This window comes from Haliotis rufescens, unplaced genomic scaffold, assembly GCF_023055435.1.
Source record: "Haliotis rufescens isolate VD_foot unplaced genomic scaffold, xgHalRufe1.0.p SCAF_5, whole genome shotgun sequence".
Lineage (NCBI taxonomy): Eukaryota > Metazoa > Mollusca > Gastropoda > Lepetellida > Haliotidae > Haliotis > Haliotis rufescens.
The window spans coordinates 239196-383374 of NW_025964223.1; the positions used below are offsets into that span (position 1 = coordinate 239196).

At 41.2% G+C, this 144179-nt stretch overlaps 5 protein-coding genes and 1 long non-coding RNA gene across 11 annotated transcripts; 3 read left to right on the forward strand and 3 right to left on the reverse strand.

Annotated features, from left to right (window-relative positions):
* Positions 1 to 315: 315 nt before the first annotated feature.
* LOC125372915 lies at positions 316 to 2688 on the reverse strand. Its single transcript, XR_007218267.1, has 2 exons — positions 1867 to 2688; positions 316 to 439 (listed from the first exon to the last, which is right to left on the reverse strand). It is a non-coding gene; the product is annotated as an uncharacterized LOC125372915 (long non-coding RNA).
* A 775-nt stretch (positions 2689 to 3463) lies between these two features.
* Positions 3464 to 29654, reverse strand: LOC124124703 (protein SON-like). 6 transcript variants are annotated; one of them, XM_048383623.1, is made up of 14 exons: positions 29524 to 29654; positions 28183 to 29035; positions 26565 to 26931; positions 25233 to 25298; positions 23718 to 24026; positions 23381 to 23478; positions 22775 to 22935; positions 20602 to 20916; positions 14505 to 14615; positions 12182 to 12304; positions 6656 to 6803; positions 5231 to 5299; positions 4442 to 4557; positions 3464 to 3905 (listed from the first exon to the last, which is right to left on the reverse strand). In XM_048383623.1, exons 2-14 carry the CDS (start codon positions 29009 to 29011, stop codon positions 3789 to 3791), a joined length of 2829 nt encoding a protein of 942 aa, XP_048239580.1. In that variant the 5' UTR covers positions 29012 to 29035; positions 29524 to 29654; the 3' UTR covers positions 3464 to 3788. The 6 variants fall into 6 exon arrangements, 4 of the variants coding, with proteins under 4 accessions (XP_048239580.1, XP_048239582.1, XP_048239583.1 ...); XR_007218265.1 differs by lacking the exons at positions 3464 to 3905; positions 4442 to 4557; positions 5231 to 5299 and adding an exon at positions 8980 to 9069 and having other exon boundaries at positions 6670 to 6803; XR_007218264.1 differs by lacking the exons at positions 3464 to 3905; positions 4442 to 4557; positions 5231 to 5299 and adding an exon at positions 8980 to 9069 and having other exon boundaries at positions 6751 to 8155.
* Positions 29655 to 47741: 18087 nt separating this feature from the next.
* Positions 47742 to 79722, reverse strand: LOC124124701 (mannosyl-oligosaccharide 1,2-alpha-mannosidase IA-like). Its single transcript, XM_046487927.2, has 11 exons — positions 79070 to 79722; positions 75791 to 76006; positions 71726 to 71806; positions 61040 to 61134; positions 60395 to 60518; positions 57656 to 57749; positions 56718 to 56833; positions 54992 to 55100; positions 54220 to 54324; positions 50499 to 50671; positions 47742 to 49137 (listed from the first exon to the last, which is right to left on the reverse strand). Exons 1-11 carry the CDS (start codon positions 79691 to 79693, stop codon positions 48928 to 48930), a joined length of 1947 nt encoding a protein of 648 aa, XP_046343883.1. The 5' UTR covers positions 79694 to 79722; the 3' UTR covers positions 47742 to 48927.
* A 19064-nt stretch (positions 79723 to 98786) lies between these two features.
* On the forward strand, positions 98787 to 103648 carry LOC124124710 (GSK3B-interacting protein-like). Its single transcript, XM_046487942.2, has 3 exons — positions 98787 to 99071; positions 102586 to 102785; positions 103420 to 103648. The coding sequence occupies exons 1-2, from the start codon at positions 98874 to 98876 to the stop codon at positions 102748 to 102750; spliced, it is 363 nt and encodes a 120-aa protein (XP_046343898.2). The 5' UTR covers positions 98787 to 98873; the 3' UTR covers positions 102751 to 102785; positions 103420 to 103648.
* A 21697-nt stretch (positions 103649 to 125345) lies between these two features.
* On the forward strand, positions 125346 to 133201 carry LOC124124704 (PRELI domain-containing protein 2-like). The gene is made up of 6 exons (XM_046487935.2): positions 125346 to 125541; positions 126005 to 126062; positions 126719 to 126792; positions 127433 to 127593; positions 131214 to 131319; positions 132393 to 133201. Exons 1-6 carry the CDS (start codon positions 125467 to 125469, stop codon positions 132471 to 132473), a joined length of 555 nt encoding a protein of 184 aa, XP_046343891.1. The 5' UTR covers positions 125346 to 125466; the 3' UTR covers positions 132474 to 133201.
* A 2045-nt stretch (positions 133202 to 135246) lies between these two features.
* LOC124124707 (PRELI domain-containing protein 2-like) lies at positions 135247 to 143745 on the forward strand. Its single transcript, XM_046487938.2, has 6 exons — positions 135247 to 135385; positions 138416 to 138473; positions 141792 to 141865; positions 142712 to 142872; positions 143198 to 143303; positions 143641 to 143745. Exons 1-6 carry the CDS (start codon positions 135311 to 135313, stop codon positions 143695 to 143697), a joined length of 531 nt encoding a protein of 176 aa, XP_046343894.2. The 5' UTR covers positions 135247 to 135310; the 3' UTR covers positions 143698 to 143745.
* The last annotated feature ends 434 nt before the right edge of the window (positions 143746 to 144179 follow it).

Sequence of the window (144179 nt, forward strand, 5' to 3'; positions counted from 1 at the left end):
GTGAGTGAGTTGAGTTAAACGCCACTTTGAACAATATTACAGTTATATCACAGCGTGTCAGCTTAATGTGGGAGGAAAGCCCAAAGTGATCCATATCTTATGTTAACCACTTTGGTAGAACCCACTAGCACAGGTATGGCGCTGACAGGCCTAGAAAATATACAGAGCGAACCAAAATTTGAACCACGATCATAGGTTTCTGGCATACTCAAGGGATGCAACTCTGCATGGCAAATTGTGGCACCTTAGATGACTGGCCCCCTACACCCATGTTAAGGCCAGACACTGCACCTTACAATTGACAAAATGCTTCACAAGTATTTGTTAGTTTTAATTGGTTACAACTTTGAGGTATACATATTAACAATTGAAATGGAGTCTTTTCCAGGTGATGTTGCCACCGGTTGCCATGGAAACATCCAAGATGGCCGCCGCAAGCCTGAAAAAGATTGAAATTAGTTTCAGTTTTTCTCTAAGACCAATAAAGATATTTATATAATTTCAATTGTATAACAAAGCTTGTATGGTGTTGGGTACAATGACAGAGAGAAAAACTGAAAAAAGACTGGTATATATTTTTAAAATAATTTTTCAAAATTTCACATTTTTTAGGTTGATTTTTACCCATAATTTATTTTTTAAAATCAAAATGGCAAACAAATTTTAAAAAGTCTCTCTGTTATTGTGTAAAGTAATCCTCTGCCTATATGTACACCAAATTTCATTCAAATCGGGCCAATAATGGTTGAGATCTATGTTCACTAAGATCCAAAATGACGTTAATGGAGAAAATGAGGAAATAAGTTTGTATATGGTTTTCTTCCTTCAGCACCTATTAAACACTTACAAAATCTTAGTTTACTGATGGGATGTATTCAAGATACATAAAACAATGCATGTACAAAGAAATAACAGGACTTAAAACTCCCCAGCACCATACAACAAGCCTTCAGCTGCCTCAACATGAACTCGGTCCCTTTTTTTAGCCTCCCACTTTGCACTACGTTCTATCTTAGATGTCTCCTGGCTTTGCTTCCTTGCTTTGAGGGTTCTCACATTATCAAGTCTTTCAATAGAAGCTGCTGTTATTTCATTAGCTTCTATTGCAAGCTTGTTAATTACCTGTGTAATGTGACATGTACCCTCATTGAACGAAGCTATTGCAGACGCCACTGCCCGATGCAACCACCTTGCACCCACAAAAATGGTCTTCGGACAACGGGACTAGATCACGGAATGCAAGCATTCATTAGCATTCTGTGTCTTGCCTTTCACCATCCTCTTAAGGAGGTTTTCATCAGACATTCTTTGATATACAGGTACCATCTTTTCTGCAATTTCTGCATCGAGACAATGTCTGATGTTGACAAAACTTCCTTAGTATTTTCAACAACAACCTGTGAAAGAATGTTTTGTTTTTGTTGAAATGTCTTAGGATGGAGACCTTCCATTCCAAAAACCAGACAAAACATTTTCATTGCAGCATGACCAAGTCCTACCTCTGACAGAGCATAAAAATGTCATTAACCTGAAAGGGATTGGTACCAGATTGATAACCTTACCTTTGTGAAGTGTAATTTTTGGCAACACACATCTGACAGTTTTGACATGTCAACATAACGTTTACAGCAAATCCAAATCTATCAAAATTGTCACTCTTTTCAAACAACAAAGACCCCTGTTCGTGACATGATAGGCATTCAATCTCTTGAAAAAATAAATTCATTTGTCTCATGTCAATTAACATCCATTGAGGTTTTGGTTCATCATTGTCAAGCACGGGAGATTTGATATTTTCAGCAGCTTTAAATTTTGATAGTTTTATGTCGCTGCGTGAAGTTGCATTCAATAAAAAAGAATTCTCACCTTCATTGTCTCCAACGGGGATGTTTTCCCCAACGGCGTGGTCCCCGGAATATTCCGATGCATCTAAAACGTCCAAGCTGTCAGAATCTGACACAGGGATGATCGCGCTGTCAACACGGGTCGTAACTCTAACACCGCATTTCGAACGTGCCTGCTTCAACTGACTTGCCCTTCGCCCCCTATTCTAACCATAGGCGTGTTGTGACCCGTGTTTTGACCTCATTTTAAAAAAATACAACAATTTTCAGTTAAGAAAATATCAAAAACGATGTTTGCCTGTCAATCTTTTCGCAAAGCAGCCGCCATTTTGTATACCTACCGGAAAAGACCGGTGTTTTGTTGCTAAGCCGAATGGTGCATTGTGGGATATGTTTTACTTTATTTGGATCGAACGAATATTCCCGAATGTTGCATTACGGGATATTTCTCCTTAAATGGTAATTTACGTACGAATGTCTCGCGGGAAAAACCGACGATAGCCTCACGTGGAATATCTATTTTTAGAATGTTTTTGCACAGAAAGATGGCGGAAACGATCAGCTTTCTATCGATGTATAACATGAAGGGGTTCGTTACAGCTGCGGGGGCGTTGTCATGGGTGAAAGTTCAGGTTTTTCCACATTGATTACGATCATATTTAAAAACAATACCACACATTATGATTTTAATAACGTTTTTTATTCAGTAAATGTACACAATATCGTAAAAAACATGTTGCATCACAAAGTACATGTATTATATATGCGAAAAAAATCAAAATCTCGATTTTGACATATTGAAGCAATTATGTTAATTTAAGGTGCCGTGTCTGGCCTTAATCTATCTTAATCCTTATCAGAAAGCGAGACCTGGTGACCTCAGCTATGTGCACAGTCATGCTGTAGATGGTCTTCGAGGCGCTGACTAACATCCATGCTCATTCAACATTCATCTAAACAAACTACAATAAAACCGCCATGCATGACATCATCACCTTGCTTTCAACATACACACACAATCCTGTACAATCAGTTTTGATTCCATCTCATCCACACTATGTACACTACATTTGAACACAACATCTCCAGACTAATGAGATGCATATCGACTGCCACTCCCACCATACGGACGTACATTGCAATACTTCAGCAATATTATGGGTTCACTAAAATCATTATTCATGGTCCACAGTGTGACTCCACACCATGACTTAACTCAACTGGTCCACAGCACCTGTGGTGTACATGACATGAGGAAGCAGCAATGGGTCCCTCCAGAGTTCCTAGAGTCTCTGTGTCTAGCCTTGCTAAGATTGAGTCCTCATTGTGACCAGCACAGAGACCATTGGTCTATCGAACTGTCTCTCCCTCCCCCAACTCTCCAGATGTATACACAGTCACTATCATGAGGCAGGTCAACATGTAGGGACATCAAGCTATTTCATCTACCTTCCTGTCTGCTGCACATCAGTATAAGCTAAGACATCAGTATAAGCTAAGACATCAGTATAAGCTAAGACATCAGTATAAGCTAACACCTCAGTATAAGCTACCGTTAACACCTCAGTAAATGCCTCAGTGCAGTGCCCCAACAGCCATGTTCACATCACGCCACCTCCTAGCCACATTAAGCACAACCTGTATATTTCGTAACTGGATCCAGACACCCAACAACTTTCATTTGCCCAAAAGGAGCACAAGTTCCAGGACGTTTCATTCAAGCCCTCTTCTTCATCTGCCAAGTCAACATTAGTTTCCCCTAATTCTACCGAGACAATGTGTCACTCCGTCCATCTCACCTGGACATGGGCTCCAGGTGGTGGGGTATAGTACCTCCTTAAACCCCGGTCTCAAACAATATGTGTCCAAGTACTCGATAGAAATGTGTACATCACTCTGCTGAATGTCCTCCATTGTCAGTCGCGGGGTATCAGTCGCGGGGTATCAGTCCCGAGGTATCAGTCCCAGCTCCTGGAGACACACACTGGCCGCCTGGGCCTTGGCTAGCTTCTTGTTGGCACTTACTGCTGATGACTGGTACTCTACGCCGTTTACAATCACCTGAAACAGTAGAGGCAAACACATGAACAATCACCTGAAACAATGGAACAATTGCCTCAGACAGATTAACAATCGCCTCAAACAGTGGAACAATCACCTGAAACAGATGAACAATTTCCTCAAATGGAACAATCGCCTGAAACAGGAACAATCATTTGAAAAAGGGAAACAATTACCTGTCAAGGGGGACAATGACACAAAACATGTTGAATAATTACCTGAAACAGTGAAACAATTGCAGGAAAATGTCTGGGATGTAATGTCACATAATGTGACTACCTGATTATCATTTGAGATGCCTGTTATGACTGACATTCAGCATTAATGGGCCAGACTCCCTATGAGGAACACACTGAACACCCCCCAATACCTAACGAACTGCTTGCTCCCTGCACCAAGGATGACAACGAGAATGGATCCCTTGACATCCACACATCTTCAACTCACATCCCATTCCCTTCTTATTTGCCTTTCAACATTTCAAAAAGACAAAATCAGAGGTCTATAGATCAAAATCGATATTTTTTTTCACTAACCTTGAAGAGGAAGCTTTTCTTGTGGTCTGGGCCAGATTCTTGCACAATGATGAAGTTCGGCGGTCCCCATCTTCTCTTGTTGCAGAGTTCTGTGAGAGCCGACACTGGGTGTTTACCTGAATGAAAGTCAAATTAATAATAAGCAAGGTCCTGAAACCATTCATTTACTTTCTGTTATTATTCTGAATTCTTATAGAACTGTTCCAAATACTGTAGATCAGTTTCATGGAGGATTAATTGGTATCAGTTGCCAACAAAGGAATCAATCATGGAACTGTGATCGATTATTTTCCAATACATACATATTATTTCTATGATTTGTTTGTTTTGCTTGTTTAACACGGCACTCAGCAATATTCCAGCTATATGACAGCAGTCTGTAAATAATCTAGTCTGGACCAGATAATCCAGCGATTGACATCATGAGCATGGATCCACACAATTGGGATACGATGACATGCATCAACCAAGTCAGCAAGCCTGACCACCCGTAGTCGCCTTTAACGGCACACATGGGTTGCTGAAGACCTATTCTACCCCGGATCTTCATGACAAGCACGGGTTGCTGAAGACCTATTCTACCCCGGATCTTCATGACAAGCACGGGTTGCTGAAGACCTATTCTACCCCGGATCTTCACGACAAGCATCCCTTTGGTGTTGAAGGTGGCAGCTTTGTGTTCCAGAGCATAGTAAAATATTTATGGCTTCTGCAATCTTGTTATTTTGTGGTCATGCTGACACCTGACAAGTCCTTCACACATTCCACATTAGAGGTGTGGCCACTCACCTGATAAGTCCTTCTTGACACGAGCCACCGTCCCCCCCTTCCGTGTGTTCTCCCCCTCAGATATGAGACCTGTAAGCAACACAACTGTCAATAACCATACAGGATACACACATCTCAAGCCATGCTAGCTTGTTCATATACATTTGACTCTTGTGAACTGAACAAAAATCCTTGTCTGACAAAAGCCTACAGACACAAGAGTCATCAGAAGATGACATATCCCCCCGGTCTGGTGCAATTTGGAAATGGAGTTTGGCTACTTATACCCCACTTTTGGTTCACTGCCATTGGTTACCTTCAATTCAGTGAAGAATAAAATAACGCTGTTCAGTATGTTTCAAAATCCCAAATCATCAAAAGGCACCAGTTCACCACTATACGGATCTGTGTAGCAAGTTTTGTGTAGGAATATTCAACAGGTTTGGAGTTCTGCTCCAGAAACGAGCACGACCCTCATTTTCAGTAAAGTCCAACTTGCTGTAATAAAAAAATAACAACAATCTTTTTTCAAAATCCCAAATCTTCAAAAGGCACCAGTTCACCACTACACTAATCTGTATAGCAAGTTTCATCTAGAAATATTCAACTGTAATGGAGTTCTGCTCCAGGAAAAGAGCACAACCCTCGTTTTCATGAAAAAAAATCCTTCCCCCCAAAATCCCAGATCATCAAAAGGCACCAGTTCACCACTAAACTGACCTATTTAGCAAGTTTCAGGAAGAAACATTTAATGGCTTTGGAGTTCTGCTCCAGAAATGGATAACGGATGGCTGATAGACAGACGGACAGACAGGCTGATCGCTATTTGCCCCTATTTTTTCAAACTGGTGGATAAAAACAATAAATCATGGATGACAGCACAGATATTGAACTTGAATGATGAAAAAACATAAGTTTTGACTGTCAAGAGTTGTCACAAGCTCCAGACAGTCACAAGTGACGGGAGGAGTTTGCAGGGTGCATATTCACATCAGCCAGATGTATCTATGTATCAATTTCAAAACTTGCAAAACCTCCAAGACTTCATCAAGTCCTTTGTGTTCATGTGGAAAAGTTAGATAGTTTGTAGACTTGTTAGAAGACAAGCTCCTCCTACTGTGGGTGAGGTGAAATGGGGTTTAATGTCACGTCCCAGATTATTGCACTTCTATAGCGACGTGCATGCATATGTGTGTGCATGTGGCAGCTTGTTCTAGTCCAGACTGATGCCAATTCTAGTGCTAGCCCACTTAGATACCATGCCGCAGTTTAACATGAATACCCCACTCAGACACAGTATACCAACTCCGAGCCGACGAGTCCTTGTGTTAGCCCCTTAATGCCGAGCGCCAGACAGGGTAACAACAAGTACCACCCTCCTACTGTGTTTGTTTGTTTCTTGTTTAACATCGCACTCAGCAATATACCTATTACTGTGAGTCCTACCTTTTCTATCCACCTTGAAGTCCAGCATCAGCGGCTCCTTCGAGCCCTCATTGTTCTTCCCAAGCCCTTCACCTGGCCTCCAGCCCATCTTCTCCAGCAGCCACTTCCCGATACCCCCCTGTACAGGCGCCGCCTTTTTCAGCTGGTCCTGACAACACCAAGCAAAGGGAGATAAGCCACTTTAACCTCAAAGTACAGACCACCTACAACTCTACCCAACAATGGCCCTACAAGCAACACAACCATCCTGTCTCTAGAATAGGAGAGACGGGCATCGTTTGTGACAGTGCCTTGAATGCTTGATTGACTTTTACAATATTCTAGCTGCTCAAATGATATTATTGTCTCATTGTAGAATGTTACATTTCTTTTGTTATTTTGAAATATTTACAACATATGTAATACCTGTAGTCATGGTAGTTGTTTTTATAAAAACAATTTACAAGGTGTCAATGTTGAGATGATTTCAGTTTCATCGAACATTCATAGCATGATAAATCAAAATGCATGCATAGAGACAATATTTGTTTTTTTGCCATAATTTATATGAAATTTAACACACAGCACATTTGTCAAACACACTGAAATTATTTTTGTCTCTATTCATGCCAAAATCGCTATACAGAAGCAATGTAAAAGTTTAACTCACTCACACACTCTGTATGCTAAAACTGACAGTATTTACTGCAGCACTGATGCAGCACGATACAAAACTCATTGATACGATATGCTGCATTCTTCACTGATAGTATCATTTCAGTAACTATTTCCATCATCTGTTCACAAGCTAACACTGATAAACATTATTTTTAGGAACAAGGTTAGTCCTGCTTAAAATAATATTAACATCGACTGTTAGTTTCTACCACTAAAATCACCACTTCGGAATAATTTCTAACAAAAAATGATGTCCCATGATACATATGAAGTGTCGTGATACAGATCGTATTGAGATTTCAGCATGTCATTCCAGCCCAGCTCTGTACACATTACAAACATCACTTTCATCGTCAGCAGTATCTCAGCTACATCATCTCAACCTGTCGTGGACAGGTAAACCAGTGGTTGATGGCATGAGCAACAGGTCTTGCCATCGAGGGACAATGACCCACGAAGTCAGCCGTGCCATGGCTGGCCTATGTAGGATTATCAATAGCAAACAGCCATCTTGTCCCTTCAATCCTCTTTAGTGACAACATATCACAAATGGGGTACTGGGCCATATTCTGCCTCAAAGAGACAAGCTTCATTATTGTTCATTCACCAAGAACTGAAGTGAAATAAGAAATGCATATAAATAGAATAAACTTTCTTTCAAGATCAATAATACTGTTATTCATACACACACATGAAAAACGTCATTTGTACAGATGACAGCCGATAATATCAACAGCCAATCACAAAGGCACACAGTGTGGTGAACAGGTAGATTCGAACACAACAATAGGCACTGCTTTTGAAGAAACCTTCTACTCGAAAGGCTGTCTCGACAATCAGTCACTGAAATGAAATGATGTATGTTCCTTCTCACAGCACTAACACCCAGTTCCAAGCCAATACTATAACATGATGCTCTGTCTTCTACAGACTTAATCAAATTAAATTATTATTAATAAACTTTAATATCAAAGCTATGAAACCAAGCATATTCAGGGACTTATCTAGAACCGGCATCTAACAGAGACCCAGCTTCTACCTTTATTACAGAGTGACTAGCCCAGACTCAATTATAGGCTGGTGTGTATAAACATCTAATATTCAAAATACGGTAGGCTCAATTTGCCTGCCACTTAGTTTGGAGTCCTAGAGAAATCCTTGCTATTACTTATATTAATCACTATATATAGAAATATATTATCATTAAATAAGATGCCATGATCCTTGCCTTCTTCAGGTTATATTGGTCATTATGAAATCATCAAGTCCTTCACCTTTAACTAATGTTCTGTAAGGCTAAAAAAAATAATAGTCTTGGTTCGCAGGCACCGCCCGCATCATCATAAATTTGAAAGTACAAAAAAATCCTTAAATATTCCAAGTCCAACGGTAATCAAATACTGTATTCCATTTCTGTAGGGAGGCCCTTTTCCAGGTTGATTGTACAAAATTGTTTATAGATTACAGAACTGTTTATTGGTTACATACTAGTTTGAACAACCCCCCAAAAAAGAAAACGACACCGCCCTCCTGCACTAGATTTTCAAAAACCATTGCATGAGAACCAATTCTTTTATTTTTTTAAGCCTACCATTTAAACGTATGAATCTGGAAGTGCCCCTGTATAGTTTGAAGGTAACTGGGTGTTTCGTGCAGCGAGTACTTACCACCAGCTAGGCTCCAGTACCACTTTGTGCTGTACCTCAGCACTAGTATCAACGTCAACCTACACGCCTGTGTTTTGTCAAAACAGAACCCTGCAACAAGCTTCCAGCTGGTCATACCAATCAGAGTTGTCTCCCCTGAACTACACTAAACTTTTGTTGTTCTTGTGCAAGCCAATTTGTGCGACCACTATTACAGACAGTCTTCATCTGATCTTATTTCAGGATGGGAAGTGAGCATTACCTTTTCCAAAGAGATCAGGACTAATGTCAGTTTGAGGCAAGTCTAGGAAATAAGTCTAGAATGTTTTACATGGGCAACAGTGGCATCGAATACACCAGAAGTCCTTTAGGGGGATAAATTCCTCAGTAGCTGACCATTACAGTAGTTAGTAAAAATAATAAAAGTTTGAAGATTTTCTAATATATACAATGTCATGACGACAGAGACACCTATGCAAAGCTATCAAGTTTTTGTCACTTTGGGCAAAATATATGCAAAAGATGGATGCAAAATACGCAGTGTTCATTTTCAGGGGAGACAATTCTCAGCAGCCTGAATGTGGAGAGGTGGCGGTGCGGCAGTATTCAGTGGTACTACGTCTGCCCCTGGATTCTTGTCACAAGATTCTCATCAAGGGGATCTGTATGGACGCAGTGATATCAACAGCCTGACTCAAGTGCATCAGGTTGTCAAATTAATATCTAATTTTGAACAGAACCTATTTCTAGGATGTCTGTTTTATATTTACATAATGAATGTTCATGTAGATAGTTCGGACACTGCCTCCATACAGACAAAAGACATAAGGACTCCTAGTATTTGTGTAAATCACCTGTTAAACTAGACCTCCCACCATCACTACATACATCTCTACGGAACAGATACACAATAGATATATACAGTGATATATACAAAACAGATAGCTATATTTTCAGTGAAGATAAATGTTCAAGCGCAGGTTATAAGGAGTTCATAGTTTCTGTATTAATGCTGAACGGGTTAGGTTGAGTTACAAGGATGCATCTGCATGATAAAATAGCACTGTTTCCAAAACAGAGAAAGCTCTATGTTGTACAGAGAAGCATGCAGAGCTCCAGAAGTTCATGTCACTACTCACTTCAACTACACTATCAAGTGGATAAATACATTCAGTAATGGAGTAGAAAGTTTCACTTTTTACAGAATTATTTTTATAGCTATTTGAAACAAAGCACTGAATCTAGTGCAACTGATCATATTTCCGAAAAGAATTTTATGATGAGATAAATTTAATAGTCTCCAATACAGATAATTTCCATAAAGACATACGATATGCAAGACCTTCCTGATGACCGAGACTTAAGAGATACTCTCAATTTAAAGCAATATTACAACCATGTCAGGATAAGGGTATCCATCATTAGCCTCACAATATATACATTAGCAGGGCTAAACATTATCTGTCTAACTAATGCCTAAAACAAATACTAACTGTTACATCATCATCTTATTTTTTCAATGAACCATTAATCAAATGCTTTTACCTACAAGTCGTGAAAATGGTTGTTTTTCTCTTGGTAGAAGCAAGAAGTGCAGAGGAAGTGGACTAGAACCAGAGACCATACAATAGATATGGTCTCTGCTAGAACTAAATAAGTGTGACATTTTAAAATGAGAAACAGTATTTTACATGTAAATTGTTCCGCTGGCTATCGTTACTTTCAAGCCCTGTGTGTGACAAGCGAGTCGCTAGCCTATCTTCCAACCTATGACTGACTGCCACCACTCAAAGGGAGATAACAACTATGATAGAAAGAAGAGAGGAGAGATGTAAGTGATGGGAGGCCTGGAATAACAGGTGATCCGAATGGTTCAGCCAGACCGGTAATATGCCTCCGTGTCCCCACCCACAGTCGATACAGCGACAGAGGCATGTTACCGGTCTGGTGGGTCGACAATCTCTTCACTTCCTGGATGCTCGGGGTACCTGGAATGAGACACTTTGAAGCATTCGCTGACATTGTCTGCAAGTACTGGCTTTGCTCTCTCACGTTACTATAGCTTGCAGTATTCAAACAAATTTCCTTAAACAGATAAACTTTATGTTAACCTCCTCTGAATGTTTTAATAATCCAAGAAGCTGAACTAGATCACAATCAGCCTTTTGTCGTTGGTGTCACCAGCACAACCAAACAAATTTCCTCAATGGGCAAACTAGTTTTTTTCACATTATGCATCACCAGCATAACCATGTTTAGTATCTGAAGTGATTTGATGTTCTTCCTTTATCAATGAGAGGGAAAATATTTAATATGTCAGACCATGATTAAATCAGAGACACAATATCAGGTCAATGGGTTTATTGGATTCCTAAGATCACATTCCTGTTTTTTAAAGCCATAACACCAAATAGACCCAACAATTTGAAAGGAACATGACACTCAAACAATATATATCCAAGTTTGTTTAACACAACTAGTTTCTAAATACAAGTTTCAGTGGCCAAATCCTGAAGTACCTGCCTTCCAATGTAGCCAATGACACGTTCCAGAGTGATACAGCAAAGAGATCTGTTGTCTCGTACAATGATAGTGTCCGAAATAATTGCCTACCATCCTGCCCGTGGCAAGTAACTTTCCTGTTGGGCTGCATGAAATTTTCCTCCACCTGACTATCTGGCAGATGATTTTACGACTAGTTATGTATTCAGTTTTATTATAATTCCATGTAGATTCTCAAGTAATTTGACATGATTTGTCTCTTAGTTTTTGCAATTTTTCAATACTTAATAATACTTTAGAAGGTAATTTCGAAGAAGGGCAGGCAACACCCTGGGTCACCTACCCTACTGACTTGTTGGGTTTTAAAATTATTTCAAACGCTGCAATGATACAATATGGATATGCATCCAGAAATTTCTCAAAATACACACGAACCTACATTACATGAGCTATGAATTTAAGTAGTATGTACCACCAGTACATATAATTTAAATCAATATTATCATTAAGGATACAAAAAGGTAGTTTAATTGATATTAAAGATGACATTAAAGAAATGTTTTACGTAACTTCAGCTTTGCATTAAATACCTTCAATCAAATTTAACTTAACCCTCCATATGAATTCCTAACTCACATGTTGACGAAGATGCGACAGTTTAGAGAGCAAAGTCAGTACCAGGCCCAAATGCCATCACAGGTGCATGCCATGGGGGGTGTACCTTCTTAAACCACGCTTGATTTTTCTTATCTGGTCCCGCGAGCTCCAGCTGGGAGAGAGGCTGTACTCCGGTGCTGCCGGTGAACTGGCCAGGGAGGAACTTGGACTGGGCCCACTGGCTGGACTACAGACAAACATACACAGTGTCAGGTATTTCAGGAAGAGAAACTACCATATATGTCTGCAGATAAGCCGAATTTCGAGGACCAGCAAAAAGATTCTGTAGAAATGGGTCGGCTTATCCACGGGATACACTTTCATGAGATCTTTGTTTAGCGGTAACAAAAACTAAGATCTGATATTAATGAGAGATTGGGGGGACAGGTATTCAGCTGTGACCAGTGATTGTGTGTCATGTTCGTTCAGCGTGGATCACTGCTCCAGCCACTGGTATGTTACACTTCCATGTTACACTTCCATGTTACACTTCCATGTTACACTTCCATGTTACACCATGTTACACTTCCATGTTACACCATGTTACACTTCCATGTTACACTTCCATGTTACACTTCAATGTTACACTTCCATGTTACACCATGTTACACTTCCATGTTACACTTCCATGTTACACTTCCTTACACTTCCTTACACTTCCATGTTACACTTCCATGTTACACTTCCATGTTACACTTCCTTACACTTCCATGTTACACTTCCATGTTACACTTCCATGTTACACTTCCTTACACTTCCATGTTACACTTCCTTACACTTCCATGTTACACTTCCATGTTACACTTCCTTACACTTCCATGTTACACTTCCATGTTACACTTCCATGTTACACTTCCTTACACTTCCATGTTACACTTCCATGTTACACTTCCTTACACTTCCATGTTACACTTCCATGTTACACTTCCATGTTACACTTCCTTACACTTCCATGTTACACTTCCATGTTACACTTCCATGTTACACTTCCTTACACTTCCATGTTACACTTCCATGTTACACTTCCATGTTACACTTCCTTACACTTCCATGTTACACTTCCATGTTACACTTCCATGTTACACTTCCATGTTACACTTCCATGTTACACTTCCTTACACTTCCATGTTACACTTCCATGTTACACTTCCATGTTACACTTCCATGTTACACTTCCTTACACTTCCATGTTACACTTCAATGTTACACTTCCATGTTACACTTCCTTACACTTCCATGTTACACTTCCATGTTACACTTCCTTACACTTCCATGTTACACTTCCATGTTACACTTCCTTACACTTCCATGTTACACTTCCATGTTACACTTCCATGTTACACTTCCTTACACTTCCATGTTACACTTCCATGTTACACTTCCTTACACTTCCATGTTACACTTCCATGTTACACTTCCATGTTACACTTCCTTACACTTCCTTACACTTCCATGTTACACTTCCATGTTACACTTCCATGTTACACTTCCTTACACTTCCATGTTACACTTCCTTACACTTCCATGTTACACTTCCATGTTACACTTCCATGTTACACTTCCATGTTACACTTCCTTACACTTCCATGTTACACTTCCTTACACTTCCATGTTACACTTCCTTACACTTCCATGTTACACTTCCATGTTACACTTCCATGTTACACTTCCTTACACTTCCATGTTACACTTCCATGTTACACTTCCTTACACTTCCATGTTACACTTCCATGTTACACTTCCTTACACTTCCATGTTACACTTCCATGTTACACTTCCATGTTACACTTCCTTACACTTCCATGTTACACTTCCTTACACTTCCATGTTACACTTCCATGTTACACTTCCATGTTACACTTCCATGTTACACTTCCTTGTTACACTTCCATGTTACACTTCCATGTTACACTTCCTTACACTTCCATGTTACACTTCCATGTTACACTTCCATGTTACACTTCCATGTTACACTTCCATGTTACACTTCCTTACACTTCCATGTTACACTTCCTTACACTTCCTTACACTTCCTGACACTTCCATGTTACACTTCCATGTTACACTTCCATGTTACAAACAGGTCGTAAGAGGCGACTGACAGGATCGGGTGGTCAGGCTCGCTGACTTGATTGATGCATGTCATTGTATCCCAATGGCGTAGATTGATGCTTATATCAAACACTGGATTGTCTGGTCCAGACTCAATTATTTACAGACCGCCGTCATATAGCTAGAATATTGCCGAGTGTGGCGTTAAACAACAAACAAACAAACAATCTAAGCTAATTAGTAACACAGAAACACGCATACATAGGATGTTACAGTCTCAGTTGTCATGGATGTAAGGAAACTGATCATGAAATAAGTTTTCCATTTTTATTCACCTTCTCCTGGGCTTTGTGCATAGAGCAGAGGGCCTGGACGTCGTACGGGTTTTCTGTGAGCTTCCGCACCAGGGATAGCCTCTCCGACACGATAGCACCGATGTCAATGGGCTGAAATGTAACCATGGAAACACTTGCCTCTTTATTCTGGAAACCATGTTTGATAACAGCACCAGCACATGTATTATTACAGGTGACCTGTCATGAGTGAGTGAGTTGGGTTAAACGTTGCTTTGAACAGTATTCCAGTTATATCACGGCGTGTCAGGTTCATCTGGGGGGAAAGCCAGAAGTCTCAGACATTTGTCACTTCGGTGAAACCCACAAGCACAGGTATTGTGCTGACAAACCTAGAAACATAATCGGGGCGAACCCATGCGACTATGCTTGTTGTAAGAGGCAACTAATGTGATCGGGTGGTCATGCTCGCTGACTTGGTTGATGCATGTCATCGTATTGTCAATTGCATGGATTGATGCTCATGATGTCAATCACTTGACTGTCTGGTCCACACTCGATTATTAACAGACCTGTGTCTTTTTTCACAACAATGTTCAGCCTACCTCTGCAGGGGGGTCGGGGAAGACTTTAACCCTTCTACCCTCCCTAAGCCATCTTATCTATTTTCACAACAATGTTCAGCCTACCTCTGCAGGGGGGTCGGGGAAGACTTTAACCCTTCTACCCTCCCTAAGCCATCTTATCTATTTTCACAACACTGTTCAGCCTACCTCTGCAGGGGGGTCGGGGAAGACTTTTACCCTTCTATCCTCCCTAAGCCATCTTATCTATTTTCACAACACTGTTCAGCCTACCTCTGCAGGGGGGTCAGGGAAGACTTTAACCCTTCTACCCTCCCTAAGTCATCATATCTATTTTCACAACACTGTTCAGCCTACCTCTGCAGGGGGGTCAGGGAAGACTTTAACCCTTCTACCCTCCCTAAGTCATCATATCTATTTTCACAACAATGTTCAGCCTACCTCTGCGGGGGGGTCGGGGAAGACTTTAACCCTTCTACCCTCCCTAAGTCATCATATCTATTTTCACAACACTGTTCAGCCTACCTCTGCGGGGGGGTCGGGGAAGACTTTAACCCTTCTACCCTCCCTAAGTCATCATATCTATTTTCACAACAATGTTCAGCCTACCTCTGCAGGGGGGTCAGGGAAGACTTTAACCCTTCTACCCTCCCTAAGTCATCATATCTATTTTCACAACACTGTTCAGCCTACCTCTGCGGGGGGGTCGGGGAAGACTTTAACCCTTCTACCCTCCCTAAGTCATCATATCTATTTTCACAACAATGTTCAGCCTACCTCTGCAGGGGGGTCAGGGAAGACTTTAACCCTTCTACCCTCCCTAAGTCATCATATCTATTTTCACAACAATGTTCAGCCTACCTCTGCAGGGGGGTCGGGGAAGACTTTATCCCTTCTACCCTCCCTAAGTCATCATATCTATTTTCACAACAATGTTCAGCCTACCTCTGCAGGGGGGTCGGGGAAGACTTTATCCCTTCTACCCTCCCTAAGTCATCATATCTATTTTCACAACAATGTTCAGCCTACCTCTGCAGGGGGGTCGGGGAAGACTTTATCCCTTCTACCCTCCCTAAGTCATCTTATCTATTTTCACAACAATGTTCAGCCTACCTCTGCTGGGGGTCGGGGAAGACTTTAACCCTTCTACCCTCCCTAAGTCATCTTATCTATTTTCACAACAATGTTCAGCCTACCTCTGCAGGGGGGTCGGGGAAGACTTTAACCCTTCTACCCTCCCTAAGTCATCTTATCTATTTTCACAACAATGTTCAGCCTACCTCTGCAGGGGGGTCGGGGAAGACTTTAACCCTTCTACCCTCCCTAAGTCATCTTATCTATTTTCACAACAATGTTCAGCCTACCTCTGCAGGGGGGTCGGGGAAGACTTTAACCTTCTACCCTCCCTAAGTCATCTTATCTATTTTCACAACAATGTTCAGCCTACCTCTGCAGGGGGGTCGGGGAAGACTTTAACCTTCTACCCTCCCTAAGTCATCTTATCTATTTTCACAACACTGTTCAGCCTACCTCTGCAGGGGGGTCGGGGAAGACTTTAACCCTTCTACCCTCCCTAAGTCATCATATCTATTTTCACAACACTGTTCAGCCTACCTCTGCAGGGGGGTCAGGGAAGACTTTATCCCTTCTACCCTCCCTAAGTCATCATATCTATTTTCACAACACTGTTCAGCCTACCTCTGCAGGGGGGTCGGGGAAGACTTTATCCCTTCTACCCTCACTAAGTCATCATATCTATTTTCACAACACTGTTCAGCCTACCTCTGCAGGGGGGTCAGGGAAGACTTTAACCCTTCTACCCTCCCTAAGTCATCATATCTATTTTCACAACACTGTTCAGCCTACCTCTGCGGGGGGGTCGGGGAAGACTTTAACCCTTCTACCCTCCCTAAGTCATCATATCTATTTTCACAACACTGTTCAGCCTACCTCTGCGGGGGGGTCGGGGAAGACTTTAACCCTTCTACCCTCCCTAAGTCATCATATCTATTTTCACAACAATGTTCAGCCTACCTCTGCAGGGGGGTCAGGGAAGACTTTAACCCTTCTACCCTCCCTAAGTCATCATATCTATTTTCACAACACTGTTCAGCCTACCTCTGCGGGGGGGTCGGGGAAGACTTTAACCCTTCTACCCTCCCTAAGTCATCATATCTATTTTCACAACAATGTTCAGCCTACCTCTGCAGGGGGGTCAGGGAAGACTTTAACCCTTCTACCCTCCCTAAGTCATCATATCTATTTTCACAACACTGTTCAGCCTACCTCTGCGGGGGGGTCGGGGAAGACTTTAACCCTTCTACCCTCCCTAAGTCATCATATCTATTTTCACAACAATGTTCAGCCTACCTCTGCAGGGGGGTCAGGGAAGACTTTAACCCTTCTACCCTCCCTAAGTCATCATATCTATTTTCACAACAATGTTCAGCCTACCTCTGCAGGGGGGTCGGGGAAGACTTTATCCCTTCTACCCTCCCTAAGTCATCATATCTATTTTCACAACAATGTTCAGCCTACCTCTGCAGGGGGGTCGGGGAAGACTTTATCCCTTCTACCCTCCCTAAGTCATCATATCTATTTTCACAACAATGTTCAGCCTACCTCTGCAGGGGGGTCGGGGAAGACTTTATCCCTTCTACCCTCCCTAAGTCATCTTATCTATTTTCACAACAATGTTCAGCCTACCTCTGCTGGGGGTCGGGGAAGACTTTAACCCTTCTACCCTCCCTAAGTCATCTTATCTATTTTCACAACAATGTTCAGCCTACCTCTGCAGGGGGGTCGGGGAAGACTTTAACCCTTCTACCCTCCCTAAGTCATCTTATCTATTTTCACAACAATGTTCAGCCTACCTCTGCAGGGGGGTCGGGGAAGACTTTAACCCTTCTACCCTCCCTAAGTCATCTTATCTATTTTCACAACAATGTTCAGCCTACCTCTGCAGGGGGGTCGGGGAAGACTTTAACCTTCTACCCTCCCTAAGTCATCTTATCTATTTTCACAACAATGTTCAGCCTACCTCTGCAGGGGGGTCGGGGAAGACTTTAACCTTCTACCCTCCCTAAGTCATCTTATCTATTTTCACAACACTGTTCAGCCTACCTCTGCAGGGGGGTCGGGGAAGACTTTAACCCTTCTACCCTCCCTAAGTCATCATATCTATTTTCACAACACTGTTCAGCCTACCTCTGCAGGGGGGTCAGGGAAGACTTTATCCCTTCTACCCTCCCTAAGTCATCATATCTATTTTCACAACACTGTTCAGCCTACCTCTGCAGGGGGGTCGGGGAAGACTTTATCCCTTCTACCCTCACTAAGTCATCATATCTATTTTCACAACACTGTTCAGCCTACCTCTGCAGGGGGGTCAGGGAAGACTTTATCCCTTCTACCCTCCCTAAGTCATCATATCTATTTTCACAACACTGTTCAGCCTACCTCTGCAGGGGGGTCAGGGAAGACTTTAACCCTTCTACCCTCCCTAAGTCATCATATCTATTTTCACAACAATGTTCAGCCTACCTCTGCGGGGGGGTCGGGGAAGACTTTAACCCTTCTACCCTCCCTAAGTCATCATATCTATTTTCACAACACTGTTCAGCCTACCTCTGCGGGGGGGTCGGGGAAGACTTTAACCCTTCTACCCTCCCTAAGTCATCATATCTATTTTCACAACAATGTTCAGCCTACCTCTGCAGGGGGGTCAGGGAAGACTTTAACCCTTCTACCCTCCCTAAGTCATCATATCTATTTTCACAACACTGTTCAGCCTACCTCTGCGGGGGGGTCGGGGAAGACTTTAACCCTTCTACCCTCCCTAAGTCATCATATCTATTTTCACAACACTGTTCAGCCTACCTCTGCAGGGGGGTCAGGGAAGACTTTAACCCTTCTACCCTCCCTAAGTCATCATATCTATTTTCACAACAATGTTCAGCCTACCTCTGCAGGGGGGTCGGGGAAGACTTTATCCCTTCTACCCTCCCTAAGTCATCATATCTATTTTCACAACAATGTTCAGCCTACCTCTGCAGGGGGGTCGGGGAAGACTTTATCCCTTCTACCCTCCCTAAGTCATCATATCTATTTTCACAACAATGTTCAGCCTACCTCTGCAGGGGGGTCGGGGAAGACTTTATCCCTTCTACCCTCCCTAAGTCATCATATCTATTTTCACAACAATGTTCAGCCTACCTCTGCAGGGGGGTCGGGGAAGACTTTATCCCTTCTACCCTCCCTAAGTCATCATATCTATTTTCACAACAATGTTCAGCCTACCTCTGCAGGGGGGTCGGGGAAGACTTTATCCCTTCTACCCTCCCTAAGTCATCATATCTATTTTCACAACAATGTTCAGCCTACCTCTGCAGGGGGGTCGGGGAAGACTTTAACCCTTCTACCCTCCCTAAGTCATCATATCTATTTTCACAACAATGTTCAGCCTACCTCTGCAGGGGGGTCGGGGAAGACTTTATCCCTTCTACCCTCCCTAAGTCATCATATCTATTTTCACAACAATGTTCAGCCTACCTCTGCAGGGGGGTCGGGGAAGACTTTAACCCTTCTACCCTCCCTAAGTCATCATATCTATTTTGACAACACTGTTCAGCCTACCTCTGCAGGGGGGTCGGGGAAGACTTTAACCCTTCTACCCTCCCTAAGTCATCATATCTATTTTGACAACACTGTTCAGCCTACCTCTGCAGGGGGGTCAGGGAAGACTTTAACCCTTCTACCCTCCCTAAGTCATCATATCTATTTTGACAACAATGTTCAGCCTACCTCTGCAGGGGGGTCGGGGAAGACTTGAACCCTTCTACCCTCCCTAAGTCATCATATCTATTTTGACAACACTGTTCAGCCTACCTCTGCAGGGGGGTCGGGGAAGACTTTATCCCTTCTACCCTCCCTAAGTCATCATATCTATTTTGACAACACTGTTCAGCCTACCTCTGCAGGGGGGTCAGGGAAGACTTTAACCCTTCTACCCTCCCTAAGTCATCATATCTATTTTGACAACACTGTTCAGCCTACCTCTGCAGGGGGGTCGGGGAAGACTTTAACCCTTCTACCCTCCCTAAGTCATCATATCTATTTTGACAACACTGTTCAGCCTACCTCTGCAGGGGGGTCGGGGAAGACTTTAACCCTTCTACCCTCCCTAAGTCATCATATCTATTTTGACAACACTGTTCAGCCTACCTCTGCAGGGGGGTCAGGGAAGACTTTATCCCTTCTACCCTCCCTAAGTCATCATATCTATTTTGACAACACTGTTCAGCCTACCTCTGCAGGGGGGTCAGGGAAGACTTTAACCCTTCTACCCTCCCTAAGTCATATCTATTTTCACAACACTGTTCAGCCTACCTCTGCAGGGGGGTCAGGGAAGACTTTAACCCTTCTACCCTCCCTAAGTCATCATATCTATTTTCACAACAATGTTCAGCCTACCTCTGCAGGGGGGTCGGGGAAGACTTTAACCTTCTACCCTCCCTAAGTCATCATATCTATTTTCACAACAATGTTCAGCCTACCTCTGCGGGGGGGTCAGGGAAGACTTTATCCTCCTGGGGTACACACAGTGGTACACTCACAGCAGCTGTCTGGGCCACGGCCTGAGCTGCTGTTGTATGAGTCACCACAGTTGCTGCTGCTGCTGCTGTTGTTGCCACCACAGGTGTAATGGTTGCAATGGTTGTCGTGACGGGGGCTGTTGTCTTCTCCACCGGCACCCACTGGTCCTCCTTGGCGCGGTGCTGGCTGCCGCTGGAGACCGGGAACTGGAGGCGAAGCTGGGCACACTGGGTCGCCTTGGCCTGAGGGGTGAGCACTGGCAGCTGCTTCGAGTTCTGCGGGCAAACAGACGACCACCTGACTTATACAGGGAGATATACCACCTCCATACTGACAGAGATATATACCTCCTCTGTACTGACACAGGGAGACATACCACCTCGGAACTGACACAGGGAGATATACCAACTCGGTTCTGACACAAGGATATATATACCACCTCTGTACTGACACAGGGAGATATACCAACTCGGTTCTGACACAAGGATATATATACCACCTCTGTACTGACACAGGGAGATATACCACGTCCATACTGACACAGGGAGATATACCACCTCCGTACAAACACAGGGAGATATACCACCTCCGCACAGACACAGAGAGATATACCACCTTCGTACTGACAGAGGGAGATATACCACCTCCGTACTGACACAGGGAGATATACCACCTCTGTACTGACACAGGGAGATATACCACCTCTGTACTGACACAGGGAGATATACCACCTCTGTACTGACCAGGGGTCCGGAAAATTTAAAATCCCAATCGGACATTTGCATTTAGGCCATGCCCCCTTCAAATAGCGTATTTGAGTACGACTTTTCACACACATTACAAGTTTACGTATTCATAATATGATGAATTATGAATTGTTTCAATTTAAATTGTTTAATTCACCGGACAATTAATAACAAATAATATCATTTTAGATTTACATGGAAAACATACGTTTGTTTCTTTTATAATAACGATCTGTTAACGTAGTGAACGGTCTAATTAATATTCATGAGTTATATTCATGAGTCTTCTCAAGTGTACGCGTTGTAACATTTGGATCGAGACTATTATCCCATATTTGGTTATCACGTGACCTCATGGGAATTTTTTTTTTTAAACTAAAGATTTTTTTAAAAACAAGACAGATAATTTAATCACAAATACAAAAATATCGTTGATAGCAATAGTTATTTGAATACTTTTTTCATCTGTACTTATTTATTGACCATAAAAAAATTGGATATCGATCGTCCGAGAAAGCAAAATGGCGGTCAATCAAGATTCAATATACGACTAGCTACTGAAAACAATAAAATCTGCAAATCCTCATTGTATGTCAATCAAGTGAAAGTCGTTAGCCACGACTTACAAAATGATCGTCCAGACTTTGAGGGTTTGGCAGATCCGCTCGACTGATCTACATCGGTCGACTGGCTGTCGTCACGCTTTCGCTTCTTGTCTGAGGTTACGTATCGTAGCATTGTGAGGATAATGAGGTACATCGATGATGCAAGGTATTAATGTACAGTTGTAAACACCTTTCACTCAAATTAACAAGATGTTCTCAGTAATTAATCCTCGATTAATCAGTGTCAACTCAGTTTATTGCCTATTACAGTGATTGACCGATTGGACTATCATGTAGGTACGATGTATTTACAGCAATCAAAACAAACAAAGCTTGTCAGTGTAGTTAATCGTCATTGTGTTGCAACTGCAGACAGAAACTGCTCAGTCCTAACTGTTGATCATGTCCGGTCAAAATTTAAGAATGTCCGGACAATACTTTTTAAAATGTCCGGTAAGCAATATTTTAAAACGGACATTTGAGATTCCCAATCGGACATGTCCGGCGCATATGACGGTTTCCGGACCCCTGGTACTGACACAGGGAGATATACCACCTCAGTACTGACACAGGAAGATATACCACCTCTGTACTGACACAGGGAGATATACCACCTCTGTACTGACACAGGGAGATATACCACCTCTGTACTGACACAGGGAGATATACCATCTCTGTACTGACACAGGGAGATATACCACCTCTGTACTGACACAGGGAGATATACCACCTCTGTACTGACACAGGGAGATGAACCACCTCTGTGTTTGAGTTGGACTCACCCGTATGTTCATGATGATGTTGGGGAGTGTGGATGGATCCCTCAGCTTGAAGGGGTGGTTGATGAAGGGGCCCTCCCCCTCCTCCCCATCCGAGTGTCGCCCATACTCGCTGTCACTGTCGCTATCACTGTAGCCTTTCTCAGAGATCTTCTTACAGAAATCTAAAGGAAATATCATGGGTTACATTCCTCTCAAAGTAAAGCGCTCCCTCAGGAAATCGGAAAGTGAGTTTGGTTTAATGGCCTTCTGTATTTTGGGTTATATTACAGCCTGTCAGCATACTTTTGACATTTACAGCGTTGGTGCAACCGACAAGCACGGGTGTTGTGCTGACAAACATAGGAACATAATTCTGATTATCAGTGTGAATTCAACCCACAATCATGTTTCTGACAGACCTAGACACCTGGACCCCTCCCTTTCAAAAATGCTGGACCCCGTCTTGAGTGTGTTAAATCAGAATTATTCACCAATCCTGTAGATAGCCTGAACACAGAACCCTTTCAGTCATGATTTCTACAACCCACTGGTGTCAATGACGAAACACACATTGCTCACAGAGTCCAATCTTTCCGTTTCTTATGTTCCTGCTTCTGTTGGACTCACCTGTCAGTTCCTCCACCGACTTGCCCCCAGCTTTGAGAGTAGCGAGATCCACATCCGCACCCTGTTCACCGGCCTTCACAGCAGCCAGCACATTGGCACTGAAACAGCACAAGGCATAAAGCAATCTTCCCTTGTCAACGAGTCCCTGTCAGAGTCACAACCCTAACATGTTCATCTTCCCATGGCTGACATTATGGAGTTATTTTTTGGCTGGACTTGAAACAAAGTACATTTTTATCCCAGAGTTCACTGGGATATCAGAGCATTCTGGTATCACGGGTAGCAATACAAGCATCGTTTTGTCAAAATATACCCATCATTACTGATTTCAACTCACATGGCTATTTTCCTGAGCTTGGATTTGTCTATTTTCACACGTAAATCTTTTTCTCGATCAGCATCCTTTATTCGGTCCCTCTCGCCACCTCGCTCTCTTTCACGATGCCGGTACTCTCTGTCATGATGTCGTTCATCGCGGTCTCTCCGGCGGGATTTCTCATGTGACCTATCTCGGGACTTTGACCTTTCTCTGGACTTCGACCTTGACCTATCTCGTGACCTTGACCTGCTCCTTGACCTCCGATGATGTCTGTCTGATCTAGGATGACCAAGGCCTCCATAACTCCTGGCATCCCGATCATCGGTTCTGAAAATGCAGATGTAATCATTACACCATGTAAATATTTACCAAAGAAACATTTAAATATTTTGTATTTTTACAACAAGGCTCATACAAACAGTTTCCAACAATAGACAAGGCTGATACAAACAGTGACCCGTGAAGATGCGGGGTAGAATAGGTCTTCAGCAACCCATGCTTGTCGTAAGAGATGACAAACAGGATGGGGTGGTCAGGCTCGCTGACTTGGTTGATGCAGGTCATCGTATCCCAATTGTGTGGATCAATGCTCATGATGTAAATCACTGGATTGTCTGGTACAGACTTGATTATTTACGGACCGACGTCATATAGCTGGAACATTGCTGAGTGTAGCATAAAACAACAAACAAAACAAAAAATAATAAAAAATAGTACAAACAGTTACTTGTCCAGAGACAAATGTCATTTGGAGATGTCCATAATTTGGCAAGTATCGATAGGACTTTTTACTATACATTTGTTTCCCGTCACCAATTTTGAAAAATATCTTCAGGAGACTTTAAATGACTATGTGAGAAAGTTTGTTCGTTTGTTTGTTGTTAAACGCCACTCATCACTATTCCAGATATATGACAGTGGTCTACAAATAATCGACCAGTCTGGATCAGACAATCCAGTGACTGACATCATGAGCATCGATCTACTCAATTGGGATTCAGTGACATGCATCAAACCAAGTCAGTGAGTCTGACCATCCGATCCCTTTTGTCGCCTTTTACAACAAGCATTGTCGCCCTCTTACGACAAGCATGGATTGCTGAAGACCAATTCTAATCTGAATCTTCAGGAATGCTATGTGAAAAGCCTGGACAGTACACGATCTGAAACCCTTTTCTCTCAAAAAGGCAAAACTCTGTGTCCACAGGTCCACTGGGATCTCCTAAATCTTTAAAGGGAAACAACACTCCAACTCTCAGTCATCTAGTTGGCACAGTCTTAATTATCTCGCTTAATCGTCAGATGCCAATGAACATGACTAGCATCATCACACATACTACAAAGAAGTACTATTAAACTGATGAACACTCAGAATACTTGTGTACCTTGCAGTCAACGGAAGCACTTCTCGGTGTATTGATAAATGTCATGATATTTGTTCATGACTCTCGTTTCCTTTCCCCCTGTTATGACTGACACTGTTAATACACACAACACAAGCCAAGCTAAATACTGTTGAGGAGTCACGCCTACCTCTCTCTGTGTCGCTCTTTGCTTTTCGTACGAGACCGCGTCCGCCTTCTTTTGGGTGACTTAGATCTGAAAAGATTCCAGCATAGTATCAGCGTGTGAGTCATGACCTGTAACTTATCAAATTTGGACCAGTTTGCTCAATAGTATATATCAGTATTTCAGGTAAACTGCTTATTTGTGTAATATATCAGTTCCAAATATATTGTACCAGGGTTTTACCTTGAAATGCAAAAGTGGGTGTCCAGGGGAAATAAACTAATAAATGGTTTCCTTCTATCTATCTCAAGTATAAAAAACTTGTATGTATTTCCTACTACAGTCTCCATGTTGTGTACCATGGCTATGGCTATGCATGTGTAATGCAACATGCATCATGGGAGCAGTGTTGACAAAACAAATGCAGCATCATTTGGTTATTTTCTAAGATGCTCATGCAGAATTTTCTCCTATTGACTTGTTTTTGTGTGGATTAGATAGATGCTTTATGAAGATTACATTCTGATTATTATTAGGAGGCAATTAAAAAACAATTGTTGTTTTGCGTATATGTTGCTTCGCCACTGTATAAGAAACAGATTTCAGTTGGAACTATATTGGCTACTGTCACTGTCCGACTGACACATCACTTACCCTGTTACGTTAAAAATATTAATGCGAGCATTCCAAGAAAACTCGCAATGTTTCGGTAATGTTTGTGAGAGAGGGAAAGCGATTTTGAAGCACAGAATTAAAGAATGACATTATATGATAAAGAGGTTATCACGCGTGTGTGTTTGGGGATGGTAAATATCCTGCATTAGAAATAAACACTATGTACTTAGCAAGCCTTGGCGAGCTAAATACATAGTGTTTATTCCTAATGCAGGATATTTACCATCCCCAAACACACTCGCGTGATAACCTCGATGTCCATTTCAGACCTAATCTGAAATTGCTGTTTTCATTTGAATTGTACTCCTGGAAAGTTGTAAGTACGACACTGGGAACACGTTTTAACCCCAGTAAGGGGATTCCCCACAGTGGCAGAATTTTCGTTTGGGGGATGATTTCAGCAGTTGTTTTCTATCGTCTGTTTTACGCTATTTCCATTTCCATGACTTCCAAATCTAATTTTGGTCAAGTATTTGTGATTAAGTATGCCCCAAAGTATTGAAATCTTCAAAATTGCTATGTTGATTTAACTTGCCCTTTAATATGTGAAGTCAAAGTTTAAGAAAATTATAACTTAAGACAAAATTGACAAACCATCACTGCCCTGTCTCCAGCCCTGTTGCCCCAGACATTAAGGGCACCTGTCCCCAACTAACGGTGATGTACATTATTTCATTTCACCTTGATCGAGAGTGTCTCCGTTTCTCAGAACTCTTTGATTTGTGGTCCTTCTTGTCTTCTTTCTTCCTCTCCTTCTTGTCTTCTTTCTTCTTCCCTTCCTCCGACTTTTCCTTTTTCACATCCTTCTTCCCTTCCTTCCTGTCCTCTTTAGAACTCTTATCTTTGGAATTTTTTCGTTCACCCTTAGCGCTTTTGTGTTTTTTCTTCTTTTTGTGTTTATGTTTGTGTTTTTTCTTCTTCTTTGATTTGCTCTTTCCTTCCTTGTCTGAGTTGGAAAGTGACCCTGTTTCTATAAGACCATCTTCAACTACTTCACTGTCCTCAGACTCCTCGTCGCTCTCGTCGCTGGACGAAGACAAAACCTCACCTGGAAACACACAATCTGATTACCAAAATACACAGATTTTTTTTCCTTTCTTCAACTGAAAATTATTCTGTACAGATTATCTCAGTAAATATGGAAAACAGACATAGAAGTTACTTTATTAACTAAGCACTGTGAATTACTATAAAATTCTGGCTGCCGAATGATACTTTCAGGTGCATATGCAATAAAAATAATTCCAACATTGGTCATGTTGAGGGTTGCACCCTTCAAGTCTGGGTGAGACATGCCACTGGATGATGGCGTCTGCAATGTCCCACACAATCAGGTGATGAGAACAATCAGCAATGACCACACAATCAGGTGATGAGAACAATCAGCAATGACCACACAATCAGGTGATGAGAACAATCAGCAATGACCCCAAATCAGGTGATGAGAACAATCAGCAATGACCCACACAATCAGGTGATGAGAACAATCAGCACTGACCCACATAATCAGGTGATGAGAACAATCAGCACTGACCCACATAATCAGGTGATGAGAACAATCAGCACTGACCCACATAATCAGGTGATGAGAACAATCAGCCATGTCACAGAGCCTTCCCCCTGACCCCTCTGGTCTTTAGTCTGATGGAGTTTCTGAGACCTTTCCTGATCCAAAGATGCCTCAGGCGACCAGGGCTCCTTCTAAAAAAATGACCTCTGGGCTACGACTTCCGTAACAACTATAGTTTACAACATAGACTTACAATAGCCATTGTGCAAAGAACAGAGCCATGATCCACAAAGCAGTCTTAGCTAGGGCTGGCTATCATTAAACATCATAGAGATCGATAATCGCTAACCAAATATCAATCAATTATCAATAAAAGTATCAGAGAAGGAACTTGAAGCAAATATGCAAGAAAGTCTCGAAAGAAATCTTCAGATTTCACGCCACTAGTGAGCAGCGACACATTCATGCATGGATTCTTTGGTGGACATTTCAGATATAACAATAACAGTTGACCATTGACATTATTGACAATGACAAGTCTGTTTTGGTAAATGTAAACTTTATTTCACCACAATGATTTATGTGAGGTATTATCGATGGCAACAGTTTCGATAATCGTTAATATTTCTTCCAATCAACAATAATTCCAATTATTAATCTTTTTAGCCAGCCCTAGTCTTAGCACTACATGTACTAAGGCAATTGTAACTCCTATACCTTAGGATGCAGCACTTAAAACAACGGGGCCCTGAATCTGAATGTTACCATGGTTACCAGATGTCACCTCACCTTCCTCCAACACCGCCTTCTTCTTCTGGTCCGTCATGTCCCCTGAGTTAATCCAGTCTCTGCTCTGCTTACTGATCTCAAGCTTGATCCCCCCCACTTTATCTTTCCCCTCATTCACTGCCTCGTCAGCGTCAGCCTTCTCCACCTCAGCCCCATGGCTCACAACTTCAACACCAATCTTAACTTCACTCTCCTTCCTAGATTCACTATCCCATCTACCTTTCTTACGTTCACTTTTTGTTTTCTCTTCCACGACATTCACACTTTCTTTCTTTTCTTCACAATCCCACCGCCCCTTTTTCTTGCGTTGGTTCTGTGAAATAGTGTTCCCATTAATCATGCTGATTTCCTCGTCCAACAGTTTACTCATCTCTTCCATGGAACTCACAATATCAGGGTCATTCTGGTCTAGTGTGCTCTGTTCCTCCTTCTGTTTCGAGGCAAGGAAATCTTTGAATAATTCATCAACAATAGTCTGTGAGGGAGGTAATGAGAGTGACTTAGTCCCAGCACTTGATGGATTGGAACATGAGCTTTGGGAGTTTGCCAGATTTGGTACTGTTGAGGTAGACTGATTCCTAACACTAGCCAGGTCGGGGAATGGTGCCACAGGAAGACCCTTCTGTTTGCCATCTATCGTCTTTAGTTTGCTGGCTGGGTGAGGGTGACTAGATGTTTTTGTGGTAACTACTTTGGTTACAAGTATACTAGATGGCTGATTGGAATCCTGCAATCTTCTGAGCTTTGACTTTTTCTTCTCACTTTTCTGATCGCCAGCTGTCTCCCCCGGGAGGGGAATGGCATCCAGAGAGGGGACAGATGCACTCATACTTAACTGTCCCCTTCTGCCTACCTGTAACCGAACAGAGATCCAACTGTGAAAATTGATCACGCTGATGGACAAAAGATTAAACTGGAGAGATTTTCTTACTCACCCCTCTTATAGGGAAAATATAAAGATGAGCATGAATTGCATGATTACTGAACATAAGGTGAGGCCATTAAAGTACAAATTTTACAAAATATATGAAGTAGTCGAGTTGGTGGTCTATCACCTCACGTAGAAACTATGCTTTTCGAAATGTCTGCTTTGTGCCAGACAATGTTTTGTTTTCATGCAATGCACTTCTTGATAGGCCCACTTTAAATACAAGAACTTGTGCGGACATTTGCACTGGTTTGATGTAACAGAACATGTGATTAAGTCATGTTATATGTCCATGTCAATCTCGAGGCAATCCTGACGGATCGATCTACTTTACTGGAGTGGAGAAGAAAGTAGGCTAAAGTGACAGTTGATTAATAAAATATGTGCGTGTTAAGTTATTTAATTCTGTTTACCTAAAGTGACGGATTGGAGTCCCAAACAACACAATGACAGGCTGCATTATAGCAGCAATCACATATTCACGCTTCTTGAAAACAGAAACATGGCGGAAATACGCATCAAGGTAGGTAACTCTATGCCTTTTGATTATCTCCCCTTATCCAGCAAAGCTGAGTAAAAGCACAGGGCCATGTGACTGCGAGTGTCTTTGTTTTAATTAGTTACATTGTCCAGTGAGACAAGTTTCTCACACGTACACTTTCAGGTCCCAGGTCACGTGAGGTCATGACTACGTACGTCATGAGCATATTGTGTGAAACTGAGTGAGTGAATGTGGTATAACGCCGCTTTTAGCAATAGTCCGGCAATATCCCGGCAGGGGACACCCAAAGTTAGCTTTAGTCCAACTGCCCCCCCCCCCCCCCCCCCCCCCCCGGCTGGCTACGGCACTGAGTAATAGAACCCAGGCAACGCTTTTAGCTGCCAAGATTGATAAACGTCACAGTCAAAGAAAGACAGTTAGATTTTTGTAACTGACTGGGAATGTCACATTGACCCAAACAGAAAAAACAATAGGTCTAAACAACAACAAACACTTTAGAGTTAACTAAGGCAATGATTTGAAGAACACACACAACACACTCGAAACATTGCATGCTGACCATGCCATTTGCACGTGGCTAGGGGAACATTCTTCATTTTGACACTTTAGTGAAAGTTTGTCAAATCGCTCTGATCCATTTGTCTAATAGATTTTCGTTATCCACAGTAGCCAGTGCCGTAGCCAGCCGGGGACGCAAGGGGGGCAGTTGCCCCCCTAGATTTTTTTATTTCATAGAAAACAGTTTTATTTGAATCAAGTGTGGGACAAGTGATACTTGTACAAATATTTGCCCCCCTCCCCCTGTCAAAAAGTTAACTACGGCCTTGGTAGCGGTCTATAAATAATCGAGTCTGGACCAGACAATCCAGGGATTGATATCATGAGCATCAATTCACGCAATTGGGATACGATGACATGCATCAGCCAAGTCAGCGAGCATAACCACACGATCCCGTTAGTCGCCACTTACGACAAGCACGGGTTGCTGAAGACTAATTCTAACCCGGTTTCCAGCTATATGACGGCGGTCTGTCAGTAAACTAAACTGGACCAGACAATCCAGTGATTAACATCATGAGCATCGATCCACACAATTGGTTAGTTGGTTTGTTGTTTAACGCCGCACTCAGCAATATTCAAGCTATATGACGGTGGTCTGTAAATAATCGAGTCTGGACCAGACAATCCACTTATTGACATCATGACCATCGATCCACTCAATTGGGTTCGATGACATGCACCGACCAAGTCAGCGACCTGACCACCCGACCCCGTTAGTCGCCTCTTACGACAAGCATAGTCGCCTTATACGGCAATTCAGGGGTTGTACCCATGTGGGGAATCGAACCCGGGCATTCGGCGTGACGACCAAACGATTTAACCACCACAAGGCTCACAATATATACATTCTAAGGGACCGACTATATGAATTTCGTTGATGGGAGTCTTTGATATCTTATCTTGAAAATCAATAAATTTGCTTTTCTTCGGCAAAGATTTATACCATATAACATTTCAAACATGTTAGGGCTCATGCAATCTCATTAAAATCAGATCTTAGTTCTCGCTACCGCTAAACAAAGTTAGCGGTAGCGAAAACTAAGATCTGAAACTAAGATCGAAACAATATGTTTTTACACAAAATTATTCAGCCATAGATTACAGTTCACAAACTGTTGCAGGAATGAGTGATGGTTAAATAGACAGAATCAAATTTAACAACAGTTCTTTCAATAATTTAATACATTTTTACTCGTGTGGTACTTCATACATATTTTCACAATTCTTTGATATTTTGTTTTTCATAATAATCATTATGATTAAAATGCATTAAAATGTTAAGGAGCTCAGCACCTCATGGTCGACCATCCACTGTATTACATCTCCATTTTGTTATGACGAATTCCGCTAAAAATTACCATTTATTATTACAAAATCATTTGCGAAATTTTTGGAACAAATTCCAAGCCATATAACGGAGAGGGGCGTCAACATCGGCTCAACATGGTGTATCCATGTGGTGAACTGGTGTGACGAGTCAACGCTTTAACCTCGCTAGACAAACCCACCGCCAATGGCTTTGTCGGTTAAGATTATTTATATAAACAAATGTCAAATCAGGTTAGAAGTGTTGGATATTTCATGCAGGTGTTTACCAGAATAGTCACGCGATGTCATGGTTACGAGTTTAGCCAATCGGGAAACACTTCCGTTGCACGAGTTTTTCCTGCGGTAATCCAAACTCTATGGATCGAAGCAGACGACGCTTACTTTATCAAATGCACCGGTGCATGTAAAATTAATTTCAACAAGTTGTTTAGAATTCATTTAAAATCGAGATTACGATGGGCTTAGACCCCTATTTCTCATGTTTATATTATTCACGCGCTAATTTGAACGCTGCGTTTAAAACGTTGGTATGTCATGTGCATTATGAAGACTTTTCACGAAGAGACATTTTTCAGCTTGATTTCCTGCCCTGTCGTATGTTTTCACTCTGGAGACGACGTTGAACAAAACGACATGGTAAGTGCAGCAATATGTAAGTAAACAATCTGTTGGTGAACATATATTTTATAAACGATTAATTGCTGTGGCTGTAACGATTCGCAGATGATGTGATGTTATATTCGATGCAAAACAGCACCAGGCCGGTAAGAGTTTCTCTGTCATTTTTTGTGTGTGTGTGTGTGCGTGCGTGCGTGCGTGCGTCCGTGCGTGCTTGATTGATTGCTTGCGTGCTTGCTTGCTTGCGTGCGTGTACGTGTGTGGAAGGGGGTGCGGGAGATTGTCCCATGTCGTCAATGAATGAAGCATATTATTTATTGTAAGAATACAGCATGTACATTAAACATATTGATTCTAAATTCTGTTAATGTTCTTACACCTATTATGTCGTTGGTGTTTTCAACTATACCAATTACACAATTTTAATTATATTTCAACCGCATTACGACGGAAAGACCAAGGATGGGTTTCACACATTTTACCCAATTTGGGTACAAGACCCGGATTTTCGTCACAGGAATGAACGTTTTAACATGGTTTCTCCTTACAAGACCAGTGATGTAAACAAGAGAAACCCGTTTCGTTGCCGTCATAATTATGCAGTGTTAATATACCATTTCTCCACCCGTACGAACAAGTGGTATATTATTTATCAGTATCAATATTCCAGCAATATCACGGCCGGGGGACACCAGAAATTGGCTTCACACACTGTACCCATGTCGGGTTTCGATCCCACACTATACACACACCGAATTAATTTTTTCGATAAATTTTCACAAGCTGAATTTTGTCCAACGCCTCGACACATTGGCCAACAACATATGCATACATACAGAGTATTTGCTGCGAAATGGCCGTTTTAACCATTCACTGCAGCTCTATCATGTCCAGCTCCGCTATGAAAGGTGTAGTAACATCAATACATATTTTCTCTGTGAAACCTGCAAACTGTTGCTTTAATACCAATAAAACTTAGTATTAATTGCAATAAATACGAATTTAGCTCCGTCGATTCAGCAGTCTTACTCCGACGAGGGTGTAGTTGTTTGGTGCGCTGTAAGCAACCGCAAACGAAGTACCAGTGTCTAAATAGGGAGGGTTGAGGTTAGGTGTCACTTTTTTTATCAACAAATCTTCACAAGGTGGGACTTTGCTAAACCCTGCACCCATTGACCGACATCTACATGTATACACATATTTTTTTTAAACGAATTTAGATTCAATATAATTGATTTGTTTGGAATTTTGTTTTGTCAAATATTAATCTAAAATATTTGCTGTATATTATAATGAAATTTGAAATTGCCCCAAATACTGTCGATGCATTAAATGTTCTGAAGAGTAAAGCTAGATTGTTTTTATATTTTGATGTATGGAGCTCGAACAGAAGTGTGTTACTGATCGTGATATAAAGATCAGTTGTCAAGGTCATCGGTTGTTTTGCAGTTTGTACATTGATCACTGTGGTGTTTAGTTGCAGAGTTTAGATCTGCAATGGCTCTGTGAATTCTTGAACTTATTTTGTCTAAATGGGTCGAGTTAGAAAAAGAATGTGCCATTTAGTAATACTTTTAGTGTGAAGGGATTTATGTCCAAACAGATTTACAATTTGGAATATAAACTTAGAAAATTTGGAATTAGATGCTTTTTTATATATTAATGTTTTGATCCTCTTGCTAAGTTTAAGAGTTTTAGAGTTGGCGGTAATAGATAATAGGTCAGATAATATAAGTAACGTGTTGAGGAAGGTTCCAGTTCTTGCCCTCAGGGCTAACTTTAGGGATTACTTAAGAATGGACTTTCACTCTGTGTGCGTTCACTGAAGTATGAACCTTCATAGAGTGTTCAAACTGAATGAACGTCGGGACTCGGCTGGCGCCAGCAATGACGGCGAGTACGGTGGCTGGTATGTTCCCGTGTTGTTTCAGGTGAACAATCACCTTGCCTTTACATGTGTTTGTGACGGGTGCCACCGGTGGTGCACCTTTTCGCGTACACCTGGTATCATCAGTTTTCTCGAGTGATTCATAAACACATGCTCATGACATTGTCGGAATCGTACAATCGACTCTGCTTTTGGCAGAGATTTCTGTTGAATGTGGTAAGGGTATTGTCGCTTTTATGTATTTGAAGAAGAATGGGGACAGGACTTGGTGAATTGTGGTAGGGTCGGAGGCTTCAGATGGAGACTTTAGTGGTGGAGGTTGAAAGATGTTGGCGAGTCGGACGTTGTGCTGATGTTGATGCCGAGACGTTGCTGTCGCTGATAGTACTTGCTACGGCCGATTATACCATGAAAAAATCTGAATGAATGAGTCATAATGATTGCGTCTTTTAATGTTTTGGCTCCAGCTCAGATGCGTGAAACCCTATCATGATCAGTTCGTCTCGTATGTTTTAGCTTCAGTTGTGACATCCCACTTCCTACAATAACGGGTTCGCCTTTTAATGTATTAGTTCGATCAGAGACCATATAATAGATTATATATATGGTCTTTGGTTCGATTTAAGACGCGCCACTTCCTATTATGAATTTGAGTTCGTGCGCCGAGAATAGGGATTAAGGCTTTCCTAAGAAGTTTGACCAAGTGATGTGCACATAAGTTGAATAATAAGTGATGAAGTAGTCCGAAAATATTGATATGAGTTGGACGTATCAGCAAACGTGTGGCAAGCGGTCATTGCAATAGAGGCTGAGACACGTACAGAAAGATAATACTGACTTCTCCAAGGATGTTATGTAATTTTCTAGATAGTTGCGAGCTTCACATGTGAGACTGATTGAATACAGCACCTTATATGTAACTTAATATAACACAATAAAGACTATTACCACAGTTAACTATTATATAAATATTGATGAAAAAATGACCAATTTTACAACTGTGACACTATTAAAATGAGTTGTACTTTAAGTGTTTTAGTTCAAGTTGAGATCCATCAAAGATGGCGGCACACTCTGCCATAGATATTTTTCAAACAAATAATCTGTTTTACGTTCAAAGATTGACGTTTCATTTTGTTAAACTGTGTGAATTAAATTGACACTACGAAAAAACACGAAGAACGCATCGAAGATATCACGTTAGAAATGTTCTTAATCGTGATAGCGATCCACATAGCTATGGAGTCGATAGCTTACAATATATTTCTATCCGAGTCCATGCTGAAGAAGTGTGAAACAACATACCTTTTCGATAATTTGGGAAGGATTAAAACGAAAGGTGTCGGCAGGCTCTATAGTAATGACCGTGACCTTATTGATAACTCAGGGTCAGCTAATCTTATTGATTTAACAAGCAAATACATGTGATGAAATATGCGTATAGTATATTTGTATGAAGAGAGTTATCTAAATTGCAATCTTTAAAAACAGGTGATTAACGACGTAGATGTATTCCATTAAATATAGCAAATTATTGATATTTTGAGAACAAAAGTTAAGCACATATTTTCGTATCGTATTTGAAAAATCAAGTAAAAAATGGGTTCCCTTGCTCATTGTCCAAAATTCACTTCCCAATATATTTTCGCAGAAAATGCTTATTTAATTAATTTTACTGATCAATATAAAATAGACATATCCACCACAATAATCTTTGAATTTTGCATTCAATCTTGAATGGACCGATTTTAAAATAATAATTGATGTTGGTCTTTTTAAAATTTAAGTGTACATTTACCCGTTTTATATTCACAAAATATAGATACTTGAGACCATTCAAACAATAATATCATTGTATAGGATAGGGTCACCGGACAAATACTATAAACTGCAATGCTTTCACACAAGCCAAGCGTCATCGAACGACGTTCTGGAATAGATTTAACACATTGGCAATGTAGATATTTCGCTCCTCAGCCAGATTTAAATGAAATCAGACAAATCAGTTTATTAGCTCCACTTGATTTAAAAGGATAGAAAAGGACTGCATTATATGTATGTTTACGTTAACTTGTGGCGTGTTCCATGAGACAACATAACGTGACAATTCCTAAATTATCTCCCTTTGTGAACGAAATTGTCAATATCAAAATTTGATAAGAATTATGGATCTGGATAGGTTTAAAAAAAAAATACATCATCTAAATACAAATAGCTTGATATTGTATTTGAGACCTTTGTTTATTCGTGAAATATATTGGATATGTAAATAAAAAAAGAAACTAACATTGTCAGTGTAACTCGCTCGTGGGTGCGCTGCTTCCTGAACAATTTTTGTTTTGAGTGTTTCCAGGTATAACGTTTGTGATTTCTCCATAAAAATTTGTCAAAAACACAAAAAACAAGCAGTATTGTGAAACTGACCCAGCATACATCAAGTAACATCAGACCTGAACTCGCATCTTAAATGCTGAACGCTTGCTATTCGATAATAGGTCTCATCATTGTCATTTAAAATAACGTCCCTTAATTACTTTCGTCCTTGACTTTGTACGCGATGTGTTTACATAGGGCTCTCCTCTCTCGCGTGAGGATCATTAGAAGGGAAAATTGTGAAGCATCTTTTTTGCACATTATTTCAATTCTAATAACTATAATGTGGTAACACTACATTTATTGATTATAATATTTATTGGGTTCGAAAAATGCCTTTGCATTGCACGCCGTAAAATTGGCACGGCTCACATGGGCGAAAGCTATGAATACACAATGCTATTTAGAAAGTGGTCAAATGTAACATATGTTATATTTCTTAGTAAAGTACGTTTTCATGGGTTGAAATCTATTCAACAAACCTATTTTCGATCATCGTTTACGGCGCTGTATGTCATACAAGCATATTGCTTCGTTGAGCAATCACACAGACCGCTTAATTATACGTCGAGTGTTATAATGTGTTGTGAATGGTTTAAATCTACCTTACAAAATGCTTGAAACGAGATGTAATTGGACAATTTTAATACATGAATTTGTAAGCTCAAGAAGCATAGAGTTGGCTATATTTAATACAAGGAAACGATAATATTGTTTTATAAATACGACTTTAGAGGTGTATTTTACAACTAGGTATGTACATGCACATTCAAAGACATTCGTTGGAGATTACAGTACAGTTTTCCATTTCATCCCATTCTACAAGAGGAAAGGTTTGAAATAGATAATGATCGTTGGTGAATGAAAGTAATGGAATAACTTGTCATATATTCTTGGTATTAAACTTAAAATATAACCAATAAATATCTTTAATATTAATGGTTTTCAGTTATTATATCTTTCCTTTTTTCTTATGGCCTGGCTGAACTACAGCTTGGAGGGAACATACACAATTTAAAATGGTGAAAAAAGAACCACAAGAACACATTCATTTTGCTCTTAGACAAGATTTTTCTTTTACATATTCTATTTCTTACTAAGGATGCAAAACAAAGTAATATCACTAAATACGTATGTCACTGATCGAAGTATTTGATAATTTATATAATGCAGCGTGAAAAAACACAAAATGAAAACTAATTAAAACATCAAAACGAAATCACAGTTAGTCTACACTGAAATCATTTTGTCATTAAGAAATCGATTGTGAATTTACCCATACATTGCGTGTAGATCTAATTATATTTACTGTATATGTTATAAATTGAACCATGCGAGATTCTAATATATGAGGCTAAAAATTAAAAAGGTTGTTTAATATAGAGTCCATTTTGACAGCTTTCTCACTGTAAAACATTCTATGCCCTTACTCAACTAAGTGCACATAATTTTCTTGGAAAATCAAACCTTTAAACAGAAATGAAAAGCACGTTCGTGAACATACCAAAATTAGAAAACGGCCCAACCGTCAGTGTTAGTCTAATGATAAAGGTCTCATTCACTCGTCGGTCACCGTGGTAAACCCATTCGTGATGTACTAGTCTACTTTCTAGTTCTGTCCTAGAGAATACATTATTATTTGGAAACTGAAACCACGTGTATCCATTTTACGACCACAACATTAGATCAAATGCTATGCTGGACTTTCCCTGTGAAGAATGTGGTCAGTAGATATAGGGGTGTATTTTGCTGGTCCGAATGTTCCGAGTAGGAGGGAAAGTATAACCTTCCGCATTCATGGTGAAGTGTAAGAATGAGTTGCGGGTGCTGTCCACACCCAATGATACCCCAGTTACCGTAGAAAGTTGTAGTGTCAGCTGAGGTCGTCTGAAAGTCTGATCTCAAGAGCACATATACTGATAGATATTAAAAGGTTCTAAGCTTCAGGTTAAAATGAAGAGATACACTGTCTCCGTTTGACCATTAATTTAGCACAATAGTCAGTGCAAAGATTTGGAGTTATGGACGTCTGTGGTGTGTACCTGTTCCGGCAACTAACTTTGTAGAGATTTATAGCGATTTGCGTATCACTACCAAAGGATCATTGTGAAAACAAAATCAAGACTCTATAGTCTATATTGAAATGTACTACCCCCAGTAACGATGATTTAGATTTTAAATGTTTTAGATCCAGTTCAGACGTGAAAAATCCCATTTTAATAAGTTGGTCTTTTAATGTTTCAGCGCCACTTCCTGGTATAATGAGTTGGTCTCTCATGTTTCAGCTCCGGTTGTGACTCGCCACTCCATATAATAACTTGTTCTCATATGTTTCAGCTCCGGTTGTCACGCGCCACTTCTCATAATGAGTTGGTCTCTTTTGTTTCAGCTGCAATTGTGATGCATCACTTCATTTAATTAGTTGGTCTCTAATGTTTCATCTCCAGTTGTGACGCACCACTTTAAAACACCCGTTCCGGGGTAGAATAGGTCTTCAGCAACCCATACTTGCCATAAAAGGCGACTATGCTTGTCTTTGGAGGCGACTAACGAGATCGAGTGGTCAGGCTCGCTGACTTGGTTGGTGAATGTCATTGATCCCAATTGCGTGGATCGATGGTCATATCAATCACTGGATTGTCTGGTCCAGACTCGATTATTTACAGACCGCCGTCATGTAGCTGGAATATTGCTGAGTGTGAAGTTAAACAACAAACAAACACTTCATATAATGAGTTGTTCTCTTTTGTTTCATCTCCAGCTGCGATGCACCACTTCTTATAATGAGTTGGTCTCTCATGTTTGAGCTCCAGTTGTGACGCAACACTTCAGATAATGAGTTTGTCTCTCATGCTTCAGCTCTGATTGTGATGTGACACTTCATGAGTTAGTGTGGATTGTTTCATCTCCAGTTGTGACACGCCCCTTCATATTATAGTTGGTCTCCAAAGTTTCAGCTCCAGCTGCGATGCACCATTTCATATAATGAGTTGGTCTCTATGTTTCAGCTCCATCTGCGATGCACCATTTCATATAATGAGTTGGTCTCTTTTGTTTCAGCTGCAGTTGCGATGCACCATTTCATATAATGAGTTGGTCTCTTTTGTTTCAGCTGCAGTTGCGATGCAACACTTCATATAATGAGTTGGTCTCTATGTTTCAGCTCCAGTTGTGATGCAACACTTCAGATAATGAGTTGGTCTCTAATGTTTCATATCCAGTTGCTATGGACCACTTCATATAATGAGTTGGTCTCTAATGTTTCATATCCAGTTGCTATGGACCACTTCATATAATGAGTTGGTCTCTATGTTTCAGCTCCAGTTGTGAGACAACACTTCATAACACCCGTGAAAATCTGGGGAGAATAGGTCTTCAGCAACCCATGCTTGTCGTAAGAGGCGACTAATGGGTTCGGGTGGTCAGGCTCGCTGACATGGTTGATGCATGTCATTGATCCCAAATTGCGTGGACACTGCTTATTACTGTTTACAAACTGAAAAAGTTGGAAGAATGATATTGGATGATAAATAAAATCTCACCCTCGTGTCTTTTGATATCAAATATATCAACACCCGTTGATAAAAGTGGAAAAAAATCCTCGGCAAGCCTGGAACTTTTCCCACTTTTATCAACTCGTGATGATATATTTGATATCAAAAGACACTCGGGTGAGATTCTCTATATCTTATCCTTACTCAGTACTCCAACCTCTCAAAGGAGTGAATGCCATTTTACCAGCAATATTCCAGTTGTGTATAAGCCAGACAAAACACTGGTTGATATGGCCTGAGTTCCCACGTGGTCCAAGTGCCATGACTGCAATCAGCCAAGCCACTGGTCGGCAACCCATGCTTGCTGTAATAGGCGAGTAAGGGTATCAGGTAGTCAGCGAGCTATCAGGTGGTCAGGCTCACTGACTTGGTTGATGCATGTCAAAACAAACATACACATGATCCTCAGTGGAGTCTGCCCATGAGAGAAGAATGTACTCAGGACCTTTTGGGCCTTCTTAAAATAATATGAACAATACAAGCCAATTTCAAGTGATTGTACAGTTTATTAATTGTATCATTACAAGTAAGTTGATTCGTAAATATTTTAACAAATTTGAAAAAAGAAACCTATAACACACTATATACAAATATACACCACCAATACCAGCACAATATAACAATAACGTCCATTGTGATTAAGGAACTGACAATATGATAATTAGAGGGGTGGGGGGGGATGTTGTAAAATATAATTTTGTCCAAGAAATTGCTTGAAAAAAATACTTATGCTTCAGACTATTGGAAACAATTATTTGGATTGCTTGCCTCAAAACATACATGGTTTCAAGGTGTTTTTTAAACAAAATATTTATGCTCGTAGCTTTATTTAACAAAATATCTGGTTTTGCAGCTATTCTCCATACAAAATCCCAGCCGCCCCTCTGAGATATCAAATGGTAAGAGCTTAAATGAGTGTCAATGATCTGGTCACTGTGCTCCAATAGATAACATAGAATAAATACAAGCAACCTGACACATGCTATACACAGGAAGCCAGGTTTATGACATATTCCCGAGGCAAGGGAGCCAAATGACCATAAAAGTAGAGTTTTCACCCTTGACAAACTAGGCTGGAATTATGGAGTTAAATTTTGGCTGGACTCACGAGTCTATGCATAGTCCAATCAAAAGCAGGTACAAAAATCAACATCCTGTTCGTAAACAGTCATGCAGATGTCGGTCAATTGCAGGTTTTGGAAAAGATGTGCCGTAAACTTGGCCTCAACAGATATTTCCCAAATCTTTTCATGTTTTTAATCAAGGTGCTCAAGTGATTTGATGCACTTCTCAAAGTAAGACTCGTTTTATCAAAATATAGGTTTTGATTATCAATCAGATCGTCTTGACTGGGCGCCACCATTTTGTTTGAAGCAAATACAAGTGATATGAGAGGTGGAATCTGATTGGCCAATAGGAGGGACACAGAAGGGACATTACTCGTAATAGCCACTACTTGGGCTACAATCGAGGCCAGAAATTCCAGCCTAGTTCAGCAAGGATGGAAACTGACCTTTTAGTCAGTTAACTCCCTTGCCGGGGGAAGATGGGTTAATGACGGACTCCCCAGCTGCAGCATACAGTGCGTTCACACATTCAACACACAACAACAGCAGATAGATTGTCACATAAAATCTTTTTCCGAAGTTCAATCTGAGAGAAAGATCATTTAAATTTTATAAAGAAATAGACTGCAAGATATATTAAAATGATCTGATGAGATAATTTCACACATGTCAAAGAGTTATAAATATTAGACCTTCAAAATTATTTTAATTTCCCAAAGGATGAAAAACTTTGAGATAGACACATTGCAGTATAGTTTAGTTTTTCAAATATGACACATTGCAGTATAGTTTAGTTTTTCAAATATGACTGAGATTGATATTTTCATGTTGGCAATAATGGGCATTCAAGCCATAAAATTATCATTAAGTTTAAATGCCAACAAGACGTAACTTCATGGCTGACTTCTTAAACAAAGCCAAGGAGCCTTGTGCGTGGATCTTAATACTTTGTTTTAATTCCAGTGTACCAAGGCATGAAATGAACATGAACACTGTCAGACCTAAACCTGAAACTGACGGTGCACAGTATATCAAAATCTATTCAATGAAACGTCAATGAATATGAACCAAATATTAGAGATAAAAATTTGAAAATACCAAATAGAAATACCAATAGGATTCTGTTAAAACCAATTATTGCCTCGAAGTTTGTGTTTTTTTACATAAAATATGCCTGATAGGCTCACACATTGATGATGATAGAAGTAGGATGCTTCAGTCCCAGCTTCCATGGAATGACAACATAATAACCCTTCAACACAAACAGTAACATGACGGAGTTGGAGCTTAATGAGGCCTATAGGGGAGTACAGCTTACCAGTTACATATACATGTTCCCATACTCTGTACAGTCATGTCCAGCCCTGCCTGGGTATAATTAACACATTACTAGACATGAGGTATAGGTAATGGGCCATTCACACTGACTATCATGATTAGAAAGTGACTACAATTTGTGATGTGATATGTAACGTATCACTCGGTGATATTGAGGCTTTGGTGAATCGCTCTGAACTACTGTTACTGCATCAGAATGAAAAGATTAGAAACCAATTTCTCTTGAAGGTGTTTCCATAATTAGAGTACCTTCAGTTTCTTCTTGAAGTGAGTGAGTGAGTGAATTTGGTTTAACACTGCCCTGAACAATATACATGTCATATCAGCTTGACGTTTGAGTGAGTGAGTTTGGTTTTATGCCGCCTTTAACAATATTCCATCAATATCATGGCGGGGGACACCAGAAATGGGCTTCACACATTGTCCCCATGTCGGGAATCGAACCTGGGTCTGTGGCGTGACGAGCAAACGCTTTAACCACCAGGCTACCTGACGTTTGAGACAACACCAACGTCATGCAGGTTCTTGACATTACCCCTAAGGTGTAACCCATGAGCTAGAGAGCATGGTGCTGACAAACCTAGAAACAGTCCGGCACTTAAACCAATGATCATAGGCTCCTGCCAAACCTAAGGGCTGCAACTCTGCACAGCAAATTCTGGTGCCTTAGACATTAGCCCACCAGTGCCACATTCTTGAAGAAGGCAGTGCATAAATCTCACTTCAGACAAAGGTTTCTTTGACGCCATAAAATATAAAATGAGTGAATTACATGGACATGGAAACTACACATATTTTCTCAAAAGGAACACTGTCACAATGTCATTGGGGTTTTGAAGTTTCTTAATTCTACGAGAACAAAGGCCCTTCAACAAGATACTACACCAATACTATAAATAAAATAACCATGAGGAATAATGCATTAAACTTGAATCTTATTACTTGTATAAGGGTTACAGCTTTAAGGCTCGCATCAATATTAAATTACTGATTGAAGAAAACATTCTAAACTTACTATCAACAGAGCAGCAGTTATCAACGTCTCAATAAGAAATGACTCCCTAAACATCTGTCACTTGTTGCAGCGAGCTGCCCACCTTGAATCATTTTAACTGGATGAATGGCATGTCTAACTCAATTAAAACGTAGAAGCTATTTGAAAATGTTTTTCTTGTATATGAGGTGATGGTGAAGAGATTCTCACGCAAGTGTACATTTCTCCTGAAGAAAAACAAATTTTTTCTTGTTTTATGGATGAACCTATCCAAAATTGTGATTTCATTAATTTTTTTATTATAATGTTTAGATTTATTTTAAAGGAAAGTGACCTCAAAACAACTCTTCTTGTAGGACCTCATGTATATTGGGAGATAGACCACTAGACCAATAAATCTGTGAAGCAAGGGCCTACCTAACTGGAGGTTAAAGTACTTGTTGAAGCACTTGTTTCTTGGATCTGCTAAACAACATGATTGCAGAAAGGCCACACACACAGGGCAGTCTAACTTAAACCAACTATTAAGCAACATACAGAATCTCTTGTTTAAAATTGCAAACACTATTTACAAACTAGAAACACTATACATGGAAACCACAGCCAGACGATAAAAGTAATTGATTCATAAAAACAGACATCTGCTCCCGTCAGGACGAGACTGTTGGAGATTCCACACACAGAAGCCAGCACTTACACGCCTAGTTTATGGAAGTACTTCTCTCCCATAATGTATCTTTCATAACAACATTAAGTAAGAACTGATAAATGCTAAAGTCAGTCAGAACTGCTGTTATCTAACATCTCAACAACAAAATATCCTTCAAGTTTTTTTCGAAATTTAAATAAGTGATGTCGTATCCGTTGTTTCCAAATCTAAATGGTGACAAAGGTTATATGTACACTAGTGCCAACCCTAAATTGAGTGCCACTTTGAACAGTATTCCCTTCATAAGACAGTATGTCATCTTGATGTGAGAGGAAAGCCTGAAGTGACACAGGTCAAAGATGGTTGCCACAAGAACCCAAAATTGAGCAAGCTCAAAATGAGTAATCTTAAGAAAACCCATCTTTTTCATATTACCTGGCAACATCCATGATTATTAGTTGAAGGATGTATTAAGCAATGTAGAAACTTGGCCGAGCAAACATGGAAATAATACACACTTGTAAGTAATGACAAAACCCAGTCATGCTGGCCATGTTTTAGCAAAGTTTTCGTAATAATTTTCACTTATTCGTAACTTGGTCGGCATCTCTGTGTACACCAGTCTTAGTCAATGCTACCACTATCAACTGACATCAACATCTTATGGAAATTATTAACCAACATGATTGTACAGCTACCTTCTATGTACAGTCTACTGGTGAATATCAGGGTAAACAAGAGATCTATGTGACAATATGCAAGTGAAGTTCATCGTCTATTTCCTAGCTGCTACAGTCTACCTAGTACATATATACCTACCACAGAGCCATAATTGGAGCAAACACAAGACACTGATCCATCCACCAAGCAGTGGCCATGAAGTACATTACTGTGGTCCTCTGCAGCATCCAATACATACAAGGTATTATTACTTGTTAAACAGAAACAAAACCCAAATTTTCCTAAAAAAAATAATGTTCATGCCATGCTTGTCAACTTATTTCAGTAACATGAAAGTACTTGTAGGAAGCAATCTTTCAACAAAACCTCTTTTTTTTATATTATTATTATCTTTATTAGTCCACTTGACCGTTAAAACTGTAGTTTTTAAATTGTGATTTTATCAGTTTTTTAAAACACTGGTCCTTGAGTTTAGGAAGATCTCTGTATACAAAGTGATGAAAACAGAGGCCTGACCCTGATAATGTAGTTGATCCAGATACATAGGGGGATCCAGAGGCCCCCCCTCCCCTCCTTTGAAAAGCAGTGTAGTATTGTGTAGGCAGTACCATTATCTGAGAATATTTTGATATTTTGAACCCCTCCCTTTTAAAAATGTTGGATCTGTCCTTGAGATAGAAGTTTAAGGAAGCTGTATGAATATTGGTTCTTTGTCACCCAGCTAACATGTTCACAGCCAACCTGAAACTTGGAAACAAGTTTTATTGCTACCTAGAAATGAATTCTACCAAATTCATTCAAAATCACTGGGTTAAATAAATACCCCTTTTATATTTATTTTAATATATCTGAATACCTATTTAAACCTGGTGGTCAATGGAAACACAAAATACAAATTGTTCCCTATTCTCCCTTATTCATACTCAGAGATAGAATTACAAGAGTCAGGATTGACACAGCTTACAACAATATTTCAGTTATATCAGTGTGTTGATTGGCGGGGAACCTGAAGGGACGCAGGTCAGACACTTGCCTCCGTGGTAAAACCCACAATCAAGTTATGGTGCTGAAAACATGGAATCCTAACCCCCCACATGGATATCCTGATACGACAAAGGGATGCAACTCTGTAGTGACTTATATTAAGAAAGTTAACAGCTTTAGGGGTAAGAACTTCTGGTTTATTGCATAGAGCGACATTTCGATGTACTAGTAGGTTCTTACACCGTTATCAAGCGCTCACCCAAGCTTGATAACGGTCTAAGAATCCACATCGAAACATCGCTATATGCAAAAAACAAAAAGTTTTTATCCATAAAGTTGTATGCTTTCTAACTTACCAACTTCTTCTTGCCAATCAAACAGTTAGCGATTGAACCCACCACATGCATATCCTCAAAGGGATGCCACTCTGTAGTGATTTATATTGCCCTAAAGCATTGATCCATCCTAAGACTAAAAGATGTACCACAGCTATCGCCAGAGGTAAATGGACAAATCAACATGTACAGGTTACAAACCAATTAATTACAAAAGGTAGCATGAAAAAGTTGTAATTTAAAGCCATGAGAAAATGTTGTTTATTTCCTGATCATCAAAAGAGAATGGTGGCTTCATCCCACTGGTTATTACAGGACCATAAACCATACTTCTGAAGCAACCAATTACCAACAGAAACGCGACCTTTGAACAAGAAGATAGTTTCAATCTCAACACTGTGTACCTTCGGCAAACATCAAGGGTAATCTTTACATTCTCCAGACTGACAGCGACAGGAAACATGACTGTTATGGAATGGAAGGATCCTTCATTGTACACAGGACGCATCGTTAAACCAGATGAACTTCTTAAGTGGTATGAACATGGCTTTCTAGGATATGCATGAGAAGATCTACACTTTCTGTAGAACACTGACGACTGAGTTTCGTTGTCTAGTCCACAAACACAACACACACTAGACTTTCAAAACCACCTCATGTAGGCACCTATTGCAGTTCAACTGAAAGGAACTTTCATGACATCGATTACAGTCTTTCACATCATGCTTTGGGTGATCATTACCAAGGTGAGTGAGTGAGTTGGGTTTAATGCCGCTTTTAACAGTATTACAGTTATATCGTGGCGTGTCAGCTTAATGTGGGAGGAAAGATCGAAGTGGTGCAGGTCTTGGACGTTCACAACTTCGGTGAAACCCACGAGCACGAGTATGGTGCTGACAAACCTAGAAACATAATTGGGGTGAACCGGGATTTGAACCCACAATCATAGGTTTCTAGCGTTCCCAAAGGACACAAGTCTGCACAGCGAATCGCGGTGCTTTAGACGACTAGGCCACCCGTGCACCCGATCATTACCAAGGACACACAAAAACATTTCACTAAATATCTTACACTGTAGTCAGCAAGATGGCCTACAACATGTAATACTTCTTGAGCTGGCAAATCTGTGGTTGACAGCATGAGCATCAAACAATAGTGACACAGTAGACATAATTACACTACTCTGCATCAACTGTGGCTACATTCTAAGTGCCCCATATGAGTATTTAGGATAATATTCTTGTCATCCAAGCACTGTGTTTTCCCTTAAATAACCACCAAAAGAATGAGTAGAAAGGAAATAATACTAGCACTCAAAAACTGCTGCAAGGCACCGATACCTTGCTTGTACACATCTTCCACACCGACACAGATATCACACAACAGATGACAAACAACACATGACACGTTTTTGATTACTCAGTTGTGACAGACCTTTTGTACAGTAAAGCCCTGCCAATCCAGACTTTACAAGTCAGCAAAAAATTCATTGTAAAGAATAATTTGTATTGATAGCAATACATATTTGTGTGTCAGCCATCTGCCTAGAGTCAAGACACACAGGTGTCTGGTCTAACAGGTCCAGAATTACAGGTGTCTGGTCTAACAGGTCCAAAATTACAGGTGTCTGGTCAAACAGGGTCTGGACTTATAGGTGTCTTGTTTAAGAGGGTCCAGAATTACAGGTGTCTGGTCTAACAGGGTCCAGGCCTAGATGATGTCTTGTCTAACAGGGTCTGGATTAAGAGGGCTTCACTGTATTATATCCTCAACCTTGGGGACACAATCCTAAAATTTAGGCTGTATATTTGAATAAATTAAAAATCTTAAAACTACGAGGTTGTGGCGGAGACAACCCTACATGGTGTATGCATGTGTACATGCTGTCAGCTCCAGGAACTAGAGAAAGGGTTTCATCTAAAGACGCAACTCTTGAGGTAACAAAATCCAGGCAAAATTCTCATCCCTATACATGGAAGGAAACATGAGAGTTAAACTTTCAGTATATCAGTCATGTTACTGCATGTCAACTTTATGACGGAGGAAAACTCCAAATGGTCCAGAATGATGACAACTTTGGTGAAACAACAGACCGGGCATAATAATCAGGTCAAATCTGAGATCTGAACCCACATTCAGGGCACAATCCTGTACAGTGAAATTGCAGCACCTAAACCATGGCTACCCTGTCTCCTTTAGAACTCCAAGGTAAAAAGACAGTCATACCTTCAGCTGTATACGAGGTATTGCTATTTCATTTTTTACAACCCTGCAAAACCCTAAATGATAAGGCAATCATTGTGGGGCCATCGACCTGAAATCATTGTGGGGTCATCGACCTGTAAGTCAATCACAGGTATCATGTTATATTGAAATGTTACTTTTGTGACTCTTCTCTGGAAACACAAGTGTTTCATTCTTAAAACCTGCCATTTTTTTCAAAGAAACATCGACCACTTATTTTTCATACATGATCATACAATATATGGGCTAATAATAATCACAATATCATCACTGACGATACTACAATACAATTATAAACTTGTGTTAATAATCACACTTATACATCTCTTTGCTTCATCTACAGATAACGTTGTTTAACACATATATTATGAAATAATTATTACACGTATATACATATGTTTTAATTATTGATTTAATCAAACCAATACTACCCAGGTACGTATAATACATGACGATGCTTCTCTGTTCACAGACAAAAACACAATATTAATATGGTGATAAATTATCAAGTCTCCCAAACCCTTGCACACTGCGCCATCAACAGATATTTACACATACAGCCATTCAGAACACATAGGAAATGCCTAGAATACTCCACCGACAACATGCACTAGAAGTTGCTGGTAAGACTTTCTTTCAAGAAGACCAAGGTTTTGTGCACATTTCAATGACGATCAAATTTTAAGTAGAGAAAAAAAATTCAGGACAAGATGGGTAAGGGATGTGCCTCAGTATTTAGTACCCATTTATTTAGAGGTAAAAGATCATCCTCAGAGAAAATAAGGTATAAATATTTTAGTGTTTCAGCTAAAAAGAAGCTCTGTTGTACATCGTCCTGTGGGGGGTTGATCTGGTAGACATCTCGGATCCCCGTGAAGCCGCCTTCCACACGGCACCATTTCTCCAGAGCCTGCAGGAAGAAACATTACTATGAGCATGATCAGTGGGACAATATTCCCTGGCAACATCAGGAAAGGGTAATTCCTGTGTTTTAAGGATCCCAATATAATCCAGCTTCCCTCCCCACAGATTATCACAGATGGGAAAAAGCTGAACTTTTAATAGGCATCACTCAGTTTCAGATATTAACAAAGGTTTAGATTGGGTGGGTTTCCTTGGGTTAACCTGATGGGGTTTCATTTGGGTTAACTTGATGGGGTTTCCTTGGGGTTTCCTTGGGGTTAACCTGATGGGGTTAACCTGATGGGGTTTCCTTGGGGTTAACCTGATGATGAGTGAGTATGGTTTTACGCCGCTTTTAGCAATATTCCAGCAATATCACGGTGGGGGACACCAGAAATGGGCTTCACACACTGTACCCATGTCGGGAATCGAACCCGGGTCTTCGGCGTGACGAGCGAACGCTTTAACCACTAGGCTACCAGACCGCCCCCTTTTTAACCTGATGAGGTTTCCTTGGGGTTAACTTGATGGGGTTAACCTGATTGGGTTTCCTTGGGGTTAACCTGATGGGGTTTGATTGGGGTTAACCTGATGGGGTTTCCTTGGGGTTAACCTAATGGGGTTTCATTGGGGTTAACCTGACGGGGTTTCCTTGGGGTTAACCTGATTGGGTTTTCTTGGGGTTAACCTGATGGGGTTTCCTTGGGGTTAACCTGATTGGGGTTTCCGTGGGGTTAACCTGATGGGGTTTGATTGGGGTTAACCTGATGGGAACTCGATGGGGCCTCCGATGGAGGTTTTCTCACATTCTCAAGCTGAGGGTTATCAAATGATTGGATAGGAAAGGAGATGAGTTTGTGAGGACACCAGGAAGATTATACATGACCATGGTTACAGAGAATCAGCTTGCAAGAATATATCCCGACCAATGTTCCTGTTTCGGGGCTAGACTTATGGACGAGGTGCAAGTAACTTTATCAAGTCAGTAGTCAAGAACTGTGTATATGTAAATATAGTTATATACATATACTACTCTTTGAACAGATTCAGTTATATCGCTGTGTGTCAGCTTGTTGAGGGATGCTGGCCTGAAGTGATACAGGTCTCAGATGTTGACCACTTTGGTGAAACTCACGGGTATGGGTAGGGTGCTACCCAAACTAGAAATATAGGGCGAACCGTGATTTGAATCAACGGTCATAGGTTTCCAGCATTAATGGCTGGAACTCTGCACAGATCTTGGTGCAACCCATGTGTATGGTGGATATGTGTATGGTGGATATGTGTATGGTGGATATGTGTATGGTGGACATGTGTATGGTGGATATACGTGGTCCAAGTGGTGTGAACGTCCTTCTCCTCACTGACCTGCACAGCCTCCCAGGCAATGTCTCGGTACTTCTTGTCCTTGGTGAACCTCCACATATAGAAGTGAGTTTCTATCACCTCAGGGCGGAGGATATAGTACTTTTCATTCTGTCTTGTAGCTTTGGCTTCTGTTGTGCTGTCAAATCGGAATGCCTCAGGACCAAGTTTCGTTGCTGAAGAAAGAAAACAGTGGTCAAATCATGTGACAGAGGGAGTGAGTTAGTTGGGTCTAACACTGCTTCGAACACTATTACCTCTGTATCATATTTTACCTCTACTTGGAACTAAATGAGTTTGGTTTAATGCAGTTTCAACAGTATTTCAGTAATGTCTGTGTGTCAGCTAGATGTGGGAGGAAAGGTCAAGGTATTGCTGGTCGTGGATGTTTCTCCCTTGGGTAAAACCCACAATTACAGAGATGCTGCTGAGCAACCTAACCACACTATCAGGAGAATCGGGGATTTAAAACATCACCACAGACTTCAGGAACATCTAAGGTACACACAAGAAATTGCAGTTTGTGGCCATTTGGGCACACGTCATGATGCAATGTATGGTGTCATGATACAACGTATAGTGTCATGATACAACGTATGGTGTCATGATGCAACGTATGGTGTCAAGATACAACGTATAGTGTCATGATATAACGTATGGTGTCAAGATGCAACGTATGGTGTCAAGATACAACGTATGGTGTCATGATGCAACGTATGGTGTCATGATACAACGTATGGTGTCAAGATACAACGTATGGAGTCATGATACAACGTATAGTGTCATGATACAACGTATGGTGTCATGATGCAACGTATGGTGTCAAGATACAACGTATGGAGTCATGATGCAACGTATGGAGTCATGATACAACGTATGGAGTCATGATACAACGTATGGTGTCATGATACAACGTATGGTGTCATGATATAACGTATGGTGTCATGATACAACTTATGGTGTCAAGATACAACGTATAGTGTCATGATATAACGTATGGTGTCATGATGCAAAGTATGGTGTCAAGATACAACGTATGGTGTCATGATGCAACGTATGGTGTCATGATACAACGTATGGTGTCAAGATACAACGTATGGAGTCATGATACAACGTATAGTGTCATGATACAACGTATGGTGTCATGATGCAACGTATGGTGTCAAGATACAACGTATGGAGTCATGATGCAACGTATGGAGTCATGATACAACGTATGGAGTCATGATACAACGTATGGTGTCAAGATACAACGTATGGTGTCAAGATACAACGTATGGTGTCAAGATACAACGTATGGAGTCATGATACAACGTATGGTGTCAAGATACAACGTATGGTGTCAAGATACAACGTATAGTGTCATGATACAACGTATGGAGTCATGATACAACGTATGGTGTCAAGATACAACGTATGGTGTCAAGATACAACGTATGGTGTCAAGATACAACGTATGGAGTCATGATACAACGTATGGAGTCAAGATACAACGTATGGTGTCATGATACAACGTATGGTGTCAAGATACAACGTATAGTGTCAAGATACAACGTATAGTGTCAAGATACAACGTATAGTGTCAAGATACAACGTATGGTGTCAAGATACAACGTATGGTGTCAAGATACAACGTATAGTGTCATGATACAACGTATGGTGTCAAGATACAACGTATGGTGTCAAGATACAACGTATGGTGTCAAGATACAACGTATGGAGTCATGATACAACGTATGGAGTCAAGATACAACGTATGGTGTCATGATACAACGTATGGAGTCATGATACAACGTATGGAGTCATGATACAACGTATGGTGTCAAGATACAACGTATGGTGTCAAGATACAACGTATAGTGTCATGATACAACGTATGGTGTCATGATACAACGTATGGTGTCAAGATACAACGTATGGTGTCATGATACAACTTATGGTGTCAAGATACAACGTATAGTGTCATGATATAACGTATGGTGTCATGATGCAAAGTATGGTGTCAAGATACAACGTATGGTGTCATGATGCAACGTATGGTGTCATGATACAACGTATGGTGTCAAGATACAACGTATGGAGTCATGATACAACGTATAGTGTCATGATACAACGTATGGTGTCATGATGCAACGTATGGTGTCAAGATACAACGTATGGAGTCATGATGCAACGTATGGAGTCATGATACAACGTATGGAGTCATGATACAACGTATGGTGTCAAGATACAACGTATGGTGTCAAGATACAACGTATGGTGTCAAGATACAACGTATGGAGTCATGATACAACGTATGGTGTCAAGATACAACGTATGGTGTCAAGATACAACGTATAGTGTCATGATACAACGTATGGAGTCATGATACAACGTATGGTGTCAAGATACAACGTATGGTGTCAAGATACAACGTATGGTGTCAAGATACAACGTATGGAGTCATGATACAACGTATGGAGTCAAGATACAACGTATGGTGTCATGATACAACGTATGGTGTCAAGATACAACGTATAGTGTCAAGATACAACGTATAGTGTCAAGATACAACGTATAGTGTCAAGATACAACGTATGGTGTCAAGATACAACGTATGGTGTCAAGATACAACGTATAGTGTCATGATACAACGTATGGTGTCAAGATACAACGTATGGTGTCAAGATACAACGTATGGTGTCAAGATACAACGTATGGAGTCATGATACAACGTATGGAGTCAAGATACAACGTATGGTGTCATGATACAACGTATGGAGTCATGATACAACGTATGGAGTCATGATACAACGTATGGTGTCAAGATACAACGTATGGTGTCAAGATACAACGTATAGTGTCATGATACAACGTATGGTGTCATGATACAACGTATGGTGTCAAGATACAACGTATGGTGTCAAGATACAACGTATAGTGTCATGATACAACGTATGGAGTCATGATACAACGTATGGTGTCAAGATACAACGTATGGTGTCAAGATACAACGTATAGTGTCATGATACAACGTATGGTGTCATGATACAACGTATGGTGTCAAGATACAACGTATGGAGTCATGATACAACGTATAGTGTCATGATACAACGTATGGAGTCATGATATAACGTATGGTGTCATGATACAACGTATGGTGTCAAGATACAACGTATGGTGTCAAGATACAACGTATGGAGTCATGATACAACGTATAGTGTCATGATACAACGCATGGAGTCATGATACAATGTATGGAGTCATGATACAACGTATGGAGTCATGATACAACGTATGGTGTCAAGATACAACGTATGGTGTCAAGATACAACGTATGGTGTCATGATACAACGTATAGTGTCATGATGCAACGTATGGTGTCATGATACAATGTATGGTGTCATGATACAATGTATGGTGTCATGATACAACACCACCATGACAGTTGTATGGTTGACAGAACGTGGAGTAAAACAATTCAATCAAAGTTATTCTGATAAAAACTTATCCAATGTAATACATAATAATGAGGTATCTACTTTGTCTAGCAAAATGGCATGTTTTTCCCCAACATATTTTGGGATCGCGTAAGAAAGGATCCTTTTCAAGAAAGGTCTTCATACCCAGAGAAACTCCGCCCCAATCCCATCAAACACTGCTTATCAACCAATCAGACTGCAACCCACCCTCCACTTCATTTTACAACCCTGAATCTGATCAGCCTGCTGTTGTCAGGACTTACGTGATCGGTCATAAGACTGGTAGCAAGTCTTGCTTATCTCAGCACCAAGATTGAGATATTTCTGTTTGTCATTGGAATCCTCAGCTCCCAAAGCAAACATTCCACCTGGAAAAAAGCAAATGAAAATCTTTAAATTCCAGTAATTCACCACAAGGATTAATAAGACCAGTCTGCCACTAGTCCGAAACCTGAGTTCAGACAAATGTCATTCTATAAAAATTAGCTTATGAGAGCTGTTATGTTTAGCGTAAAGTGTAAAGATGTAGATGTACTAGTTTGGGCCTGTACATTCAAGAGCTAGTTTGGGCCAGCACATTCAAGAGATAGTTTGAGCCAGCACATTCAAGAGCTAGTTTGGGCCAGCACATTCAAGGGGAGTTTGGGACAGCACATTCAAGAGATAGTTTGGGCCAGCACATTCAAGAGATAGTTTGGGCCAGCACATTCAAGAGATAGTTTGGGCCAGCACATTCAAGAGATAGTTGGAGCCTGTACATTTGAGAGCTAGTTTGGGCCAGCACATTCAAGAGATAGTTTGGGCCTGTACATTCAAGAGATAGTTTGTGCCTGTACATTCAAGAGATAGTTTGAGCCTGCACATTTGAGAGCTATTTTGTGCCAGTACATTTGAGAGATCATTTAGGCCAGTACATTCAAGAGATCGTTTGGGCTAATACATTCAAAAGATAGTTTGAGCAAGTACATTCAAGAGATCGTTTGGGCCAGTACATTCAAGAGAGACTGAGACTATGATGTAGAGTTTCCTCCCTACCAGCAAAGCAGGACATATGGTCCATCTTGTGCTCCAGACGCCCGGACTTGTATTCAGCGAAGTACTTGAGGCCTCCGCTGGACGTCTGGATCAGCTTGTCCTCAATACCCTGCAGGACAACAGTACATGGTGAACGTGTATTACACCGCAGTATTCCAGCAATATCAAAGCCTGGAAACAGTCACTACCCCGCAGGACAACAGTACATGGTGAGTGTGTATTACACCGCAGTATTCCAGCAATATCAAAGCCTGGAAACGGTCAATACCCCGCAGGTCAACAGTACATGGTGAGCGTGTATTACACCGCAGTATTCCAGCAATATCAAAGCCTGGAAACAGTCAGATACCCTGCAGGACAACAGTACATGGTGAGCGTGTATTACACCGCAGTATTCCAGCAATATCAAAGCCTGGAAACAGTCAATAACCTGCAGGACAACAGTACATGGTGAGCGTGTATTACACCGCAGTATTCCAGCAATATCAAAGCCTGGAAACAGTCAATAACCTGCAGGACAACAGTACATGGTGAGCGTGTATTACACCGCAGTATTCCAGCAATATCAAAGCCTGGAAACGGTCAATACCCCGCAGGACAACAGTACATGGTGAGCGTGTATTACACCGCAGTATTCCAGCAATATCAAAGCCTGGAAACAGTCAATACCCTGCAGGACAACAGTACATGGTGAGTGTGTATTACACCGCAGTATTCCAGCAATATCAAAGCCTGGAAACAGTCAATACCCTGCAGGACAACAGTACATGGTGAGCGTGTATCACACCGCAGTATTCCAGCAATATCAAAGCCTGGAAACGGTCAATACCCCGCAGGACAACAGTACATGGGGAGCGTGTATTACAGCGCAGTATTCCAGCAATATCAAAACCTGGAAACAGTCAGGCCTGGAAACAGTCAGGTCTGGATTGGGCAACACATGTATGATAGCATGTGCTTTAATCCACTCAGCCGAATCCACTCAGGTATGATAAAAGCCTCCAAACAAGCATGAGATACTCATATCCCCTGCCAATACCGCCATTTTCAGTCAAGGTCGTCGCCATGGAAAGTTGAAAAATAGGGAACAGTTCATGACTCATGGTTTTTGAGTTCTGCTCCGGAACCGAAACATGATGGACAGACATTCCTATATTCTACTTCGTTGAGGAAGATATAAGGAGTCTAGACCAGATCAGATCCTATTGTGAGAACCAATCCTGCACTCCGGACTTTTCTCTTGTTTGTAAACAAACACGCTTTTTCAGAAATCAGAATAGAACAGACTAATGCAAATATAAACCTTCAGGCTGAAGATCCACTACATCCACACGATTCATGTACCCTTTTATCAATGGTTTCAAACAAAAAGGGCACATTTCCATTACTGAATTGATATTGAAAATTCATTTACTATCTCTCTTGCCCAACAAATGTTGTAAGTCTTTGTCACGTCAAGTTCTAATCTGAGACTAATGGAGATCAATGTAGATACAATTACATACATGCTGCAATAGGTTGAATAGTGAATAGCATAGACCACACACCCACACCGTTCCATTATCAACCAATCAGAAAACAGCAGTCCATTAGTTGGTGTGACCTAATTTATTTTCGGTTTATGGATACATAAACACATAAAGAACTGCTTAGTTAGGTAATTAAATGGAATCACTTGCAATTGGTTTATCACAACATAAACTGCGACACGTATAAAGCTTGTTACCTTCACTGCTTCATCGTACATCTCCTTGGCGACTGTGTCCGTCTTGCCCGACATGATCCACTGCTTAAGGAGGTACTCGTAGAAGCTGTCTCCTAGAGCCCCAACTGACACCGCAACTGCAACACAAAATACATCAGGATCATAAATTTTATAATCATAGTCTTTGTTTGTTTGTTGTTTAACGCCGCAGTCAGCAATAATCCAGCTATATGACAGCGGTCTGTAAGTCTGGACCAGACAATCCTGTGATTGATACCATGAAGATCGATCCACGCAATTGGGATACGATGACATGCATTAACCAAGTCAGCTAAACTGACCACCTGATCCCATTAGTCGCCTCTTCCAAAGGGAATAGTCGCCTTTTATGGCAAGCATGGGTTGCTGAAGACCTATCCAAACCTGGATCTTCACAGGTCGATAATCATAGTCACACATATGAGTTATGCTGGTACCCTGAGTATTTGCCGGAACAATCCAAAGCTTCGTCTGGTGCCTATTGCCCAATGAAATAAAAACTAGCTGAATGTTCCAGCAGACCTTGTCGCCAAGTCAGCCACGGGAGAATCAGATCTGTTTTATGCCACAGTCAGCAGTTTTCCAACAATCTCACAGCGGACTGGAAATAATCAAACCGGAACCAAACAAACCAGTGATCGATACATGGGCAAGGTCCAGTGCTGTCAGGGTCACTGAACTGAACCTGAGCATGGCTTTCTGGGGACCTTTCTACACCAGATTCAGCATGGAGTGATTAATGAGCACTAACAACTACTGTGCGTGATACAGTGACTGATACAGGCTGTGAGGTTGTGTCTCTTCAGCATTGTTCCAGCACTGTCAGGGTGTCAGACTCCAAGAACCAACACAGGAGAAGCAAACATGTCACATTTGTTCATACAACAATCAGGATCTCAACTCCATAACAATGCACTTACGCTGCCCCCACTTGCCAGTCCGAGGGTTCAGGTAGTTGGGGTACAGCCCGTTAGGCTTCTCCAGCTGTCGCAGCACCTCCCGGATCTTCAGAACCTGCATCAGACATGTTCATCAACACCATCAGACATGTTCAGCAACATCAGACATGTTCAGCAAAACCATCAGACATGTTCATCAAAACCATCAGACATGTTCATCAACACCATCAGACATGTTCATCAACACCATCAGACATGTTCATCAACATCAGACACGTTCATCAACACCATTGACATCAGACATGTTCATCAACATCAGACATGTTCATCAACATCATCAGACATCAACATCAGACATGTTCATCAACATCATCAGACATGTTAATAAACACCATCAGACATGTTCATCAACATCAGACATGTTCATCAAAACCATCAGACATGTTCATCAACATCAGACATGTTCATCAAAACCATCAGACATGTTCATCAACACCATCAGACATGTTCAGCAACATCAGACATGTTCAGCAAAACCATCAGACATGTTCATCAACACCATCAGACATGTTCATCAACACCATCAGACATGTTCATCAACACCATCAGACATGTTCATCAACACCAGACACGTTCATCAACACCATCGACATCAGACATGTTCATCAACATCAGACATGTTCATCAACATCAGACATCAACATCAGACATGTTCATAAACATCATCAGACATGTTAATAAACACCATCAGACATGTTCATCAACACCATCAGACATGTTCAGCAACATCAGACATGTTCATCAACATCATCAGACATGTTCATCAACACCATCAGACATGTTCATCAACACCATCAGACATGTTCATCAACACCATCGGACATGTTCATCAACATCATCAGACATGCTCATCTTCACCCACGCCAACATGGTTACGTAATAGCCATTCCATAAGTGAGGTTTATGTCCAACACGAGATAAACACATGTCCCTAAAAGACCTACACATTACTTACATCAAACTCATAGTTATTCTATCATTGCATTCAATGCATTAATGTCACATTACAATAGGCATGAAAGCATCTCCCTCTTTGCTGGCTCTGCTATCAGTGAAGTAAAGGTCATCACATTAATTACAACCACATCAACATGAAGATGTGATATTTAATATATGAGCCGCTCTACATAAATCCCTACTATTGACTATATAAACATACACAATCATAGGAAAAACCATACATGCAGCTCAACTGAAGTGAAGATATTTTGTAACATCACAGACTCGCTGTGCCAAATGGTCAAAACATACAAAGCCCAAACAGTTCAACAATGTATTTTTCTGAACAAACTGTGAGCGTATTAAATGGGGGTTGGCAAATACGCAGTTTATCGCATTGAGTGGTGTGGTGAGAATTGACATTTTCACGACCATGACCCGTGTCTGGAGATGAGATAATCTGCACGTTTGTCAATCATTAAATGTTGTCTTATTTAATGGATGCCTTGAAATAAACAGCCAGCATCTATAAACAGCTGATCAGCTGCTTGTAGACAGGATGTGTGGGCCATCGATGGAAAATTACAAAAAAGATGAATAACTTGGCAGAAGATGCTCAGGAACTCGTAAGCTGGTCACATAATGATAATATCAAGTGTCCACAATCAATACAAAATAACATGTGCAACATATGTTATTGGTTATTGTGCCCACCATCATGACCATATACCTACTGCATTTGAAACTGCACAATAAAACCCTCAATAAATAACGAAATAAGGGAATAAATCACATTTCTACAAGTTCATAATTACAAATAATTGCTATTTTCACCCCCCAAGAACTATCCGGGTCACCATGATAGCCAGTTATTCCCCACATTTATACTAAAGCATGCCAGATGGAACTTAATTCCAAACACAGGCCAGCTGGACCACAACATGGTGGAAAGACCTGCTGACAGAATCACCACGCAACACAGCCGCATGGATACATATTATCTCAATATCAGTCAGGAGGCTTACATTACAGTCTGTCATGATCACAATGCATGTATAAACTTGTCTACAGCCTGATCACAGATACATCTATTGGAACAAGATACACCTATTACAAGTATACAGGGAGATTTATAGGATTCCAAATTAAACATGATTAGAAAAATACATTGTTTTGTTCCAAAATATAATTTAGAGGTATTTTAACATTGCATTCAGATTTCAATGCAAATAAAATAGATCTATTGGTGAGCATAAACACCTCTTCCTTTATATCAGTCACCACTACAAAGCCAAAATGATAATTGTCAGCCTGTGCCAATAAATCCCTGGTACATGTCAGACCCCTTGCTGGTACATGTCAGACCCCTTGCTGGTACATGTCAGACCCCTTGCTGGTACATGTCAGACCCCTTGCTTCAAACAACAGGCTGTCACTGTCTACTGCAAGTGGATGGGTGAGTGAGTGAGTCTGGTTTAATGCTGCTTTGAACAGTCTTCTTGTTCTATCACAGAGTGTCAGCTGTATGTGGGAGAAGTGATGCAGGTCTCAAGATGTTTACACTCCTGTGAAGCCATTAACACGGGTATGGTGCTGACAAACCTAAAACATAATACCGGGATACAAACCCACGACCATTACACCTAAGACAACAGTGCCCACTGTGCCACTTGGTTCCCCCCTTGGTCTGGTGCTAAGGCATCAGTGTCCGGGGCTCCTAACTGTTTAGTTTCCAACACTGAAACTGCAATGTCAGCTCACCTTCTTGAGGTATGTATCATCCCCCGTAATGGCCGACAGGTAGGCGAACTCCAGATGCAGAGATCCAAACTCAGCCAGGATAGAGCAGCCACCAGACGCCCACCCCCAGTTCCGACTACTGCCACTGTAAGCAGTCACAACAAAAATCTCTGATATATTAATTCCGGACTAAATTCATCTCACCCCTTCAATATATAATTAAGAATATCACATATTTCATGGTAAAACAATTATTCATACATGTCTTCACCTAGAAATTCTCATACAAATGATAAAACCAGTTAAAACAATAAGTTTTATTTATTTTGACCCTCTGATTAAACAAAATGATGAGGTAAAATGAGGTTTAACATTGCATTCAATAGTGCTGTACTTCTAAAGCGATGTCCACACATACAATGCTGGTTTAAGAGTGTTATTCCACTGAAATACCATGCCCCAGTTTAACATAGATACCCCACTCAGACTATGTTCTGAGCCAACCGATCCTTGTTTTACCCCTTTAATGCCAAGCACCAGACAGGGTAACAACAAGTAACATGTTTTAACATCTTTCGGTGTGATGCAGCCGGGATCAAACCACTGACCTTCCGCAACTAGACCTCGGAGGCGGTTTAAACAAAAAGTCCTAGTAAGTGCACTAACGTCTTGATGTTGACCATGGACTGTGGGATGCCCGTCGGGGTGTTGAAGGCTGGGAGCAGCTTGTCCGCAATATCCTTCGCCTTGTTCTTGAACATCTGAAAACATACACATCTCATGACTGCAGGTGTGTACGAAGTACAGCAAACATACAGCATCAAGTGAAGCTTTTAAATCTTTTTATACCCCCGACCTAAAAAGGTCGGGTGTATATAGTTATACCAAGGTTCCGTCCGTCCGTCCGAAAACTTTATCCGCGGGATTTCTCTTAAACTATTCAGTGGATTCATCTCAAACTTACATATAATCTGTGTCATATGGAGGGGTGCAGTCAAAAGAAAAAAATTGTTTTTATGAATTTTCCATTTTTTATGAATTTTTCAAACCCTAACTCTATCCATTATTTAATTTGAAACTACTGACATACTAGGCGGGTCGGGGGTATTAGTGAGCCACGCTCACTTTGACCCATGTTCAATCTGTATCACACCTTTCTGTACATCATCAAGTCTAGTCAAACCAGTGGTTGATAGAATGAGCAACGATCAATGCCTTGGTTAAAGATCAATGCCTCAGAATAATGTTCAATGCCTCGGTTAAAGATCAGTGCGTAAGGGTAACGATCAATGCCACTGAGTAACGATCAATGCCTCAGGGTAACGATCAATGCCTCAGGGTAACGATCAATGCCACTTGGTAACAATCAATGCCTCAGGGTAACAATCACTGCCACAGGGTAACAATCACTGCCACAGGGTAACAATCAATGCCACAGGGTAACAATCACTGCCACTGGGTAACAATCACTGCCACTGGGTAACAATCACTGCCACAGGGTAACAATCAATGCCACAGGGTAACAATCAATGCCACTGGGTAACAATCACTGCCACAGGGTAACAATCACTGCCACAGGGTAACAATCAATGCCACTGGGTAACAATCACTGCCACAGGGTAATTATCACTGCCACTGGGTAACAATCACTGCCACAGGGTAACAATGCCTCAGGGTAACAATGCCTCAGGGTAACAATCACTGCCACAGGGTAACAATCACTGCCACAGGGTAACAATCAATGCCACTGGGTAACAATCACTGCCACATTGTTCAACCAGTGTTGAGAAAGTTCTCTCTTCCACAGTTCTCTTTCCTGGCATAATCCTAAGACTAATCCCATACTAAGAAAGTATGGAAAGTCTCTCTTTCGCCTCTGGTTGACTATCTCCGACAGCGACATGGCCTCAAATGTTTAAATGTCAACAATTTATTTATGAAAGATGTTTACTTCTGCCTTGCATAAACTTCATGTGAACGCAATGTAAATATACTTTTGCTTACATGAGTAAATTTTGTCCATGTGAATGGGGCTATAGTCACCTTTTACAGCAAGCATTAAAGCCATGTAGTAACACAAACAGCACAGATTCATTATACAGACATGCATACAACCACCAACATCAAGAGCCATACAGAAGCAGTGTCTGCTCTGGCTTAAATTTTCTTGGGGTCACTTGGACCCCTTCATCAAAAAATTAGGGGTCCCAAACAAAAATGGAGGGGTCCAATTTGTAGCATCATAATATAACATTAACAACAGAATACAGTGGTTGTGAAAAATCAGACATCTTTTCGCAGCTGCAAAATATCAACAAACAGGCAAAGTGAGAGAAAGGTTCACATCAGGACACATCCTGCTCTCATGACCAAGAGGGACCTTAAGGGACAAACAATTTCTTAAAATGGAAATTTGATACTAATGAATATTTTAACACAAAACTATCCATGTTAATATCTAACTTTGTAAATGAAAAGGCAGTACACGGGTGATCAGCCATTGGTAAGGGGTCATAGGGGCAGACATTTGTTAATGTTTATATCTAGATCTTCCAATGATTTGAAGTTTATGGATTCAGTCAAGTTCAATGGCTGTTCTGATGCTACTGTACTGAGTAGTGAGTTCATGTCGTAACTGTGACAATGATCAATGAGTCATAACATAATTGGGATATCAAACAGTTTTTTTAAGTAAGAGTATGTTCAGGATCCAGCATTTCCTTCATAAATCTAGTCAACAATGAACATGTTTCAGGTGCTATAAATGTTAAAACATGTCATTTACACTAATAACGGTTCTGTCAAAATGTGTTTTGCAATTCTTAATATAACCCACAAGAGATTGAATTATAATCAGCTTGATAGGTCTGTTGTAGAATAACTAAATATTCAGAGTCCGCTAAATAAAAACAATGCTTACATTCAAGTGTCCGCATTTATTCTTTATCATATACAGTATGGCGGTATCGATAAATCTCGAAATCCACACAAACTGTCGACTGTTTACTTATGCAAATCTAAGCACGATATATTTCATTGCATGATTGAATACAGGACTCGTTGCGGTATGTCACGGCTACTTGTACACACGTTACCTTCTTTATGATAGTTTCTGGGATTTTTTTGAAGTGGAATTACCCCTACCTCCATTCGAAATTGATACGAAGAAGAACCCATTTGTTCAAACGAAGTCCCTTGATCAAACCTCGGTCGTATGTAAAATACAAAACAGGACGTGATGTAAACCATATAACCCACACAGGAACTTTGTTTACCGAACTCGGTAAAGAAAATCAGCATCGATCAATCCAATGAACAACAAAAAATATTTGAATCACATATTTAATAAGGTTATAAGCGTGCCCCATTTCAATCCATTATGAATTAACTACTGCGATAACATAGCGTACCTTCCTACACGGTCGCTCGATTTCGCGGGTCACGGTTACCACGTTCTGAAGTATACCCTTCATGTGCCGGGCTATTTTTAGTTTGACACAAGGTCGGGATATTTTCGACCAATCAAGCTAAATGAATTACGACTATATCCGACCTGCTTAATATGCGGCACCTGATTGGCTGAAGCAAAGCTAAGGACCATACCAAACATTAATACATGCAAAACCGAAAATAGATATAGGTCAAGAAACCGGTTTGGGTATTTGTCATAAACAGGGAGAGAATAATGAAACTGGTTTGGTTTAGCAAACGGAAGTGTTAATCAACATGCTTCCCTGTCTTGTTTGGCAACAAATACCTTTACGCAAAGACGTATGTCTTTGATTTACGATAACAGTGTCAATTCGATATGAAATTAATAACGCCCCAGTCACTGCGTCCACGAGACCCACACATGTTACGCAGGTGCGTTCAAACTCATTTTTGTGCGTCCAAGACGCAAAAACGCGCTCTTCAGCCAACACTGCAGAAGGATAGTTTGTCTTTTAATAGGATGTCATTTTCATTAAACATGATAAGGGTATTCCTCTTACTTACTATTGCTATGTGGTATCAATGCCAGAAATTAATACCTTAAATTTTTTGGGCTCCTTTTTTAAAATCAATGTAAAGAGCGATCATGTTGATGGAGCTACTATCATAACCGGTCCCGCTGGTATGTGCAGCCAGTTCATCTGTTGACAGGGGTCATACTTGAGGCATTTGCACCTCCATCACAGAAAACTTCAGTCTTAGCTAAGATTGCGATATTAAATCAAAGCCGTCAAACAATTGCATTAAGGTTGGTTTATGCAAGTGGAATAGGACTTTGATATGATGATATATAAGTATATAGTTAGCACTTAATACTGATTAACCTGTGCAAGTTGGCCCACTCAAACACAACCAATCGTATTTTTGGAGGCTCACTGGTAAATCAAGGCAAATAAACAACTCTAGTCATTATGGCACTTAATTACCACACAAACATAAAACCAAAGTCCTACAACAGACCCCATGTAGAGGTCATCTTGCTATTATTCATAATTAACACTGTTGAATAACCTACACACTGTAGTAAAGTCACAAGGCAGCATGAAGGGAGCCGATCAACGGTTCATATCGGATACAAAAGTGATGACACAATAATACTTGGTCTGCTGTCCCAGCTCACTGCCTGGGTCCACTCACACACCCACGGCTCAGTCCTCACTAGGGCTGGCCAAAAAGATTGATAATAGGAATTATCATTGATTGGAAGAAATATTAACGATTATGAATATGAAATTGTTGTCATCGATAATAACTTACAAAAACTATTGTAGTGAAATAAAGTTTAGATCTACCAAAACAGATTTGTTTTTGTCAATCATGTCAAATGCCAAAAAACGGAAAACAACCGTTTGTTATCTTAAATGTCCACTAAGTAATCCATGAATAACTGTGCCACACTCACCACTGGTGTCAAATATGTTGTTGTCTTTCCAACTTATTTTTGCAAATTTGCTCAAAGTTACTTCTCTTATATTAAGCGATAATTAATCGATATTCAGTTAACGATTATTGATCTCTGTATGTATCGACAGCCAGCCCAAGTCCTCACCTAGTCACACGATTCAAGAGGGAATGTTCGCAACTTCCATTGTTTGAAAGAATAAAGTACATGCTGTGATACTGAAATAAAGTTTCCTTACATAAACGTAATGTAAAAACAATCCACGAAAACTTCTCATCCTTGCATATTATCTGGTTTCCATAGCAACTGCCTGGCAGTGGGTAGCAGTTTCTTTAGGCAGTTGTGTTCTGATTCCCCTTTTCCTCCCAATGAAAACCACAGTATTGCATACAAAGTAACTTCAACACGATGCAAAGATGTTTTTAAGTACTGGCTCTATCTGTCACAGATCCCATCTCCTCTTAACTATCACACTGATTCAGTGTCCAGAGCAATGATGAAAATTAAAACTGTTACACTGTACACGCTCTGATTACACTTTGTCCAAGTGGAGGGACAACACACTGATGCATCGGTGGATTGCGTTTTTTACTTCTCGATACAAGTATCGATCACAGTCACACACTAAGTATAAAGTATTGATTCTTACCTTAAACATGTTAAAGTTAAATGTTTCCTTGAAAATAGTGTTACACCAAACACTAATTACTAGTGAAAATGAGTAGTGAAAACGTAAATATTATCATCCTTTGCACCATACCTGACACTGCCAACTGTTAATCATTAGTGGTCCAAGTATGAAAAAGATGGCTTACGCACCACAGATAAGTGCACATGTAAGTATCACGATACGTATCAGATCGTGAGCAAGGTATGGTGATACATATCGGAATCGCACAGTGAGTGTACTGTCCCAGCCCTACTTTGTCGGCAGGTCAACTTGCATCTTACCTATCATTCACCATGCCAACCCAAAACCCCAGACAAAAGTTTTTATCTGTTTATCCACCATCAGACTTTTGAGCTGCCCCCTAAACAGCTGGCAGAGAGACGTTGCTGACGTGTGACATACTTCATTACGTATGCATCTGGTGACTTTCACCCACACACCACCATCAGCACCATGGGGAACGCCAACATAATGTCACTTGAAATTGATAGCTGGCATGCCGAATCCATATAGAATAGTCGGGACCAAAATATCAAGATACATATTCCACATACAAATATGAGCAAACATGGAACTCATGTCGCTAGATTCTGTGACCTTGGCCGCGATTACAAGTGTTCTAGCCTAGTAATTATCTGTTCTGTCTAGTGAGTGTAGTCCATAAAATAACACTAAACACTACTGAAAATTATGCATAGAGCCATGTTCGGGCTAGTACTCTGTAGGTGAGATGAAATTGGGTTTAACGTCGCGTCCAAGATTATTGCACTTATATAGCGATGTGCATGTATGCGTGTGTGTGTGTGTGTGTGTGTGTGTGTGTGTGTGTGTGTGTGTGTGTGTGTGTGTGTGTGTGTGTGTGTGTGTGTGTGTGTGACAGTATACTGACTCCGGAGGGTACCAGTCCTTGTCATAGCCCCTTAATGCAGGGCAACAACAAGTACCATCTTTTTAACGTCTTTGGTATGACACGACCGGGGATCGAACCTTGGACCTTCCGGTATCTGGAGCTCTGACACATGTAGACACATTTCTCCGTTTCCCTGATTTATTGGGTCTGTCCAATGAGGTTTCATCATATTCATAATGCCAGTGACAACATCATCGACTCTATGTCAGCTGTAAGGCCATTATTTACTGTTAACATCACAACAAACGGTAGAATGATGTTAGGACTCAACCACACGTTCCAGAAACTACTGGAATAAACGTTTTATCCTCTGGACGAATAACGTATATATATACAAATACATCCAGTGTTTGGAAATAATTTTAAACCCCAACAAGACAGTCAGCAATGACCCATAAGTGTTGCCTGCCCATCTTCAAAGTTACCAGCCCACATTCAGACATAATAAACATGATAAATATTGAACTATCGCGAACAAAATATAAGAGAAAAATTGCGTCTTGATTCAGTTGAAATAATACAAACAATTACTTGTGAATCTATGCATGCTATGAGGAGTTAGATAAGCTGAATATGTAAGTTGGCTTACAATTATCTGCCAGACAGTCGGGCAGGTGGAGAAAAATTTCATGCAGCCCGACAGAAAAGTTACCAGCCACGGGCCGCTGGGGAGGCAGTTATTCCGGACACGGTATACATCATGATACATGTAAGTGTAAAGTAATAATGATTTTTCTCAGGACCATAACAGTTTTATTTTCCATAGAACAGTTCAACACTGCTTGTAAAACTGGTCCTATCCCTTGACATGCACATCCTCACAGAAAGCAGTGCTTGACATGAAGAGGCCCTTAGGTTTTCTACTAAGGAATGCCGCAAACCTACATTATTTATTAATATACAGGATCCTACACAAATCACACTGAAACAAACTATTCTATTCAACATCAGTTTGTAATATTCCCAGGGACTTGATTCTAAACATGTTTCAGTTTTAAATACACATCATCCCTGAACACTTCAGAGGATTTCCCTTGAGAAGAATGACAGATACATACATTAACCTCATGCTCTAGGTAAAAGTAGGCGAAACTGATGCAATGGTAATGTATTGCAGATAAGAAAAAACTATTGATTTTGTCTATGTGAGTGTGAAAGTCTAACATTCCCCATGGAAGATGTGGCACCACAATCAATACTGAACCTTGGCTGGAACATGGAACAGGGGCCTCCAGCATACACAGAGTGAGTGAGTGAGTGAGTGAGTGAGTGAGTGAGTGAGTGAGTGAGTGAGTGAGTGAGTGAGTGAGTGAGTGAGTGAGTGAGTGAGTGAGTGAGTGAGTGAGTGAGTGAGTGAGTGAGTGAGTGAGTGAGTGAGTGAGTGAGTGAGTGAGTGAGTGAGTGAGTGAGTGAGTGAGTGAGTGAGTGAGTGAGTGAGTGAGTGAGTGAGTGAGTGAGTGAGTGAGTGAGTGAGTGAGTGAGTGAGTGAGTGAGTGAGTGAGTGAGTGAGTGAGTGAGTGAGTGAGTGAGTGAGTGAGTGAGTGAGTGAGTGAGTGAGTGAGTGAGTGAGTGAGTGAGTGAGTGAGTGAGTGAGTGAGTGAGTGAGTGAGTGAGTGAGTGAGTGAGTGAGTGAGTGAGTGAGTGAGTGAGTGAGTGAGTGAGTGAGTGAGTGAGTGAGTGAGTGAGTGAGTGAGTGAGTGAGTGAGTGAGTGAGTGAGTGAGTGAGTGAGTGAGTGAGTGAGTGAGTGAGTGAGTGAGTGAGTGAGTGAGTGAGTGAGTGAGTGAGTGTGAGTAAACCACACAAAAAAAAAAAAATTTACATGAAGGTATGGTTACATTTACAGCGGTAAAAACTAACCTTTTTGGCCCACTAGTGCCAATTTCTAACCCTGATTTACAGTGCGTCCTCAGCCACCACGTTCTGTCATGCATACAGGTGGCGCTGTGCTACTTCTGCTATTACGGGAGGTAACTGTATTAGTTCCTGTTCTATTATAGCGTATCATGATCTCACAAATTGATGATTCAAGTATCATGTGTACCTAAGTATCGATATCGTAGATATAAGTGAATTGTTACAACCCTGAGGTCGTATATCATAATCTTGGAAACAATTATAAAAAAACTAGGTTTATAACATGAAAACAAAGTAAAGTGAATTAATGATTGTCAATAATTTTTGTTTTCATTCTGATAGAGTTAGGCGTTAATCATTGACGTCATATCGCTTGGTCTTAGTATTTGCAGAAGACAAATAAAACAGGTTTACTTTTAAATCTTTAAAAAACACAACTGAATCATGATTGGTTGGTTGGTTTGTTGTTTAACGCCTCACTCAGCAATATTCCAGCTGTATGACGGCCGTCTGTAAATAATAGAGTCTGGGCCAGACAATCCAGTGATTAATATCATGAGCATCGATCCACACAATATGGTTAGATGTAAACATAGATTATCTAACCATGATACAACAAGAATGTTTAAAAGTTAGAAATATTTCTTTCAACTTTTGTTTTATTGTAGGATTGATATTATGTACGTGTGAATTACAAGTTAAATGTCTTGGCATTATTCAAGAGCAAAATTCGACTAAAATCTTGAAAATAATGAAAACTTAGTGTACTGATTAATACAAAAAAAAAAAAATTCTGCATTTCTGTGATGAGACATTTTTGGGAAATATTTCCGCAATCGCAGAATTAGTCTGGGAGAGCAATATATTTGTGACTACTGGACACACATTTCTGTGTTGTGAAAAACCTTGAGTACTAATTCATGTGTCATGTTGCAGTGATTATCAATATACTCATTGTTGTAATAGTTTCAGGGCAAGCAATGTCTGCATCGTGACATGTTCCAATGGCAGCATTAGAAATTGGCACTAGTCCTGTAGTCCTTGCCAAACTGCCCAATAGTAAAGGTTCCTAAGGACTACCGGTAGTAGAAATGTGTCCTTTTTAAGGGTTTTGCTATATGTTATCATTATAAGGACTAGTGGGCTAGACCTCTTAATTTCTATCGCTGCTATGGGGACAACCTTGACCTTCCCGTGTGTAAAAGGTTTCACACTGCTTGCAAGATGGACCATCTTGACCAAAATGTTAACTGGCCAGTTTGAGAGACATCTACCAAGAGACATCTACTTAAAAGAATTCTGTGACAGGAAACCTACCCTACCATTTGGGTGATTTCCTTTCACTATTTTTTTTCCTTGGACACAATGACATTTACACATTCCGAGTAGGGTTTGTGTATTGGCACTTAAATCGTATTGCAATATATCCCAATTAGGAGAACTGTATCGCGATGCATATCGCAATATTTATTGGAGCCTAAATATATATATTTGTACAGTTCAAAAGGTTCTTCATTCAATCATCAGAGCTCCAGATAAGCTGTGTATCTGCGTGAAATACGCATCAGAAATGCAGAAATACACAGTAAAATATAATCCAAGCGTATCAAATACGCAACAAACATTTCAGATACGCTACAAAAATAAAATTTGTGCGTATAATCAAAATATTGTGAAGTAACCCTGCGTATTCGATTAGCAAATCAGCAACTTATTTTGAAATTATAAACGGGCATTCCGTCAACCTTGTCATACTCCACGATGACAGTTACATCATGATCATTTGCCATCACACTTTCGTGTGGAAGTATCGTGGTATTTTTGAGTCCTATAAAGCTCTCGAACCCACACGACACCAGTTTGCAGGGACTAGATGAATAGTGTTTTTAAATATTTAACTTAAATACCCACATGTGTAAAAACTAGTGGGTAACAGAAATTTGAATACGCAGATAGAATTACTGATACCCAATGATTTTAAAATGCATGGGTAAAATACCCACAACACCAAAAGCTTATCTGGAGCTCTGATCATACAAACTTCAGATTGCAAGATGGGTAGTATGAATAGGCCTTCAGCAACCCATACTTACCGTAAAAGGTGACTATGCTTGTCGTAAGAGGCAACTAAAGGGATCGGGTGGTCAGGCTTGCTGACTTGGTTGATGCATGTCATCGATCCCAATTGCGTGGATCAATGCTCATGATATCAATCACTGGAATGTCTGGTCCAGACTCAATTATTTACAGACCACTGCCATAGAGCTGGAATATTGCTGTGTGCAATAAATCAGTGAATAAATCAGTAAGGAATGTTAATGTAAACAGCATGAAGCATGTGTTGTTTATTGGTTTACATGGTTAAACCTGGAACCCAGTCTACCCAAATGCATCAAGATAATACACAGCTCCAGATAACCTTTTTGATCAATTAAGTTTTTACTCAATTGGTTCTATTCTAATTGGGTTATTTAATGTTTCATTGGGTAACCAATATTGTTTCACTCATCTATTCATCACTCTATTGGGTTTTTCCTAAAATGAGTATGCATTGTGAGATTTGAAAAAAAAAGAAATAATGTTTTAGAAGTATATGACGCTTTTAAATGTAGGCTTGACTCGGAAAGTAAAGTAGCTTGTAATTGTGTTTTGGAAATTAGCTTCGTTGAACGCATGCTGAAAAAGCTTCTTGGGTATTTACGCGCGCTGTTTTCAAATAATTGAGTTTTTCATTTAATGCATGCGTTTCTGTATGCAACTTAATTGAAAGTAATTGGGTTTTGAATAATTTTGGGTGGTATTTTACGTAAATACGCAGCTTATATGTAGCTCTGCACAAGGTTGTACTGCGGAATGTGTTGCAATATCCCGGTATACCAGCTACATTGTACACGCCTACGCATTCCCTAGAACCATGTGACGGTGGTCCACCGTGGCCCTAAACTAAGATGTCGTGTATCCAAATATGATATGTAACAGAAATAGAACTTTTCATTAGGTAAGCAACAGAAACACTATCTTACCGTGTCCCCAGACAGAGCATAGGAAGCCAGCAGTCCACCAACAAACCGGATGTTGGTCTCAAACACAGATAATTCAGTTGACTGCAAAAAGAAAGAATACATATAAATAGATGTATAGAAACGCAGAAAGAAATGAGGTAAAACTACATTATTTCATGTATGAGCATTGGCCACTGGCTAATCTGCTATGCAGTCCAGCCATAGCACAGCAACCTTAAAATAATCAAGTCCAGAATAGACGAACCAGTGACTGAATGCATGAGCATCAATCCCTAGCTTCGGGTGAGGGTGACAAGTTATCAATTAAGCCATAGAGTCTGATCACTCCATCGTAAATACAATTTTTAGTCGGATCAAACGAAAAAAACACGAAGGAGCTATTCTAAAATGTTCTAACCCAGAATTTAGATTTTAACAGTGATGTTTTAGCCCACATAGCGTGCATTTGGGGGCTTGAATATGTGTTTTCATCATCGGGTGCAAACACTTTAACAGCTGGGCCACCCGTGTCCCCTTCCCCCAGAATGCTGTTGGAGTGGCCTGATTAACATGTTTAAGGAAACTGAAGCTGGGCTTCCATGTCACTCCAAGTGTGTGTGTGTGTGTGTGTGTGTGTGTGTGTGTGTGTGTGTGTGTGTGTGTGTGTGTGTGTGTGTGTGTGTGTGTGTGTGTGTGTGTGTGAGTGAGTGAGTGAGTGAGTGAGTGAGTGAGTGAGTGAGTGAGTGAGTGAGTGAGTGTGTGTGTGTGTGTGTGTGTGTGAGTGAGTGAGTGAGTGAGTGAGTGAGTGAGTGAGTGAGTGAGTGAGTGAGTGAGTGAGTGAGTGAGTGAGGTTGACACAGTATTTCAGTTATATCACAGTGTGTCAGCTTAATGTGGTAGGAAAGCCCAAGTGATGGAGGCTCTTGAGATGTACCACTTTAGTGATACCTACGGGAGCAGGAAAAGTACGGACAAACCTAGCAAATTGGGGTGAACTGGGATTCAAACCCACAATCATAGGTTTCTTGCTTGCCCAAGGGATGCAAGTCTGCACAGCAAATTGCGACTGGGACACCTGCCCCCCCCCCACACTCCACTTAAAACTTAAGAAAGGTGGACGACATATGGTATCCGAGTGGCATGTTTAACATGTCTAAAACTAAAAATATTTCATGAACAAGATCAATACTTATCCGAAATCAATAAGTCTTGTTCCAATTTCCATGAATAGTGATTGTCACCATAATACTTCTGATATTTTGACATGCACCATAACCAGTTTTATTCATGCTGAGGATCCAGAATGAAGTCTGCTGAGTTACCATGGTAACAAATAGGACAATGTTAACAAGGCCAAACTACATCAATCTCTTTCATGAGTGGACATGCACGGTCTACAGGGTAATTACAGGAAACACACACACTTAGGATGATAGGAAATACATGAAACACATGGAGCAGTACACGATTATAACACTTCTGCAGCAATATCCAGTCAACACCAGTGTTCAAATATGTCCCTGCCCATCGGTTCGTGGCAGGTAGACCTTGTGTCTGGCCCTAGTTTCAAAGTTGTATGGGTCCTTATGGCCAGCAGTAAATTAACGTGTCAATATATTTGTGACAATTCGCTGCAGTTTCTTTATATATGAGGGCCTGGACACCGTTCCACAAAGCGATCTTAGCGCTACGACTATCGTAAGCCAGTGTTAAAGTATGTGAGTTACGACCATCTTAGCGCTAAGATTGCTTTGTGGAACGGGGCCCTGGAGAGTTCAGTCGGGACCTACAGCTTCTCCAGTCTGTGGGTCCTGATGCCAGACTTGGATTTCTTTTAATACCAACATTGGTCAACACCAGACATGGATAGAAAATGAAGGAGTTCCGGGGGTACGAAGGCTGTGCTGCTTGAATGGTTGTCTGGAGACTCCCTATACAGCGTTTGAACTTGACTTACAAACTGGGGGACCAAGGGACCCAAATAATTAATGGTAACATATTTTATCAGTGCCATAGTGATTTCAACCAATACTAACTACAATCTTATACAGTAATATATTGAACCCTGGACTTTAATGTCATTTTCAACACTGCCAAGCAATGCCATACATGTAATATGTATAATACACAGAATATTATAATACTACATGGAATATGTGTAATACACAGCATATTCTAATATTACATGGAATATGTATAATACTACACAGAATATGTATAATATAATATGGAATATGTATAATACTACATCACATGGAATATGTATAATACACAGAATATTATAAGACTGTATGGAATATGTATATATCCCACCTTGACATTGTATAAATGCTACAGCACTGAACATCCCCAGTGTGCACCAGCTGCAGTCCTCCCTCCCAGCACACCAGGTGTTACCACAGTCAATACTGTACTGGATTTATCATATAACTTTTAAGTGTTTCATACAAGGAACAGGCATTGAAAGTTACTTCTTTGTAAATAACTTCATTGATATATTAAGTAACAACATATGGACTCCAAAGCATTTCGATATAGTGATTAATAATAAACTTCTGAAATGTGCAAATCCAAATGCATGTTTCACGATTTTTCCTACTGCACAAAAGACGATATCATTTGATAACAGACATGTCTCATGTCTCTGATAATCAGACATGAGGTGAAAGGTGAGGTGAAATGGGGTTTAACGTTGCGTCGAGATTATTGCACTTCTATAGCCCAAGGTGTGTGTTTGTGTGTGCTAGTCCGGACAGATGCCGATTCATAGTCTTAGCCTTAGTCCACTGAGATACTGACTCCGAGCTGACCAGTCCTTGTTTCATCCCCTGAATGCCAAGCGCCAGACAGGGTAACAACAAGTTGGTATGACGAGGCTGGGGATCGAACCCAAGGCCTTTTGCTTTCCAGGCGGACGCTCTACTGCTAGACCACAGAGGCGGTCTAATGAGATATGAGATTCTTATCAATTTCCAAAGATTTCTGTCCAAGTCACAGTGTGCCTGCATGCTCCTGCAGTTGGGCATTTGGTTCTGATACAGTTTACAGTCAATTCTTTTCTTGTTCGCTTTTAAATTTTTTTATCCCAAACTTAACTTATTTCCCCCCGCGAGAGACAAAAACAACAATTATGTGCAATCTCAGAGCTACAGCTTAGTCTATTTATAACTATGGGAGTGATGACAGTTCCATAAAGCAATCTTAGCACCATGACTATTGTATGTCTATGAGGTGAGGTGAGGTGAAATTGAGTTTAACGTCGCGTCCAAGATTATTGCACTTATATAGCGACGTGCATGCACGTGTATGTGTGGCTGCTTGTACTAGTCCGGACTGATGCCGATTTATAGTGCTAGCTCACTGAGATACAATGCCGCAGTTTAACATGAATACCCCACTCAGACACAGTATAATGACTCCGAGCCGACCAGTCCTTGTTTTAGCCCCTTAATGCCGAGCGCCAGACAGGGTAACAACAAGTACAATCTTTTAACGTCTTTTTGTATGACGCGGCCCGGGATCGAACCCTGGACCTTCCGCTCTCCGGGCGGACGCTCTACCACAAGACCACGGAGGCGGTCTGTATGTCTATGATAAAGTATGGGAGTTATGAGATCTTAGCACTAAGAAGGTTTTGTGGAAGCGGGTCCTGGCCTATGAAAGAGAGTGAGTATTGTTTCATAATCCACAATATTCCAGCAACGTCTCACCTTCGGGACAATAGAAATAGCCTTCACACACAGTACTTAAGTAGGGAATCAAACACTTAGTATGACACAGAATCAAACACAGTACTGCTAATTTGAGTATATTTGCCTGTTAGACGTATTCACGCTGTGTGAGACCAACTGTTGTTTGATTACTTAAGCCTTATTGCTTTAGCTTGGTTTTTATTGCCTAGTGTCAATAAATCCATAAACTTATCAGTGCACCTTAATACAACCAGTCTGTCTATTTATTTATTTCACACACTCATGAGCGTTTATTCATATCCGCTTTTAATCCGTTTTGAGAATTATGAGAGCCGTGACATGCTTTAACCACCAGTCTCCCCCCCTTCCCCCGAAGACACAGATCAGGACTTACCCCATCAAAGTGGAAACTTGTAGCAATCCAGTCTCGGGCCTTCTTGAACTCCTCATTCATGCCCATCAAATACAGCGTATCGATGGCATCAACAATTGTGGCTCCCAGAGACAGGGTTCCGAAGATACTAGCGGTGTGACCTCGTTTTGAGATGGGTCGAAGTTCGTTTGCCCCCCAAGCATGTTTCTCATAGTTTGACCAGGCATGTTTCATCATCTGCAATACATCAACCAATACATCAACCAATACATCAACCAACCAATACATCGACCAATATATCGACCAATACATCGACCAATACATCAACCAATACATCAACCAACCAATACATCGGCCAATACATCGACCAATACATCAACCAACCAATACATCGACCAATACATCGACCAATACATCAACCAACCAATACATCGACCAATACATCGACCAATACATCGACCAATACATCAACCAATACATCAACCAATACATCGACCAATACATCAACAGACAACATAAACAACATGAAAAACATGCACTTAGGGATGTCATCGTATATCGCAAAAATGATACATTGATAAATATTGATAAATGTTGATACTGTATGTTAAAAATTTATGAATATTGATAAAACTTCACTGCCACAGATTACCAGGGTTCAGATAGACAATAAAAAGACAGAAAATTCAATTCTAAATGTTTGATGGATCAGCCTAGTTCATATGGAACATTATTTTTAATAATTGCAGGACCAGATCAAATTAACCTATTGTGGTACTCTAAGTCGATATATCGCTAGAAACAGCTTGAGAAAATACACTCATACTGACGAGTGGCAGCATGTGCCGGCAAGGAAGAAGTGAACAAATGTTTGTCCTACCAGGAGAGGACAAATTTCAATCAAATTCATTCATCTCTAATCATTTTCATCAAAAGTATGCTGGATAGTTGATTTCATATGTTATATCTCATACGTTCCCAGTAATGATAACGCAATACATGTCGCTTATATCATAAATTGATGTCATACTTGGCAACTGCTCTGTTGAAGAAATAAATAGAAAGTGTGTTTGTGCAGCAAGGTTTGAAACAAGTTCTTAAGAGGAGGTAAGTTTAATTATTATTTTTGTTGTAAGCCCCTTGATAATGATGCTCAAATGTCAAAGCGAAAGCAAATGATTTAGTGAGGGCAAAGGCTGATGTAAGTATTTAATTGTGGCAATGGAGGGGTTCGTGCGAAAAAACATAAACAAATAAATATCCTCAACTCAAAGGTTATATTTACTCTAAATGGTAACAATTTAAAACATATAACATTACATAATGTTTGTTTGTCGTTAAATGCCGCACTCAGCAATATTCCAGCTATAAGACAGCTGTCTGTAAATAATCGAGTCAGGACCAGACGATCAAGTGATTGATATCACGAGAATTGATCCCATGCAATTGGGAAATGATCATGACATGTCATCAATCAAGTCAGCGATCCTGATCCCGTTAGTTGCCTCTTATGACAAGCATGGGGTGCTGAAGACCTATTGCAGTATGGGTTCAAAATAATATCTACCGTACTTGCCCTGCAGGACAAGTTGGGCTTAAGAAAAAGTTCGAGCCCTGCTAAACATTCCGATCAATGACATTCCTAGCTGCAAAAATCTATTCGTAGTTCAGGGTACAATTTCCCATTGACAAGACCACACTGGTGCCGGTTAAACTCGGCTAATGTAGCTTAACTTCACAAGCAAACTGCACAGAGCATGCTGAGTGCAGTTGGTAGATATTCCCTAAAAAGGCTAATAAATTTCACTCACTTCAAATTTAGACCATGTATACATGGGTATAAACAAATTGAAATACCATCACTTCCATTTTAACGATGTTCATGGTTACATCATATTTATGTAATCTTCCCTTTCTACACGATAGCCAATCAAATCCCACTTCATCACGTCAATCACTTGCTTTATTTTCAAGGCTAAGAAAGGAAAGTCGAATGTATTCAGGATTACAAGGGCTACAGAGCAATATGGAAGATGAGAGTATAGTTGTGACCACAAACATAGACATTAGACAGAAAATTGTACAATTGTAGACATGGTAGAGCTTTATCAAAATGTTAGAAACAAAACTCTTCCGTTTTCCATTAAAAAGAACATGAAATTGGACATAATGCTCATTGTGATTTAAGCTGACAAATGTCAAAACGTAAAAAAATCAGTTGATCATTCTGACATGCCAAGAGATAGTTTGATGAACAGCCCTAGATCTAACAAGGAAAGATGTTGAGTTGTGGGACACTGTCAGACATCGTAGGTTTTTTTGCAGGCACAATTTTGATCTGCATGGAATGAGGGGCAGGACTGGACGTAGAAATTGTTTCAATGAAAATTATGTTATGCTAATATATGCCGAAAGTGGGAAAATGCACTTTTAGGACTGGGTCAAAATCTCTTTGTTTGCAAGAAATCATAATCTACGAAAACAGTGATCAAACTAACAATGCCTGAGGTCATGTTTTGAGGGGTTTTAATTTCTAGTAAAGTATGTGGTCACCAATTTATTTACCAAAATGTGAAGGCGACTGTGCTTGTCGTAAAAGGCGACTAACGGGATCGGGTGGTCAGGCTCGCTGACTTGGTTGATACATGCCATCTATTCCAATTGCGTGGATCGATGTTCATGCTGTCAATCACTGGATTGTCTGGTCCAGACTCGATTATTTACAGACCGCCGTCATATAGCTTGAATATTGCTTAGTGCGGCGTTAAACAACAAACAAACCAAAATGTGAAATGAGTCAAATTTCAACACTGTTTTGAGTCACTGAGTATTGTACTCAGATGCTGTTTTTGTTGTTGTTTAATGCTGCACTCAGCAATATTCCAGATGCATAAAGTGGGTCTGTAAATACTAAACCAGACAATCCAGTGACTGACATCATGAGTATCATCACTGCAGCTGGTTTACAATGTCATCATGACATGCATCAACCAAGTCAGTCAGCCTGACCACTCGATCCTCTCAGTTGCCTCTTACAACAAGCATGGGTTGCTGAAGACCAATTCTATCCTGATCTTCTCAGGGTATGGTTGTCTGGACTAGAAAAAACAGTGATTGATATCATTCAACATCATCTCTGACATCAAGTGTATGTTGTTGAGTACCATATTCTAACCCAGAATCCCTGGGTTTGCATAACCCTTCTTTGTTATATGTATTACTATTAGGATTAAATATTGCCAATTCCACGTAATCAATATCAATATAGGAATTGTTCAAACATGTATTACAAAAGCCTACCTCTTTTACTTTCTCTCTCCTCATCCTGTTTTCTTCATCATCATGAGACCCCCCGGCTGCTTCATCAGGCAAAGCATGCCCACCATGCTCCTTTTCAACTTCAAGCTGTTTCTTCATTTCTTCTTGTTTTGCTAAATTGTCTTCTTCTTTCTTCTTCATCAAGATTATATTCTTCTCTTCCTGAACTTTATCTTTCATCACTTGAGCATCCTCGGGTTTCATATTTAACTTATCACCAAGAACTTCATTCAGTTTTTGCTGTTCCCATGCCACATCGATTTTTTTTCTAAGTTCCGCCTTGTCAACTATCTTATGAGGATCGATCATATCACCATGCCTCAAAACTTTGGCCCCACCCAGAGGGTGGCCGTCTGCCCCAAGTTCGGCCTGTGGGAAAAATATGACGTTTCCAGCTTCTTGGATATGTTTTCTCATTTCGTCCATTGTAACACGGTCTCGGAGATCGGGTAAAAAGAAAAATGCCCCAAAACATACAATTCCAAATGTTAAAAACACTAATAAAATTATGTATTTCTCTCTTAAACGCAGTGTTTTGCGTCCTTGAGGTACAGGCACACCATTTACATAGCGTTGATAGGTGGGAAGAACACTACCCGCTGCCATGTTGTCGTCTTCGTTCAGGCCCGCAGCGAATGTTGTCGTGTATTGGTCGAAATTTATAAAGGGGAGGTAATTGCTTTCAAACGCTCTCGGGAGACTACACGTACGAACGCCCGAGAACTCGGTGACCCATATAACAATCTGCCTCATCGCTGTTGACTCTTGACCAAGCAACGTAGGCACTGGATGGCGTGTGCTTTATATACCATTGATTTTCAAACTGTGAACATCAGTTATCACGACAATCCCGAGGTGGTCCATAATGCTTCATCTAAATAAAGACTGAATAAGTTATTTTTATCAAAGAATATGTATTTTAAGCCACATCATTCACGGAGAAAAGTATACTTATATTGATATGAAATGGCATTATTCAACTTATATATCAACAGAGAAGCGAAAGGTTACTCAATGTAATTCTTTACTCACATCTACAAACGCGAATACTGGAAGATAATTAAATTACATAATTATTATTTGTATTTTGAAAACAGTTTCAGAACAGAAGCCAATTGTTTCTACGTATATGAGATTTCTATATGAAATATTTATCAGTGTGTAAATAAGATGGGTTTTTTTTCCCATTTTGATGACGGGTTGAATTATAATGACATGTTCTAGGCAAATTATCAACATATTCTAATCATTTACTGCAATAAATATATTGACTTTCTAAGGGTTATATATTTATATTTTGGAATTTGCTAATGGCGTGAAAGAATATGGGTAATGCCAGTTTCTTTTGTTACAATAACTCCGTCTCTCTTTCCATGGCAGTCTTTATCCTTGTATAAGGGCAGTTTCAGACCTTCAGTATGAATTCTGTATCTGAAGTCGGTGACGTCCAGTGACGACATGGAGAGCATGCATTTGCACATACCTGGAGGTGATGATGTTGTTTGTGTATTGTAAAAAGTGGGTGAGTTCGTTTTAATGTCGCTATAAACAGTATTCCAGTTCTTCTGGGAGGTAAGGCGGACATGATGCAGTTGGTCTCAGACGTTTACCCCTTTGGCGAAAAACACGAGCACGGGTGTGGTGCTAACAAACCTAGACACATCATCGGGATTCGAACCCACGATCACTGGTTTAAGTTTGGCGTGTTTCCCGACTCTGCGCAGCGCATTCCGGCGCCTTAGGCGACTGGGCCCAACATAACATGGGTCGGGATCACTATAATATTATAACTGCCAGATTTTGTCCACCGAAACAACATACTGGCGCCGGTAGTTGTGCCACCAGGCTGGTCCACGGTTTGTCTTTCAAGACCACAACGCTCGTGCCCACTGTGCACGTATCCCAACTGGACTACCTCCATCAGAAAACATCACCAAAATGCAATTGCCAGCCATGAGTCCCGACCTTTTCCCCATAGAGCACATCTGGAACGTGATCGGACGAAGTGTACTCCGACGTCAAAAGCTACCTGCTACATTAGCCGAAATGGGCATATAGACTTTGTGTAGTCTTTCTGGTCTGTCCAATCGTGATTGATCAAGTCATCTCAAACGTCCATTTTTATACCCCCGACAAAATGTCGGGGGTATATAGTTATACCAAGATTCCGTCCGTCCGTCCGAAAATTTTGTCCGCGCGATTTCTCTTAAACTATTCAGTGGATTCAACTCAAACTTAGTACATATAATCTGTGTCATATGGAGGGGTGCAGTCAAAAGAAAAAAATTGTTTTTATTAATTTTCCATTTTTTTAATGAATTTTTCAAACCCTAATGTCCATCTGAAGACTTTGTCCGCGCGGTTTCTCTTAAACTATTCAGTGGATTCATCTCAAACTTAGTACATATAATCTGTGTCATATGGAGGGGTGCAGTCAAAAGAAAAGAATTGTGTTTATTAATTTTCCATTTTTTTATGAATTTTTCAAACCCTAATGACCATCTGAAGACTTTGTCCGCGCGGTTTCTCTTAAACTATTCAATGGATTCATCTCAAACTTAGTACATATAATCTGTGTCATATGGAGGGGTGCAGTCAAAAGAAAAAAAATGTTTTTATTCATTTTCCATTTTTTTATGAACTTTTCAAATGCTAAGGCTAACCCTATCCTAGCTATATAATTTGTAACTACTGACACACTAGGCGGGTCGGGGGTATTAGTGAGCCACGCTCACTTTTGCAATTGTTTCACTACACCCTTCTCGCCTTTCTTGGTTGTTTGCATCTACCGCGAACACCGCGTTATTCGTAAACGGTCATTGTTAAATATACCTCATACAGAATCTATCAAACAATTCAAACAGAATCTATATCTTAAGAATGTGACCTTCATTTAGTAGATGATAAATAACACGTCTTTTTTGTATGTAAGAACTATATTCACTTGAGAAATTTTTTTTTTTACCTCATTACAGAAATATTATACAGGTTATATTACGTTTGCAAATTTATTTAAATCATGCATGATATATTAATGTACTACGCTTGATAGCTTTATATTTATGTAAATTATTTATAATGAGATCGACAGGATGTAACACTCTGGTCATGTGACCTAAACTATTATTTATCTTACAATTGTACTGAACTGTGGCTTGAATTACGAAATAAACTAGATTGGTTGATAACATGTTCTGTATATTGGCATGTTACACCCAGTCCTTCCCTTTTCTTATCTATCCACTCCCATCACCCGAGGGGGCACGGGTGGCCCGGCCAGTCGTCTAAGGCGCCGCGATTCGCTGTGCAGAGTTGCGTCCCTTGGGCACGCCAGAAACCTACGATTGTGGTTTCGAATCCCGGTTCGCCCCGATTATGTTTCCAGGTTTGTCAGCACCATACCCGTGCTCGTGGGTTTCACCGAAGTGGTAAACGTCTGAGACCTGCATCACGTCTGGCTTTCCTCCCACATTAAGCTGACATGCCGTGATATAACTGGAATACTATTAATAGCGGCGTTAAACCCAACTCACTCACTCACCCATCACCGGATACCTCTTTGTATTTCTGTAATCTTTTGTTATTTTCGAATGTCCCCACATGTATACCTAGGGAATGATAAGTGTCCTTGACCTTGAGCCGTGATCGTATTTATAGGTCATGTGACCGTTCACATCGGAGATTGGACGACCTTGAAATGGTTCTTGACTGTTCTCGTTATATCTTCTTTGTCCGTATACACTTAGAAGTAATCAACATATCGAGAACATTTGATATGAATATGTGGACAATATATATACGCCATAGCAGCGGCAATGGCCACTATCTTGGTTAGCGGTCAACTCACAATATTTACAAAACAATCAGTTTCTTTCACTAATTGGTGTTTTCCATATGTTGTACAGTGAGTGAGTGAGTATGGTTTTACGCCGCTTTTAGCAATATTCCAGCAATATCACGGCGCGGGACACCAGAAATTGGCTGAATACATCGTACGCATGTCGGAAATCGAACCCGGGTCTTCGGCGTGACGTGCGAACGCTTTAACCAAAAAGCAAGTTCGAACTGAAAATCGTTAACTGTGGCGTTAAGCTCACACCAAATGATATTACAAAATTACTTTATAAATATATTGCATATATGTTTCCCTTCACGATGTTCGAAATGTTCTATGGAAGCGTATTAGTGCCACAGTCTAAAAAAATATATCATCTACGTAGATGAAAGTAGATGATACCTACTCTTACGTAGATGATACTATAATCTACGTAGATGATACTGCTCACATCTACGAAGAAGATACTTTCATCTAGGTATCAATATTTTCTCGAGTAATTGATAAGTACGATTATAATACCACATACGGGGATGAAAGTATCATTTACGTGGCAGTCCAGCAAAGTTACGCTGACCCCAAAAAGCCTGTTACAAGACGTGCAACATGTGAGCGGGCAGAAGAACATGATCTCCAATAATGTCGTCCCCTGGCGTTTGTCATTCAAAATGCCATTAATACTAATGAGTTGTGTTCTCCAATGAGTTGTTGTGCCACCCACACCATTACACCCCCACCGCATGTTTCTCGGCCATCGTATTGTACATCATACTGTCTACACAATGGTGTAAGAAAAATATATTACTATTTTTCACGATACTTGCACTTTAAATATACTACTTTTCCTACGAAACTATTATCCTACACGGGTGGTCGTGTAGCCTAGTGGTTAAAGCGTTCACTCGTCACGTCGAAGACCCGGGTTCGATTCCCGACATGGGTACAATGTGTGAAGCCTATTTCTGGTTTCCCCCGTCGTGATATTGCTAGAATATTGCTAAAAGTGGCGTAAATCCATACTCACTCTCACTCACTATTGTCCTCAATGAAATGTGTTTCGTTATAACCAAATTGCTTGTTATTGAATAAAGTTAATTGTTATTAGTTTTTACTTCACAATGATTAATCTGTGGGTTCGGGAACCCGGGATTAAGAACCCGGGCCCCCTTGCCTCTATGTACTGCATGGATTAGTCAAATCGAACGTATCTGAAGACAACAGTTATGTTCTTCACACCCGTAAATACACGTACAAGCTAAAATTAGCCTTGTTTGATTAAAATAGCATCTGTACTGTTATTAAAGATTCGAGGGTCATGCTCGAAGGTTACCATTGCGTTGGTAGATGTTGCACAAAGGTGAGAAGGGATAGGCCTAACAACGCGTTCGCGTTGATTAATGTTTACAGGCATATTCCTATACTCCAGGGCTCAGTGTACAGTTCTCGGTAGGAAATGACAGCATAACTTGATGGCTTACGGTGAATATACACAAGTTTACTTTATACAGGTACGAGTAGAAATATACACAAGGAACACTGTTTGCCAGGTCTCTCTCTCTCTCTCTCTCTCTCTCTCTCTCTTTCTCTCTCTCTCTCTCTCTCTCTCTCTCTCTCTCTCTCTCTCTCTCTCTCTCTCTCTCTCTCGCTTTTCATTTTCATATATAAAGCCATGTCACTTGACATGGATTAAGTAATAAATATAACATACAACAGTGCATATGTGCAATGACGGTATGAAAGTGATCATCTAGCCAATCTCGTTATCTTTGTTTAGTGGTAGCGAGAACTAAGGTCTGGTTTTAATGAGATTGTCATCTAGCCAGTTTGATTTAGTGGCAGTTTGAAAAATAACCAAGTGATCTTTGTAATGTTCAGTTTCACAAAAATGTATTTACCACTTTGCACGAATTCAATAAATATGTCCTTAAAGGTTCTGTGAATTTGGCTCTGTAGCGAATAATAATGAGAATGAAGAACGTCATGAAAAGTACAAATTGAACATCTCAGCAAATATTTCTCATAAAGAAATTTGAAACCAGGAATCTAACTTCACCGGGCGACTCCAACGGTACTTGTGGGAACGTTTGCCCTGTTAAGCACGATGGGTACTCCTCCCATGTCGACCGCCGCCGTGGTCTAGTGGTAGAGCGTCCGCCCGGAGAGCGGTAGGTTTGGGTTTCGATCCCCGGCCAGGTCATACCAAAAGACATTGACGGATGATACTAGTTGATATCCTGTCTGGCGCTCGGCATTAAGGGGCTAAAACAAGGACTGGTCGCCTCGGAGTCAGTATACTGTGTCTGAGTGGGGCATTCGTGTTAAACTGCGGCATGGTTTCTCCATTAATAACTTGAAACAAATGACAATTTTTGTCGTTTAGATTTTTGAAATTACGAATCTAGCTTTCAGGTGTGACTCGATAACCCTACAGCTCAGGTTTGTATTGGCCCCAGCTGTATCTATATGTCTGGCGTGGCCTGGAGACATTGTAAAGATTCCCCACACAAATAACTTCAAAGATCTAGCTTGACTAAAGATTTAATTTGGTGCATATTGCGCAGGAACGAACTCCTGTAGGGGAAGCGTTGCTAAGATATTCGACCAGGGAAGGTTTGGTATTGGAGAACTTGTTCTTGATCGGAGAGGTTCTTGTTTCTTCAATCTTCTTACATGTCGTTTCTTCGTTCTGGTGACGGGCCTTCAGGATGGTAGTATATTCTTTTAATAAAGCTACACTTGTTACACTATTCTGAACCATATACACATTGCTGCAAAGAGGTACAGGAAAGGACAGACACAGAAGTTTGTCATACCCGATAGCTCCACCAAATTAGAAACGAGTTGGCTGCAAGTGAGGAGAGGGAGGCAGAAGCATTGCTGTTGTTGCAGAATGAAGGCACAGTGGTCGCCCTATGGTCGCCAGGCAGAAGATGCGTTCTGCTGCAAATGTATTCCGTTAATCTGGGCGATGCTTCTGCCTCCCTTGTGCCTCCTTTGGGCGACCAACAGTGTGCATTGAACGATGACTGTGGCGACCGCCGTGCCTCCATTCGGCGACCACGGCAACCCTTGAGACACCATGGCAATGCTTCTGCCTCTTTTCTGTCTCCTTTGAGCTACCTGTAGTGCCTCCTCAGCCTGCCTATGAATAGAGGGCTTTTACCATCAGTGTTTCATTGTGGTTGCAGACGCTGAACAACTCGAGCAGTTACTGCTGAACAACTGCTGGAGCAGTTACATAGACACATTATTTTCTGGGTTTGGGCGACCATTGAGCGTCCTGGCCAGTTTTTGTTCGCTCAAAGGTGGCACAAAGGTCGCAGCCCTGTGTAAAGGGGGCTTAATGAGTGAGTGAATGAGTTGGGTTTAACGCCGCTTTTAACAGTATTTCAGTTATATCATGGCGTGTCAGCTTAATGTGGGGGGAAAGCCCGAAGTGATGCAGGTCTTAGACGTTTACCACTTCGATGAAACCCACAAGCACGGGTATGGTGCTAACAAACCTAGAAACATAATTGGGGCGAACCGGGATTCGAACCAAAAATGATAGGTTTCTGGCGAATGGTTCTCGGTAGGAAGTGACAACATTGTTGGTTGGTTGGTTGGTTTGTTTTATGCCGCAAACAGCAATATTCCAGCTATATATGACGAGTAAATAATCGAGTCTGGACCAGACAATCCAATGATAAATATCACGCAATTGGGAGCGATGACATGCGTCAACCAAGTCAGCGAGCCTGACCACCCGATCCCGTTAGTCGCCTCTTACGTCAAGCATAGTCGCCTTTTACGGCAAGCATGAAAATCTTCACGGTTCGACAGCATGGAGTCGATTCCTTGCGGTGTATAAAAGTTTCCTTTTTACAGGTAGATGTCTGGTGTATATATTTCATCACTTACTAACTTAATTGGGGTTTAACGTGCGCTTTCCGACATATGCGTATTTCGCGCGCACGAAATATTTTCATCTCTGGACCAAGGCTTATATAGCCAAAGTCACCCGACATGGATAAGTCGTAAATATAAACAACAGTAATTGATCAGTGCCCGTCTCTTTCGGAGTGGCAGACAGTCAATGTAGTACAATACAATGAGGATTAACAATTGGGGTTAGCACCTTATAAATAAGGGCAATTAAGTGATTCAATGTATATATAAGGAAAGATTAATTGCTATTGATTATGAAATATTGGCCAGTGCTCTTTCGGATGATTCTGGGCAATCTAATGAGTTATCGTTTGTCCTTACCGCTGTTGTGAACACCATGTTTAAGCGGAGAATATGTCACCTCTCTCATTATTTCTTAGACTATATATACTCTTAGTTTAATTGAATTTATAAGGTTGATGTGATATGTTTGTATCTGCAAATATTTTTAACCACTATTTTTAATATGTATTGATATTTTAGCACGTTAAGTGCTCGTATTGTATCTTCAAGTTGATATTGTGTCTCATTGGCCTCTTAGGCCATTATTTTTCTGTGTTAATTGTTTTAATTCCATTTTAACATATACCGTGTGACACATTAATAAAATATTAACTTATCTTATCTTCGATATTTAAAAATGGATCCCCAAAGAGCGAATATGTCGGGCATCGAAAATATCACCGGATTATATGTTCTAACATGTCCGAATCTATATGGCGACACCTTTTCGCAGCGCAAAGAGAACCGAGAACCACTCCTAGTATCACTTAAAAGATAACAATATCCCGTTAGCACGCCAATGTCACGTCATGATCATCTACGCGCGTCAAGACGCGTATAATTATACTTTCTTAATCAGATTATTCTGAGTCATGCTTGTCTGAAACAACATCGTGCACATGGCATTTGTTGGGGTAAAGCCGTATGTTGCTATATCTATATATTGTCGGAAGAATCACGAAAGCGATTTCTCCAGTAATTATAACATGATAGACTATAGGCAATGACTCACAGTTTATTCACAGTTTATTCCCTCAAGGGAGGCCACCCTAAGTATGGCTCTCACTTCTGGCCATGTGAACATTCCCGCGTGTTCTGAAGGAGAGGAGTGACTGCTTGTTGTCGTTGTTGTTGTTGTTGGTCTGAGGATGGTCGGCTTACCGTGCAGTCGACGATCTGTGGGTACTCCCGGGCGAAAATAGATCGCCATTGTCGCCTGGCAGGTTGGAGGTGAGGTGAAACAGGGTTTAAAGTCGCGTCCAAGAATGTCAGGTTAGAAGAATACTTAACATTTATATATTCGGGAATATTATGGGTGATGGGTTCTGCTTTTAGTAAACATAACAACACAATGCGGCACCACCAATTTGGTGATATAGATTCAATAAAATTTCCCGATAATTGAACGCGAAGTGCCAAACTGAAAATGCAACCTTCGTATTCCAAAAGCTGTACCCTACTGGAGCCGACCTGGAGCCGACTTGGAGCCGACTGGGCGCGGATCATCACAATAGTTGCTGGCTGTATCACCTCCAGTAAATATAAAACTAACATCTGTCCCGGGCTGAATGTGTCATCGTTAATCGTTGCTCACTTTGTCGACCTCTGGGATTTCTTAGTCTGGCTCGTGATATACATATGTCTGTTGTGTAGTATTTCGGAATATGCGCGTGTGTGTGTGCGGGTGCGCATGCGTGTGTGTGTGTGCGCGCGCGCGCGTGTGTGTGCGGGTGCGCATGCGTGTGTGTGCGTTCGTGGGTGTGTGAGAGATGTGGTTTTGTGTGTGTGTATGTTTCTAAAATACATCCTAACCCCTGTTTTACTGAAAAACATATGAATGGCTCCCCAAAAACTACATGCCGAAATCACTACACCTAGTTAAAACAAAGGCAAGTTACCCATTGATGGAACGGAATAGGATGGAGTAGGGATTGGATGAAGAGGAACAAGTTCAGAAAGATGCACCATGTTAACGTGAAGTTGGTTTGTTCAGGCAAGTATATTAATATAGCAACGACAACATGATATTGGAACAGACTAGAAACATACATAAATATATATTTTGTATAAAAGGCGAGTTAACCAAATTAGAAGTAAGTAAAACAAATTATAACATATTAAAGGATCTATTGTATAAATGTGTAAGATTCCCTTTGCCACTCTAAAAACAACAACCTTGATTATGTTATTTAGCAACATAAACAATCTGGATCGTTACATCATCGACTGGATGAACGCTTGGTTGGTTGGTTGGTTTGTTGTTTAACGCCGCACTCAGCAATATTCCAGCTATATGACGGCGGTCTGTAAATAATCGAGTCTGGACCCGACAATCCAGTGATTGATATCATGAGCATCGATCCACGCAAGTGGGATCGATGACCGTGCATCAACCAAGTCAGCAAGCCTGACCACCCGATCCCGTTAGTCGCCTTTTACGGCAAGCATGGGTTGCTGAAGACCTATTCTATTCCGGATCTAACGGGCCACCATGGCAACACATGCAACGTCATCAAGTAATTAAGAATTTGCTAAAGGGATTAAACAATGATATGACATGTTTACATGTATACTTTGTTATACGTTGGCTAAAGTTTTTGGGACTGGCGTTATTTCTGCTGCCTGTCTCGCCAAATCAGTACGACAAACACTCGTGTAGTAACGTCTCTAGCTTAGGCAGCACCACAGCGGATAGCGTTGTCTCGGCGGACTGACGGTACAGGTTCAAGGATACAGCTCCGCCTTCAAGGATATAAACAGCTCCGCCTTGTGTAATCAAACAGTCATAACCGCCGCTGTTTGGGCGCACTCAGCCCCGGATAATATGATCCCACACAAATCGCTTTAGTGAGTCGTCTTGCTGTTTACAGAAGATATCAGGTCATCTTAAGACTAACCTACATACAACATACTACGGAACATACCATGGCCGGGTTTCTTTCAGAACGTATACTAGCCAGCATTAAAAACGCAATAGTGTTATAACAGCAATATCACCATTCCCAAACCCAGCCCTGTTTATGAAATATATTATGGTGATTATCGGAATCAAATTTTAATGCTGGTATACTTAGATTGTTTTTGAGACGGGTTATTTTGTTTCAGTCGGCGCTTAAACACATACAATATTTGCTCTAAAGAATCTAACAAACCTTCAAGCCCAACATTGTTTACAGAACCTACATGCTTCATGTCCAAAGAGCGATTTATTTTTTAAAATGCACCCTTCGTTCATAAACTTTTTGTTATGGTAATATTTTATGTTATACTGGATTAACATCAATTGCAGCTGGTTGCCACGTGTAATCAGTGACTCCCTGAAGATACTTATGTAGCCTTGCTCCAAGGCTGTACTGAGAGAATAGCCCATGGATGTGTAGTAGTTCTATCCTCCTAATAGGCTAGATGTGTGGACAGTATAAGGACTTGTTCTTGTTATTTACATAATCTAGAAAATTTAATTATGATTTAAACTTAGAATTATCGCCTTAGAGACTTGTGCAAGTCTAGCACTGATGCTGTTTATGCTGTCACTCAAGGCATGAATAAGTTTTTTGATGAATATCAAAGAAGAGAAGCCGTTCACGTTATGAGACTGAAGCCAGTGTCATTTCACAAATGAGGGACAATTTCTCAAAAACAATATATGATGGAGCGTGTAGTACAAATGGATGACTGAGGGTGCTAGCCTGTATTTCCCCTTCTGTCATATTTACATACTTTTTGCATGTTATGTCCAGGAGATTTGTAATAAAGTAAGGAGAGATATAAACTGAAACATTTCATTTTCTTCCATATTTGTATGTAGCATTCAACCATTTAATAATACAAACAAATCATTATGATGAAAGTGTTTTGTTTTGTTTGACAGCCTCACCTACCATGCTTAACATAGACTTACGACAGTCGTATCTCTCATACTTTAACATAGACTTACGACAGCCTAAGCTCCCACGCTTAACATAGATTTACGACAGTCGTATCTCCCATAATTTAACATAGACTTACGACAGCCTTACCTCCAATACTTAACATAGACTTACGACAGTCGTATCTCCCATACTTTAGCATAGACTTACGACAGTCGTACCTCCAATACTTAACATAGACTTACGACAGTCGTATCTCCCATAATTTAACATAGACTTACGACAGTCGTATCTCCCATGCTTAACATTGACTTACGACAGTCGTACCTCCCATAATTAACATAGACTTACGACAGTCGTACCTCCAAGACATAAAGTCACGTGACAGGTCGGTTCTTGTTTTCGCATATTTACCTCGCCAAGTGTTATCGATAGTCTTTAATCTGTAAGTTCGGCTGAATGGTGAATTAACGTCACTCTGATGCAATCTCGGCACTATGGTGTAATAACGTCACTCTGATGCAATATCGGCACTATGTTGAAGAACGTCACTCTGATGCAATATCGGCACTATGGTGTAATAACGTCACTCTGATGCAATATCGGCACTATGTTGAATAACGTCACTCTGATGCAATATCGGCACTATGTTGAATAACGTCACTGATGCAATATCGGCACTATGTTGAATAACGTCACTCTGATGCAATATCGGCACTATGGTGTAATAACGTCACTCAGATGCAATATCGGCACTATGTTGAATAACTTCACTCTGATGCAATATCGGCACTATGGTGTAATAACGTCACTCAGATGCAATATCGGCACTATGTTGAATAACGTCACTCAGATGCAATATCGGCACTATGTTGAATAACGTCACTCAGATGCAATATCGGCACTATGTTGAATAACTTCACTCTGATGCAATATCGGCACTATGTTGAATAACGTCACTCAGAAGCAATATCGGCACTATGTTGAATAACGTCACTCAGATGCAATATCGGCACTATGGTGTAATAACGTCACTCAGATGCAATATCGGCACTATGGTGTAATAACGTCACTCAGATGCAATATCGGCACTATGGTGCAATAACGAGGACGTGTCGGGGCAGTCGGGGAGGGAGCTTGGCAAGGGCGCATCCAGCGTTTTTACTGCGTGCCCATACTACAATGTACATTTGGTTTTCAAATGGGTGGGTTTGGGGAGTCCGTACCCCCTGGATCATCGTTAAAGCGAATTAATTTCATTTATTGCTTCAGTCATGATTGTAAGCCTTTTAATGAATATATTAACCAGGTATTGACAGTATGCGGGTATTCTGATATGCGTCAGGAAAAGTTAACTTTAACTGATATAAATCATTTTGAATCAATAATGCAACGTTGATGATTATTTTGCATCTCGTTTGATGTTAAAAGCGTTCTTTTGAATTTGTATTTTGTTGTTGGTGTCGTTTTACATGCATTAAATAACAAAGGTACAATGGCAGCTTGTAAAACGATTAAACACTCGTTAACTTCTCATAGTTGTGTGTTATAGCAATGGCCGTTGTGTTTCTCCATCTCCTGGGCAGCCATTCGATTAACCATGGTTGCGTTTTATGGAATTATGTTTGGGTACTGCCCTAAGGTCACCTTGAATAACGCTGCTTAACTTATGGGGCCTTTACACAGGATGGCGACCTTTGTGCCCCCCGTGTGCGACCATAAAATTTGCCAGGTCGTCGATGGAGGCTCAAAGGAGGTCGAATGGTTGCCTAGGTCGTTCCAAGGTGGTACACAGGAGGTTCAGACATCGCCATGGACGTCATGGTCGCCGTGAAGTTTTGAACATGTTCAAAACAGTCGCACAAAGGTCGCCGAGGAGGTTCGTTGCGCTAGGATGACTCAAAGGAGGCAGGAGGGAGGCACACGCATTGTCGTTGTTGCAGAAAGAAGGCACAGTGGTCGCCAGGTAATAGAAGCGTTCTGCTGAAATATTTTCCCGTCTATAATGGCGATGCTTCTGCCTCCCTTGTGCCTCCTTTGGGCGACCAACATCGAGCATTGAACGATGACTGTGGCGACCGCCGTGCCTCCATTCGGCGACTACGGCAACCCCTGAGACACCATGGCAATACTTCTGCCTCTTTTCTGTCTCCTTTGAGCTACCTGTAGTGCCTCCTCAGCCTGCCTATGAATAGAGGGCTTTTACCATCAGTGTTTCATTGTGGTTGCAGACGCTGAACAACTCGAGCAGTTACTGCTGAACAACTGCTGGAGCAGTTACATAGAAACATGATTTTCTGGGTTTTGGCGACCATTGAGCTTCCTGGCCAGTTTTTGATCGCTCAAAGGTGGCAGAAAGGTCGCAGCCCTGTGTAAAGGGGCCTTTGAGCAGAATATAGACAATCTTGACTGCCAGAAAAGAGGTAACCTCGTTTGATTCGGTCACTCAAATTTTACTAATCGAACGCACGTAATAACTCAAGGCAAAGCCATTCGGATAAAGTCCTTTCACTGCCGTCGGCGGCTGTCCATATCTGACCACGGCAGCACGCGACACCCTTTCATCTGCAGTTCAATCAGCCGCCGACACCCCCCACAAATATATCCACAAGTTTCCACCGCCAACATCCACTCATAACACAATAACACCGACATTAGTCCGGACTAGTACAAGCAGCCACACACGTACATGCACGTTGCTATTTTAGTGAATTAATACTCTAAACGCGACGTCAAACACTATTTCGCTTCACCCCACCCAACACTTACAACGTAGAATTGTTGTGGCATACACTCTCTTGTGGTTTGTTTGTTTAACGCCGCACTCAGCAATATTCCAGCTATATGACAGCGGTCTGTAAATAATCGAGTCTGGAATCCAGTGATTGATATCATGAGCATCGATCCACGCAATTGAGATCGATGACATGCATCAACCAAGTCAGTGGGCCTGACCGCCCGATCCCGTTAGTCGCCTCTTACGACAAGCATAGTCGGCTTTTAAGGCAAGCATGGGTTGCTGAAGACCTATTCTACCCCGGAACTTCACGGGTCCCACCACTAAGAAAACACTTGTATAAATACATGACATGATTATGGATGACCGATGACGCACCACGCGTCACATAGCCAACACAGTCGGCATCTCCCTTGCAACGTTGAGAACATTCTGAAGTAATGAACTCGGCAGGACAAAGGTTTCAGCACGCTGAGCTCCAAGGCTTCTGAATCCTGATCAGAAACGCTCCAGGTTCACCATCTGTCGTGGGAATTTACTTCGTTTTGACCCAGCTGATTTTGTTGAGAGATTTGTAACCATGAGTTTTGGGTTCTCCACCATCAGCCGGAGAACAACCATCAGTCAAGACAGTGGAAACATCTAACGTCTCCTCCAAAGAAGGCAAAGTTTATTCGATCAAGGTGATGGCTTCAGATTCCAAGATCAGACCGTTTGATACCTCTCGAAAAGTCACACCGTTAATGGCCAATATTATGCAAATCAGGCATCTGCGTGGGAATATCAAGGCTATACATCGTTGGAAACCCTCTAAATCTGTGTTTTTTCCACCAGGACAATGTCCAAGGACGGATGCAGCATTTTTGAAAGGGTCCAAAATATCAAAATTCTCTCTCACATAAGTGTACTGCCTACAACATCCTACAGTTGGTTTTCAAAGGGGGGGGGGGGGGGGGGGGCGGCCCCCTGGACCGCCCTATGGATCCGCCTATGCTGTCAGTATACTTTCTATTTACAATATATATATATATATATATATATATATATATATATATATATATATATATATATATACTGAACCGCAAAAAGAAACGTCACACCAAGTAACATTGCATGAAAAGTTGCCATTTAAATATCGGGGTAATTTTTGTCAAAGTTTCTAACTTTTGACATTACCTTTTCCGGAAAAAAGGTAATTTGATAAAAAAAAAAAAAAGCAGAAGACAATAAAAACCGAACGCTCAAACGCATCATGGCAACGGCCATGGTAACCCGATGCACGTGAGTTCCGTGCAAATTGAAATGCACATGCGTTCCCCCTTTTCTTGCCCTATAAAAATCCACCCAGATCGGATAACATTCATTCGTTATTGAATTGCTACCACATGCCAAGACTAACAAGAAATCAGCGACACCAAGCCCTTGCACGCTGGACAAACCGCCCGGCAAGTAGCCAATGTGTTTCAAGTCCACGTAAGGACCATATACAGGCTCCAGCAACGGCACCAGACCACCACCACTACAGATGACCGACCACGTAGTGGAAGACCAAGGGTCACCATCCGACGTCAGGATCGTCCGATTGGGCGCTTTGTTACTGCTGCGGAAACTGCTCGACAGACCATGGGGACACACTGGCGACACATTAGTGCGGACACCGTGCGTCGACGATTGACGAGCAGACACCTCCACTGTCACAGGCCACACCGAGGACCCATTCTGACACCACGTCATCGCCGGGACCGTCTTCAGTGGGCAACACAGCGCCACCAGCAGAAAAGTCCTCTTCTCACACGAGAGCCGTTACTGTATCTCGACAGCAGATGGCAGAGAGGGAGTCTGGCGACGCCGTGGGAAACGTTATTCGGATGCTTGTGTTGTTGAGAGAGACTCGTGGGGTGGCCCGAGCATCATGGTGTGGGGTGAAATTGGTCTTGCACAGAGGGTCGGCCCTGTGGTCTTCCAGAATATCGGTCCAGGGTGAGGCAAATGGTGTCACAGCGGCTCGGTACATTGATCAAGTCTTGAGACCACACGCCATACCTCATTTGGCACGTCGCCGCAACCACGTGTTTCAGCGTGATAACGCCGTGCCCACACTGCGAGAGCAACAAGAGACTTCCTCCAGCAGAATGGCATCAGAAGTGCGTCAGGCGTTCCTCAGAGTGTGGGCTCAAGTGCCTATGGCCTTCATCAACCGCCTCATCCATTCCATGTATCGACGTTGCACGGCAGGCATCAATGCACATGGCGGACACACGAGATACTGACTTGTGATGGCATTTTCTCAGAGACTAGTGTTGTGTTTCACCTTAAGCACATTTGACACTTTAATTTCAACCGCGTTGATCAGTTTTGCCAAGTTTCATCTTTTTAATATGTCTCAAAGTATGTTTACAGTGTTTAGACGAATAATGTTTCTCATATATCTATCCATGGTGACTTTTCTTTTGCGGTTCAGTATAGATACGATATATTTTGACACACACCTGCATCGGTGGGTGTTTCCAGCAGAACAAATACAGGCAAGGTAAAAACATGTAGAAATTTTATGAGAGCTTCAAACACATTAAACATTATAACTGTGTACAAATGAAAAAGGTAACCATTCAATCTCAAACGTAATATTATTGATTTTCCTTTGAAAAGATGTTTCAGTACCACATGTTTCGTTTACGTTTCTGATGATGATATGCAAAGACAATGTGGTACCCTTCATGCTAGAGATGGAGACAATTGTCACGTGTCGATTCTCAAATTGAAACAATTTGTTAACCCAGAAAACTGTACGTAAACAAATTAAGCGTGAAAACAACATCCAACCAACAAATGGTATACCATCCAAAATTGTATTACACAATTAACTAGGTTTACAAATCAATACAATTAATGCACAGCACTTACAATGAAGTACATAATAGAGGGGTAGTACAGTGTGTGTGTGTGTGTGTGTGTGTGTGTGTGTTTGTGTGTGTGCCAATATCGAGTGCTGCAAAGTCTGTGTTTAGGGAGAGACCCTGAAAGCTATAATGTAACCAAGCCATCCCATCGCCCCTTTTGCACTCAGATTGTAGTAACCTTTGTTTATTTTTATTCATTCATATCACCATAAAAATTGCAGCCGTTATATTATATTTATTCAGCTTTCACTGGTTCTGACAATACCGACACGGACAGTAATTCAGCTTTCCTATTTCGTGGCCTCAGTTGAGCATGATACCCAGGTGTTTCCACACACTGCATACACCCACAGTACACGCCCACAGTACACGCCCACTGTGCACGCCCACAGTACACGCCCACAGTACACGCCCACAGTACACGCCCACAGTACACGCCCACTGTGAAGGCCCACTCCCGGTGCACGCCCACCGGCACCAAGCTGCTGAATCAGCATGTTTGTTCCTCCAGTTACATAAGTACCCCCCCCCTCTCTCTCTCTCTCTCTCTCTCTCTGCAGAATACACTTGTACACAGAAGAGCAATGACGGGGTTACACACAAACTTCCACCTGTCGTGTGGGGTGTTGTATTCAATAAATAGTACATAATAGTACAGTATTATATCACACATCTGCTGAACTTGCTTATAGGCATAAATACTCTAGACTAGCTGTTAGATTATCATTATCGATAGCAGAAAACAAATAATCGATATTATAATGTACGAAATAAACGAGTGAGTATAGTTTTACGCCGCTTTTAGCAATATTCTAGCAATATCAAAGCGGGGAACGCCAGAAAGGCTCTGCACACATCGTACCCGTGTGGGGAATGTGGGGACTTCATGGTGACGGCGGACGTTTCAAACAGAAACTTACTCAGCGCTCTCTAATAAGTATTCATACGCCGGGCCATAGTTCACTGTTTTGAACCTATGGCTGTGTTTAGCTAAGCCTGGGTGTCACTATATCCGTAAGCCTTATTACAGTGTAATAATTCGGTCAGCTGTATGAGATCTGCAACGATAAACTTACAGTACTCTGGATGAAACGGTTGGATGAATTAGTCATGTCTTGACATGGAAGTTAAAAACCCGACATAAATGTGTCAAGAAATAAACGACGCAATAGAGCAATTAAAATACAACCTTTAGCAAATATAATGTCCTTTTATTATTAACATGTTTTTGTGCTCCAAATTTTGACCGCACGTTGGATTCCATACATCTGATCCCCGAACTCGTGAACGTCTATCAACGTCATACGTCATCAGTGGCGTGGCAACCATACAACACTCTGGAAGGTGACAACGTCAGACAGTGTGTTTCATACATTCCATTGTGATTGCTGACTCATCTACAAGCACGTGACCTAAGCGGACATACGGTTGTCCGGTAGACAACAGACGTGATCGTATGTAGCTATACAAACTTCACTCAAAATTGCGTGGATCGATGCTCATGATGTCAATCACTTGATTGTCTGGTCGAGAGTCGGTTATTTACAGACCGCCGTCATATAGCTGGATTATTGCTGAGTGCGACGTTAAACAACAAACAAACAAACTTCACTTTACACAACTGACGTGATCGTATGTAGCAATACAAACTTCACTGTACACGACAATAGACTTGACCGTATGTAGCAATACACACTTCACTGTACACGACAATAGACTTGACCGTATGTAGCAATACACACTTCACTGTACACGACAATAGACTTGACCGTATGTAGCAATACACACTTCACTGTACACGATAACACAAGTTGCGTCAGTCATTAAAGGAATTCACAGAAGGACGTGTATACAGATTGCGGGGGCTTATTTCTATTTCGCTTTTCTTATAATCCCTGCTAAACCTTTTGTTTAATTTTAAAACTAGATTTAAGAATTCTAATTAATTCCAGTCGAAGAGGATCTACCAAATTGTAATAACTAACTAAATCCTTTAAATCCTTGAGTAATACCTTGAATCTGTATACCTCGTCACAAATGCAAGAACAACACTCTGTCTTGTTGTGTTGTTGTTGTTGTTGTTGTTGTTGTTGTTGGTGGTGGTGGTGGTGTTACTATGTGTCTGTGTCTGTGTATTTGTGGTGGTATTGTAGGGCTGGGACGAGTCCAATTTTACCCCCCGGGTACCCACCACCCTATTACCCGACCCTACCCGGGTACCCGCTGTAGATATCAAGAGATCGGTACAAACTGTCCGATTGGGAAAATCCGGGTCCTACTCAGTACCCGCCCGACTCGAGTACCCGAGTTACCCGTCCCAGCCCTATGGCGATGGGGTGGGATGTGTACATGGGTTTCTGGCCGCAGGGACAGTATAGAGAGCTCCGCGAACGCGCTATCGCTGTAAGGAGCTTGTTCGTGCAATCGCAACCTTCGTTTGCGTCGCGAAGTATTATCACAAAAATCGAATGATGCCGGAAAACACCGATACCCTCCGATTGCTGTGAAAGGCACGATGGCGGATTCTCCAGTGAGTAACGAAGATCATATTTTGAAGATCGAGGCCCAGGAGGCCGTGAGAGAAGTAGCATTTGCTGTCAAGTCTGTTGAAATGTCCAAGTCTCTCCCAGTTACTGCAGAACTGGTCTACCTGAATCTCAGGACAAAGGAAGATGTACTGTATTGTGTAGAACTTTCAATCAGCGGTTTCCGGGTGTGTATAAAAGTTTTGGCACTGTTTTTAGAATTAATTTGGCTTTGTATTTACGCTTTACACGACCCAAAGAAGACTAAAATGTACGCACTGCAACTTATTATTGTCATCAACCACAGGATGATGTTGCAAACAGTGCAGGGATGTAATATATTTGTTATTCAGCAACCTGTCCTAATTTGAGTGAATAAGTGTGATAAACACCACAAGGGAGATAACTCTAAATGAGGGTTCGAAGTAAACAGAATCACTGCACCCTGTATTTAGTTGATTTAGACATAAAGCAAGATTGTCATGTCCATTAGAGAGTAATAATATATGCTCACTTCTATTCTGTGAATATGGACAAAGTAAAAGAAGTGTAAATATGACAAAATTGCATTTATTCATTATTGATTGAATCTATATTCCTCTGACTATAAAATACATCCTACTAACGCTGTTGTCGTCATGGGTACGACAGATATGTACACCAGGTACGTTTCATTATTATGAACTGGAATGCTATTGATCAGGTATTTATTTATTGATGTTGCACACATCTAAATATTGCTGGTCCGAACGCCACCTTTCTACCATCATGACCATATAGGACCTCTTTTGCAATAAATCAATTAGATTTGTATTGACAAGAATGACAAGGATGGATGCAAGGCTCTACGGGCTGTGGAGGGGCTGTACCCCCATCCAATGCATTTTCAAGCAGGAGAGCCAAAGACTGGAAGCGTGCAAATAAATGCTCTTGTCACTGTCAGGGTATTCATTTTCAGATTTTTAACATGTTTAAATTTATCCATTTCACAAAAATGTCGAGTTAGCAGGATGAACTAGTTTCATGTCAAGTGTTTTCGCTACAGGAAACTGTCATGGAATTTCCGACCAAGCCACTTTCACTCCCTAAACTGGTAATGATTCAAAAGCCGACTCACCCTCGTGGCGTCACTAGCCATGCTGTACCTTCCTAGTTCCTTACTAGGATCCATGTTATCCTTACAGTGTTTCCCCCACCACAAAAAAAACACAGACTTTTCTGAGATAAAATCACCCAACAAATTATTAAAACCCAGTCATTCATGCATAGCTGTGAATTCAATGTCTGACGCCAGGAGCCCTTAGCGCTATATATCGACTCGGGCTTCACCACTTGGTATCTTGTAGATTATGGAATGGCTCAAGTATACCAAATGGCATGGGGATCACTTGTAAATGTCTGTAGACAAAAGTCGAAAGATGCCATGCCTGCTTGTAACCTGTGTATGTGTCCATCACCTATTCCACCCGTTCCCTTCAGTTCCGTAGCGTCTCAGGCATGACAAGTGTGGATGTAGCTCAGTCGATCCAAACGTCATGAGTTCACTTCCGATGGATTGTCACAACCCGTGAAGATCCGGGGTAGAATAGGTCTTCAGCAACCCATGCTTGCTGTAAAAGGCAACTATGCTTGTCATAACAGGCGACTAACAGGATTCGGTGGTCAGGCTCACTGACTTGGTTGATACATGTCATTGACATGATGTCAATCCCTGGATTGTTTTGTCCAGACTTGATTATTTACAGACTGCTGTCATATAGATGGAATATTGCTGAGTGCTGCGTTAAACAACAAATAAACAAAATGGATTGCTTGTCTTTGAGACATGTGACCTACTGCAGAGATCGTCCTCACAAGATGTTGTGGTACTGTATTCTAAAGGTGCTCCAATGGACACACCAAAAAGTCAGAAATACCCCGGTCAAAATGGACACGTTAATAAGTCAAAATGGCAAGAAACCAAAAGCCAAAATGGCCACATGAAAAAGTATGAATATTTGTTACCAGTTTCTACTTTATATTTGCTCTATTCATTTCATTATTCCAAAGGATTACAATAAAGTTTGCTTGTTAGTGAAACTGACTACCAGTAAACTGACCTCTAACACAAAGATCTGTTTGTGCTGCCAGACTCTCAGTGAGCTACTGCTTTGTATCAACATGATCTACTGCTGTGGGAGACTGATGCCAGAAACTGATACTGTTAAATATCTGTTTTGAAAAGAATAAAGATATAAAACATACAAAATATTTCTTTTATTTTAAATGTTTCCATTTTTATTTTTAGTCAAACCATTTTAACTTTTTAATGTGGCCATTAGACATGTTAGATAGGGGGTTTGTAGCCATTTTGACCAATGTGTTTGTGGCCATTTTGACAACAACCCTTTAAAAAAACACATGTACTTGACTTAACTGAGTTGCACAGAGAGATTGGGTTATCAAATACTATAATGAGTTTATTATGTTAGAGTTTGTCCAATATTGTTTGTCATATGGTTTGCAGATTTCTTCTCAAACACATAGTGTCAATGTTAGAATGGAAGAAACATTTTGTTCTTGAATTTAATTTTGCCTTGGATTTATTTAAAAAAATGTCTTTTTCTATGTCTGTGTTTGGTTGTAAAAAGGGGGAATGAAACGTCAAAGAGTTTCTTTGCTTCCAGTGTTGACCTGCTTCAAATGTTCCTGTCAACAGCAAAATAAGTTGAGAAAGGAAAAAGAAAAATGTGTTTGCTTGTCTTTATGATACATAATAAACCAAGCCCTAGGAACACTGTCAGTTTATCATCTTTGTCAAGTTGTTTTATCTGAAATAGGAAGATTTTGTTGTAAAAGGACTACACTGCTGTGGTAAATGTACTGTCTACTTATTAATTACTTTTTGAGATACCAAAGTCTTACACAATGTACAAGGGCGGTTCCAGCATTTTTAAAAGGGAGGAGTCCAAAATATCAAAATCCTCTTTCAGGTGATTTTACTGCTTACAACATACTACATTTGTTTTTCAAAAGTGTGTGTTTGTTATGCGATGGTGAGGGGGGAATTGGGACCTCTCTGGACCTCCCCTCTGGACCTCCCCCCTGGACCTCCCCCCTGGACCTCCTCTCTGGACCTCCCCCCCTGGATCTCCCCTCTGGACCTCCCCCCTGGACCTCCCCCCTGGACCTCCCCTCTGGATCTCCCCCCTGGACCTCCCCTCTTGACCTCCCCCCTCTGGATCTCCCCCCTGGATCTCCCCCCTGGACCTCCTCTCTGGATCTCCCCTCTGGATCTCCCCCCTGGACCTCCCCTCTGGATCTCCCCTCTGGATCTCCCCCTGGACCTCCCCCCTCTGGATCTCCTCTCTGGATCTCCCCCCTGGATCTCCCCCCTGGACCTCCCCCCTGGACCTCCCCCCTGGACCTCCCCTCTGGACCTCCCCCTGGACCTCCCCTCTGGATCTCCCCTCTGGACCTCCCCCCTGGATCTCCCCCCTGGATCTCCCCTCTGGACCTCCCCTCTTGACCTCCCCCCTCTGGATCTCCCCTCTGGATCTCCCCCCTCTGGATCTCCCCTCTGGACCTCCCCCCTGGATCTCCCCCTGGATCTCCCCTCTGGACCTCCCCCCTGGATCTCCCCTCTGGATCTCCCCTCTGGATCTCCCCATGTGGACTGAATGTGTTGTAACCATGGTGGCATCAATATTGTTTCAATTTCAGATTGTGGGGAAATCGTTTGACACTGTCATGGAAGATGAGCCTTCACGTTACTACGAGACGATCTATCAGCTGCTTGACACTGTCAGCCCCGAGTATCGGAACACTTTCGGTGACACTCTGGCAATGAGGCTGAAGGAACTCCAGGAGAAGGGAGACGACTCTTGACAAACTACCTCAGTTGTTATTCATTTGCTCTCAGTGTAAGAAAATGACACCTTGATAATGGTAGTCTTGCATTTCAGCGCTCCTTGCTTTCAAAAGTCTTAATAGTATCTGTTTTTCAAGATATGTCTGCTGGGATGTGAGGTAAAAACTACAACATTGTAGGCCCAGTAAATGTCACTGTCCACTTACTTCTTTTTGTTTTATATTTTATTTTGGGGCGGTCGGATAGCCCAGTGGTTAAAGCGTTCGCTCATCACTGCGAAGACCTCGGTTCGATTCCCCACATGGGTACATTGTGTGAAGCCCATTTCTGGTGTCCCCCGTCCTGATAATGCTGGAATATTGCTAAAAGTGGCATAAAACCATACTCACTCACTCACTTATATTTTATTTCAAATCCTGGTAATAATTACACAAAATACATCAATAATAATGTGAACATGGTGAATAATATTAAAGAATCTGCTTCAAAGAAACTGCAAGTTCCGGGAATCTGAACATTGATAATATGTAGTAACTCAGTGGGTTCAGGTTTAGTTATGCCCGTCAAATTAAATCTTGTCGGATTAACTTGAAATATGTCGAAAACAGTAACCATGGTAAAAGCTTTATATATTATCTGGTGAAGAATTTCTGACATTCAACATAATATTTTTTTTTTTTTTTCAGATTGAAAATAAGATTGCCAAACTACTTTGTCTTTCCCCATCATGAAGACTTCCAACGCTTGCTGTGCTACAACCACATGTGCCTTACTCTGAAGGAGAGTCCAGGTGATGCTGACATCGTTGTAGGGACCATGTTGTAGTCAGCTGGGACACCGTCACTCTACAGCTGCTTGTTGAGTGCGAAGATACTTACCTTATATGAAATATTCACCATAAATCATTTTGAAGTATTTTACCTTTCTTTATTACTTTGGTCAACACATGCTACTCAACATTTGCTCAGGACCACCCTTTACTAAAGATGACTATTTTAGTTTACATGATAAACACAATTGAGACCAAACTTTCAGCTTTTAACCAAAGAGGGGATAGAGAGTGCAGATTGTAGAGTTTCTATTATTCAAGTGAACTGATATTTATGTATTTGTCTGAATACCCATACTTGGTCACTATGCTTGTGGGGGGCACGGGTGGCCCAGTCGTCTAAGGCACGGGGTTTGCTGTGCAGAGTTGCGTCCCTTGGGCGAGCCAGAAACCTATGATTGTGGGTTTGAATCCGATTATGTTTCTAGGTTTGTCAGCACCATACCCGTGCTCGTGGGTTTCACCCAAGTGGTAAACGTCTGAGACCTGCATCACCTCAGGCTTTCCTCCCACATCAAGCTAACACGCTGTGATGTAACTGGAATACTGTTAAAAGCTGCGTTCATCTCACTCACTCACTCATTATGCTTGTGTTGTGTCTGTATGGATCAATGTGTAGGATGTTTGGTGCAGAGCCAGACAGGTGCGGTAGCCCTTTAGTCTCTGGCAAATACAAACAAGATGGCTTTTTTGAAGATACATGTATATGCTTGATTGAGAACCTTGGTGAATTGTTTACAGTTAAATAGGGAAGTAGGGCCATGTGTAATTCAGATGGTGTCATGAGCATGTTGAGAGAAATAGTCCCTCATGGATGCAGATAGTAAACTGATATACCGCCACCTTGCCACTGACGATATGATTCTGAAATATTCTGACCAGTGAAGATCTGGGTTAGAATAGGTCTTTAGCAACCCATGTTTGTCATTAGAGGCTACTAACAGGATCGGGTGGTCAGGCTCGCAGGTCTAAATTAGTGAGAAAAAAAGAAGTAAATAGCACTGATTTAATTGGTTCCAATCATTAGTGTCGGATAAAGCCGATTGTCGGACTACGAGTGTCGGATTAACAAGACTTGACTGTATATATAACATGCATGAAATACAGATAATTTCATTACCAGTATTAATCAATTGTAATAATTTGTTTTCATGTAACATTTTAAGAATGTCAGTGGTATTTTGTATGGACTACATCGCGACATGGTGCAATAATCTTCATATATCATCATAACAAGATGTCAAAGTGTATTTGCTTTGCCAGTGAGTGATCTCGTGAGAACACCTTCTTGTTCACTACCTATATGACCACAGGAAGTAGTGACATAATTGATGATGATAATTACACAATGGTTGTGATCCACATGTTCCTATTGTCAGTTTTAACTGAGGTCGAGATGGTCTAAGGGAAATCGGTTATTTTGACCTTGGCTTTGAACTATCAAAGAGTTTATGCGAAATTTTCATAATGTACATATTAAACAGATGATAGTTGGTAGTTTTATTGCTTACTTAGACATGTTATATCCTTACTTAGATCCTTGTTCAGATCCTTGGTTGGATAGTCTTTCGTATGATATCTAGGAACGAATGTAATAATTGAGTAAACACACGGTTACCTCCCTTGGTACCGGATGTTTCAAGCTGCTTGGTGGTATGTAACACCTTGTTATTCTCCCAGTACCATCGTGGTGATTACAAGAATCTTGAAATTTAACCACTACAATCCCAAATGTAGTTACATTTATATATTTTTGTGTGTGTGTCTTTGGGAAGCCATTGTAGTGAATTAGGAACAGATTAAGGCTGAATTTACGTTTGTTTGTTTGGTTCAAGATTGCAGATTGAAGGAAAAGCACCCACCTTCCCCCTACCTTTTCACTGAACTAATTATAAATTCATGATAGTGAAAGGGGGGCGGTCGGGTAGCCTAGTGGTTAAAGCGTTCGCTCGTCACGCCGAAGACCCGGCTTCGATTCCCGACATGGGTACAATGTGTGAAGCCCATTTCTGGTGTCCCCCGCCGTGATATTGCTGGAATATTGCTAAAAGCGGCGTAAAACCATACTCACTCACTCACTCATGATAGTGAAAGAAAGTGAAAAGTCCAACTGACAAACAAACAGTAAAGCTAGGGGGTGTATTTGGCGTTACGACAGGCATCACTTGTCTGTAAACGTTGGTTGAAAATTCATGGTTGTCGGCCACCTAGACTTGTGTTTAACTGCTGTAAGTGTGTCACACACAGGTATTGTCTAACTGTAAACACAATTCTACCAAGCCCCAGTTACGTTTCTGTGAATTTTGGTATGTGGTGATCTCCAAACTGAAATACAACTACACAACTACATCGTGAAGTCTGTACATAACCTCAAAAGATCAATACCTTATTAACAGATTAACTTGAAACATACTGTTTTAGGTTGACAGTCACAAACAGCAATACGCTGGGTCCATTACATGACAGCAATACGCTGGGTCAATTACATGACAGCAGCAGGTAGTGACAGGCCCTGTAATGAATGTCCAGAATTCGTCACTGTCTGCAGCTTTAGATCCATCCACAACGGCATTCGACATTTTATGAGCGTTCCAGTCATTGCCTCTGACACATACCACAAACCCCTGACAATCTCCACGGCCACACTGTGTGTGTATGTGTGTTCCGGAAACATTAAGTTCCATGTAACCAAGGGAACAATACCCAAATATCCAAGAATATTCTGTACTCAGGTTGAGCTTCTCACATCTATGCTGGTGTCTTTTATGTTTTCATTATTTAGTGAAATTTGTCTCATAATCTCAAGATTTTTATCTCATGTTTCTGCATTGTAGGCTCTGGTCTCAGGGTCTCTCTGTTGCCGTGGTTACCTCATTCTCAGTTACCACTGTTGCTACACCTTGTCTGGTACTACACACTTGTTTTATAGACTGTTTTGTCATGAAGAGGGATGTTTGGAAAAACAACTTTTGAGACAATAGTTCATGGATCTGAGTCCTGCCAGACACACATATTGTGTTCGTGGTGGGTGGATTGTTTACAAACTGAATGGCTGTTTAAGTAAGAATAAATATTTGTGCATCTGAAATATTTTTTATGCATCTCAACTTAGTTATGGTCCGTTGTTCTAGAAAATTCTGATACTGTGTAAATTGAGGATATTTGCTAATAGTTTTGAAGCAATTATTTTTTTCTTTTCTAATAGCCATCCATATAAGGTTAGATAAAGTCACTTTTAGAATGTAATTAAGATCTATTCTATTTGCTGTTGGTTCCAATCTGTGGATAAGTTATCCCAGCAAGAAAGAAATCTTGCCAGAATCAGTTATTGTTGGCTGAATGTGAATTACACATGTACCAGTGAATTGTATCATTGAATTGTATCATTGAATTGTATCAGTGAATTGTATCAGTGAATTGTATCAGTGAATTGTACCACCTTGCGTTGTCATTGTGTGTGAGAGCTAGTCATACTATAAGATTTTCCTTTTTGTTGATATTTTTTGTCTTGAATAACCAGATTGCTAATTGTATGAGATGTTGATATGAATTATGATTTATTATCAGTTAGTCACATTAAACCTGCTCAGTACAGTGGGTCTTTGAGTATTCTGGAAATCCTGACTTTGGCGAATGATGTTTGATGAAAGAAGATAGAGGTGTTGAGTTGAGCGTCCACTCGCCTTTTTATTAAAGTCTTGTTTCCACCCTTGCCACATCAAGCCCACTTTGCTGTGTTAAATATGATTGGACTATCACACATATGGATAGTCCAATCAGAGAACGTTTCACAAAATCAACATCCATGACTGTACACCTGCGTATGAAGGTGATTTACTGCTACCTGTCTTTGTTGACACGAATATGTCTTTCTCATCTTTTAAACCCCCCAACGATTACCTATGTTTTTGTGTCAGGGATAAAATTGCGAATGTATTCGTTATCTGATTGACTAGGTCGTTACCTATGGCAGTCGCCATCTTTGTGAAGCTATACGAGATAACAGCGATCTGATTGGATATGGAGTTTTCATTACAAGGGGCACAACCTGTGATCTATGCAAGGTGGCGCCAGGGTCGAGCCAAGAAAAGTGGCCTTCATGTGGCAAGGGTAGAAACTAGGCTTTGATTTTGGCTAGTGGACACGCTTGCCTCGGGAAGATGCGTTCAACTGTATATGATGCTAACAGGATGATATCTTGTTGTGTAAGTGTATCGCTGGATCCATGCAGGGATTAAATACCTTTCAGCGATAGAAATCAGCACTAGTCCAGTAGTCCTTGCCAAACTGCCTAGTGGTAAAAGTATCATAAGGACAAGTAGAAATTGGCCATTTTGAAGAGTTTTGCTAAATGTCATACTTATAAGGACGTGTGGTCTAAAATTGTTAGCCTCTATCACTACCTTTGTGTGCAAAAGCTGATGCATTGAGAAACAATTAAATTTCCCTTTAGGACTAGAAAATTCAAAACTGGAACTTGAATGTACCTTGGTGCAAGGATTGTGTGCTGTTGTGACTTGTCAGTAATGTTAGTGCCCCTTGTCTATGCAGGAACAGAAATGTACTATCTGATGTGCATGGCTGTGGTATCTGCTGACATAATCTGGCGAAGTATATGCAATGAAACTGATGTCCTGTGACGAGGGCAGTGTGACCGTGCAATGGTTAGTTAATTGTGAGACCCTGAAGAATTACACAATTTTTGGTCCGGGAAAACTGTTTCTTGAATTTGCATGAATTCTGTAGTTAATACACTAATTCAGCAGAATTTTGTTGAATGTTGACAGATTTAGGAATTATTATGAAACAATTGAAAGCATGCTTGTGCAAGTTAACAGAGAAAGCTGTAACCATGGTAACCAACCTTGTGTTCCTTGTACAGAGATGCCGACCATTACACTTTTGGTGTAAAAATAACACTTTTGAGCCTAAAATTACGTTATTACACTTATCCTTATCCATTTAGAGGCGACATCTCTGCATGCACAAACTGCAGAAATAAAAACAATTTTGGTTTGCATTTTTTGAAGGTATTTGTTAAACCAATTTCATTTATGTGGAACAATTTTCAAGTTTTAATGATCCCAAAATTAGTTTTGTGATTCATTTCTATTTGTCAAATTCACTCACTCACTCACTACTTAGGGAAGATGAAATGGTTGGTGTGTGACCAATGCGCGCTATCTTACGTTATGGGTGTACCGTGTGTGATAGTTCAATCTCATTAAAATCAGATCTTAGTTCTCGCTATCGCTAACCAAAGATCTGAGGATATCCCATGACGGGTCACGTTAGAACGGCCTTTCATCCAACCAATCAAAGCGTCGCTTACCAGATCATGAAAGTGACAGTAAGAATGTGTTTTCTAATCATACAACTTCAAAAACAGTTATAGCCTGTATAACTGATTCCGTCAAAATATCATCTACCTCTCGCTTCCGTGGGATAATCATTTGAACGGAGGAGGCGTTGCCCAGTACGTGGGAAGCACTGCCATACAATCACTACCATATATTAGACATTCCCGGAATGTTTGTTTGTTCAGTTTTCAAAATTTTAATCGAGAGCTGTGTCAACATATTTTTCAAGCCTTAGACTGAAATGTAAGTCGCCAGGTTGAAACGAGTGCCGTGAAGCTCGAGAAAGCTGCTTTCTAATTGGCTGATGTCGACTTCTTGTCAGTCATTTCAGTTGTCGGTCAAAGTTCGCGAAAGGTCATTCTGACGTGACCCCCAATGGGATGTCCTCACATCTTTGTTTAACAGCAGAGAGAACTAAGATCTGATTTTAATGAGATTGGTGATAGTTAGTTTTATGATTGAAATCAGAGTATGCAAAGTTGAAATGATAGTTAATGAAGCTGATTCTCTTGTACATACTAGAGACTATATTGACCTGTTAGAAGAGAATACACTGTTCAAAGAGGAATCATGTTATATTTTTGTATAATATATCTATAAGTAGTTCAGACAATGTAGAAATTGTTTGTGTTGGGCAATTTCTTGACTTGATACATCCATGAAGTTACGTCTGAGGGACCTGTCATTTATTAGTTTGAATGTGGACCGGTGAGAATTGGGCAGTTCATAAACAAATTGATCAGACTTGTAAAGAAATACATAATTTTGCAGAGTTAGTGAATAGTTTTATTTATTTGTGTGTTCATCATGATAGCAAAATATTTTGACAATTTTTTATAATTGTCATGATTGGGGATGGGTGCAAGAAATGTATTTTTGTATTCAATTTCAAGGATAAGGGACTTTAGCCACCATCTCATGATAAATGACTGGTCCCTTGCAGTATTGAATACGTGCAGCAACCAGAGAACCTTGTGATGTCAGTCAGAGGATTTGTCATGCTTGTATTTTCATGTTTTTCTTCCATCTACATGTGTGATATGTGATTACTTTGAATTGCATCCTTATTACTTCTGAGAACATTGGGCCATTATCGATTCCACAAAAATACTGAGGCTTGTGGGAAGGGAATGGGAGACTCGGTTTTCTATGGCGCTGCAAATCTCGACGCAGATTTGTGCCCCTTTTGCGTGACCCACAACTAGTCATGGGTTCAAATCCCAGATTCATCCTGACTGTTTCAAGGTTTGTCAGAACCATGCCTATGCTCGTAGGTTTCAACAAAGTGGTAAGCATCGGAGACCTGTCTGTGACCATGGTGACACTTCCATCACATCAAGCGGGCATATGTGTTCCAAATTGGTTAAGCCTCTCTCACTCACTCACTCACTCACTCGTTCATTTACTGACATAAAGCTGGCCCAAGCTGTAGACCGATCTTCTTGTCACGATCCAGTGTGTTTCATCATCTGTAAGGGTGTGGAATCAATAGAATGGATACTCAATATTTAATTTTTAGCTTTGATTTACAGTTTATTTAGTTAAGTTTAGAATGTTTATCAGTGACCAGAATGAATTCTTGGATTTTTTAACTTATCCTGCATTGCTCCTTTGTGCAGTTAATGACTGACCCGTGAAGATCCGGGGTAGAATTGGTCTTCGGGAACATACACTTGTCATAAAAGACAACTCAGAAATATTCCTGCTATATGATGGCGGTCTGTAAATAATCAAGTCTGGACCAGACAACCCTTTGATTGACATCATGAGCATCGATCTGCGCAATTGGGATAGGATGACATGCATCAACCAAGTCAGCGAGCCTAACCACTTGATCCCGTTAGTCGCCTTTTACGACAAGCAGAGTCACCCTTTACGGCAAGCATGGGTTGCTGAAGACCTATTCTTCCCCGGAATCTTCACGGGTCAGATCCAATATGATGTAGCAGCTGTTGATTGGAGCCCTGCTTCTCTAATTTGAACAACTTTTTCTCATCAGCTGGACCCATCACATCTTCGTCTCTGTCAAAATAAGCAGTAAATGCAGTAAGGAGTAATGCAGGATAAAGTACACAAATTAAAAAGTCTAGATTTTTCAAGAACTGATTTTGGAAGAGATGAGTTGTGACGTCCTGTGCTATTGTGTGTTGTTATTTTTGTTTATTTTGTTTATGTTCAGTGTTAGTACATTTTACTATGCATGGTTTTTGAAACTGTTTATCAAGTTTGACTGTAGTACTGCCTTGTTGAGAATTACAGAGATTTATTGCTTATGTCATTTGTGTTTGAGTATTGAAATAAGGTGCCAAAAATGATTTATTCAAATTTTATCACTTTTGTACAATGTTAGTCTTGATTCATTTAAGATAATAATTTTTTTCAAATTTGGATGGTGTGAAATCCAGCAATTAGAATTTTATTATTACAGTAAACTATGTTCATAACAAACTCAAGGGACCACTAAGTTAGTTCGTTATAACCGAAGTCCGCTGTAAACATACATACAGCATATATAAAGCAAATGGCCGGCACAAAAAAATAAGTTTGTTTTATCCGCCAATTTATTATAGGCTTGTTCGTTATAAACATATTTTACCGTATTTTGAAATGTTTCCCATATTTAGGAATCATTGACTCTTCCCTGCAGTATTGTTTTGTGAGTTTGGGAGCCCACAATACTTTCATGTATGACAAAACGAGTTGTAGCTCTTGTCTGCTTTTTATATGTTGATTTTGATGTTTACCTTTAATTTCTGAAGGTGGCTGCGATATAGATCTGTATCTATTTGTCACAGTGTATGGTGTAACTATTTATCTGTTTATGCATGACAAATATATATCATGTTGGAGAGACCGGAGTTTGTTTTTTCTTTCATTTGCAAGGGGTGGTCAGACTGTGATTTGGTTGATTGAGTGTCCAAATCACATTGCTGATTGGTGTGGTGTCCAATGACATGGTTGATTGGTTTGGAGTCCCGGGACATGGTTGATTGGTGTGGTGTCTGATGACATGCCTGATTTGTGTGATGTCCAATGACATGGCTGATTGATGTGGTGTCCATTGACATTGTTGATTGGTGTGGTGTCCAATGACATGGCTGATTGATGTGATGTCCATTGACATTGTTGATTGGTGTGGTGTCCAATGACATGGTTGATTGATGTGATGTCCAATGATATGGTTGATTGGTGTTATATCCATTGACATTGTTGATTGGTGTGGTGTCCATTGACATTGTTGATTGGTGTGGTGTCCAATGACATGGTTGAGTGGTGTGGTGTCCAATGACATGGTTGAGTGGTGTGGTGTCCAATGACATGGTTGATTGGTGTGATGTCCAATGACAGGGTTGATTGATGTGATGTCCAATGATATGGTTGATTGGTGTTATATCCATTGACATTGTTGATTGGTGTGGTGTCCATTGACATGGTTGATTGGTGTGGTGTCCAATGACATGGTTGAGTGGTGTGGTGTCCAATGACATGGTTGAGTGGTGTGGTGTCCATTGACATGGTTGATTGGTGTGGTGTCCAATGACATGGTTGAGTGGTGTGTTGTCCAATGACATGGTTGAGTGGTGTGATGTCCAATGACATGGTTGATTGGTGTGGTGTGATGTCCAATGACATGGTTGATTGGTGTGGTGTGATGTCCAATGACATGGTTGATTGGTGTGGTGTCCGATGACATGGTTGAGTGGTGTGGTGTGATGTCCAATGACATGGTTGATTGGTGTGGAGTCCAATGACATGGTTGAGTGGTGTGCTGTCCAATGACATGGTTGATTGGTGTGATGTCCAATGACATGGTTGAGTGGTGTGATGTCCAATGACATGGTTGATTGGTGTGGTGTGATGTCCAAGGACATGGTTGATTGGTGTGGAGTCCAATGACATGGTTGATTGGTGTGGGGTCCAATGACATGGTTGATTGGTGTGGTGTGATGTCCAATGACATGGTTGATTGGTGTGGTGTCTGATGACATGGTTGAGTGGTGTGGTGTGATGTCCAATGACATGGTTGATTGGTGTGGTGTCCAATGACATGGTTGATTGGTGTGGGGTCCAATGACATGGTTGATTGGTGTGGTGTCCATTGACATTGTTGATAAGTGTGGAGTCCATTGACATTGTTGATTGGTGTGGTGTCCAATGACATGGTTGATTGGTGTGGTGTGATGTCCAATGACATGGTTGATTGGTGTGGTGTCTGATGACATGGTTGAGTGGTGTGGTGTGATGTCCAATGACATGGTTGATTGGTGTGGAGTCCAATGACATGGTTGATTGGTGTGGGGTCCAATGACATGGTTGATTAGTGTGGAGTCCATTGACATTGTTGATTGGTGTGGTGTCCAATGACATGGTTGATTGGTGTGGTGTGATGTCCAATGACATGGTTGATTGGTGTGATGTCCAATGATATGGTTGATTGGTGTGATGTCCAATGACATGGCGGATTGATGTGGTGTCCATTGACATTGTTGATTGGTGTGGTGTCCAATGACATGGTTGAGTGGTGTGGTGTCCATTGACATTGTTGATTGGTGTGGTGTCCAATGACATGATTGAGTGGTGTGATGTCCAATGACATGGCTGATTGATGTGGTGTCCATTGACATGGTTGATTGGTGTGGTGTCCAATGACATGGTTGAGTGGTGTGATGTCCAATGACATGGTTGATTGGTGTGATGTCCAGTGACATGGTTGAGTGGTGTGATGTCCAATGACATGGTTGATTGGTGTGGTGTGATGTCCAAGGACATGGTTGATTGGTGTGGAGTCCAATGACATGGTTGATTGGTGTGGGGTCCAATGACATGGTTGATTGGTGTGGTGTGATGTCCAATGACATGGTTGATTGGTGTGGTGTCTGATGACATGGTTGAGTGGTGTGGTGTGGTGTGATGTCCAATGACATGGTTGATTGGTGTGGAGTCCAATGACATGGTTGATTGGTGTGGGGTCCAATGACATGGTTGATTGGTGTGGTGTGATGTCCAATGACATGGTTAATTGGTGTGGTGTCTGATGACATGGTTGAGTGGTGTGGTGTGATGTCCAATGACATGGTTGATTGGTGTGGAGTCCAATGACATGGTTGATTGGTGTGGGGTCCAATGACATGGTTGATTGGTGTCCAATTATTAACTCATGCTTTCGATGACTGATTAAAGACTTAATAATTCAAAGACGGCAGCTTGAAAAATTTGTTTTATGAGTATAGTTTTATGCCGCGTTTAGCAATATTCCAGCATTATCATGGCGGGGGACACCAGAAATGGGCTTCACACACTTTGGCATAACAGAAATATAAGATCGTGAGTTTAAATCGCACCTTCGCAATGATTGTTTCTGTGTTTGTCAGCACTACAACAATGAAAACATTTCTTTTAATATTGTGGATCGTATGGTTTTGACTAATTTTGACCCGTGATGATCCGGGGAGAGAATAGGTATTCAGCAACCCATGCTTGCAATAAAAGGCGACTATGCTTGTCATAAGAGGCAACTAACGGGATCGGGTGGTCAGGCCCACTGACTTGGTTGATGCATGTCATCGTATCCCAGTTGCGTGGATCGATGCTCATGATGTCTATCACTGGATTGTTTTGTCCAGACTCGATTATTTACAGACCGCCGTCATATAGCTGGAATGTTGCTGAGTGCAACAACAAGCAGCAAGTATTCTGATGGACTTGGATGCATGCAGGACAGGTGTAGCCCAGTCTGAGCCGCGTCAATTGTGTCCCTTTAGCAGAACAGAATCTGAGATCGTGGATTTAAATCCCACCTTCGCCATGGTTATGTTTCTGTGTTTATCAGCACTACACCGTTGCTCGTTGGCTTCAGTACTTTGACGAAAGTCGTACACGACAAAGACCTGCATCTCATCGGGGTTTCCTCCCACTTTAGACCGCCTCCGTGGTCTTGTGGTAGAGCGTCCGCCCGGAGAGCGGAAGGTCCGGGGTTCGATCCCGGGCCGCGTCATACAAAAAGACGTTAAAAGATTGTACTTGTTGTTACCCTGTCTGGCGCTCGGCATTAAGGGGCTAAAACAAGGACTGGTCGGCTCGGAGTCAGTATACTGTGTCTGAGTGGGGTATTCATGTTAAACTGCGGCATGGTATCTCAGTGAGCTAGCACTATAAATCGGCATCAGTCCGGACTAGTACAAGCAGCCACACACACACATACACGTGCATGCACGTCGCTATATAAGTGCAATAATCTTGGACGCGACGTTAAACCCAATTTCACCTCACCTCACCTCCTCCCACTTTAAGCTGACACGCAGTGGTCTTACTGATATGCTGAACATCACTGGCCAAGGCTGAGGGAGACGTGGATCGGATGGTCGGACAGTGACTGCTGAGTGTTACTCCTCGTACCAGACAACGTGGGACTTTTACCGTCAACGGCCTATCTGCCCGGCCCCGACTCCACCTGTTACACGCCTCGAACATAAAGTTTGACTGTTGCTGTGTAAAATACTTGTTTGTTGGGGGGCACGGGTGGCCCAGTCGTCTAAGGCGCCGCGATTCGCTGTGCAGAGTTGCGTCCCTTGGGCACGCCAGAAACCTATGATTGTGGGTTCGAATCCCGGTTCGCCCCGATTATGTTTCTAGGTTTTTCAGCACCATACCCGTGCTCGTGGGTTTCACAGAAGTGGTAAACGTCTGAGACCTGCATCACTTCGGGCTTTCCTCCCACATTAAGCTGACACGCCGCGATATAACTGGAATAGTGTTAAAAGCGGCGTTAAACCCAACTCACTCACTAACTTGTTTGTTGTCCAACGTCGCACTTTGCTATATTCCAGCTGTATGACGGCGGTCTGTAAAGGACCTGATAATACAGTGATCAATGTTCAATGATCCACGTCGTCGTCAGTATGATGACGTGCAATCAGCCAAGTCACCAAGTGTGACCACCCGAACCATTAAGTTGCCTCTTACGACCAGCTAAGGGACAAATTCTAACTAGGAATTCCCACGGATTTGTGTAAAACACTAAGGAACTAACGAAAGAAAGTTGAAATGCGAAGTAAGCCATATACTTATTGAATGGCCGCCTCCGTGGTCTTGTGGTAGAGCGTCCGCCCGGAGAGCGGAAGGTCCGGGCTCCGATCCCCGGCCGCGTCATACCAAAAGTCGTTAAAAGATGGTACTTGTTGTTACCCTGTCTGGCGTTCGACATTAAGGGGCTAAAACAAGGACTGGTCGGCTCGGAGTCAGTATACTGTGTCTGAGTGGGGTATTCATGTTAAACTGCGGCATGGTATCTCAGTGAGCTAGCACTATAAATCGGCATCAGTCAGGACTAGTACAAGCAGCCACACACACACACGTGCATGCACGTCGCTATATAAGTGCAATAATCTTGGACGCGACGTTAAACCCAATTTCACCTCACCTCACTTATTGAATGATGACTCCTTTTGACGTACAATAACATTCCCTAATGGTATGTGTCTACATGCTTTACGCTTTGATGAGATTAGACCAGTGATTGACAAGATGTTTACACGGGTCATTCAATATTCCAGGCGAGACACTTCGAATTTTACCAACGCAGAGGGATAAATGTTATGCACTGCACGCTCTATTGATGGACAGGCAATACGGTTATGAAGATGTCAGTCGTATCACGCGAAACTATTAATGCATCGCTTTAGACAGTGATTTTGTGTTAGGTGTATACATACTTCATAAAAGATTGAACTTTGACCATTTAACATAAATGTGTGCTTGATTGAGAGATTACAACTAACACTACTAAACTATTTCTGTCCCGTGGAACAAGTAACAGACCGGTTTTCTTGCACTGTGTCACCCACACGCTCCAAGTGCACAATTATACCTGAGAATATTGATTTCCAATTAATAGGAGTTCGATAGAGGATGTCCTGGCAGGTGTACATTGTCAGACAGCGGTGATGGGAGTGCAAACTCGCTGTCTGCCTGTCACCACGTTTCTTTACCCCTGTGACCATGTATGTAGTCGCACCTGACGTTTTCAATACCACCTGTGGCTAAGGTACATGTCAATATAATTACAGGGCAGTCATGGGAGGGAGTCCATAGTATCTACTTACCAGGTTAACCAGCTAACCACCTTGTGTTAACCAATTCTGTATAAATACGAGAAACCTTATACAAAAAGTGAGATATGTCGCCCTGAGTTACGTTTCTGGTTGTTTGTTTGTTTGTTGTTTAACGCCGCGTTTAGTGCTATTCCAGCTATATGACGGTGGTCTGTAAATAATCGAAACTGGACCAATCTAGTGATTGACATCATGAGCATCGATCCACTCAATTGGAATATGATGACATACATCAACCAAGTCAGCAACCAATCCCATTAATCGTCTCTTACGACAAGCATGGTCGCCTTTTATGGCAAGAATGGGTTGCTGAAGACCTATTCACACAATTTACCCACACAAGTGTGGACTCGAACCCATAGTACCGACGTGACGTGCGAACGCCCAAACCACTAGGCTAGCCACCGCCCCAGTCAACAGATAAAACACTGACTGTGTTAGATTGCTCAATGACCCATTGGGTACCGAACTAGAAGTGTCGGGGATTAGCGTTTAGAGGTCGCCTATCCAGTCCCGAGTGTGTATTTATCAATGTCAAACATGGCAGGGTGTTTGGTTTCTGTTTTCACTACTGCTGTTTTCAACGTGAAGCCAAATGGGGTAGACGTATTGGGTCAGCAGAATAGACGTCGATGTTGGGCAGCGTTGTAAAGAATCAAACTCAGGCAAGGGAGGCTAATATACACTTGTCACCTTGCCCTTCTCCACAAACAAATATTCACCAATTAATATATTCTCTTCTCAACTAACAAGCATCAGAAGTTTATAAAACCAGATAGAAAAGGATGGATTTTGTTTAAAATCACTCAATTATTTGTTTGTTTGTTGTTTACAGCCGCACTCAGCAATATTCCTGCTTAATGACGGCGGTCTGTAAATAATCGAGTCTGGACCAGACAATCAAGTGAGCATCGACCCATGCATTTGGGATACGATGACATGCATCAACCAAGTCAGCGAGCCTGACCACCCGAACCCGTTAGTCGCGTCTTACGACAAGCATAGACGCCTTTCATGGCAAGCATGGGTTGATGAAGATGTATTCACTACCCGGATCATCACGGGTAAAAGATCAGTCAAAACCATAGGATACAAAATATAAAAAGAAATGTTATGAGTGTCGAAATTGACGTAAAAAACAGCACCAAGGCTCTGTAGCTCACCTGATTTTTCTGCAATAACATGAGAAGGAGTATACATAGGTAGAACAAAACAGTCAAAGAAGCAGGTTCCTACACAGCAGATACCCCTGCAGCGTGTCTATTAAACTACACATTACATTACTGGCTATGTATGGGCATAAACCTGTATCTTCATCACGCTTGCCATTGGGCAGATGGCAGCCACAGTGCTCCAGTAAGGTCAAGGGTTTAAGCTGCGTACAATGTCACAAAACACTGCATGTGTAACGGAGCAATCGTGATGACAAATTCAGAATTGGTTGAGCAATGGGCACAAATAACACAACTACTATTCTGAAAATAGGATGTGCAATCTGTGAGCACTGTTTGGTGACATTATTGCTTGGATCATATACACAATGTCAGCTTCATAAACCTGAAGGTTTCATCGGAGAGGTCAAAATACAGTCACACCAGAAAAAGGGTTCGAGAAGGTCGAATGTCGTAGCTGGATAAATAATTAAAAGATGCCGAAAGTCGAGCTTAATTTATTATTACGGATACCACATGCAAACATCATAATAAAGGACGCAGGAATAGGGAAAAAGACATTTTCAATATGGCTGCCTTGGCGGCCATGTTAGGGACCAGTTCAATAGTTTGGCGTCGGATAAAAATCTTAATTCCTTATGTTTTGAGACCGGGCCATAAACACCCTGTTAATTCAGAGTTGTGAAGGGAAAACATAGGAGCTTGGTGTTCTTTTGCCATCTTGATAGAACAATTAAAACAAAAGGAAAACACAATGATGTTAAAAATATATGCTTTTAAATGAAACACAGCATTTGTATTTGAATATTTCGATTTCGATTTTCCTTAAAACTAGAAATGAATGGCCACACCTCCGTTGTAAATACAATTGCTCGCGAGAATTCAATTCTTTAATTACTAATTCTTTCGCTTATCATATATCTTTAATTATTCATTATTTCTCTTTATTTATATATCTGTCGACATTGGGAGAGGAGCCGTATTTGCTACCAGGAATACAGCCCTACTGACAATCTTGGTAATGCAGAAACAACAACAACAACAATAACAACAACATCAACAATAATGGCAATAATTAAAAATCGAAAAAAGTGACAAGATATTTGTTTCTGCTATTTTTCACTCGTTAAACCAATTCATGTACAATACTAAATTATTTATACCCTCCTATCGCACCTGTGCTGTTGGTACAGTCATTTAACCCCCACGGATCGATATACAGGTTGAATACCACACTACAGAGGGTCGGTCACCCAGCATGAGAGAGGGGTATACGTGATCCAATACGCTCAGATAGGCAACCGATAAACTCGCTCACCCAGTTAATTACAAGTAGTCTCATTCGACGGTAAGAAAGCTCCCTTTAAGAGTCAATCGCCTCTGCGAGAGTATTAAACATTGATACTAGGTTCAGAACAGTTTTGTGAATGCTAGCGGGAAACTTCATTAATAATTAACTCTTGGGAGACCTGCTAGGTATTGACGGGCCAGCTGTGAGTCATGGTCCTATCCGTTTCAGTGGTGTTGTCGGCTGTACATGAAACGCCCAACCGTTATACATACAAGTACTGTCAGGATATGCTTATTGCTGTTTAGATATCTCTAAATGTATTGATCTGGATGGAAGGATCTTATGATTTGCTGTGAGTATAGAAAATACGTTTTTCTTTGTCTGTGAGTTGGGTTCGACGCCGCTTTGAACAGTGTTCCAGTTATATCTCGGCGTGTCAGCTTAATGTGGGAGGAGAGCCTGAAGTAATGCAGGTCTCAGACGTTTACCACTTTGATGAAACCCACGACCATGGGTATAGTGTTGACAAACCCAGAAACATAATCGGGGCGAACCGGGATTTGAACCCACAATCATAGGTTCCTGGCGTAACCAAGGAACATAACTCTGCATAGCGAACGAGAGTGAGGGAGTGAGTGAATGAGTAAATGTTATCTAATTCCGCAATATTCAAGCTACATCATAAGACACACTGGGAGTGGCTTCACACACGGTACCCAGGTGGGGAACTGAACCCAGTGACGACCAAGAATCAGGAGAAATCCTGTGTTCGAGCCCATAACCAACGGACCCTCGCTGGGCGATAAAACGCATTTTACAAAACATGTATATGACTTTGATGTGCAATTTAAAATGAAACGTGTATGTGAAATCTATTACCTATATGGTATATACTTCATGTTCAGATTTTATATTATGTTCGATAAAATGAATTTAATCTTAGGTTTAAGGTCAATATATATTTAAAATAAAAATCGTATTCAATAACGTTATGATATTTATTTTCTTTTTAAAATAAGTTAAAACTCACTAGGTGGCTTAAGCACTTGTAGTTACGATAAGTTGGACGATGGGGTAGCCTAGTGGTTAAAGCGTTCGCTCGTCACGCCGAAGTCCCAGGTTCGATTCCCCACAGGGGTACAATGTGTGAAGCCTATTTCTGGTGTCCACCGCAGCGGCATATATCTTTACTCACTCAGTACAATGATAAGTATGCAAGGGGTTGGTGAGACCGCTTGTGTGAGGTATTCAATCATACGGCCCAACACACCGCGTCTCCCACCCAGCGGTAAGTCGTCAATGCTGATCCCCAGGTACAGTGACTATACAAGTATAATTACACTCAAGCCCCTCTCGAGCTGAGTTAACGCGGCGATACACTCAGGGGATTTCACGGTACTTGAAGCGCATACAGCGCCATTAAACAATAGTAGACCAGCTTTGTTACCACATTCATCGTCGCCTTTCTCTGGATTTGCTCGCGCGTTGATTTTGATCGTAATTCCAGTGTTAAGCGTATTTGGCTACCCAAGGCTTGAAGTATCAATGCTGGGGTGAACTCTATCAACCTCCTGGCCATATGGTCTAAGTCTGGCTCAAACAGTTTGCCATGTAAAGACAACTTCGGATTTAATGATTCATTGAGTCTCAATCTCATTAAAATCAGATCTTAGTTCTCGCTGCCGCTAAACAACCTTTCGCTAACTCTGACCGACCAATGGAATTACTGACAAGAAGTCGACATTAGCCAATCAGAAGGCAGCTTTCTTGTGCTTTACGGCACTAATTTCAAATTGGCGACTACGCTTCGAAACATATTTTGACAAATTCTCGCTTAAAAATTTGAAACCTGATCAAAAGAACATTCTCGAATGGCTAATATATGGTCTAGAGTGTATAGGTTCAGTCGTTAAGCCCGTAACTATCGTAAAGTAAGACGAGTTCTATGGATGAACAACTTCTTTATTACAATTGGTGCGACGTTTCGGTGTAGATCCTAACACCTTTATCAAGCAAGTGATGGATAGGGCTAAACAACATAGGTATATATACACTTATTGACATCTAAGTTGTTACAGTGACTAGTTGATGTAACAACTTAGATGTCAATAAGTGTATATATATATACCTATGTTGTTTAGCCCTATCCATCACTTGCTTGATAAAGGTGTTAGGATCTACACCGAAACGTCGCACCAATTGTAATAAAGAAGTTGTTCATCCATAGAACTCGTCTTACTTTATCACTCAAACTTCCAAATGCCACTCAAAGAAGTTACCCGTAACTATCGTTCGGAATACCCCGTTTTAAAGTTTTTGAGGTTGCATGATTAGAAATCACATTCCGAGTGTCACTTTCTCTCTCCCTTGAGTGTAATTTGATTTGACGGCCATTTTAGCGTAGTGTTGTTTGAATTGATATAATACACTGTATTATTGAGGATGGACGACAGTTGGCAATATCCGACTTTGTGGTATCAAACCCGCGCTGGGTGTGTCGGACAACATGCCGCTGATCGGCAGGCAGGCGTTGGTATTGTCCAAACCACATATGGGTCATAGATTACCATGCATTAAATATAGATGGCCTGAATTAAAAACAAACTGTGAAATAATATTAATATACATTTAAACAATATAGGAAAATGAGAACTGTTCCAATGTGCATTTCACTGAGATAAAAACCCAACTCAAACCCACGTAGATATGTACAAGCATTATGTGTGGCAAACTATCAACAACACGTGTAAACCTGTACACAACAGCGATAGACATCATCGTAACGTTATAACATCGCGAACATCTCTGGAAAACATTCCGAGAAGTAATACTGAGTTTGGTATTATCAGTTGTATATAACATCATAAGATATTATGGATTTGATTGCAAACAAAACTAAGCTGGCGGACAAAAGAAAGTATACACTTGGAAATTGGATTTAACTAAAAAATTACAAACGTTATCAAAACATTACTATGGGCTGAAACAGCCGCCGAAACGCTACAAACATAAGGTCCAAAAATACATATGATACCCTACATCACCATCGAAAAACTATTGCTTATTTGTTTCATCTTTAGCCACAATCAAACATGGGTGTATACTTTCTTTTGCCCAGCAGTATAGTTCACAAACCGTTAAGATGCTATGTATAAAGAAACACAACTTGAGCAACACGTTTCAGAATAATCATTCTCAAAATAATACTTTGATTTAAAATAGTTCTTATATATAAAACAATATGAAAATCTCAAATACACATTTACAAACGCATCATTTAGTTAACATACAGTTGAGGTAAGACTCAACACAATTATCGAATATTATGGTATGGGATTTCATGGCAGAGGCATGCTATTACATGGAGCCGTTATTGTCTTAATACATGAATAGTATTGTTGTTTGTGTGTATCCGGGGAACCGCCACACAACGTAGGATAAAAACAGTTTATATAAGTAAATCCAAAGAATCTAAAAACATTTATCGATACAAACCAACTGGATAGGTTAGATGACGTAGTTCCAATACTATCTAGCATTGTTTATAGAAACAGGAGCACATTGTTGACCAGATAGACACAGTAGAGAGACAGTGTATGGTTCGTGGTTTTACTCGGGGATGTGGTGTGTCCTATAAAGATGCGCTGACAACAATCCAGGGATCAATCGGGGATCAGTTTACACTAAATATTTTAGTCCGCAAAACACTGACCATGTCCATCTGCCTGACTGGACATTAGTGCATCACGAAGGATCGCCACTGGACCAGGTCACTGGGCGGGATACCGAAGTCCCTCTTTTTGTTGTCCGTGACTCGACTGAAGAAAAAACCGCACGTTGGTTTGCCAAGGGTGTAGAATGGTGCCAGAGAATTTGGCGTCTTGGCGGTTCCCTTGGCACCAGGTTTGGTTGTCTTCTTGTGTCCGTTGAAGACCGGCTGGGTTGAGGCGCGTAGGGTCTGCTCGAACGTTGGGGTAACTGGTGGCCGAACGAGACTCTTCGTCACATTGCTTTGGGTGTACGTGTTACAATGACGAGAAAAACGGTTAGGAATACCCAAAGATTTTAGTCGAAGCGTTTCCAAGCGTTCCCACGTCAGGGTGTGGAGATTGGGGTTAAATCCAACTGTCTGAGTTCCGGCCAATTCCGTGTTGATGGGGGCCGGGTGTCTTACTTCAATCTGTGCCATCATTGTGTGTTTGTAACAAACCTGCGGTTCGTCTTCTCTCACCTTGCTAACCACGGGGCTTCTTGAGAAGGTTCTTGTGTGATCGTTCTAGGCGACCGAGCTCTCCTGTTTGGTACGGATCAATATCAGACTGATCTGCGCGCTCCTCGTCTTACACCCGTGTGCTCACCGACTGTGCTATCGCTATTGTCTACACGTCACGACGCCCCAAACATGGATACCGAACCTGTCGTCGTCATGACATAACGCTAAGTTGTCTTGTGCTCGGTCGGGGCCTTATTCTTATCTGTGACGTAACGTCACTAAGAGTTTGTTTTTTTCTTTTCTCCGTACGAATGTTTGCCCTTTCCGTTTGATTATTGAGTAGATTGTAGATTATGGCAAGGCGTACATAGAGTAAATAAATATAGACATGAACAAGATATCATTGCTTTTAAAAATACGTGTTGAAGTTGAGAGTGAAGTTCTTGTATTCAACTAAATCATGCATTCGTGGTACGTTTATACCACAATTGAAGGACATAGTCATTCACTAGCAATTGTATTTCGACTTATACACTACAACGCTGGTAATACCTGTTCACAAGGATCACATCTGACAGATATAATGTATTTCACCTCACGTGTGTGGAGTCAGTCAGATTGTTTCTTTTCTTGATAATGCGTTTGCCTGCACGACGATAATTATCTTATTGAATACGGTCCACTCCCATTGTGCCTATTCCCGTGCATGATGACCACAAAATAACGAAAGAGTTACATGAACCTACCTATAGAATAATGGACTACCCCAGTCGTCATTTGTCGTCATACATGAACAAAGTCTAATATCAATGAGAGATGTTATTTTCGATGATATTTGTCCATTTGTTCTTTATTTGCACAACAGTCACAAAGAATTAGGATAATCTCTGTGAGTAAAGAGCTATGGTCTGATGGTTTCACAGCATTTATATACCGGGAATATCCTTACTGAAACTTTTGAAGGTAAACCTATTACTATTTCATACCTCGCTTCACACTTGTGATTTCACTTTTAAACCATTTACATTTAGTAAAAGAAACCGACCTCATACAATTTCCTGGTTTATATTCTAACTAGACGGTGAAATGTATGGTATTATAATATTTATTGGTTGTACATTGATTTCGCTCCCAGGAACAGGTGGTCTTAACCCTCACCTGAAGACCAGGGAAATGTATGTAGATGTAGGAAATAGGGAGTTAGATAAACTTACATGCGCAACGTGACTATTGATTATTCTCTTAAAGCACACGTACTGTTATGGCGACTTTTGTTTATTTCTGTACACTTTCAAAAGAGATAATAAAGTTATATTTACAAAAGGGCTCACAGAGCCTTAGCTGAACAGCTTAAACGATTTTACAAACGTACACCCTATACCATGTTGGTATTATCATAACATTGAAACATGACAATCTTCTAAAACCGATAAGATAGATTGATGTAAGGGAGGCTACTCTCAAACTGTCGATCCCTTTTCTAATAATATGATGTCGACAATTTCAATGTAGCACTTGTTATTAAACATAAACATTGGCCATGTGTCTGGACAAGAAAAATAAAATATTTACGTTAAGGTTTAGATTTGTATTGTAGTTTTACTTTGAAGCGGCGTATAATATCTTAGAACTCTCTAGTTCCGGTGCACGGAAAATGCACTGCGGGGATAATCCGGCGTGTGTAAATGTGTAAACAAACCCTATGTCAGAATTCTTCCGGTGGTATATCGTCTTTGTGAGAAGTACTGGTGACAAACATGGTGGTGTCAGTGACTATTCAACATTTATTCAAGTATCCTCTAGAGTTCGTCGCAAACACACACTTTCAGAAGGTAATGTATGGAGCACCAGGACACGCGGAGCACGGGTGTTCCATTTAAACTGACATTAGTGACAGTGGGAGTGGCACAGAATATCTACATATAGATGTATGACGCGTAAACACACCGTGAACGTTTGAAGAAACTCAACCGTTTCATATATGGAGGGACTAATAGATGGAGTGGTCGATCAGACTCCTGCCTTCCTTCCGTGCCATGTCACCCGAAGGAAGTTGCTCCAAACAAATATGTATTTCTATACGTTTTTGTTTCGAACGTTTATCACTCAGATGAAATATTGCTGAGTGAGGGATTTAACAACAATTAAATAATGGCGTTTGTGTTTATTGAATGTGTTCAACTTTAAGTTCATATTGTTATTAACTGAAATATTTAAACAATAACGAAACAAACAAAACAAATATAAAGTTTAAATGTATTTGACGACCTTGACCTTGTGTGACTGATGTTTCAGTATCCAAGTAAAGGGGAGAAGTTCGTTGTGAGGGTCGACACCGTGGAACACAGAAGAGGTATGTTGACCTTATAAGTGACACACCAGTGTCTCAGTGTCAGACATACAACTTGAATGATGGGTTACTCTCAAAAATCAGATCTTAGTTCTCGCTATCACTAAACAATGATCTTTTTTTAGCGGCAGCGAGAACTTAGATCTGATTTTAATGAGATTGTCTCCACCACGGCTTCCTGTCAGAAGAGATGTCACTGTTTCTATCTCTCACATCAGCAACTTGGCTGTGGAATTTGTTTGGACGGCTATATTTGTAAGTGTTTCGATCAGGACCGTGAACATCCGGGGTAGAATAGGTCTTCAGCAACCCATGCTTGCTGTAAAAGGTGACTATGCTTGTCGTAAGAGGCGACTAACGGGATTGGGTGGTCAGGCTCGCTGACTTGGTTGATGCATGTCAGTATATCCCAATTGCGTGGATCGATGCTCATGATATCAATCACTGGATTGTCAGGTCCAGACTCGATTATTTACAGACCGCCGTCATATAGCTGGAATATTGCTGAGTGGGGCATTAAACAATAAACAAACAAATCGATCAGGACTCTGAATGAATCTTTGCTGATGATTGGGTCTGTGCTATATGTCCTTAAAGAATGTAATATTATTCCCTGGATAATCTTGGCAGTCAAGGATGTTGTTAAAACCCTGTTTCAGATGTCGTCCATGGTATAAACTACTGGAGAAGGATTGCAGTGTGTGCTAATGTCATCCCTGGTATCCTGAGAACCGTAAGTCAATGAATCTCTGCCTGTTATCATGGGATCTTTCACAATTGATGTGATATTGTGATGGTTAAATACAGTATTGCTATATTTACTGCAACATAGCTTCAACAATTGCAGTGTAGGTACAACTATTGCATTGTCTATGATGTAGGTCCAACTATTTCCATAGTAATGGGATTTTTTTATAAGTACCCCTACTGGATTATTTGACACGATAGAAAAAGGGCCTTGCATGTCTGCCAAGTCCGAATGCTACACCTTGCTCAACACATTGTTGGGGATATGAGGGAGGGGCGTCCGGCCTTCTAGAAACTGTCACATCACAATGACGTTTCCAATGACCAAGCTTGCTATGCTTGTTTATATCAAGGGGAGGTAAGTCGCCTCCCGCTTCCTGTTTAAATCTACAACACTCAACATTCAAGCATCTAGTAGAAGATAGATCTATCTATCAGATGTGCAATGAAAATGGTAGCAGTGTGCTCAAGTGTTGTACCAATAGTTGATTTTGAAAATAGAATGTCAACTTATATTTGTGTCACTGTGTTTAATTGTAATGGAGGTATGTACTTTTCTGTAATGAGAGTTTTATTCTTCAAGATTGACAGTCTAACCTTGATCTGGAACATATTTCATCCCTCAGATAAATGTGCTGAACGAGCAGAATTTCCTACTGGAAGAAGAGGCGTGGCTGGATTTTCGCAAGCCTGAGTTTCGACTGCAGAGCTGCAATATCACATGGTCCAAGTACGCCCATATATGGGAGGAATCTACATTCAAGCCAAGTCAAGACAATCCAAAATGGTTTGTATCTCATGGCATGACAACATCCCTAAACCTTGTCTGAGTTAGAATAGTTCCCAGCAACCCATGCTGGTCGTAGGAGGTGACCAAAGGATCAGGTAGCATGCCCTTGTACCTTGTGTTAGTCTGTGTTAGAATAGTTCCCAGCAACCCATGCTGGTCGTAGGAGGTGGCCAAAGGATCAGGTGGTCAGACAGCATGGCCTTCTTCCTTGTGTTAGTCTGGGTTAGAATAGTCCCCAGCAACCCATGCTGGTCGTATGAGGTGACCAAAGGATCAGGTGGTCAGACAGCATGGCCTTGTACCTTGTGTTAGTCTGTGTTAGAATAGTTCCCAGCAACCCATGCTGGTCGTAGGAGGTGGCCAAAGGATCAGGTGGTCAGACAGCATGGCCTTCTTCCTTGTGTTAGTCTGGGTTAGAATAGTCCCCAGCAACCCATGCTGGTCGTATGAGGTGACCAAAGGATCAGGTGGTCAGACAGCATGGCCTTGTACCTTGTGTTAGTCTGTGTTAGAATAGTTCCCAGCAACCCATGCTGGTCGTAGGAGGTGGCCAAAGGATCAGGTGGTCAGACAGCATGGCCTTCTTCCTTGTGTTAGTCTGGGTTAGAATAGTCCCCAGCAACCCATGCTGGTCGTAGGAGGTGGCCAAAGGATCAGGTGGTCAGACAGCATGTCCTTGTACCTTGTGTTAGTCTGCGTCAGAATAGTTCCCAGCAACCCATGCTGGTCGTAGGAGGTGGCCAAAGGATCAGGTGGTCAGACAGCATGGCCTTCTTCCTTGTGTTAGTCTGGGTTAGAATAGTCCCCAGCAACCCATGCTGGTCGTATGAGGTGACCAAAGGATCAGGTGGTCAGACAGCATGGCCTTGTACCTTGTGTTAGTCTGTGTTAGAATAGTTCCCAGCAACCCATGCTGGTCGTAGGAGGTGGCCAAAGGATCAGGTGGTCAGACAGCATGGCCTTCTTCCTTGTGTTAGTCTGGGTTAGAATAGTCCCCAGCAACCCATGCTGGTCGTATGAGGTGACCAAAGGATCAGGTGGTCAGACAGCATGGCCTTGTACCTTGTGTTAGTCTGTGTTAGAATAGTTCCCAGCAACCCATGCTGGTCGTAGGTGACCAAAGGATCAGGTGGTCAGACAGCATGCCCTTGAACCTTGTGTGGATTGTTGCTTACAATATCAATCACTGGATTGTCTGCTCTACACATGATTATTTGCATGCTGCCGAAAGATAGCTGGAATATTGCTGAGTGTGGCGTTAAACAAGAAACGTCCTTGAACCCAGGCTTATTTGATGCATACGTTCTCCTTGACAATGATAGTTGTCTGTCAGTACTAGGGCTGTGACGAGTCCAGATTTACTACACAGGTACCCACCCCCACTATTATTTAGATACACATATAAACCGATCTGGTCATGCATACACTGAGGTTAACTGAAGTTATATAATTATGCAAACGTATAAAGTCAGAAGGAATGTGTGTATAGTCAGAAAGAAATGTGAACATTTGTCACTTATATAGTGTAACCATAGAGTTCTAGATAATTTTTGCCATAAAACAATATAATCACGTGACTAACCACAGGTCCGGGTAGTCCTGTGGGTACCCAGATCCTACTCAGTGCCCACCTGACCTGAGTACCCGAGTTACCTGTCCCAGCTCTAGTCAGTACCCATGCATGTTGGACTGCTAACTTATATGTAAAGCCGTTTGAACAGTGTTTGAGAGAGAAAGCCCAAAGTGGCATAAAGCATGACACACTAACACACATTCATAATGATGTTAATCTGCTTCAGATCCTCACATTGTTGAATGTAGAATGACATTCTCCCCTTGCCATGTGAGGCAGGTTGTACAACCATCTGTTGTGTTTACGAGATTCCAGTGTAAAACATCGTATCACCGTGGCCAGGGATTGTCTGACAAGGCTTCAGTGACCTTACTTAATTAATGTTTTGGTAACACAATGTTTACTAACCATGATGCTAACGTATACAGTGTTAGAAAATGGCGCTAGTCCTGTTGTCCCCGCCAAACTGCCCAATAGTTAATGTATCATAAGGACTAGTTAGTGCAAAGATGACCAGGCTTGTCGTAAGAGGCGTCTAATGGGATCGGGTTGTCAGGCTCGCTAACTTGGTTGTTGCATGTCAGTATATCCCAATTGCGTGGATCGATGCTCATGATATCAATCACTGGATTGTCTGGTCCAGACTCGATTATTTACAGACCGCCGTCATATAGCTGGAATTTTGCTGAGTGCGGCGTTAAACAACAAAGAAACAAAATGAAAAAAAAGGGAACACCCACCTACTCACTTCCTTTTGTCTTCAATTTGACACAAGAATGGGCAGCACATCTATACAGCACCCAGGGGATGGAATCTATCGTGTCTTCACCAGTACTACAACCCGGGAGGACAACTCATCCCTCTCTTATTGAGGATCAGGAGTTTGTGAATACAGACACTTTGAATCGGCATACGCTTCCAAGGTTATCTACATTCCTTCAAGGCATAGTTTCTGGTAACACTGCTGCACTTCCGTCTCAAGCACTTGATTGTATGATTATTCAACTGGAAAATTATTCATTCAACCTCGATCTACAAGATACAGCTGCAACTTTAAAATACTTTCCACAACCGTTTAGTAAATGCCTCGACAATCTGTAGGGGAATGCACTTGTTTGATCTTTGTGTGATTGGGCGTTGGTCTGCAGGTGAACACATCTCCACATTAACAACTCGAAGTTCAAAGCAGTGGTATTAGCGATTACACATTGGACGCCCCCTTTCTCTTCGTAACCTGATTCAACCTGTCACCAGACACGTTTCGCCTTGCGTTTGGCACATCTCCAGAAATTTCTCATGGTCGGTGGTTATTCTCAGAAGTTGGCTCGGACTATAACTCAGACGCTTCACACAAGTGGAAGGCGTTCGAAGGCTAATGTTCATCTCCAGATGTTCCATCTCCAACCACTGCGTCACCTCCACAAATAGCTGAATACCTTCAACATTTCCGTACTACCTCCACTAAATCATTATATGACAAAAAGTGACAAGTGTTTGAAGGATATTGCAAAGCAAGAGATATCACAAACCCGACCCCCCCACCTCAACAGATTGCTGTAGGGATCTACATTGGCTACTTATCAAGCAGCAATTAACTCAATTGTTGCTACTACTACGGGTTTGAAGATTTCCATGGAGCTGAACTGCAAGCTCTCATTCGATCTTACAAACTGGCTGATGAAGCTTCCAGTTTTCGATCTCCTGCTGGGGACCTAGACGTCATCTTGTGCCATTTATCATCGGAGGACTATCGACTTTTAGAAGATAAAGATTTTGAACAGTCATGTGACTGGATCATACTAGTTTAATACCAGCTTCTTCGTGTACGTCTCACTCCCCATTGCCCAACCCTGGGATAAATGCATAGTGTGAGATAGGACAAGTTTAAAAATTTAATATTTTTAGAATAAGTGGAATGCTGCTCATGATATTAATCACTGGTTTGTCAGACACACATCTTCTACCAGTAGCTGCCCTAAACAACAAACAAGAAAAACCCTGTTAACCATATCGTATGTTGTTTTCACTTCGATGTTTGTTTCAGGACAGTCCTCGAGCAGCATGGGGTGGTTGAGGTGAAGGCATTTGGGCCGTTTGGGCGTGTCCTAGAGATGTTCGCTCAGAGATTTTTGCAGTCTGGAGTGAAGAGAGTGAGCTATGTTTCAATCTAGTCAATTTTGAAAACGTTATTATTCCTTCTGCTGACAAAAATATTGAAAACAAAATCAGGTGGACTACTGCCGGTCCTCGTGATACACAGGTTGAAGAAGGTTATTCAAGTAAAAATACAACACAGTTAGGTTTTATGTGAAAAATATCCATTGGACAAGAAACTCGATAATCGATTCCGGCTTAGAGTTGGTCCCCTGCAGCCTACGCTGGTCGTGAGAGGGACTGAATAGATCAGGAGGTGAGGCTTGGTGACTTGCTTGATTGCACGTCTTCATACCTCGGCAACGTGGATCGTTGTTCATGGTATCCATCACTGGATTGTCGGGTCCAGATTGGATTATTTAGTCAGTCATCATATGGCTTGAGTATTGCTGAGTGAGGCATCTACAGTTAACAAACAGCATGTGAGTGATATGAGGGGAAGGTTGTTTTTCAGGGCATTGTCATTTGCAGAAGCCCGAGACCTGCTATCAACTGCCTGACGAAGGAGGACAGTTGAACAGATGAAGCTTCAGCAAATGATAATGCCCTAAGTAATAACGTTACCCTTATAACAGCTAACAGGAAAAGAATTTGTAGCTATTCCAAAACGAACACAACAACAAACAGCAGCATGAGTTTAGTGGCTGTATTAAAACCTCATCGGAGGTCATTAATTCACAAATACAGTAAACTATAGTCATAAGAATGCGCTTATACCTAACTGACGGATATAACAAACTGGTTTTGGGTCCCGTCGATTTACTATCTATATAACGAACTACGGTTATATTAGTGGTCTCTTTTGGTTCGTTCTAACTGTAGTTTACTGTACATTGTCATAGAACATACCGTAATATAGGATGATGTCACAAGAAATATAATGCCAAGGACGTCACATAACAATAGAATAGATAGTGGCCTGTTGTTAGGGAAATGTGAACTGCTATCAAGTTACAGTGGCCCGCAGATTTCTGATTACAAACAGGCATTTTTATGATAATTCTATCCATTTTAGCTACAACACAGTTTGACGTTTACACTAGCACTGCTCTTGGTTCTCCTGTTGCAGGGGTTGAGAATAATGGAGGAGCTCTTGCAGGAGAGGGCAAGCAAAGCTTACATCACCCAGGACAACCCAAGTGTGTCGTGACCTGCCTGCCAATGTCACCCAGGTGGACGTCGATGCCGGTGTGTTGCTCCATGACCATGACTTTCGAAATGATCTTGCTGCAGACTGACAATCGAGACATTAGTTGTTAAAATGTTGAATGATGTGTTAATGCTATGTATTTTATGAGTTTGTTAATGAAATTTTCTTACCTGTTGATTACAGGTATCTTGATACCAGTGCCAAAATTGATAATGAATACTTTTATTTAACTCACATAATCAGTACTCATAACTTTAGTGAAATGTTTCCTGGAATTAAACCAAATTTAGTGTGAGTGAGTTGGGTTTTACATCATTTTGAACAGTATTCCAGCTGTATCTCAGTGTGTCAGCTTGATGTGGGAGGAAAAGTGAAGCAGGTTTACCACTTTGGTGAAACTCATGGACATGGTATGGTGCTGACAAACCTACATAATCGGGGAATTCGAACCCACAATCAAAGGTTTGTGGCCTGCCCAAGGGACGTCCAAGACCTGCATCACGCTGTGACATAACTGGAATACTTTTCAAAGCGGCGTTAAACCCAATTCACTCACTATAAAGACACCAAAGCCTTCTCAGAAAATACCCTATGGGTGCATGGGGGGCCCAGTCATCTAAGGTGCCATGATTCGCTGTTCAGTCATCTAAGGTGCTGCGATTTGCTGTGTAGAAATGCGTCCCTTGGGCACGCCAGACACCTATGATTGTGGGTTCTAATCCCGGTTCGCCCCAATTATGTTTCTAGGTTTGTCAGCACCATACCGTGCTCGTGGGTTTCACCGAAGTGGTAAACGTCTGAGACATGCATCACTTCAGGCTTTCCTCCAACATTAAGCTGACACGCCGTGATATAACTAGAATACTGTTCAAAGCGGCGTTAAACCCAATTCACTCACTCACTCACTAAACATCCTACATGTAATACAGAATTGGACTTTTTCGCACTAAACCATTCAACCCAATGAATCAAAAAATTAAATATTGATCTGGTTTAATTTATTTAATGTTATTTTGACTGACAAAGCTACCTGGTTCGGTAAATATCTATAAGGTACAAAATGAAAAAAATGTGGCCTGATACACGTACATTTACTAACATATCGATGTACTGACACAGACAGGAAGCTGTTTTGGTCCAGCAAGTACAGGGGTTTGAATGCAGTATGGCAGCTTTAACAGCATTATTTGAATGAAAATATTTTACCTTTTAATCCATTATGATTGTTTTATCATATGATATATACATTTTATTGATCTTACAGATCTATAATCAGAAGATGACCTTGCCATGAACATATTAGGTATTGATACTGCCAAGGGAAACATTATCTCACTTACCGTATTCGGTGTATAAAGCTCCCGGATCCAGTAATTGACCATGACCAAGCTTGCAATATTTACAAGCATCCCCTGGTAATTAAGTTGACAGTCTGTATTGTCTTGTGTATGTTACAGATTTGTTTCACTGAAAATGCAGCGTACAATGGGTATTTAGTTGCCTAGCAACCTTATTAAAAAGGTTTTTGTTTTCATTTACGTTTCAACTCGGCTTGAATAGAAAACAAATATAACTCTTTGTTATGGTTTTAAAAACTGCCCCATTTGTCAATTCCTAAGTGCCCATAGTGTGATTTTTTGTGTGTACATTTCATTAAATACCAGCAACATATCAGGTCCATGGCTGCTGTAATACTAGTCCTTTACAACTCACAATGTCTTGTGTGCCATACTCACCACAAAGAGGAATGCTACTGACTTTTAAACCGTTTTCAAACTACAAGTGAAGAACTTTAAGGCTGTAGTGAGGATGAGGAGGAGATGATGGGTTGTTGTTTTACATGATAAGCATTTATGTGGCTGATACTCTGACATCATTCTTGTGTTGCTGTGGTGATGCTTGCTGCTAGTCAAGAGATACTTGGCATGTGTTATGTTGCGTATTTCTTTTAATAAAACTGATTCTTACCTTGTACTTTCTTTATGTTTTGAAATATTTCATTTACTGTGTGTCAGGTATTGCACATGATTTGCCTGCTGAAATGGAAGTATATCTTGGTATACTGCAGCGGTGGATCCAAAATACATCTTGGTGTACTGCAGAGAGTGGATCGGAAATACATCTTGGTGTACTGCAGAGAGAGGATCCGAAATATATCTTGGTGTAATGCCGAGAGAGAATCCAAAATATTTCAATAAAGGGACGGATTGTCTAGGACATATACACAATGTGATGATAAAAAGGTCAAACCATTTTCACTGTACGTTTACTTGCAAAGCAACACCCAAACCTCGTATTTGTTTGAAAGAATAACAGGTTTAGTTATTCACACTAAATACACACACCCTAATAATTTATATTTTGGACACATTATTCACAACCAGAACTTTCTTCAACTCCTTTGAAGTTTTCACAAGACTTGTTTAAATAATAAAGTGACTATTCGGGATTAATTGATGAGGCGAAAGGGAGACAACTGTGACGACACTTGTGACCATACCTCATATATTTAAAAGCAAGAATGGGTTCAAATCGCGCTCATGAGTACCACTTGATTAAAATGGCCAGGAGAAAACTGTGTAACCTTGGATCATACCCGATAAATTGTATGTCAGATTTGTTTTAATAAGGTGCACGATTCAGCTCATTAGTAATTTGACAATCTATTGAAGCAACATAAAATACCTAGGAACTCTTGCGTCTCTGGGGGGAATAAAAAAAAATTGTAACTGGTTCCTTCTTTAGTATGCGCGAGTATACATAATACATGTACCACTAGACGGGGTGCCAGTCAAATGACTTTTTTCTGATGTTTACAAACGTGCACAGAAGACAACATGGTTATATCTGTGGACATTCAACATATATTCAAACACCCGCTGGAATTCGTTGTCCAAACACATTTTACTAAGGCAAGTATCTTATTATTTGGTGTGTGAACTTCAGACGATGAAGGATACGGAGAAAGTTGATTCTTACGTAAGCACGAAATGCACGTGCTGACTATGGCTCTATACTGTATGGTATAAGTGATGTATGGCGTATGTAATGGATACTAAAGCCATTGATAACCGACCTTCCCTAAACACATTCACATAGTTATAACTTAGAAATATCATGGAATATGAATTAACAGGTTTTGCAAAAGCATGTGCTAGAATTTGACCTTACGAGAACGGTGGGGTGCAAATAAAAGCAAATACAGTATGCGGATACTGTGGATATGGTATAAGAGGAATTAACGTTATATCTAGACGTAGATCTAGAGAAGTATTGTTGTAACCGGAGTGGTTTAGTTGAATGAATCACTAAACGCAGGTTGATTTGTGGATGCCAGTTGTTTAATACATAAATAAACAGAGGCCCTGTGAAAATAAATACACAGAGTTAAAATATGCACAATACCTACACATACAAATAAATCATTACATTATAACTTATTAACAAATATTAGAATCTTATATATGATCATATACATTGTTATGATCCATCGTAATTAGCATGACTAGTTTTATCTTACTGTACTCTAAATATTACAGGAGATTTATCATATAATGTATTGACAAACATAGTTTATCAATAATGGGAGAATGATGATAAATGCATTAATACATAACACACAATTTCAGTACACATCACTATAAATACATACAAAATATAAATGTCCTCACCAGGTGTATGGCACTGTGCCCTTTGATGTCACAACATCAGACATCATTTGCTTTACTTGGATACACCTGAACATAAATTTATCATTTAACTAAAGCATTTATCCATGACATAAGCTTATGACATAAAAACATATATATATAACATGATTACAGTGTAACATATTACATCAATATGTTTACATCCTTAGGTATATACAAGAACCCTAAAATATATATTCTAATTACTCACCTCATCATACAGACATACATTCATACATGTGCAGTTAGGTGCAGAACTTTAATCTACAAGTAAACAATGGTAAATAGTTCCAGTCTATCAATAAATGTACTCATTATGCTTAGTTACACAATAAGTTAAGTAATATCTACATGAAAATGCTAGTTAAGATTAACTATTATACATACTTACATACTTAAAGTATTTAAGCAAATTTAGCCTAACTACATTTACCTGAATACGATGACTGATATGATATATATTTATCACACCTAACAATATAAGTATTATTAAAAGAAGTTAAGAAACCATACATATGCACCTTAACAAACCCTTCAAAGCACTAAATAAGAACACATAAATATACAATTCAAACAAACTAACCTGTGACAATTGACTGAATTATTTCAGCGATGAACCGACAACTTGTCTCCATACATAGTCAAATACAAGTGTAAATTCAAACTGACCAGTCACTGTCACTGAAAGTAAGTCCGTGTTGTCCGTCACGCCAAAAACATGGCTTTGATTCCCCACATGGGACAATGTGTGAAGCCCATTTTTCGTGTCCCCTGCCGTGATATTGCTAGAATATTGCTAAAGATGCGTAAAACCATACTGCGTCCATCCCCTCACTCACCACTCACCACTCCCTCACTCACCACTCACCCCCTCACCACTCCCTCCCTCCCTCACCCCTCCCTCCCTCCCTCACTCACCACTCCCTCCCTCACCACTCCCTCCCTCCCTCACTCACTCACTCACCACTCACCCCCTCACCACTCCCTCCCTCACTCACCACTCCCTCCCTCCCTCCCTCCCTCCCTCCCTCACCACTCACTCCCTCCCTCCCTCACTCACCACTCACCCCCTCACCACTCCCTCCCTCACTCACCACTCCCTCCCTCCCTCACTCACCCCTCACTCACCACTCCCTCCCTCCCTCACTCACCACTCCCTCCCTCCCTCCCTCCCTCACTCACCACTCACCCCCTCACCACTCCCTCCCTCACTCACCACTCCCTCCCTCCCTCCCTCCCTCCCTCCCTCACCACTCACTCCCTCCCTCCCTCACTCACCACTCACCCCCTCACCACTCCCTCCCTCACTCACCACTCCCTCCCTCCCTCACTCACCCCTCACTCACCACTCCCTCCCTCCCTCACTCACCACTCCCTCCCTCCTCCCTCACCACCCCCTCCCTCCCTCACTCACCACTCACCCCCTCACCACTCCCTCCCTCCCTCCCTCACTCAACACTCCCTCCCTCACCTCTCCCTCCCTCCCTCCTCCCTCCCTCTCCCTCCCTCCCTCCCTCCCTCACTCACCACTCACCCCCTCACCACTCCCTCCCTCCCTCACTCACCACTCCCTCCCTCCCTCACTCACTCACCACTCACCCCCTCACCACTCCCTCCCTCCCTCACTCACCACTCCCTCCCTCCCTCCCTCACTCACTCACCACTCACCCCCTCACCACTCCCTCCCTCACTCACTCACCACTCACTCACTCACCACTCCCTCCCTCCCTCCCTCCCTCCCTCACCACTCCCTCCCTCCCTCACTCACCACTCACCCCCTCACCACTCCATCCTCCCTCCCTCACTCACTCACCACTCCCTCCCTCCCTCACCACTCACCCCCTCACCTCTCCTTCCCTCCCTCCCTCACTCACCACTCACCCCCTCACCTCTCCCTCCCTCCCTCCCTCCCTCACTCACCACTCACCCCCTCACCACTCCCTCCCTCCCTCCCTCACTTACCACTCCCTCCCTCCCTCCCTCACCACTCACCACTCACCCCCTCACCACTCCCTCCCTCACTCACTCACTCACTCATCACTCACTCCCTCCCTCCCTCCCTCCCTCCCTCCCTCCCTCCCTCCCTCCCTCACTGACTGACTGACTGACTCACTGAATATCTGTTGGAAGCATGGTTAGCATGCTGTCCAGCCTCAACCCTCCACCCACAGCCTGTGTGTTTCTAATGGACACACACACACATCCTCTATTCCTTCGTTCAAACGTTGCTGACTGTCCAGTCTTGTGTTTCAGTACCCCTGCAAGCAGGAGAAGTATGTGGAGAGAGTGGACACTGTGGAACACAAGATTGGTACGGATAATAATAATAATAATAATAATAATCAATCATTCTCACTCCCTGGGGAGTATACATTCTCACTCAACAATCATTCTCAGCTCCCTGGGGAGTATACAACCCAAGCTGCCTGTTAGGCGCTAGAAGGTTAGCAGCCATATTGCCATCTCATCCTACCGGGTACCCATTCACTGCTGGGTGAACAGAGGCACATTTCGAAAATCACTTGCCCAAGGAGACACCACATGTGTTACATGTGCTTCAGTGTGGGGCAGGATTTCAAACTAAATCTATGCTAAATGGCTTCGATTTGTCCATTGCTAATCGCCAATCAGCACTAATTAACTTTTGACTTCCCTTGTTAATGTTTCCACCTTATTACTTTTTTTCTCACATGAACATATATATGCTCTCTGCATCCTAGCAGTCGGTCTCCTGATGAAGGAGCAAGCACATTCTCTGGAATGTTGTGTTCCTCAATAGATTCTCTCTCTGAAGAGTAAAGTGGTTCTACCAACCCTAACCAGGACTTGCACCAGGTGCATACTGACATGAAAACCAAGATAGAAAGCATGATCAATTACACATAACACAGAGATCAGTGATGTAGTATGGTACAGTCAAGTCCCGTTAATCCGACATCGATGGTTGCATATGATTGTGTCGGATTAACGAGTATGTCAGATAAACGAAATTTAGTAGTATCAACGTTCGTGATCGAAAATCGGACAACTACACGATAGATAAGGATTCAAACACGTTATAAAAAATATAAAATATATATTCATATTGTTATGTTAAATTGTTAACGTGACTTGTAATGGGATGTCCTCGTCGATAGATTGAGGTAATCTAAGCATGTGAATTATCCTGTTTTCTTTATTTAAAGCATTAATTGTTTATTGTTAAGCAAGTTTATCGCTGCAGCTTTGTAGTATGCAGCTACCAGCCGACTCGCCTCGCATCAAACGTCGGATTAACGAGACTGATTAATGAGTGATTTCGGTATTTCGTTGCAAATTAGGTGTGTCGGAGTCGGAGTGCGAGACTGTCGGATTAACGGGTCTAAATAGCACTGATTTAATCGGTTCCCATCATTAGTGTCGGATAAAGCCGATTGTCGGATTAACGAGTGTCGGATTAACGAGACGACTGTATATAAACTACAAAGGTACTGACTAAAGATCCACTTTTTTGGTGAGGTGAGGTGAAATGGGGGTTTAACGTTGTGTCCAAGATTATTGCACTTATATAGTGACGTGCATGTATGTGTGTGTGTTTGTGTGGCTGCTTGTACTAGTCCGGACTGATGCCGATTTATAGTGCTAGCTCACTGAGATACCATGCCGCAGTTTAACAGGAATACCCCACTCAGACACAGAATACTGACTCCGAGCCGACCAGTCCTTGTTTTAGCCCCTTAATGCTGAGTGCCAGACAGAGTAACAACAAGTACCATCTTTCAACGTCTTTTGGTTTTTGACATACATTTTAGGTCGAATTTTTCAATATTATTTTTTATGTTGGTTAATATAGACCTGTCCCAAGTTGAGGGCACACCAGCATTGTTTGCAGGTGGTACTAATCAGAGCCGGATCTAGTATATGAAAAGGAGGGGTGTACACAACTCAGTGACTGAGAGAGAGAGTGAGTTGGGTTTAACGCTGCTTTGAACAGAATTCCAGTTATGTCACGGCGTGTCAGCTTCATGTGGAAGGAAAGTCCAAAGGGATGCAGGTGTGACATTGACCCCTTAAGTGAAACTCACGAGCACGGGTAGGATGCTGACAAACCTAGAAACAGATTGGGTGTAATAGGATTCAAACCCACGCTGATAAGTCTCAGGCTTGCTCAAGGGATGCAACTCTGCACAGTGAATTGTGGCGCCTTCAGATGACTGGACCCCCTGTACACTACTGTGACTGAACACCCCCTGGAGCACACCTAAACATATGTACCAAAACCAGCAAGACTTGACGGTAGAGTAGAGTGTGACATGACTGAGTGATAGTATGCCATGAAATCTGAGTCGATTGTTGCTCATGATATCAATCACAGGTTTCTAAACCACTTCAGTACATGTCATTGAAAGGAAAAAGACAGAAATAAAAATATGAAAAATATTTATATATATGTAACCTTAAAGTCAAAATTATATTTGCTGAGTCCAGTAGCCAAATAAGGTCCTTTTCATATTTCATCCGTTCTGTCACTCAATCTCATTAAAATAAATTCTTTGTACTCGCTACCGCTAAACAAAGATCTGAGGACATCCCATTAGGGGTCATGTCAGAATGACCTTTCATCCGACCAATCAGAGCGTCTCCTACCAGATCATGAAAGTGACAGTCAGAACGTGTTTTCTAATCATACAACCACGAAATATTTGACACGGGGTATTTCGAATGACAGTAACGGGTTTTATGATTATATCCATACAATCTAGGCCATCTATAAGCCATTCCAGAGTGTTCTTCTTATCAGTTTTAATTTTTTTTAATCGAGAATACGTCAAAATATGTTTTGAAGCATAGTCGCCAGTTTGAAACTAGTGTCGTAAAGCTCGAGAAAGCTGCCTTCTGATTGGCTAATGTCGATTTCTTGTCAGTCATTTCATTGGTCGGTCAAAATTCGAGAAGGGTTGTTCTTACGTGACCCGTAATGGGATGTCCTCAGATCTTTGTTTAGCGGTAGCGAGAGCTAAGATCTGATTTTAATGAGATTGTTCTGTCACCAACCCACTCAGTCACTTACTGTTGAAGAGACTAAGTGTTCTGTCACTAACCCACTCAGTCACTTACTGTTGAAGAGACTAAGTGTTCTGTCACTAACCCACTCAGTCACTTCCTGTTGAAGAGACTAAGTGTTCTGTCACTAACCCACTCAGTCACTTCCTGTTGAAGAGACTAAGTGTTCTGTCACTAACCCACTCAGTCACTTCCTGTTGAAGAGACTTAGTTATAGGGCTGTCGGGTAGCCGAGTAGTCCTGGTGTTTCCTCATCCCACTGAAGACCCGTTTGATTCATCACATGCGTACAAGGTGTGAAATCCCTTCACAGTGTACTCCACTCTGTTATGGCATGAAACCCATCTCCCTCACTCACTCACTGTCAGTCACCACCACCTCCATGTTGCCTACTATGGCGTCGGGTAGCCTAGTGGTTAAAGTGTTCACTCGTCACTCCGAAGACCCGGGTTCAGTTCCCTACATGGCTACAATGTGTGGAGCCCATTTATAGTGTCCCCCGCGGTGATATTGCCGGAATATCGCTAAAAGCGGCGTAAAACCATACTCGCTCACTGTTGATTGTGCTGCATTGTGTTGTTTCCAGATGCTGCCAAGGGAACAGACTACAGGAAAAGGATAGCGGTGTGCACGAATGTGATACCCAGCATACTCCGGTCTGTAAGTATTCATATTACACTTTCTTATCTTCAGTTGGATTTGTCTCAAGCTGCCAAAATCACAATTTTTCAGGTAACTAAGTAGTGTGGCGAGGCAGGATAGATTAATTCACAAGGCGATTGAGTTATTCTGAGATGTTTTTGTTTTTTTCAGCCTGATGAATAAATGTTAAATCTCATACTTCTTCACTATACTATTGCCATCTTCCCGAGTCAAGGGTGTTAACTGACTATACAAATCCAGTTTCCACCCTTGCTGAACTAGGCTGGAATTTCTAGGCTTGATTGTTGTGCCAGCAGTGGCTATTACAAGTTACGTCCCTCCTACTGACCAATCAGATTCCATCTACATGTGTATCATATTACTTGCATTTACTTCACACACAATTTGGAAAATATCCGTCGGCGCCCAGTTGATGGCACACATGATTTGCAAATCCTGCAATCGACTGAAATCTGCACATCAGTTTACAAACCGGATGTCAATTAAGTAACACGATTTTGATTGGACTGTACTTAGACTCGTTAGTCTCGCCAAGAAGTAACTAGTTCGCCTAGTTCGTCAAGGGTGGAAACTGGATTTTTATAGTCCCTTAGCTCCCTTGCCTTGGGAAGATGGAGGCCCGCATCACTTCGGACTTTTCTCCCACATTAAGCTGACACGCCATGATACAACTGGAATACTGTTCAAAGTGGTATAAATCCCCATTCACTCACTCACTCACCATTGTGTGATTAAAACAAAGATGTATGTTATGACAGATCTGTGTAAACAACTAAAACCTTCTAATTTCTATATTCAGATCGTCTGAACAATTGCAAACTTCAGCTTTGTTTATGTATTCAGATCAATGTGCTGAATGAACAAAACATGTTGTTGAAAGAAGAGGCATGGCTAGATATCCGGAAACCTGAGTTTCGACTGCGGAGCTGCAATATCACATGGTCCAAGTACGCCCACATGTGGGAGGAGTCGACCTTTAAACCCTGTCAGGAGAATCCCAAATGGTTGGTGTCTCACTTAATGGGAATTAATTCTCATTAATCACTTCTCGGACTTGCCGTGCTCTTACAGACTTCACCATGAACTATTTATCACTGTCTGAAAAAATAGCTAAACAAATCGCTTGGTTAGTCAATCAAATGCCATGGAAGTATTTGCAATCTATTTATATATCATGAACAGTTTTCTATTACTGTTATTGAGGTAGCCTTGTGGTTACAGTGTTGGGTAGAATTTGAGAGCTGGTGTCTGGTATTTACTGCAAAATGAAGTTTTAGATGATTGGATTTGACTACTTAAAATAAATATTTGATCCATCGCTGATTGCAGGACAGTCCTGGAACAGCATGGGGTGATTGATGTGAAGGCGTTTGGACCCTTTGGGAGAGCGCTGGAAATGTTTGCAGAGAGATTTTTACATTCAGGAGTGAAAAGGGTGGGTGATGTTTGCAAAACTTGACATAACATTCTTTGTGGGCTTATGCAGTTTAATGATTATTTTAATACATTAGAATAGAAAGTATTGTGTTACTGGTTGACAAAATGGAAGAAAATAGGGAAAAGTGTTTGTTAATGACAGATTGTGTACTTCCTGTCCCACGTTGACCAAGTTTGATTTAATTTACATTGATGTAATTGCAGTAAAACACAGAGAAGAAAATGATGTTCTGAAAATATATTCCATGTTGTGGTCAGCAAATCCATAAACTTTGTGCTTAGATATATTATGCCTGGTTGATTTCAGTGATACACAATTATATGTCTTTCTACAGGGCCTGAGGATTATGGATGATCTACTACAAGAGCGATCTGGAAACTCGCCAAGATGATGCACGGTTACAGTAGTCAGCAGCTGTAACACCCCCCCCCCCCCCCCCTCTCACACCACCAACCCCTCACCCCCCACTCCTCTACCCTCCGCCCCCACTCCTCACCCCCCCACTCCTCAACCCCACCCCTCAACCCCACCCCCCACTCCTCACCCCTCACCTCAAACACACACACAACAATCAGGGGCTGTCTCCTGTAGATAAGATGACTGTTTGTGACCAACAGGGTTTTATATAGATTATTCACCCTCAAATCTACGGCAAATGTCATTTACAATTTCGCAGCAAAAAACAAATTTGGAATAATAATTCTGGTTATGATAACAAAAAATTAATTTAAGTATTTGAAGTTCACAAAGGTGACTTGCATTTCACTGATATGAGGACAAATAGATAGATTTATTATTGATTGATGAATGCATTGAATTCAATGCTAAAATACCTCGGAACTTAATGAAATATGAAAAATTGAATTTTTTGTC

Coding starts and splice junctions, on each gene's coding strand:
- LOC124124703 (XM_048383623.1), bottom strand. CDS start 29,011: ATGAGTGCATCTGTCCCCTCTCTGGATGCCATTCCCCTCCCGGGGGAG. Junction 22,936..23,380: donor GTCGGTGGAGGAACTGACAG/GTGAGTCCAACA, acceptor TATTTCCTTTAG/ATTTCTGTAAGAAGATCTCT. Junction 20,917..22,774: donor ACATCATCATGAACATACGG/GTGAGTCCAACT, acceptor GTTTGCCCGCAG/AACTCGAAGCAGCTGCCAGT.
- LOC124124701 (XM_046487927.2), bottom strand. CDS start 79,693: ATGGCAGCGGGTAGTGTTCTTCCCACCTATCAACGCTATGTAAATGGT. Junction 61,135..71,725: donor ATGCTCTGTCTGGGGACACG/GTAAGATAGTGT, acceptor GTATGTTTTCAG/ATGTTCAAGAACAAGGCGAA. Junction 50,672..54,219: donor CCAGTCTTATGACCGATCAC/GTAAGTCCTGAC, acceptor TTCTTTCTTCAG/CAACGAAACTTGGTCCTGAG.
- LOC124124710 (XM_046487942.2), top strand. CDS start 98,874: ATGGCGGATTCTCCAGTGAGTAACGAAGATCATATTTTGAAGATCGAG. Junction 99,072..102,585: donor TTTCAATCAGCGGTTTCCGG/GTGTGTATAAAA, acceptor TTTCAATTTCAG/ATTGTGGGGAAATCGTTTGA.
- LOC124124704 (XM_046487935.2), top strand. CDS start 125,467: ATGGTGGTGTCAGTGACTATTCAACATTTATTCAAGTATCCTCTAGAG. Junction 126,793..127,432: donor TCCCTGGTATCCTGAGAACC/GTAAGTCAATGA, acceptor TTCATCCCTCAG/ATAAATGTGCTGAACGAGCA. Junction 131,320..132,392: donor TGCAGTCTGGAGTGAAGAGA/GTGAGCTATGTT, acceptor CTCCTGTTGCAG/GGGTTGAGAATAATGGAGGA.
- LOC124124707 (XM_046487938.2), top strand. CDS start 135,311: ATGGTTATATCTGTGGACATTCAACATATATTCAAACACCCGCTGGAA. Junction 141,866..142,711: donor TACCCAGCATACTCCGGTCT/GTAAGTATTCAT, acceptor TTATGTATTCAG/ATCAATGTGCTGAATGAACA. Junction 143,304..143,640: donor TACATTCAGGAGTGAAAAGG/GTGGGTGATGTT, acceptor GTCTTTCTACAG/GGCCTGAGGATTATGGATGA.